The sequence below is a fragment of the Trichosurus vulpecula genome, chromosome 1, assembly GCF_011100635.1.
Source record: "Trichosurus vulpecula isolate mTriVul1 chromosome 1, mTriVul1.pri, whole genome shotgun sequence".
In the NCBI taxonomy this organism is placed as follows: Eukaryota; Metazoa; Chordata; class Mammalia; order Diprotodontia; family Phalangeridae; genus Trichosurus; species Trichosurus vulpecula.
In genome coordinates, this window is record NC_050573.1 from 477,381,285 (window position 1) to 477,525,463 (window position 144,179).

The 144,179-nt window shown below is 36.9% G+C and overlaps 2 protein-coding genes and 1 pseudogene across 3 annotated transcripts; all 3 read right to left on the reverse strand.

The window, feature by feature from the left end:
• Nucleotides 1–27,904: 27,904 nt before the first annotated feature.
• On the reverse strand, nucleotides 27,905–35,321 carry LOC118840121 (annotated as a pseudogene).
• A 1,749-nt stretch (nucleotides 35,322–37,070) lies between these two features.
• Nucleotides 37,071–93,842, reverse strand: PGGT1B (protein geranylgeranyltransferase type I subunit beta). 2 transcript variants are annotated; one of them, XM_036734625.1, is made up of 9 exons: nucleotides 93,675–93,840; nucleotides 88,660–88,778; nucleotides 75,068–75,135; nucleotides 70,267–70,418; nucleotides 66,199–66,331; nucleotides 60,384–60,429; nucleotides 55,875–56,059; nucleotides 54,710–54,818; nucleotides 37,071–38,703 (listed from the first exon to the last, which is right to left on the reverse strand). In XM_036734625.1, exons 1-9 carry the CDS (start codon nucleotides 93,812–93,814, stop codon nucleotides 38,522–38,524), a joined length of 1,134 nt encoding a protein of 377 aa, XP_036590520.1. In that variant the 5' UTR covers nucleotides 93,815–93,840; the 3' UTR covers nucleotides 37,071–38,521. The 2 variants fall into 2 exon arrangements, with proteins under 2 accessions (XP_036590520.1, XP_036590528.1); XM_036734633.1 differs by lacking the exon at nucleotides 88,660–88,778 and having other exon boundaries at nucleotides 93,675–93,842.
• Nucleotides 93,843–101,641: 7,799 nt separating this feature from the next.
• CCDC112 (coiled-coil domain containing 112) lies at nucleotides 101,642–139,979 on the reverse strand. Its single transcript, XM_036736727.1, has 10 exons — nucleotides 139,861–139,979; nucleotides 134,066–134,187; nucleotides 132,262–132,383; nucleotides 118,914–119,003; nucleotides 118,433–118,508; nucleotides 114,546–114,936; nucleotides 107,559–107,972; nucleotides 104,858–104,953; nucleotides 101,816–101,934; nucleotides 101,642–101,732 (listed from the first exon to the last, which is right to left on the reverse strand). The coding sequence occupies exons 1-10, from the start codon at nucleotides 139,951–139,953 to the stop codon at nucleotides 101,702–101,704; spliced, it is 1,554 nt and encodes a 517-aa protein (XP_036592622.1). The 5' UTR covers nucleotides 139,954–139,979; the 3' UTR covers nucleotides 101,642–101,701.
• Nucleotides 139,980–144,179: the final 4,200 nt, after the last annotated feature.

The window sequence follows — 144,179 nt, forward strand, 5'->3', positions numbered from 1 at the left end:
ACCTCTCCTTGGATCACTCCACTTTAGAATGGAAATGGAAAGAAGTATATCTATTTTCCAGCTGTGCATGGCCCCTTTACAAAAATTAGCCATGTATTAGGGCATAAAAACCTCACAAACAAATGCAGGAAAGCACAAATATTGACTGCACACTTTTTGAACCATAATACAATAAAAAATACATTCAATAAAGAGCCATGGAAGCAGAGATTAAAAATTAAGTGGAAATAAATAATTTAATGTTCATTGTTATCTATATTATTTAATATTGAAATATTATATTAAAATGCTAGCTATAGCAATAAGACAAGAAAAAGAAACTTAAGGAATAAGAATAGGCAACAAGGAAACAAAACTATTGCTTTTTGCAGATGATATGGTAGTATACTTAGAGAACTCCAGACAGCCAACTAAAAACTAATTGAAACAATTTATAACTTTAGCAAAGTTGCAGGATATAAAATAAAACCACACAAGTCATCGGTATTTCGGTATATTATCAACAAAACCCAGCAGGAAGAAATAGAAAAAAAGATTCTATTTGATATTAAAGGATATGAAGAGGCAGTTTTCAGAGGAATAAATCAAAGTTATCAATAGTCATATGGAAAAATGCTCTAAATCACTAAAAATTAGAGAAATACACATTAAAACAACTCTGAGGTACCACTTCAGACTCATCAAATTGGTTAAGATGACTGCAAAGGAAAATAACAAATGCTAGAAGGAATAACAGAAAACAGGTACACTAATACACTGTTGGTGGAGCTATGAACTAGTCCAACCATTCTGGAGAAAAATTTGGATGTCCAAAGGGGCTATGCGATTATGCATACTCTTTGTTTGACCAAGTAAAAATCACTACCAAGTCTATACCTCCAGAAAATCAAAGGAAAAGGAAAAGGACCCATATGTAAAAAATATTTATAGCAGTTCTTTTTGTGGTAGCAAAGAATTGGAAATTGAGGGAAACTGCCCATCAACTGGGGAATGACTGAATAAATTATTCCATAGGAATATTTTGCATAGGAAATTATGAAGGGGATAATTTCAGAAAAACCTGGGAAGACTTACATGAACTCATGCAAAATGAAGTGAGCAAAACCAGGAGAACGATGTATACAGTAACAGCAATATCATAAAGATAATCAACTGTTAAAAACTGAATATCTTTAATTAATAAAATGAACCATCACAACTCCAAAGGACTCATGATATAAAATGTTATCCAACTCCACTTTGAATCAAAGTGCAGTTTAAAGCTCATTTTTTCTTTACTTTTCTTGCTGGGGTGAGGAGAGTGGAACATAGCTAATGCAGAAATATGTTTTGCATAAGTTCATTCATATATGGGTATTGTATTTCTTATCTTTTCAACAGGTGGGGGGAGGAAGTGTAACCACAATGTTACTTGGAGCTACTGTGGCTAGGTAAGGCCAATAACACCAGCAGACAGGAGGGCTGTTAACACAGGTTCTTTGATCTGTTTTTCTAAGTAAAGCAACTTTAAGGGGTTAACAATCTTAATTTAATTAAACATACATATACCATTCACTTAGTTCAGAGGGAAAAGCCAGCACCCTGAACTTCAGAGAGAATACAAACAAATTATGAACAGAGCAAAATAAACATCAATCAACACACAGGCTTCTGTCTGACCATGATATTACATACCCAGTTACCAGAGAGAGAAGCACCAACATCTGGGTTTTCAAAGCCAGAAGTAAGAGGGGGTAGCTCCAACAGCTACCAGAGTCTTGTCTGGCCAAATCACATAGACACTCTTCCTATGAGTAAGCCTCCAAAGCAAAATGCCAATCTCAGAGCATTTATACCCTGTTTAGGGCCCTGGGGCTTAGCAACTACTTAGCAAAAGGGTGGAGGCCTGAGGCTTAGCATCTACTTAGCAAAAGGGTGTGGGAAAGATCTTTAATCACTAGCACCACATCTTATATGTTGTTCCCAATCAATGACTCTTGATTCAAACAAAGGCAAGACTCAAAGGCACTTGATTGCTTTAGTGCTGAGAAGCACTCCAAAACAAAAGACAACAAAAGGTCCCACTTTACTTGCCATTACAGGAGGGAGTGAGGGAGAGAATTTGAAACTGAAATAAAAATAAAAAGAAGTTACTTAACCCATTCTGGTTGTCAGATTTGTTTTTCTAAAATATATAAAATATATTTTACTGTCATTCTTGAAACAAATATAATCAATTGTTCTTGACTTCATAAAGTAAAAATCAATCAAAAACAATCAAACCTGAAGATAGTGCTTTTAGAAGCATTGATGTTAGTCAATCAATAAATATTTGTTAAGTGCCTACTGTGTGCAAGGCATTGTGCTAAATGCTGGGAATACAAAGAAAGGTAAAAGATAGTTCTAGCTCTAGAGGACAGAGGAGCTCACAATTTATGGGGGAGACAAAATGCAAATAACTACAAGTAAGCTATATGTCAGATCAATTAGAAATAATCTACAGAAGGAAGGGACTAGAATTAGGGGTATAGGGAAAGGCTTTCTGTAAAAAATGGGATTTTAGCTGGGACTTGAAGGAAGTCAGGGAACCCAGGAGATGGGATGAGGAGGGAAACTGTGTGTGGCATGAATGAAGAACAGGTAGTGAAAATTCCCAGAGCCAGACGTGAAGAGTTTTGTTCAAAGACAATAAGGAGGCCAGTGTCACTGTATCACAGAGTACATAGGGGTTGGGGGAGTATTAAAGTGTTAGAAGACTGTTAGAAGAAGATAGAGGGAGACAAGTTATGAAAAGACTTGAATGCCAAACAGAGGATTTTATTTTTGATTCTAGAAATGATAGGGATCCACTGGAATTTATTTGAGGGCCTATGCTTTAGAAAGCTCACTTTGACAACTGGAGTGGGGGATGGAATGGACTTGGAAGAGACTTGAGGCAGGCAGACCAACCACAGGCATGACATGATCAGGGACCGCACCAGGGTGGTGGCAGTATCTGAAGAGAGTAGGAGGTATGTTTGAGAGATGTCACTAAAGTAAAATTGACAGGCCTTGGCAACAGATTAGCTATGTAGAGTGAAGAGAGTGAAAAGTTAAAAATGACACCTAGGTCATAAGCCTGAGAGACTAGGAAGATGATGGTGTTCAACAGTAATAGAGAAATTAGGAAGAGGAGGAGAAAGTTTGAGGGGAAAAATAAGTTCAGTTTGGATAATGTTGAGTTTAAGATATCTACAGGACATCCAGTTTGAGATGTCCAATAGGCAACCAGAGACGTAAGGCTGTGTTTTCTTTCCACACAGAAAGATAAAGGAAATATATCATACTTTGTTCTATAAACATTAAATATTAAAATAACTGGCATAGACAATAAGAAAAAATAAAAGCTGATCATTTCTTTTCAGGATGTTATTACAGTACTTGAGGAGGAAAGGTTCACCTCAAACAGTTACAAGATGTCCTTTTAATAAGCTGATTAAAAGTAAACATGTATTTCAAATCTTTAAATGTAGAACTTGAAAACAAATACCAGTTAAAAGAGAGACCAAGGTATGTTGAAAGAAAAGAAAAAGAATCACAATGGTTATTCCACTGATTTGTACCTACAGTGATTTCCCCCCACAAGATAATAATAACAGCAATCATAGCTAATATTTACATTGTACATTAAGGATTGCAAAGCATTTTACTATATTTAATCCTTATTTAGTTCTCATAACAATCCAGTGAGGTAAATACTATTAACTCATTTTTCCAGATGAAGAGATTAAGGCCAAGAGAAATTAAATGACTTCTCCAGAGTTACATAGCTAGTTTCTGAAGCAGGATTTGAACTCTGGAGAGAAAAAATAAATGACTCCTTTTCTTGTTTAACTTGAAAGAATTATCTAATTTCAAAAAGGAAAACATATGTCAGCAAGTTGTTCTTAAAGGTCTATTTACTGTGTAATTAACAATACCCAAATATCAGCATAATTGGCCATATCAATAACAACAGAAATAATATGATTATCTCAGTAGATGCAGAAAAAAAAAACTTTTGGTAAAATACAGGACACATTCCTACTAAAACACTAGAAAGCATAAGAATAAATGGAGCGTTTCTTAAAATGATAAGTAGTATCTATCTAAAACTATCAGCAAGCGTTATCTGTAGTGAAGATAAGCTAGAATCCTTCCCAATAAGATCAGAGGTGAAACAAGGATGCCCATTATCATCACTATTATTCAATATTGTACTAGAAATGTTAGCTTTAGCAATAAGAGAAGAAAAAGAAATTGAAGTAATTAGAATAAGCAATGAGGAAACAAAACTAGCACTCTTTGCAGATGATGTGAAGGTATACTTAGAAAAACCTAGAGAATCAACTAAAAAACTGCTTGAAATAATTAACAACTTTAGCAAAGCTGCAGGATATAAAATAAACCCACATAAATCAGCATTCCTATATATTACCAAAAATGCCCAGCAGCAAGAGGTAGAAAAGGAAATTCCATTTAAAATAGCTGTAGATGATATGAAATATTTAAGGGTCTACCTATCAAGACAAACCCAGTAACTATATTAACATAATTCCAAAACACTTTTCACTCAAATAAAGTCAGATCTAAACAATTGGAAAAGCATCAATTGCTCATGGGTAGGCTGAGCCAATATCATAAAAATGATAATCCTACCTAAATTAATTTACTTATTCAGTGCCATACCAATCAAACTACCAAAAACTTATTTTATAGAACTAGAAAAATAATAAAAAAATTCATCTGGAAGAACAAAAGGACAAGAATATCAATGGAATTAATGAAAATAAATGCAAGGGAAAGTGGCCTAGTCATACTAGATCTAAAACTGTACTATAAAGTAGCAATCATCAAAACTATTTGGTACTGGCTAAGAAATAGAGTGGTGGATCAGTGGAACAGGTTAGGTATATCGTAGTCAATAACTATAGTAATCTACTATTTGATAAACCCAAAGATTCTAGCTTCTGGGATGAGAATTCACCATTTGACAAAAACTGCTGGGAAAACTGGAAAACAGTATGGCAGAAAGTGGGTATAGACCAACATCTCACACCATATACAAAGATAAGGTCAAAATGGGTATATGATTTAGAGATAAAGGGTGATACCATCAGTAAATCAGGAGAGCAAGGAATAGTTTACCTGTCAAATCTATGGGGAAGGGAAGAACTTATGACCAAACAAGAGATAGAGAGCATTATGAAATGCACAATGAATAATTTTGATTACATTAATTTAGAAGATTTTTCACAAACAAAACCAATGCAACCAACATTAGAAGGAAAGCAGAAAGCTGGGGAACAATTTTTACAGCAAGTGTTTCTGATAAAGGCCTCATTTCTCAAATATATAGAAACTGAGTCAAGTTTATAAGAATAAAAACCATTCCCCAAATGAAAAAAATTCAAAGGATATGAGCAAGAAATTCTTAGATGAAGAAATTAAAGCTATCTATATTCACATGAAAAAATGCTCTAAATCACTATTGATTAGAGAAATGCAAATTAAAACACCTCTGAGGTGCCACATCACACCTATCAAATTGGCTAACATAACAAAACAGGAAAATGATAAATGTTGGAGAAGACGTGGGAAAATTGGGACACTGATGCATTGTTGGTGGAGTTATGAACTGATCTAATCATTCTGAAGAGCAATTTGGAACTATGCCCAAATGGCAATTAAACATTGATCCAGCAATACCACTACTTGGTCTGTATCCCAAAGAGATCATAAAAAAGGGAAAAGGACTCATACATACAAAAACATTTATAGCAGCTCTTTTGTAGTGTCAAAGAATTAGAAATTGGAGGATGCTCATCAATTGGGGAATGGCTGAACAAGATGTAGTATATGAATGTAATGGAATACTATTGTGCCATAAGAAATGATGAAAGAGAAACCTAGAAAGGCTTACATGAACTGAAATTCAGTGAAGTGAGCATAATCAGGAGCATATTGTACATGGTAACAGTAGCATTGTTGGAGGATCAACTATGATAGACTTAGCTCTTCTCAGCAATACAATGTTCCAACACAATTCCAAAAGACTCATGACGGAAAACGTTATTTACATCCAAAGAAAGAACTATGGAGGCTGAATGCAGATTGGAGCGTACTGTTTTCACTTTCTTTGTTTTTTTCTCATGTTTTTTTTCCTTTTGTTCTGTTTCTTCTTTCACAACATTTAACATGATTGTACAGGTATAAACTATATGAGATTGCTTGCTGTCTTGGGGAGGGGGCAGAGGAAGGAGGGAGAAAAATTTGGAACTCAAAATCTGATAAAAAAAATGAAGGTTGAAAACTATCTTTACATGTAGTTGGAAAAATTAAAATACTATTTATATAAAAAGTACCCAAAGAGGTACTCAATATTCAGGGTATTTATAATTACAAGAAGAATAAAAAATAATAGAATAAAAAAGACCACAAGTCTTTTCTCTGACTATAGGTACATAGCTTAAAGTTCAGTTTCCATACCCATGGCCCCCCAACTCTTTAATGATCTGAATTAGTTGGGAGATTTCCAACATGAGAAGTTTCCCACACTAACAAAATCAAGTGCCCATGAACATATTATATTGTTTCTCATAGCTGGTTCTTTTGGAAGGGAGGGGAATAAATGCGGTCCAAAATTGTGGGGAGCTACATATCTCTCTGATAAGCTTTGAGACCTTTCTAAACCCTTTCTCTCATCTCTCATCATGAATCTCCATCCCCAAAGGGGCACAAGCCTTCAAGCATTCCCTAGTGTAGATCAGTATTGTACTAGTTATACAACACACATTTCCTCAAACGTTATTTAAATGAAAAAAAAATAGTCTCATTTAGCAACTACTTTCTCATTATAGTTTGCTGAGAGGAAAACTAACTTATAGTTTTAACTACTATGAGTGGTACAGAAATCATGTTGACTTAGCAGGTAGTCTGAAGGTGTTTTTAATGAGTGTATTTTTTTTACTATACATACAAAACATACTGTTTAATAGTGTGCAAAAAATAGTATTGTGAGATTTTTCAAGATGACTTGTAATTATTAACGACATTATAAAATAGAAAAGGATTGTAAATATACATACCATTTTTCTTGTTATCTGTTTTATTCTGGATTTTTTCCTTGTAGCATCGATAAGAATAGGACCTATCTGAAGGTAGAATTTTCCTAAGTGCTAGATCCACTAAGTGTTTGAGATGTTACCATCTTAAAGGCTGGGGAAGAAAAGTCATGGACTACATAGTTTAAGAACATATATAATTCAAGAATATCTACATGACTTAAAATCAACCAACCAACAGGTTCCTTCCAGTTCCTATGAACCCCTGAACCCCTGAAGGGTAACTGCTTCAGCTGTTCATCCCAGAGTCTGACTCTCTCCTGCTTAGTGTCCTTCAAGAGCAATATCCAGAAGCCTTAGCCAAGGTGAAAAGTGGCTGTCCCCCGCGGATGTTCCCCACCTCTGGTTCTCTTGCAGCCTGACTTCCTCCCACCCTATCAGTAGTCACTTTAAATACAAACCTGGCTCTGACATCTCTCAGTTTCTTTAGTACTGCACAGTAAACAAAAGCCAGTTCTTTCACATTGTGATGTTGGGAGAAAATTCTAGAGTCTGACCTCACTTCCTCTCCCTCAAAACCCATTCATTTTCCAAAATGTTGTGTTGAATAGAAACCTTTGTTATCTCTTTTACTGTATACCTGTTTATCTTCAAATAAGGAAGAGTAAGGGTAACCTGTCAGAATGTTTTACTTAGGCTCAACATTCAAACTTACTCTGCTATTAGATATAGACCCTATTTCAAGTACTTTAGATAATCTCTTTCTTGGGCAAATATGTTTGAATTTAGTGGCAGTGAATCAAAAGATCCAATTCAGCAGCTAAAAAAACTTGTTTTTATCCAGCCCTCCTTCCCATTGCCTTGTGTACAAAGCAGCTTGCGTGGGCTCTGTCTCGGTCTCGGTCTCTTCTCTCCCCTCCCCTCCCCACCTCCTTCTCCCCTCCCACCCCTGCCGCCGGAGCTAAGCAACTTTAAATCCGAAGAGGACTGCAGTTTCAGAGCCTCGCCAAGTCAAGGGATCAAATGGATGCAGAACCTAGCACAGGGAACTCTCCTGCATAATCGGTTCTTCTCTGAGCTCTAGTCAAGGAGGGAAATTTAATTTTCCCTGTATTTCTGTATACTCCCTGTATTTTTCCTGTATTTTCAGTCTTTTTGCAGCTCAGAAGTCCCCCAGGCCCATTTCCGGAGCGAACCTGAAAAATCTAGTTCAGACATCACTAATATGCACACAGTCCTCTAGGCAGCATTTCTAGACTCTTTTCTACAAACCACTTATGAGCTTTACTTGACCACTTACACTAATGTAAAGTGATGCTGCGGTTCTCTCAGAAACACTTGTCAAGAGCACTCAGGCTTCACAGGCATCCTGCCAGAAAAGCTGAGGGCATACTTTCTAGAATTGTCCTAAGGGTGTGGTCGGCATCCCCAAATGGATTCTTACAGCCCAGCCAGCATCAGGTCTAGGGGGTGAAGAGAGGCTCCTTACCATATGCAGAGTCCTGGAACTTCAACTCTTCAAAATAAAGCATTTTAAAATATTCCATTCTGAGGAGTCAGGACTAACATCTAGACAGAAGCCGATAAAGCTCAATGACTTAGAGATAAAAGGTACCGGAAAAAAAGAACCTCTGGAATATGGATCATAAACATGGCCCTCTGCGAGTCACAACTTTGTCCCCACCTTTACGGGAGGATGGATATTTTTTCGGGTTTGGGATCTGACCCTGCAAAGCTTGTTTTTGCTTGTTATGTGAGGCAAGCTATATGTTTGTCAAAGTGTAACTCGACCCAAGATTTCACAGACTCTGGAATTGTTCAAGTACGTTTAAACTAGCAAGCAGGGCGGGTAACTGCTACAACTGTTCTTCCTAATGTTTGACTCTCCCAGCACCCAGAAAACCTAGCCAGCCTTAAAGGCAGAATTACCCACCTCTGACTCCCCTGAAGCCTCCCTCCCAGTCAGTAGCCAATTTACATACAAACGTAGCCCCAACATTTCTGTTTCTCAAGTACTGCACAAATAAATAAAAACCAGCTACTTTGCATTCTGATGTTCAGAGAAAACCCGAGTCCTATCTCACTTTCTATCACACAAAATACTGTGTTGGATAGAAACATACAACTAAAACCTAAGTTAGTGTTGGCAGAGTAGGGGACCCGTGACTGCAAGGAAAATTAGAGGGGAAAGGAATGAGGGGGAGACTCCCCAGATAATATTCATATGTCCCCATCCCCAGAATCGCCATGCTGACCCCGTTTTCCTTACCTTGCCCTTTGCTAGCAAATCCATTACGTAGCCAAACTCAGTTAATTTCCCTGACTCAGACATATTTATTAACATCGCTTCCCATCTTAGTCTGAGTTTTTGTCAAATGCTTTCTGTTATTAAGGAGGGAAAAGAAAAAGGGTGGGGGGTGGGGAAGATAAAAGAGGAGACAATTCAGGCTTCAAGTATTTGTGAAGTGGTCCAGAGAAGAAAGTGATCTCTTAAAGGCACAGAGAGGCAGTGGTGATGTAAAACTTTCATTAGACAAACAATGGACAGGTCCAGTGAAACTCCGCCTCACCTAGGATTTCTGGCCTCAGCCCATCCTGCAGGATTCTTCTGCTGAACAAACAAACAAGCACAAAGCAGGGTCCACTTACAGTGGAGAAAATGAAACTCTTTAGTGATCTAAGGTTTGATTTGTTCAGGTAGCTTTTTATTGGATCATGTTGATGGCTTTCTTGAATCAGGATGTTAAAAGATTCTGATCACACCATATATAGCCTGTAGGTGCTGTAAGGAGATACGGCAGTAATTCAGCAGAGCCATAACAAAAGCCTTTGACAGAGAAAAAAGGGGGAAAAAGCCCAGGAAATGTCAATAACACCCTTCCTGAAATCCAATAGTTAACAAAGATAGAGCACAGAACTTCTGAATTGGATACACGTATAAGGACTACATTTAAAACCATGTTTTAGAAGGCTGATTGTTTGCAAACTACCTTGATATTATTATGTCTTCCCAAGGACTTCCCTTTTAAAGACAAAAACAGAAAGCTCAGACTTAAGATTGGCATTTCTTCACAAAGCCCACACTCCTTACTTCCTACTAATTCACTTTTTAAAATTAGTCTCTTAACTGATCACTTTAAAATCTGGTGTGTTTAACATGTATTCTATTCTTTTGAAATGACCAATTTACCTGTAGATTTTACTGAAATGATTTCCCCTTCTCCCTCTCATCTCAATCACACGTGAAACATGGGCTTCTGTAGAAAGAAATCCTTAAAAATAAGTCGCAATACTCTGTTGAAAGGTAACAATAATACCTACCTTACCAGGATCTTGTGAGAATCAAATAAGATAATATATGTAAAGGGTCTTGCAAATTTTTAAATGTCATATAAATGTTAGATATAAGTATTAATAACTTATAATTGTACATAGGCTTAATTTTTAAATGAATGGAAATTCATGAATCCCTGATTACTTTTCTTGAACTAACAAAATACCTGCAATTAATAAGGATTAGTTACAAATAAAAGGTTGACTGTTTTGAAGAGAACCAATGACATTACAGAATGTTTTCTTGACTGGCTCCTAAACTGGATTTAAGTGAGACAGAGTTGCACAAAGTCCTCAGCCTCACTCTTCCAGAGTCGTCAGAGTTCAGTGGCAAGACAAAAGTCAAGACGATTGGCCACGGCCTAGAACGAATCAGATGACCTTGGCTTCATTGATGTCTGACCAAGCTCTGGCCCTCCTTCATGGCTGTTGGAATACATTCTTCTCATCTGCTGATTCCACTGGGGAAGTCTCCCTAATTCACTGACAGGTTTAAGACCCATCAGTTACCCTCAATCTGGTTTAGCCTGTCTGCTGAGATAGTTTTACCAGGGTGTGGCCAAAAGATTGACTATGGATTAAAAAACAACAACAACAAAAGAGAATGGAAGGTTCAATATTTACTAGCATTCCTTTCATAGAGGTAGCTATTTTTTTTCCCCTCATGCCACCTTTTCCTAAGGCTTAACTCAATACAGTCTAGGCTAGTTTTTCCTTAAAAAGCACTGAAACTATTCTGAAATCTTAATTTGTTCAGAGACTTAAGGGCTTCTGGGTGCCAACACACTTCCTATGGGATTTATACAATCTTCTGACAAGCAAAGAAAGCACCAAGAAGAATTCAGGAGCAGAGAATTCATTTCCTGAATATCCTTTCTACGTTATTGCTAAGTTAGCCACCATTTTTTAAAACTGATTTTAAGTTATCTTCAGAATGAGATTTTGTTGTTAAACTGTAACAATTTCTAGAATGTCAGAAACACATATTCACTTGTGAATAGAAAAGGTTAGAAAGTTTATTAAGTATTCCATAATTTGAATTATCAGTGCCAATGACCCAGTATCTAGCACAGCGGCTGGCCCATAGCAGATAAATTTTTTCTGTTTTCCTTTTTAAATGAACAGAAATTGTTCTTTTCTCCCTTAAACTTCTCCTCATTTTCCATTGAAAAAGAAAGGGAAAAACCTTCATGTAACAAGTATACACAGTCAAGCAAAATAAATTGCCACATTGCCCATGTCTAAAAATATATGTCACTCTCCACCTGAAGTCCATCACCTCTCTGTCAAAAAGTGGGTATCATACTTCATCATGAGTCATCTGGAATCAAGACAGTCATTGGGATCACCAGAGTTCTTTCAAAGTTATTTGACTTTACAATGTAGTTGTTATTGTAGAAATTGTTCTCCAGGTTCCGTTCACTTCATTCTGTACCATCATAACAAATTTTCCTAGGTTTCTCTGAAACCATCTCTTTTGTCATTTGTTATAGCACAATTCATAATTCCATCACATTCATAAAACATAATTTGTTCAGCCATTACCCATTTGATAGAGATTCCCTTAGGTTCTCCCTTTGTCACTGTAAAAAAGAGCTTCTATAAATATTGTTGTATATGTAGTTCCTTTTTTTCTTTATTTGATCACTTTGTGGTATAGGCCTAGTAGATGTGTTTCAAGATCAGAGAGTATGCATAGTTTAATAACTTGGGAGCACAGTTCCAAATTGTTTTCCAGAATGGCTGAACCAATTCATAGCTCCACCAGTAGTATACTATTATACCTGTTTTTTCCATAGCCCCTCCAGCATTTGTTATTTTCCCCTTTTTTTGCTCAACTTTGCCAATCTGATCAATGTGAAATAGAACTTTAGAGTTGCTTTAATTTGCATTTCTCTAATTATAAGCAATTGGTGATGACTGATAGCTCAGATTTCTTTCTCCCAAAACCACCTGTTCATATCTTTTGACCATTTATCAACTAAGGAATGGCTCTTATTGATATAAATTTATCAATTCCCTATGTATTTTAGAAAAGATAAGGGAAGAAGATAAGGTAAAAGGGATAGGGTAAAAAGAGAAGCTGAGAAGGAAAATAATGAGTAAAAATAAGATGGAGGGACATTTACAAATGGTAATTATAACTTTGAATGTGAATGGGATGAACGCAATTATAAAATAGAAACAGACAGCAGAATAGATTAAAAATCAAAACCCAACAATATGTTGTTTACAAGAAATGCATTTAAGAATGAGAGATACAGACAGAGTTAAAATGGAGGGTTGGAGTAGAATTTATTATGCTTCAGCTGATGCAGAAAAAGAGTGGGGTAGCAATCATGACCTTGGACAAAGTTAAAATTAAAATAGATTACTTAAAGGAGATAAACAGGGTAACTACATTTTGATAAAAGGTGCCATTGACAACAAAGCAATATTAATACTAAATCTATATGCACTTAATACTATAGCATCTAAATTGTTAAAAGAAAAGTTAAATGAATTACTAGTGGAGATAGATAGTAGTGCCATAATAGTGGAGGACTTTAATCTTCCCCTCTCAGAACTAGATAATAATACATATATGGAGAGAATTGAATGGAAATAGAAAGAAATACCCCTTTTTCTCAGTTGCTCCTGCTACCTTTGTAAAATTGACCATATATTAGGGCAAAAAATTTCATAGTTAAAAGCAGAAAGATTAAAAGTATCCTTTTCATATCTCAATACAATAAAAATTATATTTAATAAGGGACAATGGAAACATAGGTTAAAAACTAATTGAATAATAACCTAATCTTAAAGAATAAGTGGATTAAAAAACAAATCACAGAAACAATCAATAGTTTCATTAAAAAGAATGAAAATAATGTGACATCATATCAAAACCTATGGGATACAGCAAAAGCAGTGATCAAAGGAAAATTTACATCTCTAAATTCTTACAGCAATAAAATAGAGAAAGAGCAGACTAATAAACTGAGTATACAATTCTAAAAAGCTAGAAAAAGAACAAACTAAAAATCCCTAACTAATCACTAAATTGGAAATCCTAAAAGTTAAAGGTGAGATTAATACAATTGAATGTAAAAAAAATCATTGAATTGATAAATAAAACTAGGAATTGGTTTTATGAAGAAACAAATAAAATAGATAAACAATTGGTCAATTTGATTTTTAAAAAGAGAGAAGAAAACCAAATCACTAGTATCAAAAATGAAAAAGAGTAAATATACCACTAATAGAGATGAAATTAAAGCAATTAATAAGGAGTTATTTTGCCCAGTTATATGTCAATAAATTTAACAATTTAAGTGAAATGAAAGAATATTTACAAAAACATAAATTGCCTAGATTAACAGAAGAAATAGAATATCTAAACAAATGTATTTTAGAAAAAGAAATTAGGATAGGCCATAAATGAGCTACATAAGAAAAAAACACCAAGGCCAGACCAATTTACAAGTGACTTCTATCAAACATTTAAAGACTAATTCCAATATTAAATAAATAATTTGGAATAATAAGCAAAGAAGGGATCCTACCAAACTCCTTTTATGAAACAAATATGATACTCATACCTAAACCAGGAAGAGTAAAGACAGAAGGAAAATTATAGACCTATTTCATTTTTTAAGACCTATTTCATTAATGAATATGGATGCAAAAATCCTAAATAAAATACTAGCTAAAAGATTACAACAATATATTACAGAGATCATACATTATGATCAAATGGGATTTATACCAGGATGGTCTAACATAAGGAAAACTATTAAAAAAAATTGATTTTATCAATAATAAAAATTTTAAAAATCATATGATTATATCAATAAATACAGAAAAAGCTTTTGATAAAGTACAACACTAATTTCTATTAAAAAACACTTGAAAGTTTAGGTATAAGTATATTTTTCCTTAAATTCATAAAAAGCATTTGTTTTAAAACCATCAGCAAGCATTATTTGTAATAGTGTAGAGATAAGCTAGAAGCCTTCCCAGTAAGATCAAATGTGAAACCAGGATGCCCACTGTTACCAATTATTCAATGTTGTATTAGAAATCCTAGCAATAGCAATAAGAGAAGAAAAAGAAATAGAAGGAATCAGAATAGGGAATGAAGTAATAAAACTATCTCTTTTTGTACACAATATGATGATATATTTGCAAAATTCCAAAGTCTCAACTAAAAAGTTAGTTAAAACAATTAATAATTATAGCAAAGTAATAGGATATAAAGTAAATCCACATAATTCGTCAGCATTCCTAAATATCTCAAACAAAACCCTACAAGAAGAGATAGTAAGAGATATCCCATTTAAAAAGAGATAGTATAAAATATCTGGGAGTACACCTGCCAAAACAAACCCAGGAACTATATAAACAAAATACACAAAAAAACTTTTCATACAAATAAAATCATCTTTAAATAATAGGAGAACTATTAATTGTTTGTGGGTAGGCCAATATAATAAAAATGACAATTTTACCTAAACTAATTTATGTATTCGGTGCCATCACAATTAAATTACCAAAAAATTATTTCATTGAATTAGAAAAAATAATAACAAAATTCATTAAAAACAAAAAGTCAAAAGAACTAATGAAAAAATGTAAAGAAAGGAGGTTTAGCAGTACCAGATCTAAAACTATATTATAAGGCAATAATTATCAAAACTATCTGACTAAGAAATAGAAAGGTAAAGCAATGGAACAAAGTAGACACAATTTATAGCAGCAAATAAATATAATAATTTTGTATTTGACAAATGTAAAGACTTAAGATTTTGACATAAGAATTCATTTTTTGGTAAAAATTGTTGCAAAAACTGGAAGACAGTATGGCCAAAACTGGGAATAGACCAATATCTTATACTGCTCCCAGGGCAAGGAGGAGCACTTGCATACTAGAGTGAGGGATGGGCACCAGGACCCTAGTCATGGTTCCAGGATGGAAGAGAGTGTTTGTGGTCATTCATAGGCCAGAGCCCAGGCCAGGAGAAGAATGCCCACATCTCACCTTAGACTATACCACCTTGGAAGAACTGAAAACTTACAGATCTCCAAGATGTAGCTCTGAAAATAGCAGCATGAAAAACCTGAAGCTTGGGATAGTGCCCCTTCTACCACAGAAGCAAAGTCTAACTTTAACATAAAGTTAAAAGTCAAGAAATAGGCTGGGGAAATAAGCAAACAAAAAAAAGAACTTGACCATAGAAGTTTACTATGGTGACAGGGAAGATAAAAACAAAAACTTAAAAGAAAAAAAAGTCAAAACTGCCATATCCAAAGCCTCAAAGAAAAATGTGACTGGTCTCAGGCCCCCCTGGAAGACCTCAAAAGGGATTTTGAAAATCAAATAAGAGAGGTAGAGGAAAAATTTGGAAAAGAAATGAGAGTGGTACAAGAAAATGATGAAAAAGGAGTCAACAACTTGGTAAAGGAGGCACAGAAAAAATACTATAGAAAATAACTCCTTAAAAAAACAGTATTGGCCAAATGATAAAAAAAAAAGGTACAACAATGGACTGAAGAAAAGTACTCCTTTAAAACCAGAATGGCCAAATGGAAAAAGAGGTACAAAAACTCACTGAAGAAAATAATTCCTTAAAAATAAGAATTGGGAAAGTGGAACCTAATGGTTCCATGAGACATGAAGAAACAATTTAAAAAAATCAAAAGAATGAAAAAATAGAACAAAATATGAAATACCTCATTGAAAAAACAACTGACCTGGAAAATAGATTGAAGAGAGATAATTTTAGAATTACTGGACTACCTGAAAGCCATGATGTTACTTCTGTTTCTTCCTATTATTTTCCCTTTTTTTCTGTTTAAAAATTCCATTTGGTACTTCCTGTGCCAAGATGGCAGAGTAAGGAGGAAGGAACCTTCTGAAGTCCTCCTAAATCCCCTCCAACCAACTAGAAAACTGCTTGATCTAGGAGCAGGAAAGGTATGTCTCACTAGAGTGGGAGGAGAGTGAGATCCAAGAGCAGCAACATCAGCCACCCTCATAGCATGGGTCCTGCAGCAAGGCTCCAAGCCTGGGCAATCCACCAATGAGGCCCCACCCTCCTGTCAACCAGCAATCCCCTAAGCAAGTGAGCAGTCTATAAAATACATAAAGGCCCCACACCAGTGACCCCATTCCCAGCACAAGCCACCAGTTGCTGACCAGTAGTGAAGCCCTGCCCTGGGGCTTGCCAAAAGCCCCCAGGGGCCTGCCAGCAGAGGCCCTGTTTCTACAGCAACCCAGTAGCAGGTTCCCACCCCTGGGGCAGACCAGCAAAAAGATCCCTCCTCCAGGGCCAGCCACCAGAAAGACTGTTACCATAACAACCCAGCTGTAAGGCCCCACACCTGAAGCAGGCCAGCAGCTAAACCCCACACTCAGGGGAGCCCAACAGGGAGGTTCCGCCCTGCCCAGTACAAGCCAGAAGGGAAGCCTACCCTCCAGAGAAAGCAAGCAGCTAAGCCTTGAAACCCAGTGAAAGTCAGCAATGAGACCCAGAGCACCAGCACAAAAAGTTTGAGACAGTGCAAGACTAGAACCCAATTCTCACATAAATATACCAAGTCACAAAAAAGGAAGGAAAACAAGCAAAAAACAAACAAAAAAAGAGGTTAAATATAGAAAGATACTATGATGACAGGGAAGATCAAGGCATAAACTTATAAGAGGATAACAGTATCAAAATGGCTACATGTGAAGCCTCAAAGAAAACTGTAATTTGGTCTCGGGCCCAAAAAAAATTCCTGGAAGAGCTTTAAAAGGATTTTAAAAAGCAAATTAGAGAAGTAGAATAAAAATTAGGGAAAGAAATGAGAGTAATGCAAAAGAATCATGACCGAAGAGTCAATAGCATAGGAAAAGATATACAAAAATTTACCAAGGAAAATAATTCCCTAAAAAATAGAATTGATCAAATGGAAAAGAAGGTACAAAAGCTCCATGAAGAAAATAATTTCTTAAAAATTAGAATTGAACAAATGGAGATTAATGACTCCATGAGACAATACAATAAACAGAATAAAAAAGTTAAAAAAAAAGAAGAAAATGTGAAATTTCTCATTGGAAAAACAAGTGACCTAGAAAATAGATCCAGGAGAGATAATATAAGAATCAGCAGACTACCCAAAAGCCATAATCAAAAAAAAAGCCTGGACAACATCTAGAAAATTATGGACCAATTTCTCTAATAAATATTGATGCAAAAATTTTAAATGAAATACTAGCAAAGAGATTACAGCAATATATCACAAGGATCATACACCATGACCAGGTAGGACTTATATCAGGAATGCAGGGTTGATTCAGTATTAGGAAAACTATCAGTATAATTGACCATACCAATAACAAAACTAACAGAAATCATATGACTATCTCAATATATGCAGAAAAAGCCTTTGACAAAATATAGCACCCATACTTATTAAAGGCATTAGAGAATATAGGAATAAATGGACTTACCTTAAAACGATAAGTCATATCCATCTAAAACTATCAGCCAGCATTATCTCTAATAGGCTATAAGCTGGAAGCCTTCCCAATACAATCAGGGGTGAAACAAGTATACCCATTATCACCTCTATTATTTAATATTGTACTAGAAATGTTAGCTATAGCAATAAGAAGAAAAAGAAATTAAAGGAATTAGAATAGGCAATGAGGAAACAAAACTAGCACTCTTTGCAAGATGATGTGATGGTACACTTAGGGAATCCTAGAGAATCAAGTAAAAAACTACTTGAAATTATCAACAACTTCACAAAGTTGCAGGATACAAAATAAACTCACACGAATCATCAGCATTTAGATGTATTACCAACAAAATCCAGCAGCAAGAAATAGAAAGAAAAATTCCATTTAAAATAATTGTAGACAATATAAAATTGTTGGGAATCTACCTGCCAAGTCAAACCCAGGAACTATATGAACACAACTATAAAACACTTTTCACACAAATAAAGTCAGATCTAAATTAATTGCTCATGGGTAAGCCAAGCCAATACAATAAAAATGACAATTCTGCCTGACTTAATATATTTATTCAGTGTCATACCAATCAAACCATCAAAAAATTATTTTATAGAGCTAGAAAAATAATAACAAAATTGGTCTGGAAGAATAAAAGCCCAAGGATAACAAGGGAATTAATGAAAAAAATGCAAAATAAGGTGGTCTAGCCATACCAAGATCTCAAACTATATTACCACTAATAATTAATTGATACTTACCAGTGGTAATTATCAAAATAGTCTGCTGCTGGCTAAGGAATAGAGTGGTAGATCAGTGGAATAGAGTAAGTACAAATTACGTTACAATAAATGACCATAGTAATCAAGTAAATGATAAACCAAAAGAGCCAAGCTTTTGGAACAAAAGCTCGTTATTTGACAAAAGCTGCTAGGAAAACTGGAAAACATTATGGCAGAAATTAGGTATACACCAACATATCACATCATATACCAAGATAAGGTCAAAATGGATACATGATTTACACATAAAGAGTGACACAGCAAATTGAGAGCATAGAATAGTTTATCTGTCAGATTTATGAATAAGAGAAGAATTTAGAACCAAAGAAGACAGAGAGAGCATTACAAATGTAAAATAGATTATTTTGATTATATAAAATTAAAAAGTTTTTGCACAAACAAAGCCAATGCAACCAAAATTATAAGGAAAGCAGAAAACTAGGGGGCGGGGGAATTGCTGCAACAAGTATCTCTGATAAAGGTCTCATTTCTCAAATATATAGAAAAATGAGTAAAATTTATAAAAATACAAGTCATTTCCCAATTGATAAATGGTCAAAGGATATGTACAGGCAGTTTTCAGACAAAGAAATCAAAGCTATCTATAGTTATATAAAAATGCTCTAATCATAGGTTCCCAAAGTGGGTGATACCATCCCCTGGGGGGCACTGGAAGGATCCAGGGGGTGGTCATATTTCAAAATAACACAAATTTAAAAAACAAACAAACATTAAAGGGTCAAAGAAAGTAGACTTCCAGGGAAGAACTGAGTATCTTTTTTTTTAAGGGGGGGCAGTAGGCCAAATAAGTTTGGGAACCTCTGCTAAATCACTATTGATCAGAGAAATGTAAATTAAAACAACTCTGAGGTATCATCTCATACTTATCAGGGTGGCTAATATGACAAAAAAAGAAAATATTGAATGTTGGAGGGGGTGTAGGAAACCTGAGATACTAATGCAATATTCGTAGAGTTATGAACTGATCCAACCATTCTGGAGAGCAATTTGGAACTATGCCCAAAGGGCTATAAAACTGCATACCCTTTGATCCAGTAATACCACTACTAGATCTATATCCCAAAGACATCCCAAAAAAGGGAAAAGGATCTATTTGTACAGAAATATTTATAGTAGCCCTTTTTGTGGTGGCTAAGAATTATATATCAAAGGGATGTCCATCAATTGGGGTATGGCTAAATAAGCTGTGGTATATGATTGCAATGGAGTATTATTGTGCCATAGAAATGACAAGTAGGATGATTTCAGAAAAACCTGGAAAGATTTACATGAACTGATGCACAGTGAAATGAACAGAAACAGGAGAATGTTATACACAGTAATGGCAATATTGTTCGATAAAGAATTGTAAATGACTTAAAGTATTCTCAGCCATACAATGATCCAAGACAATCCCAAAAGACCAATGATGAAACATGTCATCCACCTCCAGAGAAAGAACTGATATTGACTGAATACAGACTGAAGCATGCTATTTTTCACTTTCTTTTTTTTTTGATTTTGAGTCTTCTTCTGCAAAATGACTAATGTGGAAATGTTTTACACAATTACACATGTATAACCTCTATCTGATTGCTTACCATCTGAGAAAGGGAGGAGGGGAGGGGAAGGGAGGGATGGAAAAATAGAATTTAGAACTCAAAACTTTAAATAAAAATGTCTTAAAATTTTTAAAATTCTATTTGTTATGGGGGAGGGGTTTTAGGAGGACTAGTGGGAGGACTATTGGGGAAAACTATCATGATATAGAAAAGATATCAATAAAAATTTATTTTAAGAAAGTAATTAGTGGATTTCATCTATCTTACTTTGGCCTCTAGTTCTAACAGACATAGTCAGTTTTCTTTTATGTTTTCTTAATATAGTTGTTCAGGTTTGGTTTTTTTGTTTTTTGTTTTTTTTTGGGGGGGGGGGGTTGGTCATGGTTTTCTGAGTCTAACTTTTTTCTGATAGTAGATATCTTATATTTTCTTCTACTTTTTCAATCTTTTGACTTCTTTTTAATATTTCTTGTCCACTAATACAGTCACTGAGTTCAGTTTGCTTCATTCTATTTTTCAGGGATTTCGTTATACTTGGGTAAGATTTTCTACCTTCTGTTTTAAGCTACTTTTTACTCTCCTTTTTATTTTCCTTTTATAATTCTCATTTCATTTTCTATCTCTTACTTTGTTTTTTCAATCACTCTTGTCTGTCTTTTCTCTGAGGCTCTAATCAAAGTTGGTGTGGGATTACTGTCTTGTCTTCTAGTTTTACTGCTTTGATTTCTTTTACCCCATCATGTTTCTTAATTTTATTTAGTATCTTCTTTTGCTGACTCATTTTTACAGCCTCAGTTTTTAAGCTGCAAATGCTGTATTCAACTTCTCTTCTAGCAATCTTGGATGGTTTGGATAGGCCTCAGTTGTTTCTGTCCACTTTTTAATCTTGACATTACTACCACATCACTCCTGGATGGTGTGACTGCTACAAGATCCTACTTTCTTTTTCGTTCCCTGGCTTCCTTCTCAGCCTCCTGTTTTTGGTTTCAGGCCTTGACTGGCCTTTTTCTCTTTTTCGTTTTCAATCCTTATTTGGTGATTGGTTCTGTACCCTACTGTGGCCCTGGAGGATCAGTGGAATTTTGGAGATCATATTTATGTCAATCCTCCTGCACAGTCATCTCAACACAGGCATCCTGTTGTAAAGTTGGTCCTATCTCTTACTTTGACTCACAGTGCTCTCAGTAGTTTTCAACTAGACCCTATCTCCCTGGGCAGCTACATGGCACAATAGGAAGACCTAAATTCAAATCCAGCCTCAGATACTTACTAGCTGTCATACCTTGGGCAAGTCACTTAATCCTGTTTGCCTCAGTTTCCTCATTTGTAAAATGAGCTGGAGAAGGAAATGACAAACCACTCCAGTATCTTTGCCAAGAAAATCCTGTTTTAACAACCCAGCTAGCAGCTCCTGTTGGGGCATAAGATCCCCCCACAGCCAGCACCCAGGAGGCTGCTGGCATGCTGGGAAAGCACAGGTTCTTTTTATCTGCTTAAACAAGGAAACCGCGGTGAAGGGGTTGACCAGCTTACTTTAATCCAGCATTCATTTAGCATACAGACAACATTCATTTAGTTCAGGGGAAAAACGCCAGCATTCAGTTAGCATTCAGTTAGTTCAGATGAGCAAAGAGACAAGCATCAAGAGACAGACCAAATACAGTTTCATTCACTTACTTCGGGGGGAAAAGCCAGCACCCTGAGGTTCAGAACATTCATTTAGTTCAGGGGAAATGAACCAGCACCCTGAACCTCAAAACCAAAATACAAACAAATTACAAATATCAACAGACAGACCCAATACAATTCATAGTTACCAACATCTGGGCTCGGCCCGAGAGCAAGGGCTGGCCCAGAGTCACGCTTGCCGCTGCTCCCACATCAACCAGAAAAGGAAAGAGGGCTCTTCAAGCTGTCCTCTCCCCTCTTATAGAGTTTTTGACATCATCAAGCGCCACCTGAATGACCAGGGCCGATTGGTTCTTGAGTTGGCCCCTCCGCCTAGCATAGACTAGGTTAACGCCCAATAGGGCATGGCTCTGGAGTTAACACCTCCCCTCAGCCAGCCCCATTACTCATCACACAGGAAGTTCTCTGCTTCCTGGCATGCTCTCTGGGCTTCCTGCCCTGGAAGAGAAGCCCCAGCACCCAGCGAGGCTCAATGAGGTAAGCTGAGTCACTCAAAGAAAACAAAGGCTATTCTGGTCACACTCCACCCATGGTGCTCTAGGACACAAACCCCCAGTGGGGTCACAAAGAGTAGGACATGACTGAAACAACTGAACAACAACCCAAATCCCTGTACACTCCCTAGAGGGACTGGTTCTGTTTAATGCTTCTGTTCTAATAGGCCAGGACTGGGTTTGGATTCAGATATTTGATAACTGGATCTGGCACAGGCTGTTCTGAGGCCTGGTTCATTGTAGGAGTCCCTCCCTACCCCCATTACAGGGTGTCCCAAAAGTCTGGACACATAGGCAAAAATGAATATTTTGAAATATTTGGAATATTAACAGACCTTAGCCCCCTTGACTTCTTTTTCTGAGGTATGCTAAAGGTGAAGGTGTACTCAATGAAAATCACAGATACAACACACTTGATTGAACGCGAAGAGCGAATGTGCTAAAATTGACGGCAATGTGGAGTTATTGCATCGAGTTCACGTGAACCTTGCAAAGCACACCAACCTTTCATCACACATGATGGAAATCATATTGAAGATGTTATTTGTTAATATTCCAATTAAATAAAATGTTGTTGAAAATTTCATTCATTTCATTTCTTGAAAATATGCATTTTTGCCTGTGTGTCCAGACTTTAGGAGCACCCTATAGATTAAAACTTAAGAATAGGGACAGTACTTATAATTTTATTGGTACAGGGAACTCCTAGATGAGGAAATTGCCCCACCCAATTCAGGTTAGCACATCCTCTGCCAATTATAGTATTATAGACTTGCCTAGAGCACCAAGAGGTTGAGTAACTTACCTGAGATCTCATATCCAGGAATGAACTTGAATCCAGGTGTTCCTGGTTTTGAGGCCAGCTCTAATACTCTATAAAAGTTGCATGAGATATCATGAGATATTCCACAAGATGCCTTTTTGGTAACTATATGGGACAAATTCAAAGAGATTCTTAAAAATCCTCCTTGGTCATCAGCCAGCCTTGTTTGTTCTTGGACCAGGCCAGAGAGATCCTTTATCAAACCAAAAGTCATCTTGGATATCTCAGGAGTTTTAGGAAGTTTTTTTCTTCACTCTTCTATTTTCCTCAGGAAATCAAAATGTAGTAGTTGCCAACAATTTTTTTTTCTCCAGAATTGGCCAGAGCCAAGAACTCCAGCCATTTGTTTATAGTTGATCTGTGTAGGGATCAAGAACCCAAAATCCTTGCTTTAGATCCTTTATCATTGAAATAACAGTGGCAAACACAACCTGGAATCCCTTTATATTTGGCAAATTTCTCCAGCTTTTAGGAGGAAAATAAGGAACGATATTGTGTCAGCTTTACCTTCCCTCAGGTCTAAGTGCAGCACCTCTACGGCAATATTTGTCTATTGAAGTCTACCATACTCTGAGCAAGGAATATATTGTTGGGAGTAAAGCCTTTGGCAGTAATTCACTGTCTGTATCCATTCTGCACACAACATTAAGGGTATTTTTAATATATTGGTTTTTCATAGCATCAAGTAATTTATTGGGCTTATCAATGATAAAGTAATACTACCTTGGTAGATAACAGCTGGACTGTTTCCTAAAGGCTACATTGTGAAACAATACACCATTCTTTCCAAAGAAATGAGATATGTGAAGAGAAACACAGCTTGTTATTAGATATCAAGGGATCTGTATCAAATAGCCAGTTCTCTTTTTAATGAGGTAGTCAATCACAATGCAGGCAGCACAGGCTTTCAGTTTGGGATACATTTCTTGATCGATGACAACGAACAAGAATGGGAAAAGTGGGATTGAGAAAAATTGCAATAGATCAATACAGAAGCACTTAACGTAAATAATTTAAGTTTGTTCAACATCTTTAGTTTTTTTGATGTGCTTTTTTCATCATCTCAGGTTCTGTAACTCACCCTCCAAACATGCATTAGAAGACAATGGATGTTGACAAGTCACCTCTTTCAGTGTTACTCTGCCCACTTCCCAGAATCAGGAAAATCTAAATTCAAAACCTGCCTCCGACACTCTCTATGACCATAAACAAATAATGATGCTCTCTGAGCATCGCTTTTCTCGGTTGTAAAATGGGACGCTAATACCTCAGAGAATTGTTTTAAAGCTCAAATGAGATTATTCACAGAAAGTTCTTATAAAACTTTTGAGCTCTATAAATGTTAGTCATGATCAAATCATATTTGTTGAATCTGGCAACTGTGATAAATTGTGATTTTGTTGACTGCTTTGCTCCCGAGAGTAATTTTTAAAAACATCTTTTGATATTCTAAGACCTCCTAAAGAAGGAGTAAGGCCTTACCGTTAAACCATCTTTTGTTAACACAAGTGTAAATACAAGCACGATGCTACTGACCTATCAATCAACTGATTAGCAAATATTTATTAAGGCTCTGCTATGAAGGAAGTGCCAGGTAATAGAAGGTGCATTGGCTCTGGAATCAGAGGACCTGGGTTCGTATCCTGGCCTTGGCACCTGTTATGACCTGGGTGAGTCACCCTCCCTGGGCCTTAATCTCCTTAACTACAGAGTGATGTGGTTGGTCTAGTTGGTCTCTTCTAGCTCTGGAGTTATGATCCTATGTGCCAGGCACTGTACTAGGTGCTGGGGATACAAATACATGCATGAACCACTCCCACTGTCTTTATACATGATTAGCTCCTGCTAAACAAACCTTTTGTCTAACTTACGGAACACTCTGCCTTTTCCTATCTGTAAGCCTTAAATGAAATCACACATAGCTTGACATTTCTGCTTGAGTTTTAATGTAGGATAAATAAAATTTAAACTTTTAAGCAACAGATAAGGAACTGAGTAGCTTGACTACCCAGATAACCAGGAAGAGAAAGCATTTTCACTAGGAGGCAAATTGGATCCACATATCCATCTTGTCTCCTGGGTCAGCTCTAATGGCCCCTGAGATTTTGATCTGTTCAGATCTTCTGATAGGTTCTCATAGTTTATCTGTGAGCAGTCATTTACTTCCATGCTCAACTTTTGAGTTCCCTCTTCCTGCCTACCTATCTACCTTACTTTTACACATAAACTCCTTTGGTGGAGTGGAGGAATAGTAGAGTGAAGCTAGCTTGGGGATCAGCCCTCTCTCAAATCCCTTTGCCCCAAAGTTAAGTTATATACAAAAAGGATATAATTGGTGGGGGAAGTAAAGGATGGAAGATGTGGAGATCAGGAAGAGCCTTATTTGTCACTTAAGTTGAGGTTGGAAGGTAGGCATTCTAAAGAGGTAGAGGTGAGGACAGAGTACATTCTAGGCTCAGGGGACAGATTGCGTAAGGAAGAGAAATAAGATATGGAATCTCAGGATACAAGGAGTACCAAGTAGGCTGGACCAAAGTGGGTAAAGGTTAAGCCAGAACCAAATGAAAGAACTTGTATTTTATCCTCGAGGCAATAGGGAATGAAGCTTTGTAAGCAGGAGAGTAACAGGGCCAGACCTTTACTTTAGTGAAGGCAGCAAAGTATAGGAAGGGTGGCTCATTAATGAGGGCTTTGACTAGAGCAGTGAATTTATGAGTGAAGGGAAGGGGACAGACATGAAATATTTAAACATACAGAGCTGAAAGGAACCTCAGAGGCCATCTAATACAAACCCTGCCTATCCCATTTGAAGAAACTGAGCTCCATAGAGGTTAAGTGACTTACCAAGGTTCCACAGGTAATTAGCTTCAGAGGCAGAGTTTGAACCCAGGACTTACAAGCTTTGTTGTTTGGCTACAACTTTAGTTTTCATTCCCTTCTGGGATTTCTCATATAGTAGAGATAAGTCAGAGATTCCACCTAGGTCCTGATCCTTGATGGACATTTGCTAGACATACTTAATAGTTTAAAGACTGATATACTATTATGAGAGAAAGGGAGGATCTGGAAAGAAATCTATAGAAAAAATCTACAGAAAAGAATAGTAAGAAAGGGAAATACTAAGACCCAAACACACAGAAATAATTTGGTCTTTGAATATTAGAAAAGACAAGTCATCAGAAAAACAGGAGAGCAAATGTTTACCTTTACCTTTGACCTTGATGTAAATTCCAGATTTGGTTAGACAAAATGACTATGAGACAAAGGATCATCTTTGTCTGAATTAGCCATCCCCGGCACAGGATAACCTTTCCAGAAGAAAGTGTCTCACAAACCCTTTTTGTTCCCTACTCACTTAGATGATGACGATAGCTAGCTTTTATACAGCTCCTGCTACATGCCAGATGCTGTGCTCGTGCTTTACAAATATCTCATTTGATTTGTACAACCAACCTGGGAAGCAGGTGTTATTATGATCCCTATTTTACAAATGAGGAAACTGACACAGCCCCGAAGCGTCTGAGGCTGGATTTGAACTCAATGACGTGACACACCCTATGGACCGGGGATTTGTTAAATATGCTTGTGTTCCAAGACTTCCGCCCACTTCTGTCACCTGTATCCTGGGACCTTCCCATCTCACTTTCAGCTGAAACTTCCCTTCTGTGTTGTTTCTCCCATTAGAATGTGAGCTCTTTGAGGGCAGGGACTGTCTATTTGTATCCTCAGTGTTCAGCGCAGTATTTTGCAATTGTATGTGCTTAACAGACTCATTCATTCCCAATTTATTTACTTTCTTTTCACAATTCTGTTAAAAAAAGGCAAATTAAATTATTATAACTTCACCCCTCTACACCTCAGTTTCTTTTTTTTTTCCCAAAAACTTTCTTTAATACCAGGTAGTGCTTCAGTCCAAACACTACGCACGCGTGCACACACCTTTACTAAAGAGGTCCCAAGGAAGGCTGGGTCATGCATTAAGTGTGTTGGGTGAGGACTTTGGCAGGACCTAACGGGTTTGGATATGAGAAAAAGTGGCCCCAGATGAAGCACAGCCCCCTTCCCTCTTCCTCGCTGAGAACCCTCAATGGCAGTGGAACAAGACATTAATGCCATAGCAATGAGGAGGCCACAAGGATCCGGGAGGGGTAATGGAAAGATTTGGTTTCTTTAAAGTATTACAAAATGTGTTTTAAGAATTAAAAAAACAGCCCTGGTCTGCCAGCAGTAGCCCCTTCGTGAGTTGGAGCTACAGGACCTGTAGGAGGCCTGAGCACAGCTGGGTGATTGTACATGAAGGCAGGGGGTAAGTCTTGTTTATGACTGGTATTGAGAAGACCTCAGGGCTCCCCAACACCCTCATCCCCTGCAAGGAAGCAGCTGAGTCTGAGGGACATATTGCATGTACCCAGTTGAGACCAGGAGCTGGGTAGATAGTGCAGTGAAGCTAGTTGTTTGTCTGAGGCCTATTTTCACATGAGGAGGAAAACAAAAACTCCCACCTTGTTCTTCAATGTAAAACAACCAAAGCAACACGACTGATCACCTGCAAACCTGCAACTCAAAACTATCTTTCGAACACTGTCCTTAAAAGTTTTGCGAAGGTATGAAGTATGGGGAAGCAGTTCAGCTTTTCTCTCTTCTTCCCATTTCTAGCCTGTCAGTGTTTTCCTTTGTGGAAGGACATTTCTAACTGCAAGGCAGAAGTATCTGTTGTGAGACAGCTCATAGAGAAAGGGCCATATATAGGGCACCATAGAAAGGGTCATCCGTTTCCTTTCATGCTGATATCCTCTTCCTTCAGAGCAAACTTTCTCCTCAACACCTCTGAAATGAGGACAGCAGCGTCTTCTTCCTTCATCAAGCTCCGATTCAGGTCTTGGCTCTGCTTCATCTAGTGAATGTCCTTCAGGATGCCCATCATGTCTGCAAAGCTGCTAGCCTTTGAGAGAGACACACAGTCCTAAGCCGCACACAGCTTTGGAGTCAGTTTTGCAACATTCAGAGCTGGCAGAACAAAGCATGGGAACTGACGGAAGCTCGGGGCCTTCTAATTCGGCCTCCCCTGTGATGTCGCTAATGACAAAGAAAGCTGTAGAGTAGAATGAGGATCCAAAACCAGGTAAGGGAGAAGTGACATTTGAACATCCTGAAGATAAGAAATCTGGCGTTAATGAAGCCGAAGCTGCCTCTGCTGCCACAATCTTGACAATCTGGCTGCGCAGGTGACCTAGCTCATCTTGTAGTTCAGTGGTTCTGCTCAGAGCTGGTAGGCCAGGCTTTTTCAAGGCCAGGAGCTTTTCCTCCGGCCTTGGAAGGTTGGGCACTGAGGCATCGCGCTGCATGGGCTTCCACTGGTGCCGCAATAGCCAGGTGTCACTCCTGACTTGAGCACAGGTTTCCTCTTCATCTGCTGCTATCCAGGCAATATCGGCCAAAGCAGGGACAGGGACATGTGGCTTGGACATAAGTCAGAGATGTTAGGCAGGGTCTGAAAGGATGCCCAAGGACATGGCTTCAAGGGCAGGTTAGTCCCAATCCGCCAAACTACACTCCAAGCAGCTCCACGTGGTTTGTTGTGCCAGAGTGGGAGAGTAGAATGTTTCCACCTCCGATATCACAGCTGGCTCCCACATGGCAGGCCATCTTTGGGAACAGCAGGGCCCGCCCGGCCCAGCCACTCACTTCCCCTTCCGCTTGCCACCATCCCGCAGAAGTGTGCACCCCAGTTTCTTGAACTACAAAATAAGTAAAACTGTAATTGCTCTGTCTTCCTCCCAGAACTATTATGAGGAAAACCCCTTCGAATCAGACAAATATGTTATTATTATTATAGTGAGTGAACACTACGTTAAGCATTTTTTATACGTAATATGCCATTAGCACTATGGAGCTAGACCCTGTGTCACCCACTTTGGGGAGTTTGGTCTGAGACCTTTCTTGCGAGTCAACATTTAATGGATAAAGAACAGGGTTGGATTTTCTGTCATTCCAACTCCAGGGTTGAAAATAATGCTGTCTCTCGTTTGCAGTGTTGCAATCCTTTACAGTGTCTGGGCCTCACCAATGCCTTTACTGACCTAATCTAATCAATCCTATCAGTTCTGCTGAGGTAAGCATGGCCAATGGAAACGTTTATGATTCCTAGGTTATGAATCATTGAACTCTATTATTAAGGAAATGATATGACTTGCCAAAGGTCAGAGCGCATTAATGACATGGTTGGGACGAATGAAGCCATTTGCTTACTGCCTCAGTGAAGGTTCTTGCTATCACAGCCCATTATAGCAAAGCTCCCTAGATGGATCCTATTTTAAAACCATCTACTTAAATGTTAAAATTTCCCAAACCCCAATTTTACTTGCTACAGAATAACCAGCTCTCCCTCCACTATTATTCCAATGACTCATCTAGTCATAAGATATTCTCAGGGATATCCTAGAGCCAACTCAGACTGGCCAGCACTACAAATGAAGGCTTAGTTTATTGTTTTGTTGATTGTCTGCACTTAAGAATGTGTGAATTTTGCTGTTCAATTGTTTTCAGTCGTGTCAAACTCTTTGTGACCCGATTGGGGGTTTTCTTGGCAGACACTGGAGTGGTTTTGCCATTTCCTTCTCCAGCTCATTATATAGATGAGGGAACTGAGGTGAACAAGGTGAAGTGACTTGCCCAGGGTCACACAGCAAGTAAATGTCAGATTTGAACTTAGCAAGATGAGTCGTCATGACTCAGCTGGATTCTATTTGTTAAATATTAACAAGCACACATGAGCATTCTTATAGGTTATGCCCCGGAAGACAACTTCCATCAGCTTGTCCAGCAGTAGATATACTTTAAAAGTGGAAAGGCTTCAATTAGGGCCCAAGAATTGTTCAGCATATAATACAAATGATTACTACAGCTTGTAAATTTGGGGCTGCCAGGGGCACAGGAGATAGAGTGCCAGACCTAGAGTCAGGAAGACCTAAGTTCAGATCTAGCCCCAGACATTTACTTAGCTGTGTGACTCTAAGCAAGTCACTTAACTGTTTGCCTCAGTTTCCTCATCTGTAAAATGATCTAGAAAAATGTATGGGACAGAATTTTTGAATAATAGGAGAGACATCCTTAGGAGAGACAAAGTAAATTCATTCTACAAACCTTGCAAGATTTGGGCACACCTCCATAATGGAGGAAGCGAGGTAAAGGGGAACCTGCCCTAATTTATACTCTTTAATGAAAAGATTCCCACCCACCCACCTCTATCCCTTCTCACCATTGGCTGGGAGGTGGGCTTACAGTCTAGGCGCAAAAACTACACAGAGGACCAAGGTTGATCCAGTCCGTTCAGGTTTTTCCCTATCAGAACTCAACTGCCAGGGTGGTGCCTGAAAGTCTAGGAGAAGAAATGGGGTGGGGGGGAAGGAGACACCTTCCTGGATCAGAGAACAAATAGCTCACAGGAAGTTCATTATCTTCAAACATCTGAGAGGGGGTGGGGAAGGGCATGCCTTCCAAAATTACAAGGCCAAATCCCAAAACCTCTCCATTAGACATACCCTGTGAAGTCTTCACAATTATCCATCCCATTCAGAAAAGAATGGCAAATCACTCCAGAATCTTTGCTAAGAAAACCCCCAATGGGGTCACGAAGAGTCTGACCACTACTAAACAAAATTTGCAAGGCACATAATGCCCTAGGACTACAAAATGTAGGATACAAAGACAAATAGATAATCCCTGTCTTCAAGGAGTTTATATTCTACTGAGATACAACATGTGTGTTTTGTAGACAAATTCAAGATGATCTGAGGAGGCAGCCTCTAATCACTGGTGAGAATGAAGAAAGGCTTTCCTTAGAAGGTAGCATTTGAGCTGCGCCTTGAAAGAAGCTAGAGGTTCGAAGAGATAAGAGTTAAGAAGGCAGTACATTCCAGGTTTCAGGGACAGCTCATGCAAAGATAGGAGATATAATTTTGAGTTCAGAGAATACCTAGTAGGCCAGTTTGGCTGGAATAAGCAGTGCATGAAGAGGAGCAAAAATGAAATGAATGTAGAAAATATTTGGTGATTTGGGGTTGCTAGTGGGAAGAACGCAAAATGTCACCAACCCTATTGTAAAATTCTGAACTTAAACACAAAAAGAGGGTATTTCCATAGACACAGAAGCCAAAAAACAAAATTTGTATATGAGACGTCCTCTTTATTTCATATCACTTTTTTAAAAAGTATGTCTCCATGTTATTTTCAAAACTGTTCTACTTCTGTGCTTTCTTCTGAATTGCCTTTTGTTTTCTTCTGTTCATTTTTCTATTTGTTTTCATTATTTTTATTTCTCATTTAAGCATTTTTAAATTAGTACATCCCTCCACTACCTTCCCCATTGAGCAAAGTTTAAAAACCCTCAAATTAAAGTCCTTATTAAATAGCTACATAGTTTGGATAAATAAATTCCTACGTTAGCCACATCCCAAAATGTTTTTTTGCATTTTAAGTTCACTTCTCTGTCAAGAGTGGCATCTTTCACCTTCGTTCTTTCGTACACATGGTTTGTCAGTAGTGATCACATTTCTAGTCTTTCATTATTACTGTATGTATCATTTTGCTCTGCAAAAGAGAGGATCTTCCTAGTTTCCTCTGAAGCTGTAGAGTGCATAATTTCTTCTATCACAATAATATACCATTATATCCATATACCACAATCTGGCCATTTTCCAAAAGAAAGACATTTTCTTAGTTTTCAAGTTTTGGCTATGATGAAGAGCTGCTATAAAAATTTTTGTACACAGATCTTTTCCTTCTTTCTTTAACTTATTTAGGGTATCATCCTAGTAGCTGCACAGAGAAGTTAAAGGGTCTGCACAGTTTGGGAATTTTCTGGACATGGTTCTGAATTGCTTTCCATAATGGCTGGACCAATTCATACCTTTACCTAAACAGTGCACTAGTGAAGCTATTTTCCCACAGAACTTCCAACCTTTACTCACTGCCAGTCTTATAGCTATAAAGACCTCAAAATTCCTTTAATATGCATTTCTTTATTAATATGTAGTGCATATTTTCTAGCACAGTACTTGCCACACAACTGGTACTATATAAATTCTTATTCTCTCTTCTCACAAATTATTGTTGATGGTACTTGTATTACATTTATGTTGCTATTGTTTGGGCGTGCTTGAAAATTGAATATCCTGCCCATGTCTTTTTCTTTTCTTTGCAGGAATTCTTCAAAAACTTATTTGTTGATTGTCCATTTTTCTCACTAATGATTAGGCTCCAATTTGTGAGGCACGTTACTTTAGGTTGAGCCTTGAGTTCTTTAGATTTTAAAATATACCAATACCTTCCCTCTGAGTTGAAATATTTCTCTTTATTATGACTATATATAGACATATAGAAAAAAATTTTCTTGAGAAAAATACATCCTTCCTTTTTTGAACATTTTTGTTTGTTTTACATGGATTTGTTAATGTTACTCAATTTTTTACATTTACTTCCAACAATTACTTTGTGACTGAATTAAGAAGGAACTTTTTTCACATGGGGGAAATTGAGAGGATCACCTTAGAACATGTGGTATATTTGCTGCTTATTACATATGGATCAATACAGAAGTCACCAAACCAGAAAAACAAAAGCACTTGTGCAACTAATTTTTGTGATTTGGCTTCTACTTACCACCCTTTGCCCTATATTTTGGAGAGTAGGAGTGGTTCTGGATCTGTAATGTCAACTGTGTAGGGAATTCATTGTGTGGAAACCTTCCTGTCCTCCCTATTTGTAACTTAAACAGTCTTGAGTTACCTGGGTAAGTCAAATGACTTATCCATCATTTTACTAGTTATGTCAGAAGCAAGATTTGGACCCAGGCTCTAAGGTTAGCTTCCTATTCACTGTGCCAAACTATCTCTTTTTACCCTTAGATTGAAAAAAATTTTCTATACCAAGATTAATAAAAATGGTATTACCTGCCTAATTGGCAACCAATAATTTAGCTAAAATAGAAAAGAAAATCTACTTGGTATACGTTGTAGCAGAGAATTGTTATCTCTGTATACTTTAAAGAAATCATGTAACTCATGAATATTTTGAGTACTAAAAAAAAAGTCAAATGTTTATTAATATTGTTCATAGTTATAGATGACTTCTTTCTCTAACTGAATTATTTTAAATGGACTTCCCTCTCTCTGCAGGCTTCATCCTGAGAACATATCACACATTCTTCTGTGGATTAGAATTAGCTATAAACTAAAAGCCAGTGCAACTCTTATCTCACTTCCTATCTTCAAGGACACCCCCACCAAAAACACACAATTTCTTCATCAAAAGAATTCCATACAGCTTCAGTGACCATCTCATGTTCTTAGCAAAGCAATATTTGGGAATGTTAGAGTGCTAAGGTAGTTATCTGGAAATCTGGGTTCTAGTCCTACCTCCGTAATCTCTTGACTTCACTAGGTCTGAGTTTTCTACTTTAAAAAAAGATTCTATTTGCCTAGATCAATTTCTACCTTTCTCCATTTTTTTAGGTGTTAGGTTTGAGGACTTCAATGGAGTGTTGTGGAAAATGCTGGATTTGAAGTCAGCAGAACTAGGTCTGAACCTATTATTACTAGTTTTGTAATTTCAAAGTCCTGTCCAACTGAGATTCTGTGATTTTTAAATCGAAAGCTGAGTTCAGTTGGTAGGTAATTCTCTAAATCACAGACAAGTTTGTGATCTGCATCATTTCCCCATTTCTTAAAAGAAGAAAATTTACAGAGTATAATAATAACTTACATTTATATATGTGCTTTAAAACTTGCTGTGAGAAGACTTCTAAGATACTTCGATGGGTCACCGATGAGGAAGCGATTATTGTTTTTTTAAGATTATATGAGTGGACAGAAGTACTCCCAGGTCCTACCAAAATGGAAAGGCTTCAAGTATGGGCCTAGACTCATCTGAGGTGCATTAAGCATATCCTTGATGAAAATGAAAGGTAAACACATGGAATTTAACAAATATTGGAACACATTTTCACTTAATTCAATTGATTCAAAGCTAGAGAGAAAACAAGATCCCACACTGTGTTTACCAATAACAGAAAAGCATTTGATTTAGTAGATATGTGTGTTTAGATTGCACTTCAAAGGCTTTTCCTTTTAAGAAGGTATCTCCCATGCATATATTAAGATATTACAAAAATCTCTGATACAATTGAGAATCACCAAGAATAGATTCTTGAAGAAAAAAATTTCCAAAGGACAGACAAAAAGGAGGTGAATTCACCAAAATGTTATATAAATGTGAGCTGTTACTTTTGCTGAAGAAACATTGCCCCCAATCTGTTTTAGTCTTCATTGTTTGTGTAGAAAACATTTTAAAAATGTGTTGGTCTTTCTTTCCTGACTTTCTAAGAGCAATGATATCAATATTTCTTGATAACTGAAAATCTTAACATGTCTCAGGGTTATCATTCTGAATGTCAATGAATTTATAGTAGAAGATGTAAAAGATTCAAGAGTTTCAGCTTCAACATGTATCGAGCCCAGGAATCACAGGATCACAGATTTAGAGGAAGGAACTTTAGAGGTCATTCAGTCCAACACCTTCATTTTACAACTGAGAAAATTGAGACCCAGAGAAGTTAAGTGACTTGTCCAAGACCACACAGGAAAAGTAAACATCAGATCTGAGATCTGAACCTAAGTCCTATGATTCCAAATTGAACATTCTTTCCACTAAACCAAAAACAAAATACACTTGTAAAAATATTGTTTGGAAGGAGGTAGCATTCCCATGGAAAGAATACTACAAATATACGTTGGGTTTCTAGGGTAACCCACCAAAGCCTATTTAGCCATAATTTGGTAGAACTATAATATTAATAACATTATAAAAACCAGTATATTCTTTTTAATATTGTGTCTCTGGAAAAGCCAGAACTCAGGACACCAAGAATATCCCTCCTGACTTACCTCTAGAAATAAGAGCGCAATTTGCTCTTTCTTCCCTACACCAGTTCTGACAGTGGGAGCTGGACCTTGGTAGCTCCACTGACATGAGGAAGGGAATATGGGAAGGAAGAAGAGAGTGCAAGGATCCCTAGTAGCTGTGCTGCTGGACAGGACATAGCGCGAGTATAGCTAGAGTGGAAAAGAATTCCAAAGTAGAAAAAGGCAAAGAAGTCGGAATGGAAATCAGTTGATCTAGAAGATAGTATAGGGTCTCCGTAGGCAGTGCTGGCAGGACATGGAGGAGAGAGGTTTTTATTAACAGTCGTAGTGGAGAGGAGAGAAAAATAAGGAAAAAGGGAGGGAAATCCCTAGTGAGAGCAGTCGGGGGTGGGGAGTAAGGGTGGAAGAAGGGATAGTCTGCTCCTAGGTAGCAATGGCTGGAAGCCATTTCTTAAAAGGGGCCAGGATTCCTAGTGGTAATAATGGCTGTAAGGAAAAGGTAGCAAGGTGTCCCTGGCTACCACATGTGAGGGGTATTGCTAAGTCAGGGCCTGTCTGTATTTAAAATTTCAAAAATCAAATACCTGATGGTGGGGAAATCTTGTTTTATAATCAATGTTTCTTCTAAATGTGGAATGCCAGAAAAATACAGTTAACTAAAGTTAGCTGGGGGTGTCTGAAGTTTTATTTTACTTTATGCTTTTTCTCTTCTCTCACTATTATTTCACCATGGCAAAGACTGTACACACATGTACACATGTGTATGTACACATGTACGTACACACACACACACACATTTTATTAATACTTGTAAAATTGAATAGAAAAAAATTAGAAGTGGTTTCTATAGAATACTTTTAGTCAAATAGTGCTTCTATAATACATTGCTATGGAAACTAATATTGATGGGTCCAATAATAAAAGATACAAAAAAGCCATTAGCAATAAGCAAATAATAAATCACTGAAGCTATTATTTGTTTAACCAAGTCACAAAGGAATTTAAAGAGTTCTTTGAAAATCACAAGAACTAGAGCTCTTTCATCACAGAAATCTCTCAAATTTTGTTTAGGAATATTATTAGAAGCAACATAAGTTATTTTTATGCATATTCACTAAATTTAGGACTTTTCTTTCCAACTATATCTACGTACACTGACCTAAATAACTGATGTAGAAAAGCATTAGTAGATCTTGAATATTTAATTATGATTTGCCACCAAATGCCTTAAACAGAATTTAAATGAAAGGGTTATCTATGAAAGCATCAAGTTTTATTGCTGGCACTTCATCATTAGATTTTTATTTTCCCAATTAAAAAAAAAAAGAAATAATGTAGTTAAGTTTTGCAAATAAGTATGAAGGTATAAACAAACAGTTTGCTCATTTCACAGGATATATCACTTCTGGATAGTATGCTTTTCTGGAGAAGGCTATTATTTAACGAGTAATTTTGATGCCAAATTGGGAAAAACAAAATGGTCAAACACTTACCTAGGCATGATACCAGTCACTTTGTTAAAATGATAATTATTTATACAGGGTGTCCCCAAAGTCTCAGTGCAGTTTTTAAGTTTTAATAGCTTAATAGCTTAAAGCTGCGCTAAGACTTTGGGGACACTTTGCATATAGAAAATATTACAGTCTGATCACATGTAGAGAAAAAAACATGTCTTTCCTAAGGTCTTCCCTACCTTCCTAAACTGCAGTAATAAAAAAATCATTTAGATGGGAAGAGGGAGTCTTACCCAATCTTAAGTCTGACTATCTTTGAGCAACTTGGTACAGTAGAGACAAGGTCTACAGATAAAGCGATCGCCAATAAAGACTCCAAATTACTACACTACCTCCCTTAAAAAATAAACATACCCAGTTTACCAGTTAACATAATCCTCAACAATCATTCAGACTCCTCAGCCCCTGTGGTCCATTTCATTCTTTTATAAAAAGGTTCATCAGAAAAAAATGCAGCACATCACACACACATATATACACACATACATAAATGTGTAATAATAATAATAGCATTTACATTGTGCCTAAGGTTTGCCAAGCACTTTATAAATATTATTTCATCTTACCCTCCTTATAACCCTGTGAGGTGGGTGCTATTATTATTCCCATTTTACAAATGAGGAAACTGAGGCAGACAGAGGTTAAGTGACATGCCCAAGGTCACAGAGCTAAGTGTCTGAGGCTGGATTTGAACTCATCTTCCCAACTCCTGGTCCAGTGCTCTAACCATCATGCCAGATGCCACTGTTTATAAATATATGTGCTCTTAGAAAGTGTTTTATTATATTCCTGAATGTAGGTTTCAATGCTTAAGTAATGGATTAGTTAAACCAGGGAAGCACCATTTGCTGCTCACAGATAGATTAGAGGCAAAATATCAACAAAAACCCAAGTGGCCAAAAATATCACAATCATAAAATTTTGAATTTCAAATATAACATTTTTTTTAAAACTATTACCTAGTTACTTTAAAATCTTAGTTTTCTAAGAAGGTTGTTCCATTCTCCCAGAAAGGTAAAAGGGAACAAATATTTTGGAACTGAAACCAAAAATAAATGGGAATTCTTCCACACTCTGACTATATCCTACTCTAGCAAAACTGCTTAAAGAAATTATGCTTAGTACAAACCTTTCTCACAGCTACATATGGTTCAATTTATATTATCCTCTTACTCTACTGCAGTTCAATTAAACACTTCATATTATCTCATTTAATAACAATCTCTCTTTAAAAAGCTTTCATTGTTAATTAATAAGCCTACTTCTTCTTCTTACAAAATTATTACTGAATTTCTTAAAGGACCTATAATTTTAAATGGCACACCAACTTAAGGAAAAGACAGAATACTTCATTTAAAAAAATTTGGAAATAATTGCTTTCAAAGAATAATTCCTAGAAACATAATTTATCCCCAAATCCATCTATATATTATAGGTAAATCAAGTTTGCAAAAGGCCATTAGTCTCTCGAAAGTTGTCAGCGTTGTATGAAGTGTAAACTTGTTTTAAAGATACTTTTTGATTAATGCACTTTGACATGGTTTGTATTGAAAACTTCTAAAAAAAATTAACAAATACAGATTTGTTCATTTGCTTCAAGGCCTTTCTAAGAAATATAAGCCACTTGAAGAAGCATCAGATTCTACAGTGGCAAACTTCAACACAAATGAAACACTCTTGAATCACAGTGCAAAGGGCAAAGCTCAAGACTACATTCCAAAGTGACACCAGCATAAGATTTGATTGTATGACTCTATCCCTTAAAAAAAATAGCACACTTGGTTATGCATGGCTTTTAGCCTTAGTCTAATATTACTCTATCAATTATTGACCCTATTCCCCTCCCACAAAACCCAAATCAGTCATGTGGAAATATACATATTCTCTGAACACTGTTTAGAGTCCTTGGTTTTCCAGCTCTGATGGAGATCCTGAAGGCGTTCAGAAGTCCGTGTGCTTATATTCAGGGCAGGATGAACTTTGCAAATTCCATTTTCCTCCATCAGTGATAGACCGCAAATTCCAAAGTATGCATGCAAAGCATCTGAAAAGAAAATATTAATATTTTGATAGCTATTTTGGCATATACTGTAAGACATTTTAAGTGCATAGCATATTACCTTTCTTTGATTCACTTCAACAAACATTTACTGAGTGCAATTGTGTGTAATGCAATTTGCTTAAAGCTACAAGGGAATAAAATAGACTCTGACATAAATGCAAACTGTGGATGGGTAGATAAGATGGGCACACAAATAAAATACAAAACAGAATATGAAGTGCAATCATATAGGCATAGAGAGACAGAACTTCCTGCTTGGGGAGTGGTGGTGGTAGAAATTAAAGGAAATAATGATGAGGAAACACCTGAAATGGGTCTTAAAGGATAGTCAAGATATCAGTAAGAGGAGGGAAATGTGTGGAAATGTGTATATTATAAGAACAGAAGGAAGAAAAAGCAAGTGCACACGGAATTTTGACTACTAGTGAATAGTCTGTACGACCAGGAACATACAATACATACATGAAGCAAACAATGGTAAAATGATTTTGTTAACAGTTTTTTAAAAAAAAAATTTCTTTTAAAATCTCAAATACTATATTGTGAAAAAATTAATATCTATAAAATTTTTAAAGAATCTCAGAGTTAGAATTGGCCACTGAAACCAATGCCTACAAGAACAAGACTCATGTCTTGACAGACTGAAGGTCTCCAGTGACAGAGAGTCTACTACCTCTGGAAGCAACCCATTCCACTTCTGAATAACTCCAACTGTTGGTAAGGATTTCCTTACAAGTCTAACATTGACTTTCTGCAACTTCTACCCATTGTGCCTACTTTTGCCCCATGGGACCAAGAAGAATAAATCTAATCTGTCTCTTTCCATGTGACAGCCATATCTGAAGACAACTTATCATGTCTTCTTTTTAATTTTTTTATGAAAATGAATTTATCGATATCTTTTGTATCATCATAGTTTTCCCCAGCATTCCTCTCCCTCCAATAGAGCCATATTTAATAAAAACAAGCATAGTGTGGAGCATTTTGGTTGAAAACTGATGAAATGCAGGAATAAAAGTAACATCATTAAAATATATGATAATATTGTTTCTCAGCCTCTAATGATCTTCAACTAAATGTTTCCCACAGTGGTTCTATCCTCTGGTTTTGGGGCTCCATCTCATGAATATATCTTAACACATGATGCTATTCTGCCTCCCTTACTTTGACCAGGTTCAATGCAAGAAAAGAAGAAAAAAAAAGAGAGAAAAAGAGAGACATTTGAAGCAAAGCAAAATCCTGATCTGTGACGAGAAGTTGTCTAAAAATGTCATGAAGGAGGAATAATTCGAACACTGAAAATGTGAAGCTAGGAGGTGAATGAAATTCTTTCTAAAAAGGAGTAAGGTAGATGATTTAAGAAGTAAGCAGTTGCTCATTCTTAAAAGTATCTATGGAGTTATCTATCTCCATCCACCCTCCATATTATCTAAGATAGCATAGATCCACAGGTGCTATGATGGAGGGTGGCTGTTGACAAGGTAACAAAACTAGTTATCTATAGTCTTTAAATGGGAGGTCTTCAATAAACAAAAGAAACCACCAAAGACTTATCAAAACAAATGGTTACTATCCAGTTCAGGCAATTCACATACACAAATACTGGCAAAAGGAACTTAGGAAGCATAGTGAAAGACTAATATGTCTTGGGCAAAAACTTGTCTTGAATGAACCACACCCTCAGGTACTGAAAGAAATAGTGGACATATAACTGCTGGATCTCTGTCAGTTAAATCTGTTGAGAAATCATAGATCTCCAATAGAGAAGTGTTTAAAGAATATGAACAAATAGTTCTCAAAAGAAGACTTGCCTGACTATACGAAAAAATGCTCCAAATCGCCAGTAAAAGCACTGACATCTTAACTCACACTCAGTAAATTGGCAAAGATAACAAAGATAACGGATGGTCTCTGTGGAAAGTCAAGCATGCTAATGCATCGTTGACTGGTACAACCACTCAGGAAAGCAATTTGTAATAATGCAAACAAAGTGACTGAAATGTCCACACCCTCTCTGATCCAGAAATTTTACTGTTAGGCATATAGGAAGCCCTAAGGAAGTTATATGAAATTTCATGGCAGCATAAAACCAGCCATGAATTGGGGAATGGCCAAAGAAATTGAGGTAAATGACTATGATGAATGAGAAACAGAAAGACTTATATGAACTGATGCAAAATAAAGTAAACAAAGTCAGAAAAACACTATGACAATGAATGAAATAATGTAAATGGAAAGAAGAATCGCAAAACTATCAAAATTGAATGATAAAAAGGTATTGGCCCCAAGGAAGAGCTATTATAACACACTTCACCAGACTACTTTAAGTGGGAGGAGAGGAAGGGACTAAAAAATCAGATTCTCTCTGTTAATTAATTTTAACGTATTGTTTTTCTCTCTCCTCTTAAAAATATTTTAAGGGATGGCTTTCTAGAAGGGAGTAGGAGGAAAGAAACAAGGAAATCAAGGTGAAGTAAGAACAAAAAATGCTAAAATCTATTTTTTTAAACAATGATAAAGATAAAGCAATGATAAAGAACAGAACAGGTAGCACATATGGGTATTTTGGAGATTGGTGATTTTCCAAAAGAGGGAAGAGAATCAAAATCTGCAAGCTATTGGCCAATGAGGTTTACTTCTATTGTAGACAGAATTCTAGGTCATATTATACAAGTGATGATTAGTGAATCTAGAAAATCAAGTCAAGAAGCACTTAGTAAGTATTTACCAATTTCAGGCACTGTGCTAAAAGATGGGGATACAAAGAAAGCAAGTAATAGTCCCTGCTTTCTAAGAGCTCAGTCTAATGAGGAAAGTGTCATTAAAACAACTATCTATACCATTCTGTTCTATCCTACTGTTGTCTTGGGTATATGGGGTATTCAAGGAGGACTAGCACCTGTAGTGTGAGAGTCCTTTTCAGGGGTGCTTATCCACCTTTGGTGTCCAGTTGCCATCTCTCACCTGTGGCTCCAAGAAACTGTGGCATGCATGGCAGCCACATCTCAGTAAAACCATCTTGGCAGATGGGCTACACCAGGTTGAGGCTGACACACCTCAAACCCATCAATAAGTTGGGAGAATTCTACCCCAAGCATGTGAAGACTTCCCCTGGTGGAATGGGTAGATGAGAACAATCTGTTCCAATGGCCATGAAGGCAGCCGAAGCAGGTGCTGTGGAGTGTTTAGAGTATGGTCAGATATCGAAGAGGCCAAGGTCATCCACTACATCCCAGCCATCCCCAGTTGTCTTGATTTTTGTCTTACCACTGGACTTTGTTGATGACTTTGTACAACTCTGCCTCACTTAAATCCAATCAATGTGCAAGTCAAGACATCACCCTATGATGTCATTGGTCCTTTTTCGAAAATGAAGATAAACAACAAGTGTCTGAAGCCAGATTTAAACTCAAGAAGATGAGTCTTCCTGACTCCAGGCCTGGCATGCACTAACTAGCTGCCCAAGGGCTTGGTATTCAAGGGGCTTGATATTCAATATATATTATTGTTGGTGGTCAGCCATATTCAACTCTTCATGATACTGCAGTGGCTTGCCATGTCCTTCTCCAGTTTTATGCAGGCAGAGGTTAAGCGACATGCCCGGGCTCACACATCTAGTAAGTATCTGAGGTCAGATTTTAACTCTGATCATTCTGACTGCAGGCCCAGCACTCTATCCACTGTGCCACCCAGTTGCCTGGAGATGTATGTATGTGTATATGTATCTCCAAGATACATAAACAATTAATAAATATAGACAAGACTAAGAGCCATTCCCCAGTAGATAAACGGTGAAAGAATATGCATTTCAAAAGAACTGAAAAATATTTACAACCACATGAAAAAATGCTTCAAATCAATAATAAGAGATGCAAATCAAAACAGCCTTGAGGTTTCACCTCACATTCTGCAAGCCAGCAAAGATAACAAAAAGTAGCAACATTTGGTGATGGAGGTGTTGTGGAAGGATAGGCACAGCTAATACATTGTTGGTGGAGCTGTGAAATGGTACAACTATTTCGGAAAGCAATTTGCAATTATGCAAATAAAGTAACTAAAATGTCCTTTGAACCAGAGGCTCAGAGCTTATACCCCAAGGAAATGCAATAAAATTCAGGTCTTTTGTCACGCCCACTGTTTTCTAACCACATACATCTTTATCTGGGATTAAGAAATCATTATATTTTGAGCTCCTGGCAAGAAGGAACTATTTTAATTTTCTTTTTTTATCCCCAGCTTCTTAGCACAGTGCATGACACAAAGTACTTAATAAATGCTTCATTCATTCACTGAAGAAAATGAACACGTTAAATACAATATTTTGCATTTATTCCTATTAAATTTTCTCTTATTGGATCTACTCCATTGTTGTTGGGATCTTTCTGGATCTTGAATCTGTCATCCACATGATGTGACCTAGTGAATCTGGATGGTTATCTAGGGTAGAAATGAAAACCATACTTTTAAAATGGTAACCAAATCACTTGGTCCTAAAATCTCATTTATAAGTGGTAAACTGCAGCTTTTACTGCATGCATGTGTGTATGTGTGTAAAATGTTACTTTTTAAAAATACAGCTGGTCTGAATGGCCATGAGATATTCTTCTAATTCTGTTCTTTTAAAACTATGTATACCCTTCCAGATATAACAAAATTCAGACAGTTTTAGGGGTCTAAGCTTCTCCCACTGATACTCAGTCTTTGGGATAGAGAATAAGAGTAAGAATGGAGGAATAACGCACTCCTAAATTTTAGGGAAAGCATTCTCTGCTCCTTTTATCCCCCTTTCCCTTGATCCTTCACGTAGATGTAAATAACTATTTTTGGCACTAACTGCACGAAATACAGTGCCATGAGAACATTAAGGTAAAGGGTACCTTAGTTATCTTTCTCTTCCTATATGTCTTGCTACTCCTCAGTCTCTTTTCCTGGAGTATTATTCATATTGGGTCCTCTAAATGTGGGTGTATCACAGGGCTCTGTTCTGGGTCCTCTTCTCTATTCTCTGTATTTCTTGGATTTAGTAACCTCATCTGCTACTATCATGTAAATGACTCCTAAATCTATATATCCAACCTGGGTCTCATTCTTGAACTCTAATATTCATCTCCCATTCAACATGACAAAAAAGAGGACTCACTATCTTTTCCCCTAAATCCATCCCTCTTCGAATGTTTCTCTTAACGATACTGCCATCCTTTCAACTTCCCAGATTTACAAACGTGGAATCATCCTTGACTCTACATTCTTCTTAACCCACATATCTGATCATAAAACTGCCGAAGAAACTGCTCTAAAAGAATAGGATGAACATGTCACTGCACCACACCCACTTCCCACAAACACAAAGCCTCTAATTAAATTTAAATTCTTTCTTCACAGGCCATTTTGTTTTTACTATTTTTCATTGCATTGTGGTCAATAAAGAACGTTTATACATTTTTCTGCATTTGTGAAGTTTTATGCTCAATACATGATAATGATAATAGCTATCATTTATATAGTGCTTTAAAGTTTGCACAACATATGACAAACATTATCCCATTAGAAGGTAGGTGCTATATCATTCCCATTTTACATACTGAGGTAGACAGAGGTTAAGTAACTTGCCCAGAGTCATAGAGCTAATAAGTGTCTGAGGCTGGATTTAAACTTAAGACTTCACTTCTATCCACTATGTCAGCTAACTGAAAAAACAGTTGGCTAGTTTGCTGGTTAAACGACTAGCTGGTAAAGGTACCATGTACTTAGATGCCTTTCAGGTCCCATTCAGTAGTAGGTAGACATACATCACTTCATTTCCTAAGTTCTATTCAGGTCTTTAACATTCTTCTTGTTTATCCTTTCGTTAGATTTGTTCAGGTCTTAGAGGAATATGCTGAGGTCCCTCACTATTACAGTTTTACTATTAATTTCCCTCTGTAATTTGCTTGACTTTTCTTTGAAATATTCAAATGCTATGCTAATTGATGAATCTGTACTAAGTATTATCATATGTGGTGTTTTTTTAGCATGATCTACTTTCAATGTATTTCCCTTTTTATTGCATCTATTTTTATGGTTACAAGTATAGCATGAATGTGATTTCTATGCCTGCTTTTTTTTGAGTTCACCTAAATCATTTGGTTTTCCCCAAATCGCTTCAGTCTCTCATTTTAACCTTTGTGAATCTTTATGTTATAAGTGTGTTTCTAGTAAATATCATGCAGTGTGATTCTGTTTCCCATTTTGCTATGGGTCACTTCATTCAATCCACAATCATGATCAGGACTGTTGTGTATGCCTTTCCACCCTGTGCTCTCGTACTTTTTCTTCTTTTTTTGTCCCTCTTTCCAACTCCAACAGGAGATGCTGAAACAAGTCTAACACTTTTGTGATCTACAAATCCTATATTCTGCTTCCATTCTGGTTCCTTTTTCTCTTCTGCATGCCCCAATCCCAATCCCAAATTTACTCTTTCTTTTGTTTAGATCTCTTCATTCTCACTCTCTGTCCTGAGAGTATGTTTTGTTTATCCTGTCCTCTCTCTTATATGTTCTCTAGTACTACATGTTGGCCTATTTCCCTGTTGAGTTTAATGTACTTCTGCACCATACTGTGTGTGTGCGCGCGTGCGCGCGTGCACATGTGCAAGAGAGAAAGTGAGACAGACACAGATAGCAACAGCGCAACTTCCTGTGTCTGTTTAGTCTCAAGCATCCCTATTATGTGAGATAGTGAGTTCCTTCCCCTTTCTCCTCCTTCCCACTCCAGTACACAGATTTTCTTTTTCTCCTAAGACCACTAAAACAGAACAAGCCTTCTCACCTTCTCAAGCCCTCTCCTTGTCTTATTTTCACTTTATGACTCTTGAAGCCATTGGGATTTTGACAGGCACTATTTGACAGAATAGATCCTTTATTCTCCCACTATTATGTATAAACAATTCATCCTATGATGGTTTTTTTTAATTGATAAAATGTATATACTTTTCTGTTTCTCTTGTCTCTTGTATTACCATTTTGAACTCTAATACTTCTGACCTTTTCATCAGGACTGACTAGAAATCCTCTACTTCATTAAAGATCCATTTTTCTAGTCATAATCACATGAGTAGACATATTCTTGAGTCTTCACTAACTCTCCAAAACTCTCTGAAAAGTCAAATTATGCACCAGAGGAAAAGCAATTACAACTATAGCCACAGGCCAAGACATCAAGAAACCTAACAGGGTAATAGCCTTATGAATTAACAGCAGAGATTACTAAGTACTAACTCACTCAGCAGGCCTCCTCCCCTAAAACCCTTACACTCTCAAAAGGATGACATATTGGTTTGCACTCTGGGATCCAAACAGTAAATTTTTTTGTGCTGCTACTACAGTCTAACAGTACACCCTGCCCCTGCACTCACCTCGCTATTTAGAAAAAGGAAGAAGATGAACTCTGTCCACCCACTTGTAGAAAAGGGGGAGGCATAGGAGGGCAAGAATGTCCTTTGCCTTGGATAGCAGGGGGAAAACTAGGGAGGACACCAGTGAGGACACAGATCTACAAGGCCTAAAAGGTATCAGCATTCAGCTGGGACTAACCTGTACTGTCCCCTCAAGGGACAGGGGTCTGCCATCAAAGGAGAAGGTGACAGAAAGTGATAGGAGAATATAAAGAAAAAAAGACTACCAAAGATCTAAGAAGAAGGAAACTTAGTTTAAAACTTAGGGCACAAGCAGATGAATCAACAGGAAAGATATTAATACAGAAGTAAAAATGGACACTATGAAATCTTGAGTAACAAAAAACAGCACTAAACAGATACTGTAAGGCAAAGGAAGTTGAATTAACACCATAAGACAAAACACACTGTGGACTCCTAAGAAAGCATGGAACTGCAACAAGATGTTGCTGACATGTTCAAGAAGAATCAAAATTTTGGAAAAAGTTAAAAATAAACGTTAGGAAGTATAGCCTGCAAAACAAAATAAAAATAGAAAACTCTTAGTCAACCATAGCAACTCTCTCCAAAGAAACTAAGAGAAAACAACTAAATGGAAATATAAATATTCTGCAAGTAACCAGGAGAAAAACTTTCAAACACAAAGGAACACAATACCATTCTGAACCCACAAGAAACAGAAGGTGCTCAAGCTATACCTCAAGATGACATACCCTGCAAACCAGAGCCTAATCACCAATGGGGGAGAAAAAGACCCAAGCAGATTATCTGACTTCCAAACACCTCAACCAGAAACACAAGAAATGCAAACAAACAAGGAAATACCAGTCAAAATAAGTAAATAAAGGGACTGAACACTTGCTCAGAAAGAGATTCTAGAGTGATCACTCTGCTAGCACCAGGTGCCATCTGGCAGCCTCATCTACCCATTACACAGTTCTAGGTCACAGTTCCAGAGCATAGAGGAGTGGTTGAGGTCTCAAGGAAATAGAGGCTCTATCTGGGTAAGAATCTGAGTGCAGACCAGGAAGGCAGCCATATCTCTCCTTGGATCACGAGACACTGGAAGACTGCATATTTCTCTAGTCGTTTAAGGCCTTTATTTCTTCAAGGAGCATTTTGTGTTTTTCAATGTTTGCGGGTTTTTTTTTTTATGATCAACTATGTTCATTGTTTTTCTGTTGGAGTATCTTTGCATCTCTGGCATTAACTCAAACTAATTATAATTAATAAGTTCTTGGATGAGTTGCTGTAGGTTGTTTTGTAGGCTGTTAGTAGATATTTTTCAGTCTATGTTCATTAATGATTTTGGTCTGTAATTTTTTATTGTGTTATCTTTGCCTGGTTTAGGCATTAGGATTATGTTGGTGCATTGTCATTTTTTGAAAATAATTTGTGTAGTATTGTTATTAATTTTTCTTTAAAAGTCTGATAGAAATGTCCTGCAAATCTACCAGGGATTTACTGAGTTTCTCCCTTCCCTATTTGCTAACTCCTTTTCAGCTAGTTCTTTTTGTCCTCAGGGGGATCATATGGTTCTTAACCCAGCACAATGTGACATTATCACCCTAATGTCCATATTTGTACTGGACCCACTCCCTAACCTCTGCTGTTCTTATAAGAGCTCCAACCTATCATTTATATGGCAAATGATTCGTATGCTGTTTCACTAGTATGCTAATGAATTCTTTTATAAGTGCTATCATGACCCACAAATAATTATATACAGTGAGAGGCACTGGCAAAATTGTTGTAGTCCTTCGCTCTCTAGATGCAAGACCATTTGGCCACAGTCATGACTACTGCTGAGGGATTACTGTAAATAAAGATCTTCTCTGCCTTGTCCCTCAAGGTTCTCTCACATGCCAGCTATGCAATCTGAATTTCAGTCCACTGGAAGTCTTCCCCCCACCCCCATTTCATATATTATGCTGTCTCACAGCAGATAAACCAGTGGTCAACAAGGCAAAATCATGTTCCTGAGGAGCCATGTTCTTTTAGGTGGGGATCCACTGGACCAGTGGAGGAAGCCAGACCAAGGTTCAGGGTCCAGACCAGACTTCAGTCTCTGAAATAGCTGTCACCCTTTTGTGAAGGGCATTTAATACCAGAGAAACTCAGGTAAGTGCGACTTCTAGTGCACTGTTTCCATTTAGTAATAGAAACTTCTGTGCTCTACCCATTTCTTTGCATGGCTTCCTGTGCATCTATTCAATCCATAATGGGCAATTCCAGACAAAAGGTGATTGTATGACTCTGTTTCTTCTGTTCAATAGCAAGTAGGATCCAAGAACAGGAGCAGTCCATCTGTAGGACTGTCAACAAGCAGGGAATGCAGGACTTGGTTCTTTCTTTACCCTCTTAGGTAGTCTCTTCCAGTCACCACTAAACTACTTTTCCCATCCAAGCAGAAGCCCACTCCCTATCCCACAGAGATGACTCCCTATATTTGATCAAAAGGGCTCTTCTAGCAAGATACCACGTAATATACCAATATCACCCCACCTTTTGCATTTGTAGTATCCTTCCCCAACTCAGATGATGTGAGCCACAAGGCCATCTCATTTCATCCAAATTACCAACTATGCCAAATGTTGGAGGAGGGTTTGTCACCAGTACCAGTATCAAGCCAGTTCAGGTTTGAATTGGATGAAATGAAGTACTCATAAATCTCTGAACATTTAACAAAAGGAAATTAACTTACACAGCAAGGATATGCAACAAGAATGAGTGAGACTTAACTTCTTTAGATGAGGCCATTCTTATCACATATGAAGCACAGTTGGTCAGCAGAATAGGGTATGGTCACTCTTATTGTCTTCAGATGTCTCCCAATTCATAGGGACATCAAAAACAATGTAAATGGTATTTTACGCCCTTATGTAACCAAGAAGCTGTGTCGAGGGAGGTAATGGCCTATGACGTTCCAGCCTATTGTTGTTCCATCCTACAGTCATATCTGATTCTCAGCGACCCCATGGACCATAACAAACCAGGTCCTTCTATCCTCCACTATCTCCTGAAGTCTGTCCAAGCTCATGTTCATTGCTTCCATGACACTATCCATCTCATCCTCTGTCATCCCCTTTTCCTTTCACCTTCAATCTTTCCCAACATCAGGGTCTCTTCTAATGAGTCCTGTTTTCTCATTAAATACTTCTCAAAGTATTTAAGCTTAAGCTTCAGTATTTGACCTTCTGGTGAGTAGTGTTAGTTAATTTCTTTAAGTATTGACTGATTCAATCTTCTTGCTATCCAAGGAACTCTCAAAAGTCTTCTCCTGCATCATAATTCCAAAGCTTTGATTCTGTGGCACTCAGCTTCCCATATAGACCAACTTTCACAGCCATACTTTGCTACTGAAAAAACCACAGCTTTGATGATGCAGACCTTTGTCAGCAAAGTGATGTCCCTGCTTTTTAATATGCTGTCCAAACTGCTATAGGGAAAGGTAGTGAGAGGGAGCCCTGGTTCTGTCACATGCTCCCTGAATATTTTTATTAAAGAATCTTTAAAGGATGTGTTTACTATTTCTGCCTTTTTACATTTATTTGCATTATATCTCCTTAATACATAGACACTTTTTGTAAAAGTTCCTTGCAGTACTGAGTATTCTTTAGCATTCATGTTTGGAAAATGCCATTTATTTTTTAGTTCCAGTTCCTTCTGCAATTTTTTCAATTCTATATTTCCTTTTTGTTTATCCTTTTGTTAGATTTGACCAAATCAGAGTTTCAATAACGTTTCCTACCATTACTGTGTCGCTCTCAATGTTTTCTTGTAATTGAATTGTTTCCTTTATGTATTAGATATAATGACATTTGGAGCACATAAGTTTAATATTAATATTGGTTTCTCTATAGTTTCTTTCAGTATAATGTCATTCCCTTATTTATCTCTATATTGTGAGTTTTCTTTGTGATTTGTGATTTTAACTACATCTTTCTTGCATTCATCTGTTCCATAACACATTTTGTTCCAGTCTTTCTTTTTTAGTCTGTGTTTGTCTTTGCTTCTTAGATGACTTGGGCAACTGGTAAACAATTGAGTGTGCAGTGCTCCTGGCTGGGCTGTGCCAATAAAATAAAATAACAATACTACAAAAGTTAATTTACAGCTTTAATGCTATATCAAACTATCAAAGTAATATAATACAAACCTCATAAAAATATCAAAATTCATTTGGGAAAACAAATGATCTAGAATATTTTGGGAAATAATGAGAAAAAGGGAAAGGATGAAGGGGGAAATAGCACTTCTAGATTTCAAACTATAAAAAGCAGCAGTTATTAATGCCATTTGGTATTAATTTAAAAATAGAGAAAAACAGCAGTGGAATAGAATGGAAGAGGGAGAACTAAAAACAATGGAACTCAATAATTCAATATTTGATAAACCTGAAAACAAATTATTGAGGAAGAACTATCTGATAAAAATTTCAGGAAAAGAGAAAGCACTCAGTCAGAAATTAGGCTTAAACCAACAACTTATACCATATCCCATAATAAATTCAAAAGGCATTCCTGACCTGAATATTAAAGAGCACAGCATAAGAAAATTCAAATACGAACAAATCACATGCCTTTCACAGTATAGGTGATGAATTCTTTTTTTTTTATTTTTTTTTGAGGGGGGAAGGCAGGGTAATTGGGGTTAAGTGACTTGCCTAAGGTCACACAGCTAGTAAGTATGTCAAGTGTCTGAGGCCGCATTTGAACTCAGGTCCTCCTGACTCCAGGGCCCGTGCTCTACTCACTGCACCATGTAGCTGCCCCCATCAGATGAATTCTTAACCAAAAAAAGAGTAAAGGTAAATATAAAAGATAAATAATTCTGATTACATGAAATTAAAAACTTTCTGTGCAAAATTAATGCAGTTAGGATAAGAAGTGGTTAAAAGGGAAAATTTTTTTTTGGTATCAAATTTCTCAGATAAGGGTTTGTATCCCAGATATGAAAGCAGCTAGATGGTTCAGTGGACAGAGTGCTGGGCCTGGAGTCAGGAAGATCTGAGTTTAAACCCAGCCTCAAATATTCAAATAAGGAACTAGAAATAAAGTAGATGCTCTTCACTTGGGAATGGCTAAAAAAAGTTGTGATACATGAACATAATGGATTACTGAGATATAAGAAACAATGAATGTGAAGAACACAGAGAAGTACAGAAAGAGAGAAAATGAAGCAGAGTGAAGTATAAAGTCTAGAAAACAATAATATATATGACTACAACAATGTAAATGGAAAGAAAAACTGAAAGTGAATTTTGTAAAATTACAAAGAAGAAGACAATGCCCCCACCACTCCAAAGGAGTGATGGGAATTTATAGGTGTGGAAAACAGCATATACTTTCTTATTTTTTCAGCGCATTTCTTGGTTTTGCTAATTGTTTTTTTCTTCCTCTTTCTCTTTAAAAAATATTCTTTGTCATATGGGATGGCTCTCTAAGAGGGAAAAAAGGAGGCATACAGGAGGATATTTAGCCAATGTTAAAAACAGAAGACATCAATAATTAAGAATAAAACCAAAAAGAGATCTCTATTTTTCTTTCAGATCCATCCTCCTCCCCCCTGCAGAATCATATTTACTTTTATTATCTAGGTTAATCTTGGTTATAAAGCCTTTATCTTTTGACTTTTGGAATACTGTATTTCAAGCTCTTCTCTCCTTAGTCACAACCTCTAAGTTTTGTCTAATTCTGATTGCGGCTCCCTGGTACTTAAAACTCCCCCCCCCCCTTTTTTTTTTTTGGCTGTAAGTAGTTTCTTCTTTGACCTAGAAACTCTAGATTTTGGCTATGATATTCCTGGGAGTTTTTGTTTCTTTTGTGAGGTGCCAGCATATTTTCTAATTCACTTTACCCTTTGGTTCTAAGACATTTGAGCAATATTCATTTATGATTTTTGAAATATGGAATCCAAGCTTTTGGGGGACATTATTTTCAGGTACTCTGATGACTCTTCCTCGGACCTACCAGGTCAGTTGTTTTTGATAATCTATATCTTATGTTTTGTTTTTTCAATCTTTTTGTTTAATGTTTTCAAAGTACTCTTGAAGTCCTTTCTTTGTGACTTCTTTTTTGCTGAGGCTCCACTTGTACTTTCTTGTAGAGTTACTCTCTTTTTTTAGGTTTACCCCTCAGGATTCTCTCAGTCCAAGGTATGTCTTCATTATTCTTCAGTTCTTATCTCTTATCTTGGTTCAGGCCTAGGCTACCTGGATGTTGGATTGAATGTATTTGGCCCCATCTCCTGCTGCAGTTGGGGCCTCCTGACGTGCTCTGCACTGGATGTTGGTGTGGCTCTGTCTTCTGGTGTAGCTGGAACCCTTAGTTAACCAATGTTGGGCACTGTTCTCATCTTGTCTTTTGCAGTGAGACTGGACTGCTTCACACTTTGTCTTCCACCTACTGTAACTTGTCTTCTACTCAGGGTTTCCTAAGGATTCTAGAACTCTTTCTGTTCAGTCCTGGATTGGATGCAGTAATTTATGGCAGATTCTCTTTGGGGTTCTTGATCATTGTTCCTTCTAAAGCATTTTTAGAGTCTTATTGGAGTATTTATGGGATGAGAAAATCAGATTGATTCCATTTTGTAAATGAATCTATTCTGTAATTGATTTCATTTTGTATAACCAATGACATTTTGCGTATCTACCGAAGTCATGTTTCATTTGTCTCTAAGTTTGGAAGCTCAGATTTCCTGTAAGGCACTTTATGTCTCTGAGTTAAGTTTAGAAGTTCAGTTTTCCTGCTAATCACTATTTTATTCTTGTGTCAAAGAAATTTGTTATTCTTGAAGGATGCAGGTAGATGCCAGGAGTCTTATCTCTGCAACACTGACTGTCCTTCAAGAAAGTCTGGTCTCTTATAGCTGTGACACTAACTTAGCCATGCAGGTAGGCCTTCTATAATGACAAGATGGAAGGAGGAGTTGTTGCTAGGCCTGCATTCCAAATTTCCAGCCAATCATATTGTTCCCAATGATGTTTCTGACTTTGTAACCAACCATATTGTTTTCCCCATCTATGATGCTGTTTTCTGTTTTTGGGTTTTTTTTTTTGGATGCTTCTCCTTTTGTCCACAAAAGTAATCTGTCTGGGAGCAGCTAGGTGGCACAGTGAGTAGAGCACAGGCCCTGGAGTCAGGAGGACACTTGATACACTTACTAGCTGTATGACCTTGGGCAAGTCACTTAATCCCAATTGCCTTCCCTTCTCCACTCCCAAAAAAAACCCCAAACCAACAAAAAAAATCAAATAAATAAAAAATAATCTGTCTGCCCTTATTTGGGGTCTTTTGCCTTGCTGAGGAGTTAAAGAAACCTTTTAAATGGAATGTGCTCCAAACTTTGTGCTCAGTTTACCTTAATTTCAATTGCAATGGGGGGCATCTTAGGTGTGTAGGTTCTAACATATAGTAATCTGCCCAAAATGATCCCTAATAAACTTTCAAATCCCTTCATTTAAGATAAAATATCAATTCCTTTATTTGGCAGTTAAAAGCTTTTAGAATCTGGAACCAACCTACTTTTCCAGCACCATTATATATTAGCCACTTTCCAGCATGCAACTATTCAGCCAAACTTGTCTTCCTACTGCTCTTCATACTGGACACTGTCTACTCTGTGCCTTTGCATTGGTTGCCCCCATGCCTAGAAGGTACTTCCCCCCACACCCCCTTCTCTTTGCTTTTTAGAATCCATAATTCTTTCAAAAATCAGTTCAGGTACCACTTTCCTTCTTGATCTCCTCCCTCTAGGCTACTAGTACCTTCCTCAATAAAAGTTATTACCTTCTATTTATTTTGTACATATGCACATGTTGTCTTCCCCAGAGAACATAAAGTTACACACACACACATTTATAAATTTTTTCCCAATTACATGTACAATTTTTGACATTCTTTTTTTAAAATTTTGAGTTCGAAATTTTCTTACTTCCTTCCTCCCTGAGATGGTAAGCAATGTGATATAGTTTTTACAGGAACATAAACTTTTTAAGGACAAGTATTATTTTACTTTGTATCCCAACTGACCAGTACATAGTTAGTACCTAATAAATACTAGCTGATTCATAATCCACGTACATTAAATACAGATATGGCTCACTTAATAGAACTCCATTAATTCAAGAGAAAAGTAGGAAAAAACAGTAAATGGTTTACTTTAGATGCCAAGTTATAAGAACTGTCAAGCCAGTGAAAGGCAGAGCTGGGCACTGAAGATCACAGCAATGAAAGGTTTAAGGCAAAAGCCTGAACAATACACTTTTACCATCAGACTGTGAGCTCTTTGAAAACAAGTACTGTTTTGGCCTTTATTTGTATCCTTAGCACTCACCAGATTACCTGGCACATAGCAAGTGCTTAACAAATGCTAGCTAACTAACAAGATGAGTAGTCCTAAGCAAAAAATCATTTAACATTTCTCTCCACATTTTTTGAAAAATTATAATTATTCTTAAATCCTATTTTATTATTTTTAAGGAAAGTTTAATAATGCTAAACATTAAGTTCCTCCAAAAACGAAAGGAAAACTCCCCAAATGAGAATCATTTACCTGGATGACTATCTGGCCATTTGGCAAATCCACCTACGAGGCGATCTTGAGTTGATAAGATATAATTTCTGTTTTTCTCAAAGTTTGTATATTGGAATATTTTCAGCAGCTGAAATGAGATCACAGAAAGGACGTTTACTGATAGACAACAGTTTAAGAAAGTATTTTAATGCAAAATTCAATTTCTTACTACTTAAAAAAGTTTCCTCCAGTTTTGTAGTTCTAAAAAATTCTGAAGGGGCCAAAAGCACTGAGATTAGAAAAAACTTTCAAGAATCAGCACTACTCTTATTAACTAAGCATCTCCCTTATCTACCACGTTCACCCTCATGTCTTACCTTTCCATCAATTTAGCTCTTATTAACGTTTAGATTTGAAATAAAACCTTTATCAAAACAAATAAGGGGTTTTTTTAATGGCATATTCACCTACTCAAAATTTGTCACTTATGACTTTAAATTATAGCTATACCATAAACTCAAGGTAGACTTTTAAAATCAAAGTTGATACTATACATAACAGAGAAACTTGGCCAGGGGGGAGAAGTGTCATTAAAAACTGGTGTTTGAAATGCGTATAGTTTAGGTAGGTGTAAAATGACATATTTGAGGAAAAAAATGCAAATCGTAGTAAGACTTATGCATTAAGTCCTTGCAATTAGGAGATATCCCTTGAAGCTTGATAGATAATCTGAGAAGAAATATAGGAAAATAACTCTTTATTCAAAGAGTAATAAATTTATTATGCAAGCTAATAATAACATAAATAAGTTCAAGAACGTTTCGAATAAACTAATTCATGAATAAATTAATACTATATTATTGAGGCAAGATAAGGAACACCTTTAAAGGTGGATAAGCACAAGGAGACAAAGAGGCTTTCTCATATTACTTCCACTGGTGCAACTGTAAAAGACAAAATACTTAGCTGATTATCACAGCTTGATGGAATTATTTATTTCTTATTTCTGACAGAATTATTACTCCTTTTTTACTCAGTCTGGACTGGGAATCACTACCACAATACTAGAAGCTCAGTATCCTGACTACATAGTAATACTGACAAAAAGCATGTGCTACAAAAACCAACACAGGCTATTATTTCATATTCTGTATATCTTTCCATATTAAGCTTTTCATTTTATTAATTTTTATTCCCATCTTACCTTTAAAGTTGCTCCAACCCAAAAAGAATAGCAGGTATCTACAGGCTTATTGGGTCGTCCATGATAACCAGTCTGTTGTCTCATTATACACCATCTCTTTATTCTGTTTAATTCTTTTTCAGAAAAAACTTCTTCTAATTTATCCATCAAACATAATGATGCAATGCCACAAAAAGTTGATCCTCCTGTTAATCATAACCAGTCAACACTTAAAGATTCAAATTAATTAACTATTAAATGTTTATAAAATGACTAGAGAGAAAAGACCAGGCAATTCTAGAGGCCAAAAAGACCAAATAAAATCAAATTGTGGAACCATTATACTAGCTAGAGAAGTCTGCAATATTAATTTGATTACATAGATCACAGAATTTTAGAGTTGAAAGGGAACTCAAGAGAGGTTAAGAAAACTGAGGCCCAGAGAGAACAAGTGAATTTGTCTGGGGTCATAAATCTACATATTGACAGTCAGGACAAACACTGAAGTATTCTGACTTCCTAACACAATGTGCTTTCCTTTGTCTAATTTTAATTTCCTTAACTGAAGACAGATTATTAATATTGCAATGTGTGTGTGGGGGGTGACTGGACAACTTGTCCACTGTTACAGCCCAGTCAAATCAGAAGGTGACTTGTCAAATCTTATTGGTCAATCGAACTAGTGTGTTGTGAAAGAAGCCTTCTAAATCTTCTGACTGGCAGCACATTAAAAGAAATAAAGCCAAAACCACAATCTGAAGAAGTGTACCTTATAGATAAAAGTAACTGAATTTTCCCTAATACAAACAATAACATCTAATACTTATATCACATTAAAGTTGACATTATCTCTTCTATTCCTTACAAGTGCCTTAGGAAATCAAAAATCAAAGAATATCTAGAAAGAAAGAAAAAATTACTTTCCTAGACTTCCACCCAGGATTTGCTGATAACCACATAAAACTTTCAAAGCTGTTATAACTTCACATGGGATTGAAATTGAAATATAACTTACCTCCTTTCTTTAATATTAATAATTTTTCCAAAATCATAACTCTGAATTATATGCCCTTCTCTTGGCTATGCTTTCTTGTCTTGGCTTTTATGATGTTGCTCTCTCATGGTTCTGGGGTGGGGGGTTCGGGGTGTGCATGTGCATGCAGTACTAATACATACATATAGTGCTATACAGTGATACTAACAGTACTAACCTCTCTCTCTGGATAATTTAGATGAAAGAACTAGGGATAGTTAATGTAGAAAACAGAAGATTTGGGGAGGACATAATAGAAAAGGCTACCATATGGAAAAGGGATTAGTGTTACTCTGTTTTGTCCCAGAGGAAAATCCAGAGAAATGCAGAGGCAAATTTAGGCCAGATAAAAGGAAAAACTTATTGGAGATGTCCATGGTGAGAACTAAGCTGCTTTGGGAAGTAATGCATTCCTTCTCAAAGAAAGTCTTTAAGCAATGTCTAGAAGACCACTTATATGGCATGGAGGGGATGAATTACATAAAATTGTTACTGAGATTTCTTTGAACTCTAAAATTCTGTGCTTCTAGAATTCCCACATCATCAGTTACCTTCTGGAAATCACAATGTACAGTGAGAAGAATCTTAGAGGCAGTTCCAACTTTACCACATAAAGTAATACAAGTAAAAGGCTTCTAAAAGCAGAAAACTCAGCAAAGACAAGAGTAGTATAAGAGAGAGAATCTAGGACAAGATAGTAAGACTAATTCAGTACCCCATTTTTCATAGTGTTCACAACCTCCCTCATTCTCACAACCTGTACACTAGCCCACACAACCAATCCTTGTTGCTGCAGTTTTCAGTTGCTTCCCTTTGGCAATGTCCCACCACTTGAAGGAGTTCAGACACATAAATAAGAACAGCCTCAGAGTCTCGAGAAGAAGGAAAGGAGGTAGCTGCAAAGGATTGTGGAGCCTCAGGCACAAGAAATTGGAGGAGTCACTAAAGTATGGTGCTAATTAAAATTAATATAGTACAGAAGGAAACAGGTATCCAGCTAAAGGAATAAAAGATGAACAAGAGACCTAGATGTTGAAACAGCTTCTTGGAATATTACTCCCATCAGAGGATCCTCCTCCAATTTTTTCATAACCAGTCTGCACTTATCTCATCACCCAAGGATTGAAGTGAGTTGCAGAAAAAAAAAAAAAGTAGAATGGATCAAGAAGAAGAATAGGCCCAATTACCACTAGAACTATGAGGTAAGCAGATCTGTCTAAAACTGAGATCTAAGAACTAGCAGCAAGGGCTGGAAGAGAGCCTTTTTAAAAGAACTGGGCTTACAGAAGGGAAAGGGACAGCAGTAGGCATGTTTATAACGATAATGCCATAGAAAAATGAGCAGAGTGATTAAAAAAGAGCTGAGAAGAAATGAAAAAGCATTCAAAACAAAGGAAATTGAATTAAAAGCCCATAAGAAAGGTGATATGACAGTTTTTGCAAAGTTCAGGGAAACGACAACGGAGCAACCCCAATAACCTCCAGAATTGTTCAGAAAATCAACTGAAAAATAAATAAGGACAGGAATTAAGTAAGATTTTGGAGGAAGGAATTAGAAAGTCAAACTAGAGATCAATGAATTTAAAAGACAGAGACCCTCTCCAATAAAAGTAACCTCGGAAAAAGAAAAACAAGAGAATTAAAATGCAAAAACGCAGAGAAAAAAGGAAAAATTATGTAGCAAAATAAAAAAGAACAAGATCGGAACAATACATGAAAACATTCTAAACACTAAGAACAACAAATGTGAAGTTAGAATCTTAAAGAAACAATCTAAAAATTACAGACCTTTCAGAAAAACATGACTACCATATGATGAAAATTTAACATATTCCAAGAAATCATGCAGAAAAACTGCTAAGCCAAATCATGATTCTACCCTTTGGAGATCATTTTGGATCCTGAATACATCTTCTGATGTATTATTTATCCCTTCTCCCAGCTTCATGTTATCTGAAAATTTTTGCATAAATTTATTCAAGCCACTGTATAAACATGCTGCACAGAGAAGTGCCACCTCTTCTTAGTGCCTTCATCTATAAAATGAGACAGATCAAGATTGCTCCTAGAACTGACATTCATTTTATCATTTTACCTAAAAGCCTCATCACAGGAATACATGTTAGCATCATTTAGATGCCTACAGAACTATAATCTCAATTGTTAAAATTCATTCACATATGAGGGGAAGAAATAAAGGAAGCTGAGAAGACAAAAAAGCTTATTTCCTTTTCTTTTTTTGGATTAAGTAGGCATAGTGAGAAAAAGGAGGTTATAACTAGAGAAAGAAAGCTACTCACTAAGGAAAAAAGCCATCTAACAAACTGACCTGAAGCCCCAGAGAGATATATACATATTCCAGAAAGATCTTTTGATTCTAGGTTGGGAAAAGGATAAAATACAAAGGAATATTCAAATTATTCTCTGGATCAAGATCAGAGATTGGAATTAAAGTGAAAATCCAAGCTGTGGAGATAGGTTTTAAATTATACTTCAGTATTTATTTTCTTGAAAAGCTTAATACAAATAGATATATGTGACAGTGCTATTTAAGCAACAATACTATATGAATTACATGGCCATTCCGGGACACCAGAACCGCCAAGGGGCAGCTTATTCTAACTACAGACAAAGCACTTGAAAAAATAAACAACTCCTTTGAGCTTTGTAACTGGAATACTAAAATTCCAAGTTAAAACCCAACACACTTTTATAAGGAAACATAACACAACCGTTGAGAGGCATATACTTTTACTTTGCAATATGACTCAAAAAGTATAAGGCAAAAGGTGTTTATTTTTTTGAAGAATACATACAGCAATTCTAAAAATGTACATAGGGTCCTGATTATTTTTTCATCCAGATTAAGAAAATCCAACAATACTAAAGGATTTTCATTTCTTTATGCTCTTGTCAACTGAAATGGACACCAAGTTAGTAACTTTTTCACATTCAAAGTGATCCCAAGGTATCACAGAATTATAGGATTGGAAGAGACCTTAAAAAGTCACATAATGACTTAAAGCAGGGATTCTCTCAACAACATCCTTTCCAAGTAATCATTTAGCCATTGGACCAGCTCCAGCAAATAGGAAATGTATCAGTAAGAACCACAACATGAACATCTTTGATGAACAATTCTTTAAATTCAATGGCTTCAGAAGAGTTTTTCAATTGTCATAAGGAGGTGGAGGAGGAAGCAAAAAAGAGGCAAAGCAGAGACAGACTATGCTAAAAGAAGAATAAGGACGTGGTGGAGAAGGAGTTTATGCCAATATCTAGAATAAAGTACTAAGGTGCACCCCATGAAAGTTGTCAGAAGGTAACAACACTAATGCTAAATCCCAACTTTTTTTTTTTCCATTTCTGAAAAACTTAATTCTCAAATGTTACTTTTAAAAGTAGTGCAATTTCACATATGACACTGGAGATACTTTGAGAAGACAATATCCATACAACCCCAACTCTATATTGTTAACCAGTTAAAGAAAACTTACCATGAGATTCCAGTCCAGCTCCCTGTGCCAGTCCATTGTCATAAGACTGAAAAAGAAAAATAATACTGTTTACTGTGAAACAGCAGTTAAAAAGCTGTAAGGCTTAGTGGAAAGCGAATCAGACATGGAGTCATGAAGTTCAGCCTCTTATACAAACCGCCTATGTGACTGTGGGCAAGTCACTTTATCTCTCACTGTCCCAGGTAATTCTCTAAGACCATATGGAGCACTTGACCACCTGCACTGGTAGAGGGGATTTCCTGCCTGGGATTTTCCTATACCAATCAAGTCACAAGCTTGGACAAGACAAAATATAAGAACATACTTCTTAAAAAGGCACCAACAGACAAAATTAAGTACTAGTTTATCTCCTACTATTATTTTCCTTTGCGATTCCAAAAATAGCTATTCTTCCTTAGAAATGCAGGGGATGAAGGAGGGACGTTCAACCTTTTCAAGTACCTGACAATGTTTTGCTCCAATAACCACTGGCAAATTGGAAAAAATGGATTTTTTTCAAGTATTGCACATTTGAACTGATTTTCTATAAGTGATCTTTATTTTTTAAAAAAATCCATTATTCTTTCTCCTTCTAATTCTTAATTCTACGCATTTGGCTAGTTCACTGCTGACATTATCACCATCATACCTATATCTCACATAGCTAGGAAAGTGTGTTGAAAAACTATCAAGTTCTATGTAAATATATACTATTATTGTCAGAGTTAAATGTTAAAATAACCAAATTACAAAATATATTTACTATCATAATTCAAGTTTATTGCTTCCAAAGCCTAATAATAAAACCAGTGATAGATGAATATTTGCATAAATAAAAATGAATAAAAATTAACTGAAAAATAGATCTTACTACTAAATGACAGTCAAATAAAATAGCACATTTTTAGATAACAACAGCCAAAAGGTATACTCCCTCCTCCCCTCTGCCACTTACTAGAAGTATCATCTTACAGTGTGACAAAGTGGAAAGAACACCAGATTTGGAGTCAGAAGATCTGGGTTGGAATTCCAGCCCTGCTACTTATGACCTGCGTGACCTTGGACAGTCACTTCATTTCTCTAGACTAGTTGACCTGAGGTCCATTCCAGTATTAAATCTACGACCTTATGAAAGCAATACCACCTACCCACAAAATAAGTCACTCTGCCCTTAATGTAAGCTAAAGCATGTTATACTTAAATAAAAAAAAGACAGACATAAGATTAACATCTATAAATTATCTCCTTATGGATGTCAATTTCTATTCCAAAGGCCTTTATCAAAAAGCTTAAGATGAATATTTAAGATTCTTTGATTCAGATTTATTGCCTGATAAAAACCATAATTAAATATCATAGGATCAGAGGATTAGAACTGGAAGGGACCACAGATATATTCTGGTATAGTCTCCTCATTTTATACAGAAAAGTGTGGCTTAGAGAGGTTAAATGAAATGACAAGGCCAGGTTTTGAAACTAGGTGTAAAGGAATCCAAATCCAGTGCTCTTTACCCTGAACCAAAATATAATTGAATTTATTTATACTTTTACAAGCACAATTAAGATTTTTAAAAGCATAAATTGCTTTTTGGTCACAAAATCCAAGACTGATGAGACCTCAGAAGGTCATCTAGGCCAATATCTAACCATATGACCAGACTGCATGTAATTCTTTATGATTTTCACGTGAAATGTTATTACTTCACAGATTCACAGAATTTGAAGGCTGAAAGAGGCCTTATAGTCCAATCCTCTAATTTTTTTTTTTTTTGATAAACCAAGGCATAGAAAATTTGTTTAAAGTCATATAATTTCTAAGTTCTGGTCCCTCCTTCGTTCTGTCACTGTATGCCTAATCCAGGATACTTCCTGCTATATAACAGCATATCCCTTGTAAACATGTTTCAGCGTGTAGAAATATCTGTCTAGATTTATGCCTCACATGTCTAATATAAATCTTTCTGTTTGGAATAAAAAAAAATAAACTTCTAAATATGTCATCTTTGTAGGCATAAACAATTAACAAAAACCCACTTCATATATTTCTAACAGTCAAACCACCTCTCATGACTGACTCCTTTCTTTTCTAACACTAAACATTCTTGTGTATTCTTTACAAGTTCTATTTTCCAGTCCTTGTGCCTTGTTATGTACCTACGAATTATATTTACACTTGTATTATCTATACACTTTATTAAATACATTCACACATCTAATTAAAAACAAACCTTCCTATATACTATCTTCCATTCTTTCAAAATTTCATTCTGAAACGTTAAAACTTTTTTTGTCCAAACCTACAATTTTATTGGTGGAGGGAAATTACAGGGAGTAAAATTCTCTCTACTTATGCATATTGCAACTGTTCTACATCTTATAGTCTCAAGTGTGTCTAGGGCACTGAGACACTTGTCCAGTGTCAGCCAATAAGTGTCAGAGACCCATTTTTCCAGACTCCAAAGACAACTCTCTACATCACAATATCTCTATTGACTTAAAAGCATAGGAAAACTTCACACTTGGGAAATACATATTTTCCAAAGTGTAATTTTTTTTTCTAATTTTATTCAACATTATAAAAGAGGAAAAGAAAAAGGAAATTTGCAGTGAAACTAGATTTCCTTCTTAATGGGACTCTATGGATTTCCTTCTTAATGGGACTCTATGGACTTTTTTCAGAAACTACTTAAATTAGAACAAAAGAGAAAAAAAAACCACATCTACTTTTCTCCATAAAATAGTATCACTTACTGCTTCATTAGGAATACTTACAGTCTTTGCTTTGCAAGGAACCAATTAAGAAATAAAATGATAATCCAACTACAACAAAAGAATTTACTTTTGAAAGAGCAAGACATTTAAAGACAGTTACTTAAAAATCTTGTAAATCTACAAAAATCTAGTACAGGCAAAAAAATGGCAGACAAAAAAGAAACAATTCATGTTCAGGATTTTAGGAAAGGTAGCAAGGCAAAGGTAAGAGTAATGGCAAGCAAAATGGGACTTTTTTGTTTTGCTCTTTACTTTTGGAGTTCTAGTTCTTCTCAGCACTAAGGTAATCAAGTGCCTTTGATTGAGACTTGCCCTTTTTGAATCAAGAGACTTTGATGACCGGCTTTAAGTCACAAGAAAGCCTAAGTCACATGAGTTTGAGTCACATGGTTGTGATGCCCTCTGTGGGCTGACCCTCAAGAAGTGTATATATACTGTGGGGTTAGCATTTTGCTTTGGGGGCTCACTCACTCTGGTGATTTCACCAGATGAGAATCTGGGTAGCCAATAAGGAGCCCCCCCCACACCCTCTCCCAGCTTTGAAAACCCAGATGTTGGTGTTTCTCTCCCTGGTAACTATATCTGTATTGCTATGGACAGACAGAAGCCCTGTCTGCTGATCTGTGTTATTTGCTCTGTTTATGTAATTTCTGTTTGTTTTCTCTCTGAAGTTCAGAGTGCTGACTTTTTCTCCTGAACTAAGTGAATGATGTATGTATATTTAATTAAACGAGATTGTAAACCTCTTAAAGTTGCTTTCCTTAGAAAAGCAGATCACTAGGTAGCGCAGTGAGTAGAGCACCGGCCCTGGAGTCAGGAGGACCTGAGTTCAAATGCAGCCTCAGACACTTGACACATGTACTAGTTGTGTGACCTTGGGCAAGTCACTTAACCCCAACTGCCCTGCCCTCCCCCCCAAAAAAAGCAGATCAAAGAACCTGTGCTAGCAGCCCTCCCGTATGCTAGTGTTGTTGGTCTTACACCTCCATAGCAGCTGCTACCAGCATTGTTGTTACAGTAAGTTAGCCTTGGAGCCAAGAAAACTCAGTTTCAAATTCCACCTCTGATAACCTACTGGCCATGTCACCCTGGGCAAGTAATTTCAATTAATCAATCAATAACTATTAAATACCTGTGAGATTAATGAAAACCCCAAGAGACATGAGTTTCTGGGTAATTAGTAATCAATTTATTAATGTGGCTAGCCAGCAATCAATAAATTGGGGTTTCTCTCTGTAACCAAAGACTACAAGGAGACCATGAAATGTTAAATCCCTTCTGAAAGGAGACTCCCCTGGCAAGTGAAAATCATCTGTGACTGGTAGACATTTAGTAAGGAGGTGGGCTAAAAGTCTTTAGCGCCTCCTACCGAGAACATGGCATGATCATGAGACTCAGAAGCCTCAAGGTATCTGGGCAAAGGGAAGCCAACTCCATGTAGATCTCTCTAGCTACTTTTCTCCTTCATCAACTTAGCTACCCTAAACTTTAATGAAGGAGACCAAGGACAAGGGGCTCCTCCTCCAGAAAAAGCCTTACCCAGACTGGATTGTGTTTATACTTTAAATAGAAATTAGGTTTCCCAATTGAGTGGGCCTAGGAGCCCAGTCTCATCACTCAGCCATGCCCTTCTGAGGCTGACTAACCTTTTCAGGAGTTGGGTTTCAACAAAAATTTGAAAAGGTGGATCACAAATTAATAATTATTAATATAATAGTATAATATTAATTTCTCTTACCTACGATGTGTCAGGTACTCTGCTAAGTACTGGGGATATAAAAAGAGGCAAAAGACACTGCCTGCCCTCAAAGAGCTTACAATCTAACGGGGAGACAACATGCAAACAAATATACACAAAACAAGCTATATACAGATAAATAGGAAATAATTAACAGAGGAAAGGCATTAGAATTGAGAGGTTGGGGGAGGCTTCCTGTAGAAGGGAGGATTTTAGGTGGGCCTTAAGGGAAGCCAGGGAGTTGAGTAGCAGTTAACAGTTCTAAGACTACAAACTGAAGAGGCTCTGTCCTCAATGTCCAGTCCTTATCCTATTTATGATTTTATAAGGGAGAAGGAAAGGGAAAATATGATCAATCTCAAATGATTGTCATTAAGAACTGCTAAAGAAGATTTAACTCCTAAGAAAAATGACATCAAGCTAAATCTTATTAAAAATCATAGAGCTGAAAAAATTTCATCTAGTGGAAACCCTCATTTTACAAATAAGGACACTGGAATTAAGAGAAGTTGAGAGACTTGCGCAGTGTTATATAGGAAGACCTCCGTTCCCAGCCTGCCTTCAACACTTACTAATCAGTCACCTAACTTCTGCAAGCCCAAGCTCCTTCCTATAGGTTAATACCTATAGTACCTATTCTTACCTACAGGGTGTATGGGGTGTTCAGGAGGACTAGCACCACCGATGTGGGGGATTGCCAAGCCTTTTCAGGGCTACTCATCCACTTTTAGTATCCACCTCATTCACCCAACTTTCATAAGTGGCTCCAAGAAGCTGTACATGCATAGCAGTCACTCCCTGGTAAACCATCTCAGTAAATAGACTAACCCAGGTTGAGGGTATGCAACAGGCTTCAAACCTATCAATGTGTTAGGGGATGTCTACCCCAAGTACGTGAAGACTTTCCTAGGAGGAATGAGCAGATGAGAAACAGTTTATTCCAGTGGATACAAAGCCTGGAGGGCTTAGAGCTTGGTCAGGCATCAAAGACACCAAGACCATTCACTGCATTCCAGGCTATTGCCGGTCATCCTCTACTGGACTTTGATGACTCAGGAAGAGAAGGTGACAATCTTGTACATCTCTGCCTCACTTGAATCTAGTTCATGAGCAAGTTAAGACACTGCCCCTGATGATCGGTCCTCTTCAAAAATGAAGGACAAACAATAACCTATCTCACAGAGCTGTTGTAAAGCTTAATGAAGGACAATACAAGTAAAGAAATGTACAAACTTTAAGATCTTATATGTAATTGTTTCTATTAAGTAACAGAGGGGAAAAAAGGAATTCGTCAGCAAAACTCACCATACTTCTTCTAATATAGTCTATGGCTTTCTTCATGTCCATGCCTGACCAATTGTTGAGCATATAGCAAATACAGGAAGCACAGTAGACAAACCTCATGTCATTCTCACTACCTTCAGGCACAGCACAAAAACTGGAAGAAATAAAGATTTTGTTCTTAGTATCGTATTGGCAGTTACTACATGCACTTTACTCCTCCTTTCATTAAAAAGATTTATTTTACCTTCTTACCCCCAGAAACTTTAAACGACAATCTATCTAATGCAAACTACTGCCTTTACTAGAATATTTAGCAAATCTTTACTGAGAAACATAAAATACTAAATACATCATCATCATTCCACGCTACAGATGTAACATGACCTAGCAAAAAGTTCCAAAGTAGTGCAGAGGTTATTCAGAAGCAATTAAACAACTTATTGAATTATCTACATCTATACTCTTCTATCCAGACGTCCTTATGACCAATGCCAAGCATCTGACACCATCACCACCCTGGTACAGGACCTCATCACCTCACACCTGGATTACTACAATAGCCTGCATGTGAGTCTGCTACCTCAAGTCTCTTCCCACTTCAAACTACCCCCTATTCAGACAACAGAGTGATTTTCCTCCCTCAAGAAACTCCAGTGAAGCTCCCTAATACCTCCAGAACTATATTAAAAAAATCCTCTGTTTGGGGTTCAAAACTCTTCGTAACCTAGGCTCCTCCTACCTTTCTAGTCTTTTTACATTTCACTCTCCATCAAATACTTTTTGATATAGTGACACTGACATCCTGGCCATTCCATGAACAAGACACTCCATCTCCTGGCTCTGTGCATTTTCTTTGGCTGCCTGCCATGCCTGGAATGCTCTCCTTCCTCATCTCACTAATGTCTTCCCCGACTTCCTTAAATCCCATCTTCTACAGGAAGTCTTTCCCTCTTAATTCCAGTGCCTTCCCTATTTATCTATTTTTTTCTATTTATACTGCATATAGGTTGTTTGTACATATTTGTTTATGGTCTCCTCCATTAGACTCTGAGCTCCTTGAGAGCAGGGACTGTCTTGTGCCTTTTTTGTATACCAGCACCTAGCATAATGCCTCACACATAGTAAGCATTTAACAAATATTTACTGACTTGCTTTTTCAGGATTAGTGGGTAATTTATAAGATTTTTAACCTGAATATTTTATAAAAAATATTTTGATAAGTATATTTCAACATAATTGGTTTCCTTTATAATCCTATATATCTTATTTTATGCATTTAAAAATATTCTGAGAAGGGATCCATAGACTTCACCACATGAAGTACATGACACAAAAAAGGTTAAAAAACTCTCCCTGTTCTTGATAAAGGACGGATAATTTTCTAGCAATATTCATGTGAAAAAACTCTATTGTAAATAACTAGAAATTAATAAGAGAAATATGCATTTTTAAAAACTCTAAAATTTCACCTTACACCCATCAAATTGCCCCAAGATGACAATTTGATAAAATATGGTAATAATCAATGTCCAAAGGGATGTGGGAAGACAGGAACCCTAATTAAAAATTTTGTCAGCTGTGAACTGGCCTAACTATTCTTCAAAACAATTTGGAACTATGCTACAAAAATGTCTAAACTCTTCATCCGCTTTGACCAGGTGATCCCACAACTGTGCCAAAGGAAAACAAAGACAAAGGGAAGGTCCCATACATTCCAAAATATTTATATCTACACATTTTTATGGCAGAAAAAAAAACTGGAAACAAAGTAGATACTGATCAATTGGAGGATAGATGAATAAACTGTTACATAAATTTAATGAACTATTACTGTACCACAAAAAAGGAAAAATAATGAGGAATTTGGGAAAATTTGGCAAGATTTATATAAATACAGAGCAAAATCAGCAGAACTAAGAGAATATGCACTATGACCACAGTAACATAAAATGCAAACCACACTGGAGCTGTGAATTGGACCAGCCATTCTGGAAAGCAATTTGGAACTATAACCCCAAAGTCATTATACTTGACCATATTCTTCGATCCAGAAATACCATTACTGGCTGATATCCCAAGAGATCAAAATAAAAAAGAACCATAGGAACAAAAACATTTATAGTAGTTCTTTTCACAGGAGTCCCAAACTGTAAACTAAGGGGACTCACTTCTTGGGGAATAGTTATTTATCGTATATAAATGTAATATTATTATTGGTCCACAATAAATGCAAAATGGACAGTTAAAGAGCAAACTGGGAAAATCGTTATGAACTGATGCAATGAAATGAGCAGAATTAGGAGAACAATTTACACAATGACAATATTTTAGAGAAAAACAACTTTGAAAGTCTTCAGAGCTCTGACATAATGCAATGGCAAACCATGAAGACAAGACAAAACACACATGCCACCTTTTAAAAGAAAGGTGAAGGGCTTAAAATGAATAAGACATACATTTTTGGGTATGATCAATGTGAAAATTTGTTTTCCTGGCATATACATATTTGTTATGAAGGTTTTATTTTTATTTTTTTTAATTGCTCAAAGGGTGGAGGTGGAAAGTGAAATGGAGATAAGTAAGAAATACATTTTCATTTTTTTAAAAAGGAAAACAACACTAAAGTATTCTAACTCCAAACAATATAGCAACCAATTTCAACTCCTGAGGGTTGAGGATGAAACATATATTCCACTTCTTGAGATATAAATGGTTAAAATGTTAGTTTGCATGGTTTAACTATTTCTTGTATAGGGGAGGTTTCTATGGGAGAGAGGTTATTGGTAAGAAAGACGAAAAAAAAATCAATGAAATATAAAATGATGGACAGTTTTGTGGAAAGAATACATTTGAAACATTATTAATAAAGCGAAATGAAAACTGAATGACTCTCATGACATTTTCAAATAAAAAGAAATTAGTAAATTAAGATTTGAATGTCCAAAGCATATTTCAATTGGACAACCATTTCATGGAATACTACTAGCTTCACTTTCCCTAATGTAAGTGGTAGTTAAAGATTCTTGAGAAATGACAGTAGGGAAGGTGGTAGAGCAGTTAAATTCTCACCCTCAGTCCCCACCCTAGGGCCCAATTAGGAAATTCTCAAGGGCAATAAGACCTGACAGCAATTTTACTTTTAAAAAATAAAGTCCCTTAACTGCTCCCTTTCAATTTGTTCACCTAGAGGGTTCCACTAGATTAACCCCTAGGTCCTCTGTAACTTTAAAAAGTACAATATTAGTCAGAAAAAACTATTCTTTATTTGGGAATATCCTGTGGACAGTCAAATCTTAGCAGAACTGAGCTGTTTTCATAAAAGGCTAACCACAGATAACAAAAGCAGAGCCAGGAAGTAAATGAAAACTTGAATTTCTTGCTATTAAAGCAGTCTTGACAATATTATCAGAGCCCCAAATCTATATAATATGCTATTCAGTTCTAATTTAACCTCCTCTTAAAGAAAGTTCCAGAACATATTAAATTATGTTTAAACTCATACTCATACATTTATTTCAATATTTAGGCCTACATTTTCCTTTTATTCCTACTTTACTACTAGACTTTTTCACTACACTGGTTTCCTTTCTATTTTAATAATAATAGTTCAGCATTTATAAAATGCTTTAAGGTTTACAAAGCACTTTGTGTTTATCACATACTTCAAAAATTGTTTAATTATTTGTATTTTAATTCCTAGAGTATAGAATAGCGACCAGTTCAGAAAAGGCACTTAATAAATGCCTGACATTCAAATAAAAAATACATTTTCCTCATAAAGATCCACATACTTCCATTCTGAAGGAACAGCTTATTTAATTATGTACTACTCTATCTTGTTTGGAGCTAAAAAAAAAAAAAAAGATTAGTGCCACTAGACAATCATTATTTTAAATCATGAAAGGAATTAGGGTAATTTTCTTTATTAGGAATTCAACTATAAGTTGTCATTCACACCAACCTTTGGTTGGTTCAAATGAGAGTTGAAAATCTTAAATTTTTTTTGTTATACTCCCTCTTTTTATTTTGTCCATATCTGTTCAAATCAAGAAACTTATCTCTTAAGAAATGACAAAGAATTCATCATACCTTCCATCTTCCAGCTGAAGTGCTCTCAACCCTGCTAAGCAAGCTTCTTTATTTACTCTGCTTAAATCATCTCCAAGAATAACTAAGCATGATAGACCAGTATAGGTCATTGCTATATGTCCACTGTCATAAGGATGAGCTATGCCAAGATCCTAAATTTAAGATGATAATAAAATTATGGTTAGGAAATTGGTTATCATATGTCAATAAACAATTCAATGTTAGATAGCTAGTAAATAAACATTAAATTTAATTTGCTAATATTTTACAGATGGAAAGCATCTTAAGGGAAGTCTAAGAAAAACCACAATTCTCTCATATAAACATCAATAACAACAGGCGTTACATGTATTCCAGGATAAATTTAAAATTTATCCTGCTTAAGTTCAAAATTGCCAACATTATAAACACTTCCTATGATTAATTAGAGTAAGAGTTTATTCAAACTACAATTAAATCAGATACTCTTTCTTCTGAATAATGAAGACAATAGTATTAATTATATTTTCTAAACTAAGAGGCAAAAGTATTAATATTATGAAAATATTTGCAATAACTTTAATAAAATCCAGCCCCCTATAATTTGACACCCTGGAAATGAGAAAAGTATTCACCTAGTATTATATGCTCCACATTCCCAAGTATTTAATAATTAATGTCTGATTACATTAAGCAATCAGATACAACACAAAGGAACAGAAGAAACTGAGGGTATTTTTGACAATCTACCAAAGTATCAGCTTAATCCTGTCCTTCAAAGTCTTAAAAAAGGCTATAAAAAGGCCAGGAGAAAGCCAACTATTAAACTGCTGGGAAAAGCCATTTGGTAAAAAATAGGTTTACATCAACTCTTGGGTCATATTTTATAATAAATTCCAAACAGATAAATCACACAAGTAAAAGGTCATATAATAAAGAAATTAGAGGCTAATAGAAGGATGTATCTTGCATAATTATAGCTAAAGAAAGAATTCTTAACAAGGGATAGATTAGACACCATACATCAAGACAAGAACCAATGGGTACATAAGCTAAAAAAGAGGCTGACATAAACAAATTTGAGGAGCATGGAAGAATCACCTGCCAGATTTATGGACAGGGGAAAAGTTTACAACTGGGGGGAGCAGGGGAGGGGAGTACTCAGGGAGAGGAGAAGGTTTGCAGAAGGTAAAGTGGACAATTGCAATTACATAAAATCAAAAGGTTTTTGCCTACATAAAACCAACACAGCTAAAATTAGAAAAGAAGTGGGAAATAAGGAGAAAAAATGATAGCGCCTGGTACACAGTAAATTTTTGACTGATTGCAGCAAGTTTCTCTGATATAGGTCTCATTTATATCTATTTATATCTAAGATATAATTTATATAATTTGTAAGAGTAAGTGTAACTCCTCAAATGATAAGATAATCAAAGGATATGAATAGGCAGTTATCAGAAGAAGAAATTCAAGATATCAATAAATCATATAAAAATGCTCTAAACCCTAATAATGACAGAAATACAAATTAAAACAGATTTGAGGTACCAACTCTCATCCATCAGATTGGATAAACCAACAAAAAAGAAGAATGAAAAATACTAGAGGGGCTGTCAAAAAACAGATACTTTAATCCATCGCTAATGGAGCTGTGAATTGTCCAGCCATTCTGGAAAGCAATTTGGAACTAACACAAAAAGTTTAAATTTTTTAAACCATGTACATCCTTTGACCCAGTGATGACAAAGAGTAAGTCTATATCCCAAAGAGATCAAAGAAAGAGAAAAAAGATACACACAGACAGACATATAGACACACACACACATAAACACACAAATATTTATAGCAAACAACTGGAAACTGAGGGGATGCCCATCAATTAGGAAATGGTTGAACAAATTATGAAATGTGAAAGAATTCTATTGTCCTGTGAGAAATGATGAAGAAGATGGTTTCAGAAAAAGCTGAGACAACATGTATGAACTGATGCAAAGTAAAGTGAGCAGAACCAGTAGAACAATTTATACAATAACAACAATATTGTAAAGACAATTCTGAAAGACATAAAAATTTTGATCAACACAATGACCAACCACAGCTCCAGAGGACTCATAATGAAACATGAAACTTCCAAACAGACAGGATAGAGTCAAAATGCAGTTTGAAGAATTATTTTTTGACATAGCTAATGCAGGAACTGACTTTGCACAACCACACATATTTTGTAATGAGTTATATTTATCTATTTATTTTGCTTTTTCGATATGTCAAAGGACTCAAAGAGAATTCAAACTGAAAATAAAATTAAATTGAATAAAAACAAAGGATAGGTGATCAGACTAAAGGGGACAATTTTAATTACAGGAAACTGAAAAGCTTTTGCACAAGTAAAATCAATGCTGCTAGGATTAGAAGAGACACAGTAAAAACAAGGGAAAATTGCTGCAGCTATTATTTCTGATAAAATTCTTGATGTTTGAGACTAACTGAAACAAATACGTAAGATAAAATCCACTTCTTAAGGACATAAAGAAGCCTTTTCAAAAGAAGTCATCGTTAATCATATAAAAGAATCTTCCAAATCATTAACAAAAAAAATTAAAGTTAAGACAACTCTGAGGTTTCATTCCTCTGATACCCTGACTGGAAAAATAATCCAAGATGGAAAGTGAAACTGTAAGAAGACATGCACTGTTGATGGAACAGGGAATTGGCCCAGTCATTCTGGAAAGGAATTTAAAATTATAATGAAGAAGTAACTAAACCTGTACTGCTACTCTATGTAGTAGTATACTAGTATGCATATGGAGAAAGCTAGGTGGCTCAGTAGACAAAGCACTGGGCCTGGAATCAGGAAGATCTCAGTTCAAATCCAGCCTCAGACGCTTACTAGCTATGTGACCCAAGGCAAGTCACTTAGCTTCTGTCTGCCTTAATCCACTGGAGAAGGAAATGGCAAACCACTCCAGTTTTTTTGTCAAGAAAATCCATAGATAGTATGGTCCACAGGGTCATAAAGAGTCACACATAACTAAGCATATACCCCAAGGAGGTTAAGAATAGAGGAAAAAGTCTCATAAATACAAAAATATTTCTAGTGGTGCTTTTTGAAGTAGCAAAGAACTAGAAGCAAAATTGTTGCCCAGTACCTGGGGAATAAATAAGTGAATTACTTTCTGTGGTATACGAAGGTATGAAATATTATTGAATGTATCACAGCAAATGACTACAACTAGGTCCCAATTGGTGGGAATAATAAACCCCATGAAGTGGTTGCATTTTTTAAGGTAATTGATTCCAGTCCAATGGAATATGCAAGTCTGAATAAGTGACCACTTCACAGGATTCATTATTCAAAATAATCGGTAATTATTAGAATTCTATGAAACTTGGGAAGACAGATGCAGAGCAAAGCTAACAGAAAAAATCATTATCAAGAAAGAGAATAGTTTACACAATGAACAAAACTGTAACATACAAGGAAATGTAAAAGATAATATAAATAAGAAAAATAAATGAAAATGCAAAAAAAAATATAAATGTAAAAAAAAGTGAAAATTCTTATCAAGGCAGAATCCAATCATGACTTCAAAGGACTAAAGGTGAAGTAGGCACCCACTTCTTGGCAGGAAGAATCAGATATTTCTAGATATGACCAATGAATTGATTTATTTTGCTAAGTATTGTTATAAGAGTGGGCAAAAGAGTAACTAGAAAGTAAAATGAAAGAGGACAACCCTTTATTATCTGTAACCCTTATTTTTTTATAGAAAACTGGTTCAGTTAACATCAAGGATATAATGCATGCCAAAATTAAGCACAGTAATATTTTAGTAGAAATTACCATGTTATATTATTAAGCTGATTCAAATGAAAGAGCAACTTAAATCATTTTAGGAGAGTCTCTATCTTATAATATCTATATTCAACTATAAATTTTGACCTTTAGAACTAGGATACAAACCCATCTTGTGAGTTCGTGCATCTAGCTGATTAATTCAACAAGTATCCTTTTAAGAATACCAAAATGAATAGTTCATGTGTTATATAACTCTCATAACTTTTTCCAATTATCTTTTCTGACTTAAAAGTAATGTTACTAGTGTAAAAATTTGAGTTATTTTTTAAATAACTCGGGTAATTTTTTTAAAGCCATAATTGGGAGAGGTTACTTGGTCTTCAAAGTTTGGAAACTTGAGATATTGCAGATCCACACAGCACATTATAAAACCTTTGCTACAGGGCAGATATGCACAGAATGAAGTAGAAACATCTGTGGACAAAATAGGAAGTCAAAACAAGTACAGCAGTTGATCTAGGACAGCCATAAAGGGATGACGGCCTTGTTACTTTCCAGTTCCCCTATAAATCTGATCCCATCCTGCCTACACCTAAAATGTTACTACCTTAGATGGTTTGCCCCTAATTTTTCCCTTACTCTTCTTCCTATAACTGAGCAGTTATTTAGACATGTAAAAAAATCATTTATAAATTACTGAGAAAGGGACATATATATTTTGCACTAAACAGTAGGAAGGGTAAATAACCACTCTAGAAATACTGTTAGCAAATAATAATAACAACCATACCTTTGCTGTATTGAAGATTTGTATTTTCAGGGGAAGGAAGGGGAGGAAGAAAATTAGAAAGAACCAGATTCTAGTGTATTACAGGAATATTCCAGCTTTTGCTGTTGTAACATATGCTATTAATACATGTAGCCTAGTTATAGCTAACAATGGATATAGTTTAATACATTTCTCAACTTTCTTTGCACCATGCACCCTGCCCCTTTTGTGCCCCAACACACAGCTAAACTAACCTTAGATGGATTGAATGGAATACCCAGGTATGAAGAACCTCGGAAACCACAGCGGTTTAAATTTGATCCTAGAAAATAAACACACATATTTACTTAAGTTAAAATGAAACCTTTATTTCTGCTAGGTAGTAAAACACAGTGCAACATGCAATCTAGCAAAATAAAAAGCTATTGATTGAGATATGTAGGAATAAATATTTATATACCTTTTTTTGTTTGCATTTGTGATTTCACTGGTACAGGGAACTCCCAGTGAGGCAAATCCCTCTTAATGCAGACCAGCAACTACTACTTATAGACTTGGAAAGTTTCCTAGGGCACTGAGATGTTAAATGACTCGCCCAAGGATACACAGCCAGTCAGTATGTATCAGAAGTGGGACTTGAACACAGGTCTTAATTCTTAGACTGGTTCTTTAATCGTTGTAATATGCCATCTCTCATATACATATTTACATACATTTTCAGAAAATATACATGCTTTTCATTTAGGCTTTTCCAGGGTGAGCTAGTATTAGCTGTATAGCCTTTACAACTGTTGGAGAGCCCTCAAGGAAGGCAATCATAATTGTTAAAATCCTTAGGATGATGCTATATGAAGATTATTAAATGAAGTGGAAATATCGAAGCTTTGGGGTATACATGATGACTGTCTTCAAATATTGAAAGGACTGGCATGTAGAAGAGGGACTGGACCTCTTTTACTTGGCCCCAAAAGGCAGAACTAGGTTTTGGTAAAATCATTTCCTAACAATAAGAGCTAACTAAAAGTAGAACGAGCTACTGGGTTCCCTCTCACTAGAAGTCTATAATGTAAAGTTGGATGATTATTTGTCTGGTAGATTGTTGAAAGGACTCTTGTTCAGCCTTTGAAATGCTTTCCAACTCTGGTATTTTGTGAAGTTAGCAGTTAAAAGCTAACATGCAAAGGCAAAATACTCAGCCTACATATTCACTCACTAAAACTCTTACTAAAAATGTCATAAATAAAACCAGAAATGAGAATTTGATTATTAATACAGAAGAGAGAAGATGTAAGGGAAGTATGGCTACAGCACAAAGAAAGAAGCAAAATTTTAAGTGAGAAGACAGGAAAACTCAGATGTGTCTATGTACTAAAAAAAAAAAAAGACTACATGAATTTGATTTTACAACCGCTCTGGTTGGAAAACAACCATCCACACTACAAAATCAAAGAATTCAGATTAAATCAAAATTAGTATTTTTTTCCTTAGATACCCCACCCCCAAAACTAAAAAGCTCTTCCTGGCAAATAATGTTTTATTATCCCCTAAATTTCTTTTAAAAAAAAATAACACTTTCCTAGGCTCTTTTCTTTGCCTAGAAATTTAACAAAAAATGCCTGTTAGTATTGGTCAGGTCATTCATTGTCTTTTGATTTGCTTTTCCTCATTCTGTTCAATGCCTCTTTCTGATATTGTTCCTTAGTGAACTAACCTGATTGCTATTTTTGGTGTTAATTTTAGAGTCTCATCAGTTTTTAGCTTAACTAAATTTAAAAAATTTTATCCTGATACCAACTAAATACATTTATTATCTATTACCTACCTCAAAAAAACACAGCTAGAAGAGGAAGGACCTACAAAGAAAAAAAAGAAATCTCTGCTCTTGAGTAATTTCCTCACAGTTTTTAACAGAGTTCAAATTTTAACTATAATTTTCGTAAGGAGAAATGAGTTCCATTTAATTGAACTCAATAAATAAACACACACGTGTATATATACACACACACACACACATATATATATATATATACGAGTACACACACACACACACACACACACACACACACACACACAGAGATACTTTCAAAACCTGATATCAATGAACAAAAAGTTAGCACTCATATATCTTTCAAGTAATCTTGTGCATGCTCCTGTAAATAGGGATTGTTCTAATACAATGCTTGGGACATAGTAAGTACTCTACAAGTGTTGGCTATCATCATCATCATTATTACTTGCTGGCTGATTCTGACACTTGCATGAAGCCTGGAGGAACGCTATTAGGGATAGCTCTACTAAACCTACTACTCTACTGAATCAATCTGTTTTTTAGTAGGACATAAATAATAAGCACAATGAGTATTTTCTTGAACTTTCTGTCAACTGTGTGATGGTAAAGATCTAGTCAGTTATTAATAAAGTTGGTATACTGCTTACGAAAGACACCTTCCTCCCTTTTAACACTCTCATCAACCACGCCCCAAAGGATAATGGAAAAAGGTACAGTGAGTGTGAATAGGTGGCAACATGTTACAAAAAATTATAAAAGCAGACGTGGAGTAAAGGATGTCATCAAAAAAATATATGACTGGAAAGATGGGCTGTGTCATATGATCACAATGATGAAGTGTCAATTGGAAGTCCATGGATTTGGACTCCACTAGAATTATTGTGACCTTGGTAAGGAGGCAAAAAGGAATGCCTCTAACATATGGGGTAAACTCCCTGTGATGAGCTCATGTAAGGTAACTGCATTAGTTGGGAAAGCATAAATGTGATATGATGTTTATGAATGAAGAGACTATTCCACAACAATGAGTTGACAGATCCACTTGACCTTAAGCAAAGTACTATGATAGGTAGGCCTGGTGGGATAAATAAAAATCTTATGAAAAACTATTAGATTTACTCCAATTTAAAATGCCCATTTAATCATAATGTCATAGATTTACTCTTCCAAAATTGAACAGCAGCCAGATCTCTGGAAAAGTTAAAAAAGACCTTAAGTTTTCTTTTTTCTTTATGACTGGTAAGGAAGATTATTATGCTAATCATTGCAGCAAACTAAACATGTTCAAGGAAATTATCTGGCAACATCTTAACTGCTGAAATATGTGCAAGTTATTTAATAGCACCATCTACTGTTCCAGTTTAAGAATATCAAAGCTAAAAAGTACCCAGTGAAGTCACTACATTTTAGAAGATAGAAAAATTCAGTCAGGCCACTCTGGATTCAAATCTGTGTGACATTAGGAAAGTCACTTAACCTCTCAGTGTCTCAAGCAGCTCTCTAGACTACTGCTTTTATTCACTGGAACTAAGAGCTGTCTAGATCAGTAAGTCTGAATAAAAAAAAACACAACAAAGAAAAGTACTGGTCAAAATAATCATTTTCAGCCAATGGCACTTGCTTGATTTGTAACTTTTTAAAAAATGGCTTTCATTATACATAACCATACAGTCTTTTACAGTATTTTGAGCATTGCTGTCTAGTACATGTCAATAATAAAACCCTAAAGCTCTTCTTGACCGAGGCAGACTATGTCACCTACCTCTCAGTATTTTTCATAAGAACACATTTTTATGTAAAAACCAAAGTAATTAATGGACTGTTCCTTAATATGGTAAATAGTATCAATCCAAAACCAAGAGCTAGTATTATCTAATAAAAACATACTAGAAGGCTTTTCAGATAAGATCAGGATAAAATGAAGACAGATTCTGTCACCACTTGTATTTGATATAATTCTAGGAGTCCTAGCTATTGCAATAAAGCAAGATAAACGGAAAAAAGAAGCGTAAGCAAAGAGGAAAGAAATTTATAGCTTTTTGCGGATGATAAAATGGTTTAGTAAGAGAATCCTAGAGATTCTAGTAAAAATGAACAGAACCAATTAACAACTTCATTAAGGAGCAGGACATAAAATGTGCTACAAAAACCATCATCCTTTTTGTACATTACCAACAAAATTCAGGAAGAGAGATAAAGAAATTCCATTTAGAATGTATGAAGTATCTAGGAGTCTACTTACCAAGCTACAATAGGAATTATATGATAACAACTTCAAAGCACTCTTTACAGAAACAAAGAATTACTTAAGTAACTGGAAAGAAATTAATTGCTCATGGCTGGGCTTTGCCCACACCATAAAAATGATATTATCTATGATAACAACTATAGATCTAAATTTCCCCATCTATAAACTAGACGATCTCAAGATTCCTTCTAACTTTAAATCCTATGACTGCATAGGATGAGAAAGGAGGAAGGGGAGAGAAAGATGTTATACTAAAGGAGTTAGTAATAACTTTTCTTTACTACTGAATATTTCCATCCATCTTTAATTAACTCTAAGCTAATTAATAATTTTTATAGAGTGTATATATTTTATACAATATACATATTCCTATGCACAAAAGAATCCAGAGTTATCCTAAATATCTGTTCTACTACCTTTTCCTTCCTACAAATCTGCCTGTGCTTTCTAAGACCATTAACTATCTACTGGATCTCTATGGTACTTCACCCCTCAACTTGCTATAAGCTCCAATATTGCTTATAAGAGAGAACTGACTAAAAGAGGTGAAATTAGCAACACAGGATAAATGAAAGAACTGGAAGGTGAGTGACAAGGGCTTAAGTACAAAATAGGGGGAGAGGAATCAAGAGTCCACTGACGTCTGAACTAAGAAGCTGAACCCAACCAACCGGCACAAAGGGACACCAGCTTCTGACTCTTGTCCAAAAGTTCTGAGACAGTCAAGACCGTGGGATCAGGGAACAAGATCTGGATGGTTGGGGGCAGCTAGGTGGCACAGGAGTAGAGCAGTGGCCCTGGAGTCAGGAGGACTTGAGCTCAAATCTGACCTCAGACACTTGACACACTTACTAGCTGTATGATCTTGGGAAAGTCACTTAACCCCAATTGCCCTGCCTCTCCCCCTCAAAAAAAAAAAGATCAAATGGCTGGCAGCTAGATTCATTAAGGCTCACCTATGCAACTAATAAAATGGTAAAACATTGTTATTTTTAAATGAAAAGATTTATACAGTCATATTCACAAGAAGTCTCACAGAGAGTAAGGGAGAGAGGGTTCTTCTCACTTCTATAACTACAAAATGGTAAATCAGAATTAAACTAAACTGACATTCCTATATGGAAAGATGACGAGTATGATTCATGAGACCTCAGTATTAGGGTAGCTGAAGCGAATATGCATACATATATGTTTATGTATATATATATATATATGGGTGAATGTGTATGTATGTATATATCTATGTGTGTGTGTATATATATATATATATATATATAGAGAGAGAGAGAGAGAGAGAGAGAGAGAGAGAGGACACAGGGTGAGTTGAAGATGAAGGGAAGTTATCTAAAAGAAATAAAATCAAATTAAGGGATGAGAGAGGAACATACTGAGAGAGGGAGATAAGGAGAGATAGAATGGGGTGGATTATCTCGCATAAAGGTGGCAAGAGCAAGCAGTTCTGTGGGAGGAAGGGAGAGGGTGGATGAGGGGGGAATGAGTGAACATTGCTCTCATCAGATTTGGCCTAAGGTAGGAATACCATACATACCCAATTGGGAATCTTACCCCACAGGAAAGAAGAGGGAAGAAGATAAAAAAAATGAGGGGGATGATAGAGGGGAGGGCTGATGGGGGTGGAGGTAGTCAAAAACAAACACTTTGGAAAGGGGACAGGGTCAAGGGAGAAAATTCAATAAAGGGGGATGGGTTGGGAAGGAGCAAAATATAGTTAGTCTTTCACAACATGAGTATTGTGGAAGGGTTATACATAATGATACATGTGTGGCCTATGTTGAATTGCTTGACTTCTTAGGGAGGGTGGGTGGGAAGGGAAGGGGGAGAGAATTTGGAACTCAAAGTTTTAAAAACAGATGTTCAAAAACAAACAAAAATGTTTTGGCATGCAACTAGAAAATAAGATACACAGACAATGGGGTGTAGAAATTTATCTTGCCCTACAAGAAAGGAAGGGAAAAGGGGATGGGAGGGGAGTGGGGTGATAGAGGGGAGCACTGACTGGGGAACAGGGCAACCAGAATATATGCCATCTTGGAGTGGGTGGGAGGGTAGAAACGGGGAGAAAATTTGTAATTCAAACTCTTGTGAAAATCAATGCTGAAAACTAAATATGTTAAATAAATTTAAAAAATTAAATTAAATTAAAAAAAAAAAGAATTAAACTAAACCTAGGCACATCCAAGGAACCAAGGCATAAGAAGAAAGACAGAATACTACAATCCATAGTTTACACAGTTTGTTCCTTAAAGGATCCAGAAAATGTGCTGCTTTGTTTATGTATAATTGGTTGTGCTTCACCAGAATTCTTCTGATGTTCAAACTGAGAACCCTCAAACGAACAAGGAATTAGATTTTGCTTTGCTTTAAGGTGAACTGCTCAGCAAATGCATGGCTTTGGGGGCCGTACTTAGAGCAATGTGTGCAACCTGCAAACAGGTATAACTGGCTTGCTATAACAAAAATTTCCTAACAAACTGGAAGCATCCCAAAGTGGAATGAAATGCTTTGTGAAACAGTGAATTTTCTCTGACAATACTAACCTTTAGACAGTCAGTTAACAGGCATTTAAGTGCCTATTGCATACCACGTACTGTGCATCAGTGACAGAAAGGCAAAAAACAGTCCAAGCTTTCAAGGTCACAGTCTAACGAGAGAAAACAGTATGTAAGCAACACAAGATACGTAAAGAACAAATTGGAAGTAATTAACAGAGCCAAGGCAGTAGCATAAAGGAGAATTAGGAAAGGCTTCTTATAGATGGTGAGATTGTGGCTAGGACTTAAAAGAAGATACAGATGCATGGCGCCCAATAGATGAAGGGGACTCAAATTCCAGGCAGTGACAAAAAAAAAATGTCTGCAATCAGGAGATAGGAATGGAAGTCTGTCACTGGATTTCAGAGTAAGGGGGAATGGGAATAAGATTTTCTCTTCTCAGAAAGAAAAGACCACAGGAGTATACATTTGATCCTGACAGTGAAGGGAGCCATAAGAGTTTATTAAATGGGGGTGGAGTGACATGGTCAGATTTAAGTTTTAAGAAAATCAATTTGGCAGATAAGTTGAGGATGTTGAGTTCAAGATGTCTATGGGTGGGGGCAGAGCCAAGATGGCAGCTGGAAAGCGGGGACTTGTGTGACTCCAGGTCCCTCCAAACACCTATAAAAAAGTGACTCTGAACAAATTCTGGAACTGCAGGACCCATGAAACAGCAGAGGGAAGCAAGGCTCCAGCCCAGGACAGCCTGGATGGTCACAGGGTAAGGTCTATCACACAGAGCTGGGAGAGCTGCAGAGCAGAGCCCAGCTTGGGCCGCGCCTGGACCAACCAGACCAGGAGCCGGGTGGAACAGGCCCTAGCCCTGAATCACTGAGCTGTGGCAGTTACCAGACTTCTCAACCCACAAACACCAAAGACAACAGAAAAGGTTAGTGGGAAAATCTGCTGAGACAAAGTGAAAGGAGTTCATGGTTCAGCCACCGCCCCGAGGGGCAGCTCTGAGGCTGCTTACAGAGCTACAGCTGCAGTTGCTTCCAGCCCACCTGGTGGGAGGAATTAAGTGGCTGATCAGAGCGGGAGTGCAGACCCTGCTTAGATCTGATTCTGGTCCAGGTTGGTGGTACTTGAAGGAGGAGTAGCGCTGGTGTGGCACAGCTTGCTGTGTAGAAATAACTCCGAAAACAACAGTGCAGCTCCTCAAGCTTGGGACAAAGTACTCTATACTCTACAAGCAGTCATACCCTGCTGAAAAACTCAAGGGTCAAGTAAATTGGCTGAGAATATGGCCAGGCAGCAAAAACGCACTCAGATTCAGTCTCAGACTTTGGAATCTTTCTTTGGTGACAAAGGAGACCAAAACATACAGCCAGAAGAAGTCAACAAAATCAAAGAGCCTACAACAAAAGCCTCCAAGAAAAATATGAATTGGTCTCAGGCCATGGAAGAGATCAAAAAGGATTTGGAAAAGCAAGTTAGAGAAGTAGAGGAAAAATTGGGAAGAGAAATGAGAATGATGTGAGAAAACCATGAAAAATAAGTAAATGACTGGCTAAAGGAGACCCCAAAAATACTGAAGAAAATAAAACCTTAAAAAAGAGACTAACTCAAATGGCAAAAGAGCTCCAAAAAGCCAATGACGAGAAGAATGCCTTGAAAGGCAGAATTACCCAAATGGAAAAGGAGATTCAAAAGACCACTGAAGAAAATACTACCTTAAAAATTAGACTGGAGCAAGTGGAAGCTAGTGACTTGATGAGAAATCAAGATATTCTAAAACAGAACCATAGGAATGAAAAAGTGGAAGACAATGTCAAATATCTCATTGGAAAAACCACTGACCTGGAAAATAGATCCAGTAGAGATAATTAAAAAATTACTGGACTACCTGAAAGCCATGATCAAAAAAAGGGCCTAGATCTTTCAAGAAATTATCAAGGAGAACTGCCCTGACATTCTACAGCCAGAGGGTAAAATAGAAATTGAAAGAATCCACCAATCACCTCCTGAAAAAGATCCCAAAAAGAAAACTCCTAGAAATATTGTCACCAAATTCCAGAGCTCCCAGATCAAGGACAAAATACTGCAAGCAGCCAGAAAGAAACAATTTGAGTATTGTAGAAAAACAATCAAGATAACACAAGATCTAGCAGATTCTACATTAAGGGACTGAAAGGTTTGCAATATGATATTCCTGAGGTCCGTGGAGCTAGGATTAAAACCAAGAATCACCTACCCAGCAAAACTGAGTATCATGCTCCAAGACAAAATATGGATTTTCAAGAAAATAGAGGACTTTCAAGCTTTCTCAGTGAAAAGACGAGAGCTGAATAGAAAATCTGACTTTCAAACACAAGAATCAAGAGAAGCATGAAAAGGTAAACAAGAAAGAGAAATCATAAGGGACTTACTAAAGTTGAACTGTTTTGTTTACAATCCTACATGGAAAGATGATGTGTATAACTCATAAGACCTCAGTATTAGGGTAGCTGAAGGGAATATATGTATGTGTGTGTGAGTGAGTGAGTGTGTGTGTGTGTGTGTGTGTGTGTGTATGTATATGTATGTCTACACATACATAGACAGAGGGCACAGGGTGAGTTGAATATGAAGGGATGATATCTAAAAAAGTAAAATCAAATTAAGGGACGAGAGAGGAATATATTGAGAGAGGGAGAAAGGGAAAGATAGAATGGGGTAAATTATCTTGCATGAAAGTGGCAAGAAAAAGCAGTTCTGTAGGAAGGGAAGAGGGGGCAGGTGAGGGGGAATGAGTGAATCTTGCTCTCAGATTTGACCTGAGGAGGGAATACCATACACACTCAGTTGGGTATCTTACTCCACAGGAAAGAAGGAGGAAGAAGATAAAAAAGGGGGATGGTAAAAGGGAGGACAGATGGGGGAGGAGGTAATCAAAAGCAATCATTTTTGAAAAGGGTCAGGGTCAAGGGAGAAAACTGAATAAACGGGAATAGGATAAGAAGGGGCAAAATATAGTAAGTCTTTCACAACATGAGTATTGTGGAAGGGTTTTACATAATGATACACATGTGGCCTATGCTGAATTGCTTGCCTTCTTAGGGAGGGTGGGTGGGAAGGGAAGAGGGGAGAGAACTTGGAACTCAAAGTTTTAAAAACAGATGTTCAAAAAAAAAAGGTTTTGCATGCAACTAGGAAATAAGATATACAGGCCATGGCGCATAGAAATTTATCTTGCCCTACAAGAAAGTAAGGGAAAAGGGGATGGGGTGGGGGGAGTAGGGTGACAGAAGGGAGGGCTAACTGAGGAATGGGGCAACCAGAATATATGCCATCTTGGAGTGGGGGGGGAGGATAGAAATGGGGAGAAAATTTGTAATTCAAACTCTTAAGAAAAATCAATGCTAAAAACTAAAAATATTAAATAAAATTTTAAAAAAAGAAAGAAAAAAAAAAGATGTCTATGGGTCATCCAGTTCAAGTCTAATAGGTAGTTGCAGATATAAGACCAGAGGTCAGATACGGTAATCATCAGTAAAGAGATAAATCCATGGGATCTGAAGAGATTGCCAAGTGAAATAATATAGAGAGAGAAGAGGGCCTCAAACATAGCCCTGTAGGACATCCATTGGTTAGTGGACCTAATCCAGCTGAAGATCAAGCAAAAGAGACTGAAAATAGCAGACAGGTAGGAGAGAATAGAGTCTCAATAACCTAGAGAGAAGTGAGCATCAAGGGGAAGAGTGCAGAGAAGCCAAGGAGGATGAGGATTATGGCAATTAAGAAATCATTGTTTGTAAGTCTAGAGAGCACTTTCTATAACATGATTGAGATTGGAAGCCAGACAACAGAGAATTAAGAGAGAGGGAGAAAAGGATGTGGAGAGCACAATTAAATGTCTTTCTGAAGGAAGTTAGTCATCAAAAGGAGGATATGGAATGAGAGTAGGATGGACAGATCAAGTGAGGGATTTTTTAGGATGGGAGAAACAAGGGAAGGGAAAGAAGAATAAGCATTTATAGAGCATTTACTATGTTCCAAGTACTATGCTAAGTTCCTTTTAATATATAGTTATAGATGTGTGTATACTATATAATAAATTATATATTACATATATTTATATGTTTATATTATATATAATTTCATTTGATCCTTAAAATCTTGGGACTTTACCTTGGGAGTTAGGTTCTATTATCACCAATTTACAGTTCAGGAAACTGAGGCAAACAGAAGATAAATGACCAGCCTAGGGTCACCCAACTGGTAAGTGTCTTAGGCTGGAATTGAACTCACATCTTCCTTACTCCAGGACCAATGTTTTATCCACTGCCACCACCTACCTGCTTCCACTGTGTCACCAGCTGCCTTCATAGGCATGTTTGTAAGCAACAGGGAAGCAACCAACAGAGAAAGATTGAAGATTTGTGAGAGACTGGGGATGACAAAGGGAACAATCTTCTGGAGAAGACAGGATAGAATGGCATGACTTGTGCATGTATAAGGGTGAGCCTTGACAAAGAGGATGGCTACCTTATCATGTAAGAAAGGGGTAGAGGAGATAGTGAAAGAAGGCATCAGAGTCATGCCATGTCAGTCAATAGGCATTTATTAAGTGCTTGTGAAGTGTCAGATTGGGGATACATGTGAGATGAAGAAAAAGCAAGAAGAGGGAGCTCTCAGTAAATGGCTTCAAAATTTTCAGCAAAATATGTGGCAAGGTTCTCAGCTGAGAGGTTTGGGAGAGGGAGAGTCATTGAAAGCTTGAGGAAGATGTAAAGGTTTGGAAAAGGCATTTTAGTAAGAGTGATTTTTTAAAATTATTTTTTATTATGAACTTAATCATCTCACACAAACATTTCAACATAAGGAAAAAAGGGGGGGAGGGCCTTGTTTAAAATCATAGACTTCTGTTTTATTTAACTGTTTTTTAAGTATAAATGAATATATGCAGATTTTTACTACTTTGTTAAATTATACACGTGTTAAATATATATAAATAATTTAATATGGTAGTAAAAGTATTATTCTATTTGTGTCCCTTTCTGTATTTTTCTTCTGTGCATTAAAGTATATGTATTATATATAAAATCAATTTTATTAACTGTCCAGTAAGCTAGCCCACACCCAAAACTTCCTAAGTAGCAATACTCTCTTATAACAAATGCTTATAATACAGCAATTTTTTTTTGGAGGGGGGAAGGCAGGGCAATTGGGGTTAAGTGACTTGCCCAAGGTCACACAGCTAGTAAATGTGTCGTGTCTGAGGCCAAGTTGAACTCAGATCCTCCTGACTCCAGGGCCGGTGCTCTACTCACTACGCCACCTAGCTGCCCCATACAGCAACATTTGTAATACAGCACATTGTTCATGTCTGAGAAAGCATTTTTATTATTGCACATCTCTTGTCTATTACCACTTTCTCAAGAGATAGGCGGTATGTTGCAACATTGGTTTATTGACATTTACTATCCACTTTGATCATTTTCTGAAGTCTTTCAGTTATTTTTCTTTATTATATTGTTACTGTTATCACATAAACTTCTTCTGGTTCTGCTCATTTTGGTGGACATCAGTTTGTAAAAGTCTTTCCACTTTTCTCTGAATGTCACATTGGTCGTATCTTATGGTACAATACTATTCCATTATAATTCTATACTACAATTTGTCCAACCATTGTCCAAATGACATACGCCTAATTTGTTTTCAGGTTTTTGCTACTACATAAAGTGAAGCTGTACATATTCTTGTACATATGAGTCCTTACCCCTGACCTTGACCTCCCTGGCACATGTGCCTAATATGTTACAAGAGTAAAGGCTACATTTAATTAAGTGCTTTTTGGTTGTGTTTCAAAAATTTTTTCCAGAATGGCCAAACCAATTCATAGCTCCACCAAAGTGTATTAGTGTGCCTGTTCTCCTACAACTCCAACAAGTTTTCCCCATCAAGCAAAGCTAGGCTGGATGACTATTTATGGAGTATGTTGTAAAAATGTTAATTATACACCCTCTGAGGTCCCTTCCAACTGTGAGATTCTGTGATCATATGACCATACATAAACACTTCAACTAGGTGTGTTGGGATGGCCAACAAAAACTTGAAAAACAACTATTGAATTGGCCCAGAGTCATAAGAGGTTTAAATAGTTCACCTATAATTATAGGTGAACACCCCTATCCAAGAAACTACCTTTAGGAGTCCTATAAACATTTGCTAAATTTAATACACATTCTACCCCGCAATTTAAGGAAGTTTTGCCATATCCAATGTAAACCAGAGGTAAAACCTCCATGTACCTTATAACAATGTCACCTTGCCATCCCCACTTCCAATTCCCAGTAAAAGAATACATACATGTAAAGTTTTTACTTGCTTGGCAATATTTCTGATAAAGTCCCATTTTACATGAGCAATTAAGTTTTGCTAAGGTCATAGGCCAAGGGACCATGCCAATAAGCAAGGCTGGGACCAATAAAAAAGCTGAAATATCTCAAAGCATAGATTAAGAAGCAGCAACAAGCTTCTTACTAACCAGGATGCTACAAAATTCAAAGTGAAGATTGAAAACTGAAGGTCAAAGATAGGACCCCAAAAGCCAGTCCCTGAGAAAATGAAATGGTATCTATCAAGGCAGCCCCATCATATCTTTACTAGGCCAACTATTTGCAGAGTCTGTACCCCTTGTAGGTATTAGAAAAGGAAAATGGAAACAACTACCTGTAAATATGTGCATGGCTTTATTTCTATTTTACGAGGAGCAGTGTTACTAAGCAGACCTCAAAGGTGGGACCTCAATTTACCTTGGAAGAGCTTGGCATAGTGCTAGTCTGTAGTTCGAGTGCCAGTGAACTAAATTCTCATCACCCAAAACCACAAGGGAAGAAGTAATAACACCTTTCATTTAAACAGGACTTTTATTACCATTTTACATAAGAGTAGCACTTCGGTTCCAGATTTAGTTAAACTCTCAGAGGAGTTTTTGTACCAGCTGGTATGCTTAGGAGACAGCATGCTTTGCATACAGAAAGAAGATGATTAAAGAATGTTTTATACATTTTATGGAACCACATTTTAATGAATCATTTTTACCTTACAAAAGCTATAATTATGGTAACTAGTGAAGTCTAAGTAGAATATACAAACCTATTCCATGGTCACTTCCAGGTTTAGTACATTTCAAGGAAAATTAGCAAAATGACAAAAAAAACCCACTATGAAATTCAAGAGTTGCAAAACTACAGACTAGGTCCAAGAGCCAAAAGCACTCAATATTAAATAAAATATATAAAAAAATAAAGATGCTAAAAACTCACTCACTGTCTTCTGTGGGAAGAACCTGCAGAGAGTAAATCCATTCTATGATATCATCTTTGTTCACCACATCTAATGAATCCAACATATCCAGCCCAGAGAGTGCAAAAAATGCAATTGTCAACCTAGAATGTGCAGGGAAAAGGGCAAAATTCCACCATAACTATCAAACCATCGAACTCCATATGATCATAGACAAATATAAACTCATTCCAATTTTGCAATAACTTTAATAGTACTTCAATTCTTTTTAATCCAAAAAAAAAAAACTTGCTTCTCCTGTGAATCATATGAATAAAAAACATAGAGGGGCATGAGGGAAAAATGAGGAATGGGCACCTGAGAGCAAAACATGAGCTAAAAAATGCAGGAATTGAAAAATAGAAGTCTATATAGTCTAATAAAAGAAAAAAATTATAAAGTATACAGAACAACTCAATTTCTGTCTAATCAGCCAAGAACACTCTTGTACGGGAATGTTTACTTCTTAAAGTAAAAATTAGCCAGAAGAAGTCCCTTTTGGTGTTCATATAAACATACCAAGAAAGTATCTTCCTGTAAAATATATTTATATAGTATAAATTACATATCATAGATTACAAATTATCATAAAATGATCTGGAGCAATCAACAAAAACACTTGATGACTTTTGGAAAAAACTTTGATTCATCAGATTCACTTTGATTCATCAGCATTGTCTCAGAATAGATTAAAAATATTTCCCCAGATTCAACAATCAATCAGTATTACAAACAGTTGTCTTTTTTTGTACATGGCTTAATATAGCTAACTTCATCTCCTACCACCAATAATATTAATACACAATATTATTTGCTATAAAACTATAGCTTCATTTCGGAATATTAACAATTTGTAAGCATTTAACTTTAACAGAAAAATTGCTACTTCCTTATATACACATTTTTCTGATACTATCTTTCATGACCCTAGTTTTCCTCATTTTAAAATTAAAGGTTTGGCTAGATGATCTAAGGTCCCTTCATCTAAAATACAGAAAGCTAATACATGTTTAGGTAAACGTATACAACATTTCAGTTGACAATTTTAAAAAATAGGTCATATGATCATAGGCGTAGAACTGGAAGGGATTTTTAAAGCCATCTAGTCTAACCCCTTTGTTACACAAATGAGGACACTGAAGCCCTGGGCTAAATGACTTGCCCTGGACCACACAGGTAGTAAGTGTGAGAAGGAGATGATAAAAAAAATAGGAAAGAAACAAAAGAAAAACAGACTCAATACACAATTTAGGGCAGTATAATAACCATTCACTGAAACCAGTACTTTTTGCCCTACAGTCACTAATGAAGACTCTTACCACTGAAAAGAGAGAAATAGTTGGACAAAAGGAAGGTATAAAAATTTATTTTTGTGGGGAGATTATTCCCAAGTTTTAGGAATTACCTGCCCTGGTCAGTCCCAGGACAGGCACCTATATCTACCTTCAACTGACAAAAAGGTTATATTCCTTCCAGGTTCTGAGTCAAGACTGTAATAGATGAATCAAAATACAAAGAGAATAAGGTCTACAAGTTTAAAAGGTAAATTACATTTACTTTCTGTAGCAACTTAAGGGTCCAATCCTTTCAAAGGAAGTACATTAACAAACATGTTTATGAAGTACTAATGACACTGCATCCATTCATAAACTCCATTCTAATCCATAGTCTAAACTTTATCAAAATATTACTTTATTCAAATGATTCTCTTTCTACACAATGATAAAATGCTGACTTATGATTAACAGTAAGAAAAAAAACCCAGCAACCAGCAAAAGTGGTGATTATGGTTCTAAGGTCTTGGAGGCCACTTCAAAAACCATCTCTTAAAAGCATATATACTCAATTTAGTAAGTTGGAGTGTTTTTACATCTTATCCCATACCTCCTATATTTCAATCAAAAGTTGATCTCATCTAGTATATTATTACAAATGCTAAAATACCTCCCTAAATGAACTGTGGTTATAGATTGAATAGCTGGTCTTCCTGTTAGAATGTCCTAATATAATATTATAATATCCAGGAATTTTTAGCCACAAGAGAAATAAGACAATGGAGGCTAGGAGCAATTTGATGCGCTACAAAGTCTACCTTTTCTTCCCATTATCAGAATATAACAATAAAAATGTAATAATAATATGGTAAATAAAAACTGCAACTTACAGATCTCTCAATCATTCACAGAAGAGAAGAAACCCAGGGCAATACAGCTATATTCAACAGCTATATTTTTTTCACTTAAATTGTATTTACATGACATTTTAGTTAACCAACACATTTATGGTGTTAGCAGAAAAGGAAATCAAAAGGAATTCATATTAGTATAAGAGATCTCTGATTAGTGGAAGCAGGAAAAAAGATAACAATAACCAATCTACATTTTAATAATTTCCTTTCCCCTTAGTAACTTATTTGATTAATCCTCCCAAAGTACTTACTAAGGGGGCAGAATAATATCACTTGCCAAACTAAAAGTATAGAGAACTAACTTGACAAAATCACACATAGGAAAGCAGGAAAATGAGACATCATCAAAGTTTAGTCTGGGGCTCTCCCTAGAGTCTCTCAGAAAAACGTCATTTCATCTGTACCAGCAAAAACACATGAACACAAAGAATCTGATACTAGGTAAGATCTCTTTTTTGACCGGTGGCATCTGAAAGTGCTTAGAACCCCTTGTTTCCTTTAAGATTAATGATGCGCTTCTCAACTATCTATTTACAATGATCTATTTACTCCTCCGCTAGACCTCAGATATACACTGGGGTGATCACACTCTTGACCTTGCTTCACCAATCAATAAATATTTATTAAGCACCTACTATGTGCCAGGCACTGTGCTGAAGTCCTGGGATTCCAAAATGGAGCAAAAGAGAGTCCCTTTCCTCATTATAATCTAACGAACCTAAAAATGTTGCATTTCCTTAATCAAGAACACTGATCACATAACCTTCTATCATTCCATCTATTATCCCTTTCTCCTAAACCTATACTTCATCTTCACAGTAACCCTCCAATCCTTCTACTCCTCAGTTCTTTTCCATGCAGTCACCACCACTGTGGCTACCCTCTCTTCACTCCTCAATCTTACTCTTGTAGTGAATCTGTCCAACTATACTCTTCTATCCTCTCAAATTATTGCTCATCCTCTGCCAAACCCCAATCCTGGATTATTCTCCCAGTGTGCCACAACTGCTCTTACTCATGTGCTGATGAATATAGCTGAAGGAAATGATGAAACCAAGCTGGCTGGGTCCACTAATTATCTAATTTCACCTGAGTGTTCACTATAGCAAGGTCAATAATTTTACTTCTCTCTAACTGATTCTCTATCTCACTCCATGGTAACAGTATCAAACTGTCCCTTCTCTCTAGACTCCCACAGCACTGTTGCTATACTTTCAGCTGTAAATCTAACCTCATCTCACACAGCCACCACATGAACTATTGCAACAGCTCCCTGACTTGAGATCTCCTTGCATTCCTGTACCACTCCATCCTCCATAAAGCCACCAAAATAATTTTCCTAAAACACAAGTCTGACCATGTCACTACTCAATAAAATGCAGTGACTTCTTAGATAGTATGAAGTGAAACTGCGTGACCCCGGTGCAAGTTACTCAACCTTACTCAGCCACAATTTTCTTATCTATAAAATGGAGCTAGCTACTAATAGCACTTATTTCCCAGGGTTGTGAGAACCAAATGAGGTAACAAATGGCATAAGGACTTTGCAGAACAGTGCCTTCTGAAAATAACTTTGTATTTATTTTGTATATTTACATTTTGCACACTTACATCTCTTTATCTACGAACAAGGAATATACTACAAGTAGAAAGTTTCTTGAAAGCAGGCACTTTTGTATTTGTATATTTTGTCTAGTGTCCTTCTGTCTTCTCCTATACTATTTCACTTGGTGAGCTCATCAATTTCCATCTCATCATCTCTAGGCAGACTACTCAGATCTACTTTAGTTTTAACCTGTCCGGTCCTCCAGACTCGTATCTCCCAATTGTTTTTCAGACATCTTGACCTGAATTTCCGGTAGACATCTCAAACTAGTTAGGTCCAAAAATGAACTCCTCCTCTTTCCCACCCATCTGGCCCCGCCCCACCCCCTCTTTCTAACTTCTCTATTTCTGCTGAGGGTACAAGTCGCCCAGGCTCAAAATGGTGACGTCATCATGTTCAAGTCCACTCTCTCAACCACTCTGTGCAACCAGTTAAGTCCTGTCGTGTCTATCTTCCTAATATCTCTTATATGCCCCGCCTTCTCTTCAAACACCGGGACAGCAGGCCCTCAAATCCCTCTCGCCTGGATCATTGTGACAGCCTCCTGGTCAGCCTCCGGCCTCTGCACTCCAAACCCCCCCTCCACGCGGCTGCCCAGCGGATCTTCCTAAAAAGCAGTTCTGACCACTCTCCTGGTCAATAAACTCCAGTGACTCCCTGCAGGATCACATATAACACCCTCTCTTTGGCTTTTAAAGCACTGCCCAGCCTGGACCCCGTCCTGGTCCGCGGTCCTCCGGGCCGGGCTCCTCATTGGCTGGCTCCCGCCCCGCGCCCGGCACTGCCTCCTCCTCGTCCCGGCTTCCTCCAGTCCCAGCTGAAGTTCCACCTCCCGCCATCCCGCACACATCCCGTTCGCACGCTGCCGTGTGCGCGCCGTGTCTCCACCAGATGCGGGCTCCTTGACAGCAGGGACTGTTTTTGCCTTTCTTTGCATCCTACGCACAATGTCCAGCTCAGGGCAGGAGCTTAATAAGTATGTTTCCGGCGGACTGAATCTCTCCACCCCTAACCAGTGTCTGACACACAGTAGGCGGTTTAAAAATGCTTGTAGGTGGACTGCCTAAGGTCACGTCGATAAGACGTAACAGAACCGAAGTGGGACCCCAGCTCCACAACCTCTTTCCTGGGCAGCGCCATCCCGGAACACGTAGACCCAGAGAAGTGCTACCCGCAGCCGCCAAAAATTCCTCGGACAGTGATTACCTGCTCGTTTCGAGGGAAGAATAGCGTTCGGGCAACACCTGGAGACAACGCTGGAAGAATCGGACGTGCCTGTCGCGTAAGAAATCGAGCCGCTCCACATCTCCGTCAACCAAGGTCAACCGCTCCCCCTCCGCCGCCATCTTGCCCCGGATCAAGTACCACGCCTCTAACCGGAAGTTTTCCCTCCTCGGTAAGAGAAGTCCCGCCCCCCAGCGCCGACCTTGTCGTCACGCCTGAAGCGCCTGGAAGGCATTTCATTGGTTCCCTTTGAACCGGGGGAAGTTTAAAAGTCTCCAGGGCTTTAAGTAGAGGCCGAGTTAGAGGTGTGAAGTGGGGGCTTTCTCCCAACGGTTTCAAGCGCTCTGCCCACTGTCTGGAGAGCTGGACGGGCTTCATATTGTATTACCTCATTTAACAGCACCTCACCCCACCCCACCGCAGTGACCTTTGCCCCAGTTCTGTTTTGTGTGTCAGTTTGTAACAGATCAAGCAATTACAGGGCCTAGCTTGAAGATGTTCATAACAGGGGCAGCTAGGTGGCGCACTGAGTAGAGCACCGGCCCTGGAGTCAGGAGGAGCTGAGTTCAACTGTGGCCTCAGACACTTGACATACTTACTAGCTGTGTGACCTTAGGCAACTCAGTTAACCCCAATTGCCTTGCCTTCCACCCCTCCAAAAAAAAAGAAAATGTTCATAAAAATACAGTCTTTGAATTAAGTTAACCACAGAAACGACTTTGAGAAAAAACTCCGTCTCAACTCATTTTTGGTAGCTCCTCCAGTTTACCGACATGCTCAGCTAGCTCTCCCTTCCCCATCATCCTCTCCCTCTCCCTCCCTCCTGAGTCAGTAACTGCTCCTGTAATTTAGAGCACTGAGGGTGAAGAGACTTGTCCAAGGTCACCAAGCCTGTACTGATATTGCCTACACACACACACACACACACACACACACACACACACACAAACTTTCCCTAACAGCCTCCCCTTGACTGCTAAATTAATGGAAATCTAGTAGTATGATTTGTGTCTCTACTGCTCTTTGAAGATCGTTCATTCCGAGGTCAGCAGTGATCTGACTACCAAATACTTTACTCAATCTTCATCCTTCTTGTCAAAATAATCTTCCTGAGGCACAGTTCTGACTCTCTCAATACCACACCAAAAACTTTCAGTAGCTCTCCATTGTTTTTAGGACAAAATGAAGATAAATATAATGCCCTGCACAATTTGGTTGTCACCTACTTTAACTCATACCACTCCACTTCCTGAATGCTCTTGTAGCCAAACTAAACTAGTTCCTGAATTAGAGACTGCATTTCTTGCCCCTGGGACCTCCTCAATTCCTTGATTACACTCCCCCTCCTCATCTTCACTTCTAAGTATCTTTGTTGTCCTTCCAAAATTAGCTATTTTCCCACCTCTCTTAGGCTTACCCTGATGCCCCCAGTTCCTCCTTGTTTTGAATTTCCACCTCATATCAGAATATAAATTCTTTGAGAAAAAGTATCTGTTGCATTTTTGTCCTTCTTTGTCTAGCATCTAACACTGTGCATTGTGTATAGTGGACCTTAATGAATGCTGAATTGAATTTTTCTTCTCTGCACCATGAATGTCTCTCCCTTCCTGATGTTTCTACCTAACAGCTTCTTGATCTCTTATATGGGTTCTAATCCCATTAAATACAAGTGTCCCCCAAAGCACTATGGTCACCTTCTGTCTTGGAAATACGCTCCATTCTCACAATTAACTCCACATAAAGGACTCCTAAATCTATATATCCATCTCTTTCCTGAGCTCCAATCCTGCAATTACATCTAATTACTGACAAAGATTTCCTCTGGGCCTCAGTTTCCTCATCTGTAAAAACAGGGGGTTGGCCTAGACATCTTTAAAATCCCTTCCCGCTGTTTTTATGATTCTTTTATCTCCATCTGGATGTTACAAGTTCTCTAGGACTCAAAATGTCCAAAATCTGATGCTCTTTCTCACGGTATTCTCCGTCACTAAGACTTGAAACTACAGAGACTTCATTGAATCTTTCCTCTCTCTCTCTTTACACTCATATCAATCAGTAAGATTCTGTTCCCATCACAAATCCATCCTCTCCACTCTTAACCACTATCTTCTCATTCAGAGGTTCTTCTTTTCCCACTTACATTAAGTTTCCTAACTGTTCTGACTCCCATTCTTTCTCTGCTCCTTCAGACAGATGTTAATCTTCCTAAAGGACAGATGAGATTCCTGCTTAAGGACCTTCAGTGTTCCCCTACGGCCTGAGATGAGATACTAGATATAGGGATTAAGTCTGCAGAAGATCTTGGCCCTCTTTTTTCTCCCTACAAACTCTTCACTTGTTGACTTTATCAGCTTTTATGGTTTTAATTATCATCTCTATGCAGATGACTTTCAGACTTCTAGTCCCACATCATCAACTATCATACATTTCAAACTAGGTGGCCTGGAGTTACCTCAAAATCAACTTGTTTTTTAAAAAAATTATTTTTCCTCATAAAACCACCAACCCTCTACCAAACTTCCCTGTGATTGTCAAGGGGACCCCCTATACTTAGTCACTCAGGTTCACTGCCTTAGTGTCATTATGAACTCCTCACTCTACCGTTAGGTGATGCAGTAGATTGCTGGGCCTGCAGTCAGGAAGACTCAATTTTCTGAGTTAAAATCTGGCCTCAGATACTTACTGCGTGACCTTGGTCAAGTCACTTAACCCTGTTTCCCTCAGTTTCCTCATATGTAATCTGAGCTGGGAAAGGAAATGGCAAACCATTCCCGTTATCTTTGCCAAGAAAACCCCAAGTGGGGTTATGATGAATCAGAGACAATTCGAACAACTGAATAACACCAAAAATCTCCACAAAATTTCACAAATGTCCCCTCCACTCACCTCTTGCCTCTTGAACTACTGTAATAATTATCTCCTAATTTATCTCCCTGCTCAGCACTCCCCCCACTCAAACTCCAATTCATCTCCCCAGTTGCCAAAGTGATTTTCCTAAAGTGCAGTGTTAATAACAGTAGGATCACAGAATTTGAGAAATGGAAAGGCCTTCAGCAAACCATCTTGTCCAACCTATAGGTGAAGAAATCTCCACTATAACATAGCAGACAAGTGGTCATGAAGTCTCTACCTTAAAAACTCCAAGGAAGCCATTGCTTCTCAAGGCAAGCCATTCCATTTTTGCATAGCTCTAATTGTTATGAAGTTTTTCCTAAGATCAAGCCTAAATCTGCCTCTTTGCAATTTCTACCCATCACTCCTTGCTCTGCCTTCTGGGACAAAACAGAAGATCTAATTCCTCTTTCACTGGTCAGTCCTTCAAGCATCATGTCTCCCTTGAGTCTTCACTTCTCTATTCCCCAGTTCTAGCCGCATATTACTATTATTCAAGACCCTTCACCAACCTGGTTGCTCTCCTCTGTGGACTCTCCGGCTAATCAATGTTCTTCAACTGTGGTGCCCAGAACACAATGCTCCAAAGGTTGACAAGGACAGAGTACGGTGAGACTACCACCTTCCTCATCCTCGAAGCCATGCCTCTCTTAATCTAAGCCATGATTATATTAACTTTTTTGGGTTGCTAGATCACATTGTTCACTCATATTGAGCTTACGGTTCTATAAAACCCCTAAATTTTTCTTATGAGAACTGCTAACTGAACCTCTCCTATCCTGTACATGCGACCAGTCGTGACCAAATTATAAGTCCTTACATTTATATATTTCTAATTTCATCTTTTTTCAATAATCATTTTTATTACAACACAGAAATAGATGACAGATTTGACAGGAAGCCTTTCTAAACTTACGCTTTGTTAAAAAAAAAAAAAAGTCCCCTATTCAAAATTTAGTGGAAAGACCTCCCAGAACTTGTGTTTCATCTTCAAGAACTCATGGACTCTTGCCTCTCTTTGTACCACTGGCTTAGATTAACACATTTTTAAATGAAATTTGATCATCTTTCAGGGCAGCAATGGATTTTTTAAAAAAGATAAAGTCCCCAAATGACCAAAGGTATTTTCTTATGATTGAGTTAAGTCCTCAAGACACTGTCTTTAGCATCTGTACTTACTATCTGCCTGCATCTTTCTCAGGAACAGATATTATCCAAACTTTTCTTAATAGCCTTATTTGTTACTGTTGTGGCCTGAATTGGTCTTTATCTTTCCCCTCTTTTCACTCTACTCCCCAGCTTTTCATCTTCCTTTTTATACATTGTTTTCCTATTAGAATGTAAGTGGGCAGGCACTGTCTTTCTCTCAGCTTGCATTTGTATTCTCAGCCCTTAACACAGTGCCTAGCACATGGTAAGCACTTAATAAATGCTTGTTGATTTGACTCGGATCAGAACAGCTGGGTTTTATACAAATTCTATGTAATTTCCTTCGAGGATTAACTTTTTGGGCTTGAGACAAACAATACCTGGTCTCATGTGGGGGTACTCTTCAGATATATTTTTCACCCAAGGAACATGTGATCTCAGTAAGTGAACCTTTCTCTTCAGTAACAATATTGAAAGGAAAGTGAAACCTCATCTTGAACCAAAAATCCACGGTATTGCCTTTGATCATATTTTGCATTTTACTGTAGATTGTATGAACTGTTACAAGTTCTTTCTGACTTCTGGGCCACATGTAGTAAGCTGTTTTCTGTTCTTTCCAACTAAGCTCAACATTGATAAGGTGGAAAAAATTCCTATGCAAGAGTCCTTCAGAGATATGTCAACATTTTCTAGGATGTCAACAATCTGGCCACTTAGAATGGTCTTCATTTGTTTGAATGGGCTAAAGACAGCTGATTTTTCACCTTATTAGATTTTATACACTACTCAAGACTGTCAAGATTTTTTTTTTTCTGAACCTGGTCATCCTGTGTTCACTATCCCTCCCAGCTTTCTGTCAAATGACCATATTATATATGTCTGAAAATGCCACCTCTACCACTCAGTAAACTATAGTGACTCTCTAGTGATGAAATGAGATAACACATGTAAAGCACTTTGCAAACCTTAAAGCATTATATAAATGCTAGTTATTAATATCATTATTCTTATCATTACCTCCAGGATAAAAAAAAAACTCCTTTGGCACTTAAAACTCTTTACAAACTGGCCCCATCCAGCCTTTGTATGTATTATTCTCCTCCTTCATGCACTGTTATTCAAACAAATGGGTCTTGCTATCCCTCAAGCACAACATTCCTGTCTCTGTGACTGCACTGGTTCTTCTTCTCCATGTCTAGAATGTCCCCTCTTCTCACATTCACCTCTTGGAACATCTGGTTTCCTTCAAAACTCAATTCAAGGATCACCTTCAATATGAAGTCAATCCTAGTCACCCCAGATGCTTGTACCCAGACCTTCGTACTACAGATTTAGGGCCATTGGAGATCAGCTAGTTGAACCCCTCATTTTACTGATTAATCAACCAAAGTCCAGGAAGGTGAAGTAATTTGCCAATGGGTACACATGCAGTAAGTGGCAGAGCTGGGATCTGGTCCTCAGTGTAGTGACTCTGAGCTCAGCTTTCTTTCCACTGTACTACACTTCTTCCCATCCTCTGTACCTGTTTTGTATGAATTTATACATATGCTCATGTGGTTAACAATGAAACTTCTTAAGGAATGGGACCAATCTGCTTTTGTCTTTGCCTCTCTCAGAGTGCCTGGAACATGGTAGTGTAGCTGCTTGATAAATGTTAATTGAGAGAAATTAAAAACCAAGAGAAAGATTATAATTTAGCAAGAGGCCAAATATTCTTTACTCTAAAAGGAACCTTGCATCAATAGTTAGCTGTGCATACCCAAACAATGACTTGCTGCTTTGGCTCCACATTAACTGGGTTACCTAATGGCGAAAATGTCCTCCTGGGGAATACAGTACAAGGTCTTAAAGTCCCTTTACCTGAGAATGCCCTCACTGAGAAAAGGAGAGAGAAAGGTAGCTGAGAATCTTCTACTACTCAGGATCTCATCCTCATCCACTAATTCTCAACAAAGAGAAAGGCTTAAAGAGAAGATTGGAATAGCTAAGAAAGCCAAGAAAGAACAAAGCGATAGTACAAAATATTATGTCAGACATTAGATAAATTTTATAGATTTTTGAGCTGGAAGTGACCTTAGAAGCTGTTAAATTCAATCTCTTTATTTTACAGATAATGAAACTGAGCCTGTTTGTGGTAGCCGTTTAGTCGTTTCTCAGTTGTGTCTGACTCTTTGTGATCCCATTTGGGGTTTTCTTGGCAAAGATATTGGAGTAGTTTGCCGTTTCCTTCTCCAGCTCTTTTTACAGGTAAGGATCTCAAGCAAATACAGTTAAGTGACCTGTCTAGGATCACACAGCTAGTAAGTGTCTGAGGCCAGATTTGAACTCACAAAGAGAAGTCTTCCTGACTTCAGGCCCAACCCTCTGTCCACTGTGTCAACTTATCCTACCTGCCAGCTTAGCCTGAGGGAGGTTAAATAACTTGGCCAGGGTAATATAGCTAGCAATTATCTGTGGCATAATTTGAACTGAAGTCTTCTTGATTTCAAACCCAGCACACTATATATACTATGCCACCTGCTCATAATTAGTCACTATTTCAAATAATTCTTCAAAGAAGCTTTTTAAAAATGTAATGACTTGAGGGCAAAGGAGAAGCGGGGGGCGGGGAGGAATTTGGAACTCAAAAACTTGTGGAACTGAGTATTGTAAACTAAAAATAAAATAAACAATATACATCTAAAAAAAAGTAATGACTTACTGTCAAATAGGGGCCCAGACCTTTGAGCATACACAGTCTGATCTGCAGGGTGCCAGACAACCCACTTGAATCCTTGGGGAATCTGTTTCCAGAAATGTGTAAGGGAGAGTCCTGATATTCCCTTGAAAGCATGTGCATATAGACTCTTACTATATCCTGCCTGTCCCCTATTGCAAAATGAAGAAAAGCCTTTTAATTGGATGATGAAACAGCTGAATGTGCATACAAAATTAGGGTTAGTCCTACTAAGCTCACATCTCCCAGCCAGAAGACAAGGAAAGCTATTTTGTCAGCCTGTGCTTTTGGTATGTTCCAATTCCAGCTCAGCAGCCAATTAAAATATTTTTTTTTAATCACAAAGTAAAAGACAGAAACTACTTGCCCATGCTGTGAAGTGGATGACAGGGCACACCATTACACAAGCCTGCTTAGAAGCAGACTTCTGGAACATTAACTTGTGTTGGTACTAAGCAGGAGAGATTGTATATACTCAAAGTACTGGACCCCCATTGTCTAGGCCCCAGTTATAGTTAACAATGAACATAAAACAAATATTAAAACTTTATTTCATAAAAATGCCACCTATTTATTTAAGATATCCAGGGTAGAAATCACCACATCAGAGGTGGAAGGGACAATACAGGTTACTGAGTCTGGCTCTCTCATTTTACAGATGAGGTAACTGAGGCTTAGGGACATTAAGGGACTTACCCAGGGTCATACAGAATGTAAGTGACAGAACTGAGAACCAGCTCCTCTGATTCCAAATTTGCCCTCTTTTATCTCTGCTATGTAGCCTCCCAATTTTAATACCTCACTTTGCATTTCCTAAATTTGTTAATTACATAAGCCAGCATCTGTTTTAAATGTATTAAAATTTTTCAGATAGCCATACAAATACAGTTTTCCCATATTGCATAATGAAGGCATGAGAAGAAAAGTCCACTTATTTACTTCATGTGCTTAAGTTACAATAACTTAAATTTCTATTTCTTCCCTTCAATTTGCTGTTGCAAAATAAAAATTTCAACACAAACACAACTATCTTCCTAGGGTAAAGCAGTAAAAATGGTAGTTGCTGGCATGTACCTCAATATATAACAATCAAGCACTGCACAATTTATATTAAGAGTGTTAAACAATGAAAATGATAATTTTTGAACATAAGTGGTCACTTTTTATATAAATCATTAATTTTCCTGTGTAAAGGATTATACCAATATATTCACATTAATTGGATGGCAATTTTTATTTGTTAAATTCTCTTCTATAATCCTTTTCTCCAGGTGGGAATAGCCCTGTGGAGAGAAGTAGTAGATACATTTTAAAGAAATAAAAAAGATCTTAAGAAAAGCCTTAAACTTTATTTATATATATTTACCTATGTGGTATATGCAGAAGAGACACTACACCTGTTGGACCTCTCTCTTTTGTACGTTCTTCCCATCCTTTGGTAAGTCTGTACAACCTGGATGGATCCCGACTAACATTAACTTCAACCTGTCAATAGAAAAATGAAATTATGGGGGGGTAGAGCCAACATGGTGGCTGGAAAGCAGGGACTCGCATGAGCTCCCTGCCAGGTCCCTCCAAAAACCTATAAAAAATGGCTCTGAACAAATTCTAGAACTGCAGAACCCATAAAATAACAGAGGGAAGCAGGGATCCAGCGCAGGTCAGCCTGGATGGTTGCTGGATGAGGTCTATCATGCACAGAGCGGAGAGGACCAACAAGACCAGGAACTGGGCGGAACAGGCCCTAGCACCCTGAATCAGTGAGCTGTGGCAGTTATCAGACTTCTCAACCCACAAACACCAAAGACAACAGAGAAGGTTAGTGGGAAAAGCTGCTGAGACAGAGTGAAAAGAGTTCCTGGTTCAGCCACCGACCTGGGCGCATCAGAGGTGATGCAGCTCAGAACTACAGCTGCAGTTGCTTCTGGCCCCAGGCCCACCTGGTGGGAGGAATTAAGTGGCTCATCAGAGCAGGAGTGCAGAGCTTGCTTAAGATCTACTTCAGGTCCAGGTTGGCGGTTCTTGGGGAAGGAGGAGTGCTGGTGTGGCAGAGCTGGCTATATAGCAATAGCTCTGAAATCAATGGCGCATCCCCTCAAGAACAAAGTACTCTTTACTCTACAAGCAGCTATACCCTGCTGAAAAACTCAAGGGTCAAGTAAATTGGCTGAGAATATGGCCAGGCAGCAAAAATGAACTCAGATTCAGACTCAGACTTTGGAATCTTTCTTTGGTGACAAAGAAGACCAAAACATACAGTCAGAAGAAGTCAACAAAATCAAAGAGCCTACTTCAAAAGCCTCCAAGAAAAACATGAACTGGTCTCAGGCCATGGAAGAGCTCAAAAAGGATTTGGAAAAGCAAGTTAGAGAAGTAGAGGAAAAATTGGGAAGAGAAATGAGAGTGATGTGAGAAAACCATGAAAAACAAGTCAAGGACTTGCTAAAGGAGAACCAAAAAAATACTGAAAAAAATATTGAAGAAAACAACACCTTAAAAAATAGACTAACTCAAATGGCAAAAGAGCTCCAAAAAAGCCAATGAGGAGAAGAATACCTTGAAAGGCAGAATTAGCCAAATGGAAAAGGAGGTCCAAAAGACCACTGAAGAAAATACTACCTTAAAAATTAGAGTGGAGCAAGTGGAAGCTAGTGACTTGATGAGAAATCAAGATATTCTAAAACAGAACCAAAGGAATGAAAAAATGGAAGACAATGTGCAATATCTCATTGGAAAAACCACTGACCTGGAAAATAGGTCCAGGAGACACAATTTAAAAATTAATGGACTACCTGAAAGCCATCATCCAAAAAAGAGCCTAGATATCATCTTTCAAGAAATTATCAAGGAGAACTGCCCTGATATTCTAGACCCAGAGGGTAAAATAGAAATTAAAAGAATCCACAGATCACCTCCTCAAAAAGATCCCAAAAAGAAAACTCCTAGGAATATTGTCGCCAAATTCCAGAGCTCCCAGATCAAGGACAAAATACTGCAAGCAGCCAGAAAGAAACAATTTGAGTATTGTGGAAAAACAATCAGGGTAACACAGGATCTAGCAGCTTCCACATTAAGGGACTGAAGGGCTTGGAATACAATATTCCGGAGGTCAATGGAGCTAGGATTAAAACCAAGAATCACCCACCCAGCAAAACTGAATATCATGCTCCAAGGCAAAATATGGATTTTCAATAAAATAGAGGACTTTCAAGCTTTCTCAGTGAAAAGACCAGAGCTGAATAGAAAATTTGACTTTCAAACACAAGAGTCAGAAGCATGAAAAGGTAAACAAGAAAGAGAAATCATAAGGGACTTACTAAAGTTGAACTGTTTTGTTTACATTCCTATATGGAAAGATGATGTGTATGATTCATGAGACCTCAGTATCATAGTAGCTGAAAGGAATATGCATATATATATGCATATATATATGTGTGTGTGTGTGTGTATATATATAAAAAAAGAAAAATGAAATTATGACTTATTAAACTATATTAACTACTAAATTTATAATTTATACACTTACAATAGGACATTAAATAGGAAAAGCAATTTCATAAAAAACTAAACATTAATAAAAATTCAATAGAAGTTTTTCAAGAAGTAACCACTTTTATGTTCCTCAAGTGACCACTTTGTTTTCCTAAAGAAGAGAGGCTATGATTGTTATTTATTTTAAAAATCCAGGTTTTCTAATTATTCAATAGCAACTTAATAATAAAAGTTACCTTTAAATACCTGGTATATGTCTTCTAATTCTCCCTCAAAATAAAGTTGAAGGTTTTTAAGACCTTTTCATTTCCTTATAATTTATTCCTACTACAGGCTATTCCAACCTGGTGATAAGGATGTTGCAAACAGAAATTGACATTGATAAGAATATAGCCATATTCTTTACACAGGAAAATAAATGATGATGATGATTGGATTAGAAATCAAATTTCTCCTTTTTATGTACTAGATTAGAAAAGTCCTCTTCTTTACCTACTAGCAGTTAGTAATCTGATTAGTCCACAGTAATATCAGAGGAGCTACGCAATACCATTTGAATAGTAAAAAAGTATGACTGGCAAGTCTAAGGTATGGGTAGGTATGGAAAAAAGGAAGGAAAGATAGGAGAGCAAAAATCAAGGAAGGGAAGAGAAAGAAGGATAGAAAGAGACATTTCTCTTTTATAAAACATAAATATTTAACCAGATATTGCCTCCTTAGTTGCATTGTGTTATACTTTTTCCACTTGGACAGTTAAAAACTTTAAAGGTGGTACAAGGAGGAAAAAAAGCCAAGGAAATAAGTATGAATTTTAAGTGTTTTATGTCTATATCTTTATAAAAGGGTAAAAAAATAGGATAATATTGCTTAAAATTTTATAAAGTGGAAACTCAGATAGAATCTTAGGATACAGTACCTTTTTTCTTAATTTTGCCAATCTAATTTCTTTTTCTATCTTTTCCTTCTTCTTTGCTTCTCTCTCCAGAATTTTTAATTCAAGTTTACGGGAATCCTGAAAAACATATACAAAATAAAAAAGGAGATGTGTTCTGAAGACATGGAAAATTAAAATGAAATTTGCTTGAAAATTTGGTTGTTTGTTGCCTGCACTAGAAGCTCAGGGATCTCTAATGCTGCCTCCCACACTTACTTAATAGCTGAAGAATCTGTCCAAGTCAGTTCCTCTCTCTGGGCTTCAATCTCCTCCTTTGTAAAATCTCCTCCTAATCTGTTCTAGTTCTAATATTTCATGATTCTAAGATTTTTAAATGACCTTCAAATATTTTTAGAGATTGATGCTTTAAATTTTTGATATATGGATATATTGTAATGTTTTCTAATGAACCAAATTTTGTCAAAAGAAGTTGAGCAATCTAGGAGGTACACTATGAAACCATTTGAGTCTTAGTTGGAATATGACAGCCACCAATGAAATTAACATGCTACCAAGCTAAAATTACCTGTCCCTTTAAGGTTAGTACTTGTACAACTAAAAAAGTCCTCCCTGGATTCCTAATCTGATGGTCTTGTTTCATTCCCACATACAACCTGAACTTCATGGTAGGGAAACTTCCATTATCTTTCAGGAGATTTCAAAGTATCATTTAAAAGACCAGCAATTTTAACAGAACTAGCTGGCAGCACACAATTTTTAAACTCAATTGAAGATTTTTATTTTAGTGGACTAAGTAATAGTCTAATATACATTATAATGTTTCAGGCACTATGTTGTGGCAATTTGTTCCTAGAGTCATAATTAGTTTCAATTCACAGAAAACTTGTTTTTTTTCAAAGTATCAATTATGGAGTTTGTTTTCCAGCTAGAAGTAAAAACAAAAGGAATTCTATTTTAGACTGCTAAGAAGCAAGTAGACTTAATTTGTACTGATTTGGATAAGTAGCAATTCAAGGGTACAGTCAAAAGCAACTTCACAGGTCAACATCCTTTCCAGTGATAGCTAACCATTCAGTCAAGTAGTAAAACCTATGAGTATTCAAATAAGATGATGTGTGCTTGTCAAAGGTACGTCAAAGGTAACTCTATCTTTGTGATGGAGTTCTGTACAGAGACCAGGTCAAAGAGAAATTCTCTGTGGATAGGGAGGTACTCCTGATGATCCTGTCTGTGGATGACACTGAGCTGAATGCATCAAGCTCCAGGACCTTGAGAGGCTCTTGGAAGAGATAGGTAATCATACAAATAAGTTTGGCCTATCTATCCACAAAGGAAAGATGAAGTAGAAAGTCTATTGTCCATATTTCAACTTGCATTTGGATGAACATCCTATAGAGTAGATGGACCTGGGATCTAAGTGATTTGGGAATTCTCTCCAAAGATGTAATCTGAAACTCATATGTGCTTTCCCATCCTATGCAACCATTGTCCACATTCTCCCAAAGTAGACCAGAAGAGACTGACCTAACATACTGAAGGACTCCCTTTCTTTCTCCTAACATTATAATGGTACTAGTGAAGCAGTACTTGGCAAACCTTCCTCTTGCCATATGATCAGCCTACCTTCTCCTCCTATCATAAAAATCCTTTATAACATCCTTTAATCTTCTTATTCTCTAAAGTCCCTTCTTGGTTACATGATTCTGCTCACATCCATCCATACCTCTCCACTGCCTTCAATGTAATACTCATCTTTAGTTCTTTAGATGAAGTGGTATTCTATGTCTTGTGGCCATATAGCAATACCAATAAAATGCCAATATGGAAAAGATGGGTCTGCTTTTATAGGAAGCTTGGGTTTAGTAAAATAACTATGTAATTCCCCCAAAATAATACATCACACTCTCCTATCCTCCTGTTCAACTCTGGGCCTAGCTCATTGTCTATCTGTACCGTCTGTCCCACAAATACATATTTTTGGACAAACTCTATGGGGTGTCCATCCAAATGTATTATTAGTGGACTTATCACTTAGTCCAATCACTCTAGAAAACAACATGGAATTACATAATAAAAGTAATTAAAATATCCATATCCTTTGATCTTACTAAAAGAATATGCACAATGACTATATCAATGTAAATTTTTAAATCACTAAAATGAAATAAAATTCTGAGTAAATGAAAAACCAATGATGGGCCTGAAGCTCAGAAAATTAAATACCTCCCTCTTTATAGTAGAGAGGCAGGGGACTACTAAGGCAGAATTTATATTTAAATATGTGTATATGTATGTATATACATATATATATATATGTGTGTGTGTGTGTATGTGTATATACACAATATATAGCATACTATATATGTACATGTGTTTATAATACATACAATTATAATATATAATTTCTACATATATACATTTGTGTATATGTGTATATATGTAGTTAAAAGAGGTATGGCTATTAGAAATATTAGGTATTTTTTCTTAAATTCCTTTGTTAATAGGGGAGAAGTCCCCCCTGCCCAGATTCTGAGGTTAAAACAATAGGTATCAACAAAATGTATTTTGAAAAAAGAGAACATGATAATGAGGGGAAAACTATTTAGGAGAGATTATATATACAAATATACCAAGGGTATGCGCATGTGCACACACACATACATATTCACACATATATAAAATATAAATATATGTAAAAATACACACACCCATATATACTTACTCTCTCTTGAAACCTAGTGATTTCATTTGTAGCCATTTTTCTTCTTTCTTCCCTTTCGGTCTTCTCCTTCATCTCCTTCTCAAGTTTCAACAGTTCTTCCTGTTCTTTCTTCTGCTGAGTATATTTTTCTAGCAGTAATTTTAGTTGAAATTGGCGCTGATGTTCTCTTTGTTGTTTTTTCTCTTTTTCCTCTTCTTCTTTTAATTGAGATGCTTGTTTCATAGATAGCTCCATAATTTTTTGCTTTTTCCAGGCTTCAATTGCTAATTTCTGTTTCTTTCTCTGCTCCTCTTTTTGTTTTGGGGAATCTTCTTGTTGAAGATCATGAGTCATAAGTACTTCCTCTGATTTTTCTTTCAGTGTCAACATTTCTTTTTTTTCTTGCTGCTTCTTTGTTTTCCATTTCTGAATAGACTAAATAGTTTGGGGGAAAAAGAGTAAATTTATGTTTACTTTAAATCTCACATGATCAAACTTATAAACTCTTACCTTATATTTCTGGGAAAACTACACAGGATTCTTATTTGGTTAAATTTTAGAATTATTTTGTGGGTTTTATTTTTTTAAATGCAAACTTTTTTCATAACCATTTTGAAAACTTATCTTGTTTTACTTTTACAATACTAATTATAAATTCTGATGGTGGTTCTATGTCTCTGCTTGTCTCTTTTGGACTTTATAGGCTATGCTCTCTTCATCTAGTCATCTCACTCCTATGTCCAAATCTCTTTTCTGGAGTCTCTTTTCTGTGATTTGTCTTCTAGCCTGAGGCTGTGTCAGGAATCAATAGTGAAATAACTCAATCATTATATAAAAGTTCAGTATTAACCCAACCAATGTTAGCTTTTAAGTGAAGGGAATACATTAAACTCTCTCCCAGTCTTTAACAGTGCTTTCTAGATCTTTCTTCACAGTATACAGCACTTTTACCGTCATTTGAAGAATGATTGTCAGTATTGAAAGAGCATTGTCTCTGGAAATCAGAGGATCTGGATACAAACCTAACCCTCTGACATTTCTGTGTGACTATAAGCAAGTCACTTAACCTCCTAGGACTCAGTTTCCTGAACTTTAAAATAAGGAGGCTGAACTCAATGGCATCTGAGGTTCCTTCCAGTTTTATGGTCCAATGATCCCTTTTCTCACTTTAACTTTATGTTACAGTTCATGTTCAGATTTTGAGGTGACTACTTGAGGCTCTTGGAGACTCCATCAGATAGATTTTAGTTTGAAGAAACTATGGGTAATTTAACTAGAACTCAGATTCAAAATTACTCATTCAACATGATACCTGAGTATCTGCTATGTATAAACTACTCTGATAGGCACTGAAAATGTTATTTTGATACAAAATTAATTATCTTTAGCATCTTTGAGGATCCAAAATTATTGTATAGTATGTTTCCATATTATGAAAATTCTGAAAGACCCCTTTCCACCTCACAATTTTTAGCAATTTATTTAAATATTTTTTAAAATTATGCTTATCAAAACATTTTTAAAATTCTACAAGTTGATCTTCATTAAAGTTTAGCTACTTTCCTAATAATTAATAACAGAATGAGATATACGTTCTCACAACATTTCAAGCAATTGCTCATAGATACAACATAATTGCTAACATCTGAGTCATCATCATAAAATAGCATTAATTAATGATCCTTAATACTCTTTTCAGGAGCCTAGGCACAACGTAGCCATTATCCGGCCTGACTTCTCTAGAGTACCTGATAAATATCACACACTTACTGTATCATCATTTATGATGACTTTTGCTGACAATTCTGAAGTATCTTCTGCTAACCAGTTTCTAACTAATAAGGAAAAAAATTTATTAGTTATTATCACTAAGAAGGCAAATAGAAGGAAGTATTAAAACTGCAGTCTTTAACAAAAATGAGAAACCGAGAGACACGAGAAGGAACAAAATCTGAAGGAATAGGTCAGGCAACAATCTACCCTATATTCAAGAAAAACATGTTTTAATATCCAAGTTTATGATAAACATTTAACATACCAAAATAGGCATATGCCTTGGCAGAAACACACCACAAGCTGAATTTTACCAAGTATTTTAAAAGTATTTTATTTTTTAAAATAGGAGCATTTTAAAAATCTAAGTCAATATTTGAAAGTTGTTGACACTAATGAAACAGTCTTCAGAATTCATTTATGTAAGTTCACTTGCACACATACCCCTCAAGGGTAAGCTAGATGGTACAACAGATAGAGTGCCAGGCCTAAAATCAGCAAGACCTGAGTTCAAATCTAGGTTCAGACAATTTATAGCTGTATGATCCTGGACAAGTCTCTTAAACTGTTTGCCTCTAAAATGGGAATGATAATAATAGCACCTTCCTCCCAGATGCCTGGCACATAATAAAAACTATGTAAATGTTAACTATCATCATCATCATTACCCCCAAATTAAATATGCCTGAGCTTGGCTGATTACTGAAAGCACAGGACAGACAAGATTAGAAATGTTCTGTATCATGGGAGAAAAGGCCAACTCAATTTCCTGAGATTAATCAACAAGGAATATAACCATAGATAAACTGGCCTTGCTAATTTGAAGTGAGAAACTGAAGTCACTTCTGAGAAGTGAGAAAGTTTCTTCAATTTTGTCATCAAAAATGCTTTTAATAAAAAGCAAGCATTGCACATCAAACATCTGGCAACTAAATGCTTTATTGCTATTGTTAACTATGGATGGATTTTCTAGGATGGCCCTGATTTGAAATAGTCTGTTACACTATTCCCTTCTTATGCCCCACAACCTCAAACCAAATGACCCAAAAATCTTTTGTCATACCATCACACCATGTGGCCTGATTTTTGGTTCAGAAGGCTTGGTAATAATCATAGGTATAAATAACACATTTCATGAGTGTCCATCAAAATAATCTTCTTAAAAGGGAAAATATTATTGAATATTCAATCATAATTGACATTATTTTATTAATATAGAAACTAAAATTAACTAAACTTAATTTCTAAAATTAGCAAGTAAACTTAATTTTAAAAATTAACAATCAAACTTTAAAAATACAAACTTTTAAAATGAAATGCAAAATATCACATTTTTGCTTTGTGATAAACAAAAGGTATCCAAAGACGATTTTCAAGATCTTTATCTTTAATAAGATCAGCCAATCCAAACAAATTAAAAGTTAACAATTAAAGTAGTTTATGTTCCTGACCCACAGTATCAGATGTTGTTCAAGTGTTATTGAGTCTCTATCCATCCACTTTCCAATCAGCTCAGTTTGGTTCACTCCACAGAATATCATGCCCCACTCAGCATAAATTCATCATCTGAAATGTCATCATCATGCTCATTGACTCAGTTTTTGATACCAAATACCTTTTCAACTCCTTCAGTGTCTCTCCCCTCTGACTGGCGGAACTGAGGCTAGAATAATAACCTCTTCCTTTACAAAGGGCTAGACTCTGAACTTTCCTGGTAACTCTCCACTTTCCATCAGCAGTTCTGCTTGATTTTGGGCACTCAGGATACCTGCTGGTGACCCCCCCCACTTCCTGAAAGCCCCCTCCACTTTTTTTGTGTGGTCTATCCCCACTAGACCACAAGCTCTTTTGACTATCTTTCTTTTTATTATTTTAATTCCTAGGGCTTAGCACAGGGTCTGGCCCCATCACATCATTATGATGAACTGATGAAATCAAATCTTGTTCAGGGCCCAAAATTACAAGTGAGTGAACTTGTGGCTAGTACAACAGGAATAATTAGCCAAAGAGAAAAACTTGAATCCATACTAGCGCCTCTCCAAAGAAGAAAAAGAGAAGCCAACTGATTGGGAATACAAATATACTGAAGTGGAAGACAATCTGGAAAAAGAAAAGCAAAAAGCAGTAACATTAAAAGGACAAACGATATTGAACTGAACAAAACACACTGACTTTGAAGAGAGGATACACAGAGCCAACTTAGGTAAGGAAGAACATGACATGTAAAAAAAATCTGAACACCATAATGCAAGAAATAATACCAAAAAAAATTGCCAGGAACTTTTAAATACAAAAAAACAGAGTACCACTCAAAAGAATCCATGGAATGCCTCCAGGAAAAAAAAAATCTTTGCTGCAAATAGTTGTTAAATTTAACAATTCCAGTGAAAAACAAAAGATTTTCAAATATAAAAGAAAGGAAATTCTAGTAATAGAGGACTATTCTGTATTTATCAGATAACAGGAAAAAGGGAAGGAATCATATGTACCCCAAAAAACATATGCAACCCAAAAATGACACAATGGGCAAGCCTGACCTAATTATCAAAGAAAAAAGATAGACATTCAGTGAAAGAATGGCATTTGAAACACTGCTAAAAAAAAAAAAAGACAAGATTAGACTATTCAACTTACATACATTCCAAACAACAGGAACATAAGAAAGGAAAAGAAATAAAACAAAAGACAAGCAAAGAAATAAATTACCCTATCCCTACCTATTTCTAGGTAGAAATAAACTACCCTATCTATTTTTTAAAATCAAAGTGAAAGATATTTATTTGGTTAAGGAAACAAAACAAGAAACAGACTATTAAGAGATTTCTTTCAAAAAAAACCTTTCACTTTCACTGCCAGGGTGCCCCACCCCACAAACCATTGCCAAGGCCTGTTGATTTCACCATTGTTAACATCTCTCAAATACACTCCCTTCTGTCGTCTGACAAGGCCATCGCTCTTGTCCAGGCCCACTATTACATCATGCTTAAACAACTGCAATGGCCTGCTGGTAGGTCTGCCTGTCCTAAGTCTCTCCCCATTCCAATCCATTCTTCATTCAGACCCCAAAGTGATTTTCCTAAAGCTCAAGTCTGAACATCTCTGTCTTTCTGTCTCTATCTCTCTTTCTCTCTCACACACACACACACACACACACACCACACTCACGCACACATGCATGCTCACACACCCATATGCCCCACTCTCCACTCAAACTCCAGGATCAAATACAAAATCCTGTTTGGGGTTAAAAGTCGTTCATACCCTGGCCCTCTCCTACCTTTCCAGTCTAATTACACCTTACTGTCCTATATGTATTCTTACAGCTACAGTGACAGAACATACAGTGACAGAATGCCAGGCTCTCCCTTGGTTTGAGCTCCCTGTCCTGGTTATTCAGCTATGACCTGTGGGCTAGATGTGAGACCTCTCCAGAATTGGAGTCACACAGCTGCTGTTCACTTCTGTTCCTTCTTCCTACTCAATGCACAATCTCAGTTCTGTAAATCATTCCTTACCCTAGTTCACCATCTCTAGGGACAGTCCCCTTCTCAGTTCACACTGGATCTGCTATATAGCTCTACAGTATGAGCAACAGAGTTGCCAAGTGGTACTTGTTCCTGCACCCTGCACACATCAGGCCCCTCTCTTCTTGCCCTAATGTACAGTCACAGGCACCGCTCAGTGTTCCTGAACTAAAAGTTTTTGGGCAGCACCCTTCTGTCTAGACCTGGCTCCCATTGCTGGCTGATCTCCATCTGTCTCCCTATGCTGATCTGAGATGCAAAAATGGCTCACTGTGATTTTTCCTTGGGTTTCCCAATTAGGAGCACTATTGCTTTTCTAGGGGTTTGATGGAGCAGCTCTTGCAGGAACCTGGACTGTACGACTTCTTCCTACTCTTCTTTCTTGGTTGGTCTTTCCATTACTTTGATTATAGCACCATTGATTAGACAGATACACCTGCTTGCCCTCATCTAACAGTACTATAAAGAATAGTGCAACACATGAGACTTTGATGGGGTTTTTACAAACACCAGCTCTAGGCTACTTTCTGGAATCCTTATCAAAAAACAGTAGATCGCCTGTGACTTTCATTCGCTATATAACTAGAGGAGATGAAATGGCAATAAAAGCAGAATGTTGGGTATTCTTTGATGAGCTATACTCCAACTACCTATACTTTTCATATCAATTGGATTAAAAACTTCTGAGTTTCTTATTTTATTTCTAGGAAACATGCTCAATTTAGGCTAATAAAGACCTCTTGTTACTCAAGACTGATGTTCTACTTTACTTTTTCAATATAAACCAAGATCAAACAGAATATTTGATAGGTTTGAATAAGACCTACAATGACCTGAATAAAGGCTGTTTCTGTTAGTCATTACTCAGTTTGCTGCAGGCACTGTAAGTACTAGTATCACTGATCTTCAGGTAAGTGCTTAACCACGAAGTCTGAGATGTTTGCACTATTATAAGCATACTCGTTAAAATTTGGTTAGCTGGTTCCATTTTTTATCTTAATACAACAATGTATATGCTAAAATTAAAAGAATATCAAACGATTAAATTACAAAGCCACTACTTAGCACTATTTCAGTAGGATACAAGATGATGTACTAGCCATGCCTGATGTAGCTACTTTTTTTAGCATAGGAGTTGGAAGGGAAGGAAAGGACCAATGGTAAAGAAGTAGTAACCTGCAATAATAGGGGTACAAACTGTGAGTAATGATAGGCTTTCTATACATTTTTACAATATCTAGAGCATATGATTTGGCATTTCTTCCATAACATATGTTTTAAAGCTAAAAGAACATAGCATGCAATTAAATTAAAAAGCAAAGCAATTTGGGGAGGGAGACTTCAGGGTATGCTTGGGCACATATGGCAAACCATGTACAGTGTGCCATGCTAATAGGGGTTATTAATTAGTATAAATTAACCACACTAAATGGGGTTTTCTGTTCATTTCAATTCTAAAAGTTTCCTTGATCTTTCAACATAAACTTTATCTAAGTATAAACCTATATTAGTTCCTAGGTTTGAACATTTAACATTTTAATGCTTTAATTTTACTACTTTGAGTGCTTTAGGTCAAATAAAGAGTGCTTATGGACAGGTGAGGTAAAGGGAGAAAAAAAAAAATCACAGACTGACCGAAGGTGACTGAAGAGAAGTATATCCAAAGAGTAAAAGTTTTTTTAAAAAACTATATAAAAAACAAAAGTTTTACCTCTTTTTTTCTTTCTTCTAGAGATAGAAATTTCTGATACCATTTCTCATGTAGCTGAACCTCATCTTCTGTCCTTCCAGGCAGATACACTAGAACTTCTTTCATGTAGCTGGGCTTCCCTTTATGCTTACTTCTCAATTTTAGAAAATACTGGTGATCATAATCATCCCATCCCCCTTGTCGTCCTCCTGTTTGCTGAAGGAATTTTTCAAATTCTACTACTTCTTCAGGAAGATTATTTGGCATCACTATGTCCAAAGGAACTCTGCTTGATGGTACTTTGAAAGGTCTCTCTGTTCCTGAATTACTCAAGGTCCAGGTCTCTATTTTTCTCTCTAAAGCATTTAGTTCATTAGTAGTTATTTTCTCTTCTTTAATAAGATCTTCATATCTAAAAATAAGAATAATATTTGAATAGTCAGCTTTTAAAAATATACATGTCAATCCTTCAGCATGGTGATACAGAAAGAGCAATGCATTTGCACTCTTGAGGATCTGCATTCAAGTCTTTGACTTTGACACTTACTAGCTGTGTAACAAGAGTCGCTTAACATCTCTGGGTCAGTTTTCATAAACACAAAACAAGTATATTTGTGCTAACTAATTCACAGGGCAGCTAGGTGGGAGAGTGGATAGAACGCTGGGCCTGGAGTCAGGAAGACTCATTTTCATGAGTTCAAATCTGGCCTTAGACAGTTACTAGTTGTGTGACCCTGGGCAAGTCACTTAACCCTGTCTACCTCAGTTCCACATCTATAAAATGAGCTGGAGAAGGAAATGGCAGACCACTCCAGCATCCTGATCAAGAAAACCCTAAATGGGGTCATGAAGAATTGGACACGACTGAAAAATGAATCAACACCACCTCAAAGAGTTGTTGTGAGTAAATTACATTGTAAATGTAAACTCCATACATGTCATTTTTTTTATAAACTAACTCTGGGTTTCCCTACACTTCACCAACACTACCTAGCTCTCATGTCCTCTTGCTATTTCTTTTCCTTGACTAAGAGGCATGGTGTAGTGAATAGAGCACTGTGCTTGGAATCAAAAGACGTGGGTTCAAATTTGATTTCTTCCACTTAATGCCTGTGTGATCTTGGACAAGGCACTTGACTTCTCTTGGCCTCAGTTTCCTCATCTGTAAAATGAGTGGAGTAAGACTAAATGGCTTCTAAGATCCCTTCCAACTATAAATCTGTGATAGTGAGGGGTTTTTTCTGTAAGTTATATTACACTAGCACACTCACTTTCCATTTACTTTCCTTTATTCTCATTCTTATCTATCCTCTCCTCTTAACTGTCCTAACCCAATCACTGTATAATTCTTATCCTCCCAGGCTCGCAAACCTAGAACTAGAAGGGACCTCAAGGGTAATCTAGTCTTTCCTCTTAATTTTCCAGATGAGGAAACTGAGGCCCAGGAGGTTGGGTGACTTGCCTAAGGTCACACAGGTAGTAAACATCAGAGGCAGGCTTTGAACAGAGGGTCTCTGACTCTGGAGCCAGCGCTCTTTCTTTATAAGACACGGTTCCTTCTACCCCCTTGGCTCAATCCCCTTTCCCCCTCTATTCCTCTACCCCCATCGAATTCCTCTCCACCCTTATCTAGTTCAAAGTTGTCATCTAGATTTCATTATAGAGATTTATGGCGATGTAGGGTATGATTGCTTCTATTTGGTTGTTCCCAGCAATCCCTGTTCCACTTGTGTACATGTATGTCTGATGATCTAGACCTAGTCCTAGCTCCATTCCTGGACCAGCAACATGCAAAAAGGAAGCAGGGAAAGAAAGTTGTTGCCATAGTCAATAGCAGTGACAGTAGCAAGAAGTGAGGGCCAACCCCTTAAGAGTGAAAGAAACTGAAAAAAATTAAAATAGAAAACAAGAATTCAAAAAGCGCTGCAGTTTGAAACTATCTAACATAGCTACGAGTCACTCTGTGAACACCAACAAGCCTTGATGATGTTGCTGCATTAGAGTGAAACAACGAATACTCACAATGATAAAACTCAGTCATCAAAAGAAGATGGTTACATTCAATACAAGCTGTTTAAGAAGATAACAGAAATGTATAATACATTTTAAAAACATCTGCATAAAAAGTGATTTTTTTTAACTTGATAATTGGAGTTTTATAGATATAGGTTGGACTAGCTCAACCCTGAGACCTAGAGGCAGAAAGCACCGTGGGATATCAAAATCAATGCCAGGGGGAAGGCAAAATCTGTCAGATTCTGCCAAGCTGGAAAGGTTTTAAGAATAGGCTTCCCGATAGACTGTTTACTCTCTGCGCAGCGCAGTAGATACTAACAATAACCAGCATTTATATCATGCTTTAAGTTTTACAAATCGCTTCACAAACTATCTCATTTAACAGCCTGGGAGGTAGGTGCTATTATCCCCATTTTACAGATGAGGAAACTGAGGCAGGAAGAGGTTGACTTGCTCAGGGTCTGAGGCCAGATCTGAACTCAGGTCTTCTAGACTACAGTAGTTCTCTATCCAGAGATAAGTACAGAGAAGTTCATCACCAAAAGGTTGGCTACCAGGTGACAAATTTGGGTCTCTGCAATACAGAGGAGAAAAGGAAGAGAATAAGTATTTATTAAGCCTCTACTAAATGCTACGCATGGTGCTAAGCACTTTACAAATATCTCATTTGACCCACATCATAACCCTGTGAAGTAGGTGCTATTATTATCCCTATTTAACAGTTGGGGAAACTGAGGCAGAGAGCAGTTAAGTGATTTGCCCAGAATCACACAGCTAGTTAGTATTTAAGAGGGTACTTGGACTCAGGTCTTCAGGACTCCAGACTGAGAACTCTATCTACTGCATCACCTATAGGATGGCCCTCAAGCCTGTATCACCCCACTTCTCCTTCTACAGTGATAACGGAAGGATAGTGGGGCAAGCAGTTAGGTTGGAACTGTACAGTTCTCTATCTACAAACATTAATTTAACTGTTGGTGCTCCTAAATATGCGATCTTTGCCAGTGATGATCTGATACATTCCAAGAGGAAGGAAACCCAGTCTATAGAGACATTTTAAATGAAAAGGGGAAATAAATGATTTGCAACTAAGTTCAATGACTGACAACAGATTCTCCTTGGAGAGGAAAACAAAAGAAAAAAAATCACATTTTAAACTATTTTGCATACAAATGCGACAAGAAGTGTCATATCAGTGAACATTTGGTCAATTTGCACCTTTGCATACTCACAATGAACTTAATACAGGATAAAGAAACAGAAATTCTAGATCCTCCAAACCAAGTAAACATGTACTTTGATATCCAATAGCTTCAATGCAAGGGTGGGTACAGAGAATGGCAAAAAAAAAAAAAAGTTGGAAAAATAATCTGGAATGAAGAAAGAAAGACGCCAAATCCTTCTAGACTACTCAAAAGCCTAATGTCTGTATCTCATATTTTCTTCAAGAAGAAGCAAGTAGGTATCTCTTGAGACTGTGCATTGTGGGGAATGTATTTGTCGGATGCTTCTCCTTTGTCAAATCAAGAAAAAGTTTTGTTTTACTTTTAATTTTATAAGAAACGAATAGGAAAGTACTGGACATGGAAGGAACTCAAAGCATCATGAAAAATGACTCTAACAGAAACAAAATTATTGGCTGCTGATTTTGGAGTTTTGTTGGGTCTGTGTATAAATGAAAATGATGAAAAGATTTAGATTTGAAAGTCTCATTAAAAAGTATCTTGCCTTTTAAAAATTCACTTTGAACATATGTGGACATTAAAAGTGATCACTAGAAAAAGGAATAACAATCCAAGTCATGCCATATTGCTTTTGTAGTCTTAAAAATAACATTAACACAGTGAAAATAAACCTGATTGATTTAAAAATAAAAATATTTTAAAACATACATCAGTCTCTGCTCTTCTTTAAAACTATTGATTGCATTTTCAACTTCTTCCATCATTTCTCTCAGTTTTTCAACAACTGTAAAAATAAAAGAGAGGAAACAAACTTTCACATTTTCTATACTTTAACGTAACTAGTATATATGGAATTATAAGAAAAAAACTTGACTCTCATTGCATTTAAAAAGTCTTAATTTGAAGTTCAAGAACAGTGGTAAAAGATATCAATGTTAGAAAGTAATACAGTGCAAAAAAATCCTGAACTAGTATTCAGTACTCTATTCATTTGTTCACTAACTAGTTCTTATCTTGAGTAACTCATTTAAACTAACCTCTGTACTTCAGCTTCCTCATCTAAATTGTAGGAAAATACTTGCCTTGCTTTACCACATGGGAAGATGTGAAAAATTGTAATTAGTTATGATAACATCTCTCTCCCCAAGATAATTTTTAATACACAAAAAGTACAACATGAGTCACTTACATTCTGGTGTAGATTTTACATCTTTTAACTGCTGTTGAAGCCTCCTTACATTGTTATGTATTTTTGTTAGGTGCTGTTGGATTTTAGCTCCTATAGAGACACCAGATAAAAATAAAGTAAAAAATTAATTAGAAATATTTTTACAACTCAGAAATTCTTCTTTAAGGCTTAGAAAACAGTTATTTTAACATTGATGAAGTCTACAGCAGAGTCACACAGAACAGAATTTGATATTTTGGAAAATTTTTGCTTACTACTGATAGTACTTTTGCTTATGAGTAATACTGAATGTCCAATGTTAAGTCCTGAATAAATAACTATGAGTTTGTCCAAATTTTATTGTACTGAAATTCTGTTTATGAAATAGAGCATTACAAAAATGAAAAATTAGTTAGCTTGGGCTTGGGAATCTTTTTTTAAAAATATTTTTATTAATTTTGTTACACATTTCCCAATTAATGTAAAAAATTTTAACAATTTTTTTTAACATTTTTGAGAGTTCCAAATTCTTTCCCTCCTTCTCATGCTCCCTCCTTGAGAGACAGGCAATTTTATTTCAATGATATATATGAGATCATGAAAAACATCTCCCTATCAGCCATGTTACAACACACACACATGCAAAATAAAGGAAGTTTAAAAAAGTATATTTCAATCTGTGTTCACAGTCCACCAGTTCTCTCTGTCAAGCTGGATATCATTTACATGAGCTCATGTCTTCCCAGGTTTTTCTGAATCCATCCTGCTCATCATTTCTTATAGCACAATAATACTCCATCACAGTGATACATCACTTGTTAAGTCATGCCCCAAATAATAGCTGTTATCTCAATTTCCAATTTTTTGCACACACACACACACACACACACACACACACACACACAGCTGGTATAAATATTTTTGTACAAATAGGTGCTTTTCCCCTTTTCTTTGATGTCTTTAGGATACAGACTTAGTAGTGGTGTTCTGGATGAAAAGGTATAGATAGTTTTATTGCCCTTTAGACATAATCCCCAAATGTTTTCCAGAATGGTTAGGCTAGTTCACCAACTCCACCAACAGCGTAGTGTCCCTCCAGCATTTGTCATTTTCCTTTTCTATCACATCAGCCAATCTGATTGCTATGAGGTGGTATCTCAGAGTTGTTTTAATTTGTATTTCTCTAATCAGTAATGCTTTAGAGAATTTTTTTCAAGTGACTGCTGAGAGCTTTGATTTCTTTTGGAAAAAAATGCCTTTTCATAGCCTTTCATATCATATGAGGAATGGCTTAATTTTTACAAATCTGACTCAGTTCCCTATACATTTGAGAAGGAAGGCCTTTATGCTATAATCTTTTTTTTTTACACCTTCCTATTTTCCTTCTAATTTTGGCTGCTCTTAGTTTTGTCTGTACAAGATTTTTTTGTTTTTAATTTTTTAAAAATTTCATGTAACTACTTCCCATAATTCCCTCTATCTCTTCTATGGTCATAAATTATTCCCTTATCCATAGATCTTACAAGTACATTTTTCCATGCTCCCCTAATTTACTTACGCTAGCACCCTTTTTGTCTAAATCATTTAAATATTTTTGCCTTATCTTGATTTACAGTGTGAGATGCTGGACTAAGACTAGGTCCTTCCAAATTGCTTTCCAGTTTTCCCAGCAATTTTTGTCAAATGTTGAGTTTTTAACTGAAAAGCCTGGATGATATTTGGGTTTATCAAATACTGATTACCATGGTCTTTTACTACTGTGTATAGTGTACTTAATCTATTCCACTGATCCACGATTGTATTTCTTACCCAGTACCAGGTTATTTTCTTTTTTTTATTTCTTTTTTTTTCCACAGCTGGTCTTTTCTTTTATTTAACACATTTAGTTTTCAGCATTGATTTTCACAAGACTTTGAATTACAAATTTTCTCCCCATTTCTACCCTCCCACTCCAAGATGGCATATATTCTGGTTGCCCTGTTCCCCAGTCAGCCCTCCCTTCTGTCACCCCACTCCCCTCCCATCCCCTTTTCCTTTCCTTTCTTGTAGGGCAAGATAAATTTCTATGCCCCATTGCCTGTGTATTTTATTTTCTAGTTGCATGAAAAAACTTTTTTTTGTTGTTTTTGAACATCTGTTTTTAAAACTTTGACTTTCAAATTCTCTCCCCTCTTCCCTTCCCACCCACCCTCCCTAAGAAGTCAAGCAATTCAACACAGGCCACATAAGTATCATTATGTATAACCCTTCCACAATACTCATGTTGTGAGAGGCTAACTATATTTTGCTCCTTCCTAATCTATCCCACTTTATTGAATTTTCTCCCTTGACCCTGTCCCCTTTCAAAAGTGTTTGTTTTTGATTACCTCCACTCCCATCTGCCCTCCCTTCTATCATCCCCCCTTTTTTTTAATCTTCTTCCTCCTTTTTTCCTGTGGGGTAAGATACCCAATTGAGTATGTATGGTATTCTCTCCTCAGGTCAAATCTGATGAGAACAAGATTCACTCATTCCCCCTCACCTTCCTTCTCTTCTCTTCCTACAGAACTGTTTTTTCTTGCTACTTTTATGGGAGATAATTTACCCCATTCTATCTCTCCCTATCTCCCTCTCTCAATATATTCCTCTCTCATCCTTTAATTTGATTTTATTTCTTTTAGACATCTTCCCTTCATCTTCAACTCACCCTGTGCCCTCTCTCTCTCTCTCTCTCTCTCTCTCTCTCTCTCTCTCTATATATATATATATATATATATAGACACACATACATATATACATACATATACATATACATATATACATGTATATATGTACACGTGTGTGTGTATATATATATATATATATATATATATATATATATATATATATATATATATATATATTCCCTTCAGCTACCATAATACTGAGGTCTCATGAATCATACACATCATCTTTCCATGTAGGAATGTAAACAAAATGCTTCAACTTTAGTAAGTCCCTTGCAATTTCTTTTTCTTGTTTTTTTTCATGATTATCTTTTCATGATTCTCTTGACTCTTGTGTTTGAAAGTCAAATTTTCTATTCAGTTCTGGTCTTTTCACTGAGAAAGCTTGAAAGTCCTCTATTTTATTGAAAATCCCTATTTTGCCTTGGAGCATGATACTCAGTTTTGCTGGGTAGGTGATTCTTGGTTTTAATCCTAGCTCCATTGACCTGCGGAATATCATATTCCAAGCCCTTTGATCTCTTAATGTAGAAGCTGCTAGATCTTGGGTTATTCTGATTATGTTTCCACAATACTCAAATTGTTTCTATCTGGCTGCTTGCAGTATTTTCTCCTTGATCTGGGAGCTCTGGAATTTGGCGACAATATTCCTAGGAGATTTCTTTTTGGGATCTATTTGAGGAGGTGATCGGTGGATTCTTTCAATTTCTATTTTGCCCTGTGGCTCTAGAATATCAGGGCAGTTCTCCTTGATAATTTCTTGAAAGATGATATCTAGGCTCTTTTTTTGATCATGGCTTTCAAGTAGTCCAGTAATTTTTAAATTTTCTCTCCTGGATCTATTTTCCAGGTCAGTGGTTTTTCCAATGAGATATTGCACATTGTCTCCCATTTTTTTCATTCCTTTGGTTCTGTTGATAATATCTTGATTTCTCATAAAGTCACTAGCTTCCACTTGCTCCAATCTAATTTTTAAGGTAGTATTTTCTTCAGTGGTCTTTTGGACCTCCTTTTCCATTTGGCTAATTCTGCCTTTCAAGGCATTCTTCTCCTCATTGGCTTTTTGGAGCTCTTTTGACATTTGAGTTAGTCTATTTTTTAAGGTGTTGTTTTCTTCAGTGTATTTTTCAGTATTTTTTTGGGTCTCCTTTAGCAAGTCATCGACTTGTTTTTCATGGTTTTCTCGTATCCTTCTCATTTCTCTTCCCAATTTTTCCTTTACTTCTCTAACTTGCTTTTCCAAATCCTTTTTGAGCTCTTCCATGGCCTGAGACCAGTTCATGTTTTTCTTGGAGGCTTTTGTTATAGGCTCTTTGACTTTGTTGACTTCTTTAGGCTGTATGTTTTGTTCTTCTTTGTCACCAAAGAAAGATTCCAAAGTCTGAGACTGAATCTGGGTGCGTTTTCACTGCCTGGCCATATTTCCAGCCAACTAACTTGACCCTTGAGTTTTTCAGCAGGGTATGACTGCTTGTAGAGTTAAGAGAACTATGTTCCAAGCTTGGGGGGATGCGCCAGCTGTGCCACACCAGCACTCCTCCTTCCCCAAGAACCCCCAACCCAGACTGGACTTAGATCTTCAGCAGGCTCTCCACTCCTGCTCTGATCTGCCACTTAATTCCTCCCACCAGGTGGGCCTGGGGCCAGGAGCAGCTGCAGCTGTAGTTCTGTAGCTGCCCCACCTCCGCTGCCCCGGGGGCGGTGGCCGAACCACAAACTCCGTTTTTCACTCTGTCCCCAGAAGCTTTTCCCACTAACCTTCTCTGTTGTCTTTGGTGTTTGTGGGTTGAGAAGTCTGGTAACTGCTACAGCTCACTGATTCAGGGCACTAGGGCACGCTCCTCCCAGCTCCTGGTCTGGTTGGTCCGCGCTGCCCATGCTGGGGTCTGCTCTGCTCTGCTCCCAGCTCTGTGTGGGACAGACCTCACCCAGAGACCATCCAGGCTGTCCTGGGCTAGAGCCCTGCTTCCCTCTGCTATTTTGTGGGTTCTGCAGTTCTAGAATTGGTTCAGAGCCATTTTTTATAGGTTTTTGGAGGGACTCGGCCGGGGCTAGTCCCTGCCCCCATACCAGATTATTTTCAAGATTACTGCTTTGTAATATAGTTTGAAATCTGGAATTGCTAGGCCACCTTCCTTAACATTTTTTTTCATTGATTCCCTCAATATTTTTTATCTTTTGTTCTCCAGATTAATTTTACTATCTTTTCTAGCTCTATAAAATAATTCTTTAGTAGTCTGATTGGTATGGCACTGAATAAAATTATCTTAGGTGGAATCATTCTTATCATATTGGCTTGACATAACCCCAAGGAATTGTTTAGATCTGTATTAAGTGTTTTGTAATTGTGTTCATATAATCCCTGGATTTGTCTTGGCAGGTAGACTACCAAGTGTTTTATGCCGTCTGCAGTTATTTTAAATGGAATTTCTCTTTCTACCTCTTGTTTTGTTGGTAGTTATACAGAAATGCTGATGATTTATATGGGCTTATTTTCTCTCCTACAACTTTGCTGAAATTGTTGTTTCAACTCATTTTTTAGTTGTTTGTTAGGGTTCTCTAAGTATACCATCATATCATCTGCAAAGTGATATGACATATGCTTATTTTTCTTCCTTTAATTTCTTTTGTTGTCTTATTGCTAAAGCTAGCATTTCTAGTACAATATCAAATAACAGAGGTGATAATAGACACCCTTGCTTTACTGTTGATCTTAATGAGAAGGCTTTATCTGTTATAGATAATGCTTACTTTTGGTTTTAGAAAGATACTAGTTAACATTTTAAGAAAGGTTCCATTGTTTCCTATGCTTTCTAGTGTTTTTAATAGCAGTGGGTATTGTATTTTGTCAAAGGTTTTTTCTGGATCTATTGATATAATCATATGATTTTTGTTGTTACTTTTAGTGATAAAGTCAATTGATAGTTTTCATAATAGTGAACCAGCCCTGAATCTCCGGTATTAATCATACCTAGTCAGTGTATGACCATTGTGATATATTACTATAATCTCCTTGCTAGTATTTTATTTAACCTTTTTGCTTTAATATTCATTAGGGAAATTGGACTATAGTTTTCTATTTTTGCTGTCCCTGATTTAGGTATGAAAAACACATTTATTTCATAAGAGGAATTTGGTAGGACTCCCTCTTTACCTAATTTTTCAAATAGTTTACATAGTATTTGATAAGAGTTCATTGGTGAATCCATCTGGTCCTGTAGTTTTTTTTTTTAGGGAGCTCAATGATGGCTTCAATTTCTTTTTCTAAGATAGTTATCTTTGTATTCTATCTCCTCTTCTGATAAACTGGGCAATATATATATTTAAAATATTCATATATTTCACTTAGATTGTCAGTTTTATTGGCATATAATTGAGCAAAAAACTCCTAATAATTGCTTTAATTTCATCTTTGTTGATGGTACATTCACCCTTTTCATTTCTGATACTAGCAACTGGGTTTTCTTTGTATAAATAAAATTAACCAACGGTTTGTCTATTTTTTTCCCATAAAATCAGCTCATGTTTATTATTAGTTCAATGTTGTTTTTTTTTTACTTTCAGTTTTATTGTCTCCTTTTATTTTCAGGATTTCCACTTTGGTGCTTAATTGGGATTTTTAATTTGTTCTTTAGTTTTTTTTTAAGTTGCACGTCCAATTCTGCTCTCTCTTGCTGATATATGCAATTAGATATAAATTTTCCTTGCAGTACTGCTTTGGCTGCGTCTCACAAATTTTAGAATGCTGTCTTTGTCATCATTCTCTTTAATTAAATTATTTCTATGATTTGTTCTTTGACCTACCCATTCTTTAGGATTATTTAGTTACCAATTAATTTTTAATCTACGCTTCCATAGCCCTTTACTATATTCACTTTTTATTGCACTGTGGTCTAAAAAGGGTGCATTTAATATTTCTGCTTTTCTGCATTTCGTTTTGGGGGTTTAATGCCCTGATACGCTGTCATTTTTTTGTGAAGGTGTCATTGTACAGTGGAGAAGACATACTCCTTTCTATTCCAATTTAATTGTCTCCAGATGTCTATCATATCTAACTTTGCTAAGCTTCTATTTATCTCTTTGACTTATTTCTTACTTTATGGTTAGATTTATCTAGCTCTGAGAGGAGTAAGTTGAAGTCCCTTACTAGTATAGTTTCACTATTTAATCCTGTAATTCACTTAGCTTTTCCTTTAAGAATTTGAATGCCTATGCAATTTGATGCATGTTAATTATTGATATTACTTCATTGTCTATGGTGCTTTTTAGCAGAATGTAGTTTCTCTGCTTATCTCTTTTAATTAGGTCTATTTAGATTCTGCTCTAGTCCCCTATTTTAACTGTCTGTGTCCCTCTATTTGAAGTGTTTCTTGTTAACAACATACTGTCAGATTCTGGTTTTTAATCCACTCTGCAATGTTTCCATTTTATGGGTGAGTTCATCCTATTCACATTCACAGTTATGATTACTATGTGTTTCCCTCCAGCCTTTTTTTGGGAGGGGGGGAGGCAACTGGGGTTGTGACTTGCCCAAGGTCACATGGCTAGTGTGTCAAATGTCTGAGGCCAGATTTGAACTCAGGTCCTCCTGACTCCAGGGCCGGTCACCATGCCACCTAGCAACCCCCCCCCAATCCTTTTTTCTTCTGTTTATCCTTCTCTCTTTTTATTCCATACCTCCTCTAAAGTCTGTTTTGCTTCTGACCACTGCCTTCTTTTATATGCCTTCCCTTTTATCACACCCCCTTTCACTTATACCCTTCCCCTCCTAAGACAGATTTAGATTACCAATTGAGTAAGTATATACATTTTCCCTTTTGGGACTAATATAGAATGAAGCTTAAGCATTGCCTCCCCCCACTGTAAAAAGCTTCCCTCCACTGTAAAAAGCTCTTCTTTATGCACCTATTTTATGTGAGGTAATTTTCCCCATTCTTCCTCTCCCTTCCCCCATCTCCCAGGGTATTCCTCTTTCTTACCTATCTTTTTTTTTTCTTTTTAACTTCATCCCAACATAACTGACTCACTTCTACACCCTCTTTCTATGTAGAATCCTTCTCATTGCCCTAATAATAAAGGTCTTAGAAAACACATGAATCATTTTCTCGTAAAGAAAGGTACACGGCTTAAACTTCTTGATTCCCTTATGATTTCTCTTTCATGTTTACCTTTTTAAGTTTCTCTTGAGTCTTGCATTTGAAAGTCAAATTTTCTATTCAGCTTTGGTCTTTTCATCAGGAATGCTTGAAAAACTCTTGATTCCATTAAATATCTTTTTTTTTTTAACCTTGAATGAGTATACTTAGTTTTGCTGGGTAATTTTGGTTGTAATCTCAGCTCTTTTGCCTTCTAGAATATCATATTCCAAGTCCTCTGCTCTTTTAATATGGTAGCTAATCAATCTTATGTAATCCTGACTGTAGCTCCAAGTAATTTGAGTGATTTCTTTTTTGCTGCCTGCTGGGAGCTCTGGAATTTGGTTATGATATTCCTGGGAAATTTTCATTTTGGGGGTCTCTTCTAGGTGGTGATCAGTGGATATTTTCAGCTTCTATTTTACCTTCGGGTTCTAGTATATCAAGACATTTTCTTTGATAATTTCTTCAAATGTGATGATGTCTAGGTTCTTCCTTTCCTCATGGCTTCCAGGTAATCCAATAATTCTTAAATTATCTCTCTTGATCTATTTTTCCACTCAATTGTTTCTCCAATGAGATAGTTCACATTTTCTTCTATTTCTTCTTTCTTCTAACTTTATAATTTCTTGAAGTCTCATGGAATCATTAGCTTCCACTTGCCAAATTCTAATTTTTAACGAATTATTTTCTTCAGTGAAGTTTTGTACCTCTTTTTCCATTTGGCCAATTCTGTTTTTTGAAGTGTTTTTCTTCAGTGTGTGTGTGTGTGTGTGTGTGTGTGTGTGTGCACGCACACGCACACCTTTCTTACCAAGCTGTTAATTGTCTTTTCACAATTTTCTTCCTTTGCTTTCATTTCTTTATCTAACTTTCCCTCTACCACTCTTATTTGATTTTGAAAAAAAATTTTTTTCATTCTTCCAGACATTCTTCTTGGGCCTGGGCCCAATTCACATTTTTCCTTTGAGGTGTCACTTGTTTTCACTTCATTGTCTTCTGAGTTTGTGTCTTGATCTCTGTTACCATGGTATTTTTTTAATGGTCAGCTTCTTTTTTTTATTGTTTCCTCATTTTTCTACCCTATTTCTTGATCTGGATCATTATGTCAATGTGGATCTCTGTTCACAGCATGGGGGATGGGAAGAGGTGAGGGAGGGAGGTCTGTTTCAAGCTTCAGGATTTTTGGCACTTGTTTTCAGAACTAGTTCTGAGGGTTTGGAAGTTTTCAGTGCTTCCAAGGAGGTATGATCTGGGGAAAAGTGAGGTAGGTCACTGCTCATTTGATTGGCACTCTGGTCCCTACCCAAGAAGGGCCACTGATTCCTTGGGATTGCACATACATGTGTATTTTGGCTCAATTTACATTTCTTTACATCCAAAAGCTCCCATGAAAGAGGTTCATCTGGAAATGACACGTTGATATAAGCAATTCATTTAGGGATGCGTATGTGTGCATGTGTACATACATGCATGTGTGTGTGTGCACACATGCACACCAAAACTTCTGATATACCCAAAATAAACATACTTTTTCCTAGACCTGTGATTTCAATGGTGGAACTCACAGAGTAGCCATTGTTCTGCAACTTAAGGTTTTTAGAGAGCTGGGGTAATAAGACATCAAGCAAATATCTCTGGATCACAAAGCTAGTGTCAAAGGTAGAACTCTTATCCACCATATCATGCTGTATCTCAACATGAAGGTAGAGGTCTATGTACCCTACTCTGATGACAGTATGTGGTATGGTAACTACAAGATCCCCAACTGCTTCTGGCACAATAGGAATCTATAATATGGCATTCAAAATAGAAGCTAACTGAGGTGAACTGATTTAGACTCAATGATGTGTCATCCGGAACCCTGTGGTCATGTTTATTTACATGGACACCATATATATAAGCATCTCTTTAGCTTCCTTTTCCTTCAGGATGTTCATGTTCTAGATTGGGAAGAAGTATATTAGCTATAAGTATGTTGTTTTGAAACAGCATCATTTTGACAACCTATAACCGGAGTAAGGAAGTGTGATATACCTAAATTTCAAGGACTTAGCCTCCAGAAACAGTCTTCTTCTACTCATATCTATTAGATGATAAATATTTAACCTTAATAAGATACCTAATGAAGCACGGTGACATGCTGTACATGACTCATTTCTCTTACATTAGGAGACAGGCCTAACTTAGCCTTTTGCCTCAGGTACAGGCCACTTAGCCCTGGGGGGTTCTTGCTTTCAACTGTGATGTTCCTGGAGATTAAATCATGTTCTTAGTGTACATTATACTTAACCTAGGAGCAAAATTTTTATTCAGAAAGTACTTAGGAAGCATAGGCCTATATGCCTAGCAATTTGGTGCAGAGAATAAGTTAAAGAGTGTGAGAGAACTGTAGCAACAATTCAGCTAGCAGCTACTGTGGCTGTGTAGAACCAACAACAACCAGCACACAGAAGGCCGCCAACCCAAGTTCTTTGATCTGCTTTACTAAAGAAAGCAACATTAAGGGGTTAACAATCTTACTTTAATCCAACATACAAATATCATTCACTTAGTTCAGGAGGAAAAGCCAGCACCCTGAACTTCAGAGCAAATACAAACAAATTACAAACATACACAATATAAACAGACCAAATCACAATTCATAGTTACCAGGAAAATATCAACATCTGGGTTTACAAGCCAGGGGCTCTTAAAATGGCTGCCCAGAGTCCCACACCACTCTTCCAGTGACTGAGAGTCCCAAGGGAAGATGCCAACCACTTGAGTTTATATATTATGTTCAGGATCAGAGGGCATCACAACATGCAACTCACCCATGTGACCTAAAAGCGTCACAAACATGTGTCTTAAACCCATGTGGCCTAGGCTTTCCCTTGAGGCAAGGGGGTCATCAAAGACTCCTGATTTAATCAAAGAAGCAAAGGCCAGACTCTTCAAGGGCACTTGATTAAATAAGTGCTAAAAGAGAAAACAGTAAAAGAAACTCCTACCTTAATTACCAATACAAGAACACACCACAATCTGCATTTTCCCACGACTCTGGCTTTGCTAGCTAATGCTGCTCCCTTTATCTGGAATGCCCTTCCCATGCCAAGTATGCTGTCCAATTCCAAGTCTCAGATCAAATGATATGAAATTCTGATCTCCACAGCCAAAAGCAATCCTTCACTACTCTGATTTTCTATATTTCTTGAATATTTCTTATTGTGTTATCACAGTCTATTTTGTGTTATGATTATTTGTTTTCATTTCTCCTCTCAGACAATAATCTTTAATACAACAGAGATAGTTTTTAATTTTTGTTATCTTCCATAGCAACTCATATATAGTGGGTGCTCCATAAACATTTAATTAATGACAGTGGAAATTAAGACATTCCACAAAGAAACCTTGAATTCCCTTATGAATTACAATGTGGTGAAGGAATTGGTTTTTATAGTTCCTATTAATTCAAACCTTTGAAAAGTGGTTTTACAAACAGTAGAAACTAATACTATCGTGCTCTAAGAGATGATGGAAGAGATAGTTTAAGAGAAACCTGGGAAGACTTGTATAGGCTAATGCGGAGTGAAGTAAGCAGAACCAGGAGTACAATTGATAAAATAATAGCATTGTAAAAATGAAATGAAACACTTAAATCTGAATTTAATCCTAAAGCTTAAATCTTAAGAAAGACTTAAATCTAACTGTAATGAGATTAGAGTAATTAAATCTCAGAGAAATGATGGAATATACAGAATGAGATATATTTTAGAAAGGGCTAATATGGGAATTCATTTTTTTGCAAGGCATATTTATTATAAAGTTTTTGTTTTTCTTTTTATTTTCACAGAGGGGACATGAGAGGAGAAAAATACTTGATAAATGAAAAAAATTAATTTTCAAATGGTTCAAACTCATACATATAGTTCTCATCAATTAAGTTCAATTCTTTACTGTTATTCTCAGATGATATTTTTAAGGACAATATTGATGTGGTAGCATTCATTCATTCAATGAATATTAACTAAATCACTTACTATATGCAAAGAACTATGCCTAAGGAAGATAGCAATAGATTTGAGGTCAGAAAAAAACTGGATTTGAATCTACCTTTCTCACAAGTTGTACAAGTCACTTTACCTCTGTGAACTTCAGTTTCCTCATCTATTCAAGGGGGGTAATACTATCAATGTAGTGGGTCCAGAAAAATAAGGGCAGGAGCCGATGTGGTACCATAGTCTTTTGGATCTTACGGTTTCCTTAATATTAGATACACATTTTGAGGTGGTTTTTTTTTTTTTCTGAGTTACTTTAAATCATCTATTTCCTTGGTTCCATTCCTTTTTCTGATCAGTATGATATATTTTTCTTTCTCAAAAAAAAACTTACATATTTTAAATATTCTTTTAAAATTTTGAGTTCCAGATTCTCTCCTCATGTTATATTAATTATACTTGTGAATATTTCCATATTAGCCATATCACAAAACAAAGGAAAATAATAAAAAATAAAGTAAGAATATATACTTCAAAAAAATACTATCAACGTAGTACCACCCTCACAGGACTGCAGTGAGAATCAAAAATCCATAAAGTGCTATGTAAATGTCAATGACATTTGATATGACAATGATAATTCAGATGCTATCCTTTAATACAGGACTACAAAGAACAATTAAGTAGGTAGAGCAACCCCAAGAATCAATTTCTGTTTGTTAGTAGATATTATTGCTAAGCTATACATAATTTTTTTTGTTAAATCATAGGATGAATATGTCAACATCTCTTGATCTCTGGGCATTTTCTCTGGCTGTCCCCTAAGTCTGGAATGCACTCCCTCCTCACTGTTACCGCCTGACTTCCCTGGCTTCCTTCAAGTCCCAACTAAAATCCTACATTCTACAGGAAGCTTTTCCTGATCCCTTTTAACTCTTGGGCCTTCACTCTTCTGATTATTTTCATTTCATCTTGTATACAGCTTGTTTGTATATAGTTGTTTGCATATTGTCTCCCCTATTCAATTATAAGCTTCTTGACGGCAGGGGCTGTCTTTTATACCTTTCTTTGTATGCCCAACGCTTACCACAGAGCCTAGCAAATACTAAGAGCTTAAAAATGCTTATTGATTGCCTGACTGAATCAACAGGCACGAACTATGTCAGGCACTGGTGATACAAAAATAAAAATGAAACAGTCTAGGAGTTTACATTCCATCAGAGAAGAAAATATTTACAAATATAAATTCATAAATGAGGTAATACTAAAAGGGAAAACACTAGCCGCTGGGAGACTCAAGAAAGGCTTCATGCACACCCAAACACTGTGCCTGAGAAGTGGACAAATGTGAGCAATGATGTTGGGGTAGCAACAACATGACTAAGGCAACTGATTGGATATCTGGGAGTAAGGGAGAGTAAGGAGCTGAGATTAACACCAAAGTAAAAACTACCAGCTAGGATAAACATAGCCTATACAGTATCAAAGCACAAGAAGACAACTATACAATTTTATTCTCCATAAGAGTTTTAGTATATAAGGAGCTTACTTTCTGTTTTCCTGCTGTTAACCAGTTTATGTTCAAGTTCTTCCAACACAATAAAATCAATTCGGAAGTCATTTTTTTTGTTGAAGAGATGACCATTTTTATCTTTTTCTATATTAGCAACTCTTAAGGGAAAGAAACACATTGTGAGAAACTTAATTTGAAAACATTTTAAATTAGTTCAAGTACGAAGATATACCTGTTATCATAGTTATATGTATTGATTCTTTCCAGTACTTATTAATATTGTTGAATTTAACAAAATTTATAGTTATAAGAAAATTTAAATTCAATATGCTTATCAAGTTATAACTTTTCACATTTACCTCTCTATTACAGACAACAGAAGGGAGGCACAAACTCAAATAACTTATTCAGTCTCTCATTCCTGACCTTTTCTATCTTCACTGCCTCCCACATTGGCTTTAGTATAGCATTCTGCAAGGGTTATTTTTTTTTAAATACACATATCAATCATTTAATCAGTAGTTTTTTTTTATGTGATAACACTTCTGTTTCCATGTAATGATTTATTTTATGAACAGCTATCTTGATTAGGGACTAGTAGAACACGAACAAGGTATTTGTCAAGCCAGGCAAAATTATAAATTGTGTTTCTGTTTATTATTTTGTTCTCAAGGATAGTTTAAAAAAAAGAATAGTTTTTTCTAATATTCCCATGCTGAGTTAAGAGATCCTAATTATCACAGTTAATCATTAAACTAAACATTTGATTGCAAAGTGTCATTTACTAATTTGCTACTAATTTACCATATGATAGCCATTATACCATTAAAAGAGCCAAAACCCAACAATCTATCTTTAGTGAGTGTATTTTGATGAGTAAGGAAAAGAAAATCATTTATTTCCAAACTCTCACTTCATGTAAAGAATGTATTTAAGATAAAAGTACCATATAAAAGCAGTGAAATTTTACTTCACCAAGGGATTTTCTATAGCAGTATTTTTCACAAACTAGGAAATATGTTTTTTTCCTAGTAAATTTTATCTATAGAACTGCAATACACATACACATATATGTATATGTGTGTATGTATATATATACACACATCTGATGCAATTTTAAATAAATGTTTAATGAATAAATGAGCTATTTAGAGGAAAGCCCCTATAAAAATTCAAAAAGGTTTTATTACAAAGTCTTTGGGAGCTAGTGCTCTGTCTTCTAATTCTTTTTTTTAAAAAATACCTTCTCACTGTTCCATACACAACACTCATCAGTCAATGTCTATCATGCTTACTAGAAAGACTACATAAGCATTAACAAACAAGAAATCATTATTGATTACAGAGTTAGAACATATAAGTCACAGATCTAGAACTGAAGGCACATCAGAGGCCATCTAGTCCAAATTCCCTTTTTTATACATAAGGAAACCAATGCCCAGAGGGACTTGCCTAAAGTCACAAAAGTAGTAAGCATCAGAGATATGATTTGAATTCAGCTCTTCTGACTCCAAAATACGTATTTTCTCCTGTATCATGCTGCCTCTCATTTCTATCTATATTACATGAAGGAGGCTATTTTTAAATTTTCATCTTTTCTACATTTGACCCATGTACTCTTGCTTATTTCCCTTTTAAAAAAAATAGGGCTTACAGGAAAATGAGTAAAAGAAAAATCTTCTCAAAGAAAATATAATCAGTTTGATCCATTTAACAAAAAATATACTATTATGATTCATTAACTTTATGTGGATTTTTTGTGAACTAATCCCCAAAAGAGCTCAATTGTCTTAAGTCTGGAAGTAGCAAAGTTAATTTCTAATCATTTTCTTAAACTTACTGATTTTTTAATTTTTCTGCTGTACGTATGAATTCAGTTTTCTTGGCCTGATCAGCTTTCTGCTTCCAGTTATGTAAGTGAAAAGGTCGAACTCCATCTTGAATGCCCGAATAGCTGTCATTCTTCAAAGAACACACACACACAAATTATTGTACACTTCTAAAGATGTAAATTCATCTAAAGTTTAATTATGACTTCCAAGAATTATTTTAAGATAATTTTAAGATTAAGTTCAATAAACCCATGGATACCAACTATGTCAGGGTAACAATTTCCTATTCGACAAAAACTTCAGAGAAAACTAGAAAGTTGTCTAGTAGAAATTAAGTTTAGACTAACATCTCCACAGTATACAACAATAAGCTTTAAATGAATTCCTGACCTAACATAAAAGGCCACATGCCATATCATAAATTAGAAAAGATGGAATGGCAACTTTTACAAATTTACAACTATAGAGAATTCCTAACTAAACAAGGGATAACAGGATCATGACAGATAAAATGTACAATTTTTATTACATAAAGCTGAAATGCTTTTCTAAAATCACTGTTGTTAGAAGGGAAAAATATTTGCAGCAAGTCTTTCAGATACATATCGGTATCAAAATACATCAGGAATTGATATATATATATATATGTATATATATATATATATATATATATGTGTGTGTGTGTGTGTGTGTGTGGTGTGTGTGTGTATACATATCTATACACATATACACATATATACATACATATACATATATATATGTATATATATAAAAAATAAGAGCCATTCCTCAATTGGTAAATAGTCAAAGGACAGGAACAAGCAGTTTCCTCTTTTTTAAAAATGCCTACTTTTTTTAAATTATTACTTATTTTTTAACGTTCATTTTTAAACAATTTTGGATTCTAAATTCTCTCCCTCTCCCCATCCTTCTTCGACCCATTGAGAAGGTAAACAATATGATATCAATTATACATTTCAAATTTTACAAAACATATTTCTATATAAGCCATGTTACCAAAAAAAGCAAGAAAAATAAAGTGAAAAAATTATACCTCAATTTGCACTTAAGAGCTCATCAATTCTCTCTCTGGAGTTGAATAGCATTTTTTGTCATTAGTCTTTTGGAATTGTCTTAGACCACTGTATTGATCAGAACAGCTAAGTCTTTCACATGGAATATTGCTGTTACTGTGTAAAATGTTCTCCTGGTTCTACTCACTTCATTCTGTATCAGTTCATATAAGTTTTCCCAGGTTTTTTGAATCCCTCCTGCTCCTCATTTGTTATAGCACAACAGTATTCCATCCCAATCATATACTATAACTTTTCAGCCATTCCCCAATGATAGGCATCCCCTCAATTTCCAATTTTTTGCCACCACAAAAAAGAGTTGCTATAAATATTTTTGTACAAATAGGTCATTTTCCCTTTTCTTTGATCTCTTTGAGATGCAGAGCTAGTAGTGGTATACCACCTAGTAGTGGTCAAAGGGTATGCACAATTTTACAGCCCTTCTGGTGTAATTTCAAATCATTCTTCAGAACAGTTGGACCCATTCACAACTCCACCAAAAGTGTATTGTGTCTCTATTCTTCCACATCCTCTCCAGTATTTGTCATTTTCCTTTTCCGTCATGTTTAGCCAATGTGATGGGTGTGACGTGGTACTTCAGCATTGTTTTAATTTGCACTTCTCTGATCTATTGTCATGTAGAGTGTTTTTTTCATATACCTGTGGATAGCTTTGATTTCTTCTGAAATCAGAAGAAATGCCATTTATCAATATCATATGAAGAAATGCTCCAAATCACTGAGCGATATACATATAAAAATAACTGTGAGATTATACCTCACATCCATCAGATTAGCAAAGATGACCAAAAAAAAATTGCAACTGCTAGAGGGGGTTGTGGATGGGCAGGCACATTAATGCATTGTTAGGGGAGCTAAAATTGGGACAATAATTCTGCAAAGTGATCTGGTGCTATACTCAAAATCATTAAACTCTCTATATTTTTTTGACTCATTAATACCATCACCATTAGGTACACTGCCCAAAGAGGGAAAGGATCCATTTGTATAAAAATTGTGACAGTAGTACTTTTTGTTGTAGCTAAGAACTGGAATGTGAATGCACATCAACTGAGGAAAGGCTGAAAAAGTTGTGGCATATAGATGTAATAGAATATTATTTTGCCATAAGAAGTAATCAAAGAGGGAAATCAAAGAAACCTGAGGAGATATGTGTGTGTGTGTGTGTATGTATATACATATATATATATAGACTAATAATGATTTCATTTTTCTCCTGGCTATGCTTCTCACTTTCCAGATTTTTAACAGCATACCTCAGCTCCTGCTCAACCTCCTTGAGGGCTGTGTAAGCTGGACCATCTAACTATCCCTGAGATCTTACCACTCTTGTCTTATACATCCTTCCACCATGCCACTCCTCTTCTCCCATCCTTCTAGCGCTTGCATTTTGGGGAGAAGCCCAAGCCAACTGACCTTCATTTCCTTCCTAGCTGTGCTTGTGACTCTATGGACTCTAATACCATGCCTCTCTAAGTACCTTAACCCCTTTTTCAGTTCCCTTTTGTTTACTGCCTTCTCTAGTTAGAACGTAAGTTTCTTGAGGTAAAAAATCATCTTTTTGTTTGTGTTTGCATGGCATATGTTAAGTGCTTAATAAATGCCTGCTGAATTATCTCGCCTTAATGCAGTGAAGCAAGTACAGCCATGAGAACAATGAACACAACGAGGTACAGGAAAATACCTAAAAGACTTTAAGTTTTGAGAAATGCAGAGGGCAATCAAATAATGATGAATCCTGTTTCCCATTTTCTTACTGGTGGGTGTACCCACAGATGCAGAAAGAGACATATATTTACAATTTATAGATTTGCTTTGTTTAAATATCCCCATTATATTACCCTTGGGTAACTAGGTGGCGAAGTGAATAGAGTGCCAGGCCTGGAGTCAAGAAGACCTAAGTTCAAATCCAGCCTCAGACACGTCCTAGCTGTGTGATCCTGGACAAGTCACTTAACCCTGTTTTTGCCTCAGTTTCTTCATCTGTAAAATGAGCTGGAGAAGGAAATGGCAAACCACTCCAGTATCTTTGCCAAGAAAACCCCAAATGGGGTCACAAAAAGTTAGACATGACCAAACAACAACAACATACTCCCCTTATACTACTGGGGAAAGCTTCTGTGGAGCGTAGGGAGAGTTAAATGAAATAATAAAAATACACATAAGAAAAGAGGAAGTTCAGAAGGGGACACAAGCTGGGCAGTTTTGTTACCTACCATCCACTTAAAAAACTGTAGTAACAAGTTCAGTTTCGTATAAGTGCTAGCATTTACATAGTATTTTAAGATTTGCAAAACACTTTACAAGTACCTTTTTAGCTTTATAACAACCTGGGAGGTAAGTGCTATTATTAATCACATTTTACACATAAGGAAACTGGCCCGGGCAGAGGATAAGTGACTTGCCGTTGAAGTCTTACCCTTTTGAGTGCCTTCCTGATTCTAGATTCACCCCTCTATCTACTATACCAACTAGCTGCCTCTCTATAATAGTCATTTCTGCTTTTCCTTTGGATACTGAAACATGGATGTTAAGTTAATTTTTTAAAAATTTTCAAGAAAAATTTAAATATAAATATTAATCTATTTCATTTTGCCTTAAGGGGTCATAAGGGCTTTGAAATTAATCATTATCACCACATAATTTTATAAAAATACAACCTTACCCTGCCATGCCTCCCCAACTCTTTCACTTCCTTTTATAACTAAATGGCTTGGTCAAAAGCAAATCAGCAGCAGGGCCTGAAACTTCAATATTTCAACAGATGTGTGATATCACTGATGTGGGTACTCCCTTTCTTAGACTGCAGATTTAAATCCACCCAAGTTGCCTCATCTTGTGAATCCATATTCTTCCATAAATAGTCCATACAGGATTCATACTTTGCTTAGGTTTCCTTTTAGGTCTAATAATATTCCAATAGTGTCAAATTAGAGCCTATCTCCACCCTAATTAAAGTCCCAAGAACTAGGATGCTATCAGAAGACTACTCCATTTGGCCCAAGATGAGCATTATTTATGGACTCACAATTTTGGAAAACAGGGAAGGACCTCAGAAGTTTAGAGATGCTGGAAAATGGCGGAAAGCAACAAATTGTACTGGTAACACAGGAAAATAAACAATCAGCCAAGAAAATGCAGGACTTTTAACAGTACCTTTGCTTAAAAAGGTTACAGCTTTCCCTTGATATAATTTCTAGAGTAATAGTAAAGGAATTGGGTCAGACAGTTTCCCCCTTGGCCACAAACTAAGCACCATGAGCCCAAGACAATTTGATTGCTGTATAGAGCAACTAGTGAAAGTAGCTTCAAAGTGGGTAAGGGAGAAGCAATGTGGACCCAATTATTTCTATCTATTATAAAAGCCATAAATGACAGATAACAACATATTTAGATCTAGAAGAGATCTCAGTCCAACCCTATCATCTTACAGATGAAGAAAATGAGTCGTGCACTTGTAATTCAGGCAGCATTTGTATTCCAGTAATTACAGAGAATTGAACAGGGACTTTTGACTATTCAGGTGTGGTACAATTCACAAAATAAACCTTTCTGAAAGGTATGTAAAATAAATTTAAGTTTTAATCATGTGATAAATACATTAACAAATCCTGTAAATAGTTATAATCATTCTTTACATACAGATTTTTAGGTGTTTGTTTAAAGTTTATATCTGCAAGATGGCAAATATGCCCAAAAGTACAGGCAAAGTTAAAAGAAATATCTTTCTTGGATTCTGACACAGGGTATTATATATATATAATGTGTGTGTGTGTGTGTATATATATATATATATACACACACATATTATATATATACATATATTATATATACATATATTGTATACATAGATATATTTAATGAAAGGTGACAGAAGAAAGAAAAGCCTTGGATGAATTTATTAGGTAGCCCTTCTAAGGATGGAAAGGGAAGCCCTTCTAAGGATGGATAGAGTGCCGGTCCTGGGGTCTGGAAGACCCGAGTTCAAATTGGGCCTCAGATACTTACTAGCTGTGTGACGTTGGGCAAGTCACTTAACCCTGTTTGACTCGGTTTCCTCATCTGTAAAATGAGCCGGAGAAAGAAATGGCAAAGCACTCCAGGATCTTTGCCAAGAAAACCCCAAATGGAGTGAGGAAGAGTCGGACACAACTGAAAAACGACTGAACAAAAAGCAACAACTAAAGGACGAAATCAATAATGTGAAAAGAACCCTAATAACTCAAAAAGTGCTCGATCATTAGACCAAGGAAGGTCTCCTTACTTTTCTTCACCTTTGCAATGTGCCGGTAGTAAATGCATTAACCTATCGGCACAGTGCCTCTTGCGATGCTTCCTCGGGTGATCAGGGATCTCTGCAAGAGCCGTGGGCAAATGTTTGGTCACATTTCTACCAAAGTGCCTTTTTAAATCTCCCACCTTCCCCAAATTCCAACCTGTGCTTTCGGAGCAATCTCCCTAAAAGTAGCAAAATAAGAAGCCTGCAAAAACAAACTCAATTCCAGCATAAAATGCCCGGCTCTGCCCCATCCCCACGCCCCACCCGATCGGACTGCAAGGAGCCGGGGCCTGGCGCGCCCCCGCCCCGCCCCCAACGCGGGCCCACCCTCTACACGGATCAGGCCCCGCCGCCTCCCCCACCCCCGACCCGCCGCGGCCCGGGGCCGCCAGCATGCGGAGGGGGACGGAAACCGGCACTGGGGATTTCACCTGCGATGGTCCCACTGTTGGAAGTGCCGTGGCCAAGGACCGAGATCCGGCTTCTGCAGTAGCCGCCACCACTACGGTAGTCAAGGCGGCCATCTTTCAACAATCTTTTTGGTGTGGATGGAGAGTGAATCTGAGGCAGGGGCGGGGCCGGCAGGGGCGGGGCCGGCAGGGGCGGGGCCGGCAGGGGCGGGGCCGGCAGGGGCGGGGCCGGCAGGGGCGGGGCCGGCAGGGGCGGGGCCGGCAGGGACTGGCGAGCTCTGCCTTTCCAGGTGCACTTTTCTACCTGGTTAGTGGAAGCTCTCCTGGTGCTCAGATGTGCAGGCTGACTGTAGCAGATAGTGTGCAGGCTTACTGTTCATTTATTTCAACTGGATTTCACTGGGAGGGGAGGGGAGTTTTTTGGTCACCTGGTTGCTATATGTTTATTCTCTGTTTTTTTATTTTTATTTTTCAAATTCCTACTAGGTACTAGGGGATACAAGGATGAAAATGATCTGAGCCTTGCCTTCAAGGACCTTGTGGTCTAGTGGGGACAGGAGGAGATGTGGTAAAGCAGGAGCACACTTAAGTACCATACAAGTTAGTAAAGATAAGGGTAAAGAAGAGATACTTATAAAGGAAAATTTGAGGAGTGAGAGAGCATTTTTAGTTGGAGTGGTACAATTGGACCTTATAGCATCACTCTTAATTCTTCACTCACCTCCCAAATCTACAAATCTTGTACTTTTGACTTCCATAACTTCTCTTGAATCTGATACCTTCCCTTTAATCACATATCCATCACCTAAGTTCAGGCCTTCATCACCCTTCCCTGAAATATAATAGGCCTTTCTGACTAGTCTCTCAGATCGCTATTTTCCACATAACTAAAATTATTTTCCTTACCCTCTGACCGTGTTAATCCTCTACTCAAAAAAACTCCCGTGGCTTCCTGTTGCTTCAAAGATTAAAAAAATGTGTTTTTTAAATAAAAGATACTGTATAGAGCATTACAAAGCTGGCCTTCCTGCTTCTGGCAGACTCACTACTGAAGGATTTGTTTATGTTCTTTGGGATGAGGAAGTGATTTCTTTTTTGACCACTACACTGGAGGAGCTGCAAATTCAGTGGATCTTTAAAAGGGAATGACCAGACCTCAGTCATTTCTCTTCCTAGATGTTGATCTTATCAAGACTATTTGAATCTCTCTCATTAGGGATAGGAAGATGGGACACCTGACTCCCTTTTTTTCCCCACTAGAAGCATAAGAGCTGTTCCAACAGGGAAGCCAGAGTAGGCACTTGACTATGGGAGCTAAATCTTGGCCATTGGGTCCCTGGCTGCCTTTTCAGCTTTGTTTCCCTCATCAGTAAACATTTATTAAGTGTCAACTATGTGCCAAGCACTGTGCTAAACTCTGGGTATACGAAGAAAGGTAAAGTTCCTGCTCTCAAGGAGCTCACAATGGGGGTAGACAACAGGCAAACAACCATACAGAGCTAAGTACGCTACCTGGCGTGTAGTTGTTGTTCAGTTGTTCCAGTCACGTACAACTCTTTGTGACCCCATTTGGGGTTTTCTTTGGCAAAGATACTGAAGTGATTTGCTATTTCTTTCTTCATCTTATTTTACATATAAGGAAACTGAGGCAAACAGGGTTAAATGACTTGCCGAGAGTCACACAGCTAGTGTCTGAATCCAGATTTGAACTCAGGATGAGTCTTCCTGACTCCAGACCCTGTGCTCTATCCACTGCACCATCTAGCTGCCCCCTGGCACATAGTAGGTGCTTAATAAACATTTATGGATTGATTGATTTACAAATAAGCTTTATAAATGATGATTTGGGAATAATGAACAAAAAGAAGGCATTAGAATTAAAGGGAATCAGGGAAGGGTTCCTGTAGAAGGTGGGACTCAAAGGAAATCAGGGAAGTCAAGAGACAAAAATAAGGAGGGAGAACATTCCAGGCATGGGCAACAATGAGTGAAAATGGCCAGATTTGGGAGGCAGAGTATCTTGTTTGAGAAACAGCAAGACCAGTGTCACTGGGTCAAAGATTACATGCAAGGGATAAGGTGCAAGAAGACTGGAAAGGGAGAGTATCAGGTTGTGAAAGTCTTTGAATGGAAAACAAAGGATTTTATATTTGATCTTGGAGGTGATAGAGGGTGGTAGAGGAGTTTATTGAGTAGGGGGGTGAAATGGTCAGATCTGTGCTTTAGGTAGATCACTTTGACAGCTGAATGGAAGATGAAACGTGAGAGGGATACCAATCAGCAAAGTGTTGCAATAGTCTGCGGTGAGGTGATGAGAGTCTCCACCAGTGTGGTGGCACTATTAGAGGAGAGAAGCAAGGGAGGGTTTGGAGGAAAAGATGAGTTCAGCTTTATACATGTTGAATTTAAGATGAATCCTGGACATCCAATTGAGGTATCTAGTAGGCAGCTGGAAAGATGGTAGGGCTGAAAAAGAAGATTTGAGAAGCAGCAGCATAGAGATGACAATTAAATCCATAGAAGCTGAGGAGATCACCCAGTGAAATAGTACAGAGGGGGAATTGAATTGAAAAGGGCCTAGGACAGAGAGAGCCCTGTGGGACACTCAGGTTAAGTAGACATGACCTGGCTTCAGCAAGGAGAAAGAGGAGTGTCAGGCAAGAAGAGAACCAGAAGGAGAGAGCATTGTCACAAAAACCTAGAGAAGGGAGAATATCAAGGAGCAGATGGTTATTAACAGTGTCAAAAACAGCAGAATAGTCAAGAAGATTAAGGACTGGGGAAAACCTATTAGATTTGGCAATGAAGAGATTGTTAGTAACTTTGGAGAGAGTAGTTTCTCTGGAATGATGAAGTTGGAAACCAGACACCACAGAGAGAAAGAAGAGAATGAGAGGACAGGAAGTGGTGACACTTACAGATTGCCTTCTCAAGGCCAGGAAAGGGAGATATGGATGATAGCCAACAGAGATAGAAGGATCAAGTAAGGGTTTTCTGAGAATGGGGGACAGTAAGCGTAAGTTTGTTATTATTTTTTGGAGTTTGGTTTTCCAGGATCCATGGCCATAACAATCTTTTGTTCCCAGGTGTTAGGTATGAGTTCTATGGTTCTAAACATCTCTACCACAACCCATGGATATTGTAAGGGCCAGGTGTCACCCACCTGTTTAGACTGTAAAGGAGGGGACCCTGGAGGGGTGGAGCATAAGTATAAAGCAGGTGAGCACTGGTCAGTGAGTGGGGAACCTTTAGGATTGAAATGCACAAGTCGTGCTTGTCTTGATTGGCCCCATTGAGATGTAGGGGGAGTTGCCCTCTTCTCTTCTAGCCAGCCCATGCTAGAAGGGTGATTAGGGAATGCTGTAGGAGTTGGTGCTCAGCAACCCTTGTGAGAAGGTCAGCTAGAATAAAGTTCTTCATTTGTTTAATTGTTAACCCCTTTGAAGCTGTCTTTCCTTTATAAAAACAGATCAAAGAACCTGTACCAGCAGGCCATCCTGGATGTGCTAGGGGACTTGCTAATACAAGGAGACATGGGCATGTTTGTAGGCAGTAGGGAAACAGCCAGTAGAAAGAGAGAGATTAATGATAAATGAGAGAGTAAGGAAGATAGAGGAGGCAACCTGCTGGAGAAGACATGGTTGTACATAAAGATATACTTGTGTATACAATTTGCCTTGGTAAGGTTTCTAGGGCATTGTGGAGAATTCTAGAGTGCAGTCCAGTGAGAAATGCAAGAGCTGAGGTGAAATGCAAACTGTGTCTTCAATAGTCCCCCTCAGTGCTTTGGTTTTGGTGCTTTTAAGTCTCCAACACCTAAGAGAGAACAATAATAGTTATGGGTTTGTTTTATTCTGTCATTTCATGCTTGTTAATATTGTGTGTTAAGCATTTTATCTGTGTAGAGGAAATGAATAGCAGGCCCATACCTGATTCATTTTTAGTCAGTCAGTAAACATTTATTATAAAGCTACTAGTATTTACCAGTCACTGTGCTAAATTATACTAAGATGTTAAATTCGAGGTATAGATATCTAGCAGTCAAGCAAAGATGTGAGACCAAAGTCCAGGGGAGAGATCAGGAGGGAGTATAAATATTTGGGAGTCACTGTGTAGAGGTGACAGTTAAAAAGCCCATGGGATCAAATGTGATCAAAATGTGATCACCATCACCCAAAGGGAAAATGTGGAAAAAAGAAGAGAAGGCCAATTTCAGAATTATTTAGTATATGTGAAGAGGATGAAGACCTAGATAAGGAGATCAAGGAAAAAAATCCTCATCTAGACAAGAAGAAAAGCTGGAGAAGCAACACAAAGGAAACCAAGGAAAAAGAGTTACT

Bases quoted from the DNA above. Each gene is read 5' to 3' on its own strand.
- CCDC112 (XM_036736727.1), bottom strand. From the start codon at position 139,953: ATGGCCGCCTTGACTACCGTAGTGGTGGCGGCTACTGCAGAAGCCGGA. The intron at 114,937-118,432 runs GTATGTTTTAAA...TCTTATTTTTAG, and splicing joins AAAGAAGAGCAGAGACTGAT to ATATGAAGATCTTATTAAAG. The intron at 101,733-101,815 runs GTAAATATATAT...TTCTCTCCACAG, and splicing joins CTTCTGCATATACCACATAG to GGCTATTCCCACCTGGAGAA.
- PGGT1B (XM_036734625.1), bottom strand. From the start codon at position 93,814: ATGGCGGCGGAGGGGGAGCGGTTGACCTTGGTTGACGGAGATGTGGAG. The intron at 75,136-88,659 runs GTGAGTGAGTTT...TTTATTTTCTAG, and splicing joins GGTTCTTCCCACAGAAGACA to GATCAAATTTAAACCGCTGT. The intron at 56,060-60,383 runs GTAAGTTTTCTT...TATGATTAACAG, and splicing joins AGCTGGACTGGAATCTCATG to GAGGATCAACTTTTTGTGGC.